At 41.8% G+C, this 139,349-nt stretch overlaps 16 protein-coding genes across 17 annotated transcripts, besides 147 other annotated features; 10 read left to right on the top strand and 6 right to left on the bottom strand.

Moving 5' to 3' along the window:
- Positions 1-2,464: part of a mobile genetic element that runs on past the window's edge.
- Positions 1-2,470: part of a mobile genetic element that runs on past the window's edge.
- Positions 743-780: a tandem repeat.
- Positions 810-834: a tandem repeat.
- Positions 857-878: a tandem repeat.
- Positions 1,314-1,385: a tandem repeat.
- Positions 2,266-2,464: a long terminal repeat.
- Positions 2,336-2,486: a mobile genetic element.
- Positions 2,465-2,468: a direct repeat.
- Positions 2,467-5,574: a mobile genetic element.
- Positions 3,773-3,834: a tandem repeat.
- Positions 5,162-5,194: a tandem repeat.
- Positions 5,564-5,774: a mobile genetic element.
- Positions 5,775-12,950: a mobile genetic element.
- Positions 5,822-5,825: a direct repeat.
- Positions 5,826-5,986: a long terminal repeat.
- Positions 5,826-12,949: a mobile genetic element.
- Positions 6,500-6,530: a tandem repeat.
- Positions 7,483-7,499: a tandem repeat.
- Positions 12,796-12,949: a long terminal repeat.
- Positions 12,950-12,953: a direct repeat.
- Positions 12,951-15,138: a mobile genetic element.
- Positions 15,138-15,688: a dispersed repeat.
- Positions 15,164-15,187: a tandem repeat.
- A 3-nt stretch (positions 15,689-15,691) lies between the features above and the next one.
- Positions 15,692-15,834: a dispersed repeat.
- An 11-nt stretch (positions 15,835-15,845) lies between these two features.
- Positions 15,846-17,185: a mobile genetic element.
- Positions 16,859-16,899: a tandem repeat.
- A 173-nt stretch (positions 17,186-17,358) lies between the features above and the next one.
- Positions 17,359-17,415: a dispersed repeat.
- Positions 17,416-17,417: 2 nt separating this feature from the next.
- Positions 17,418-17,511: a dispersed repeat.
- A 7-nt stretch (positions 17,512-17,518) lies between these two features.
- Positions 17,519-18,005: a dispersed repeat.
- Positions 18,006-18,114: a tandem repeat.
- Positions 18,115-18,182: a dispersed repeat.
- Positions 18,177-18,371: a dispersed repeat.
- A 2-nt stretch (positions 18,372-18,373) lies between these two features.
- Positions 18,374-18,720: a mobile genetic element.
- An 8-nt stretch (positions 18,721-18,728) lies between these two features.
- Positions 18,729-18,777: a dispersed repeat.
- Positions 18,778-23,362: a mobile genetic element.
- Positions 19,666-19,669: a direct repeat.
- Positions 19,670-22,226: a long terminal repeat.
- Positions 19,670-28,443: a mobile genetic element.
- Positions 22,970-23,076: a mobile genetic element.
- Positions 23,361-25,206: a mobile genetic element.
- Positions 24,322-24,491: a mobile genetic element.
- Positions 24,328-24,428: a mobile genetic element.
- Positions 25,207-25,757: a mobile genetic element.
- Positions 25,216-25,269: a tandem repeat.
- Positions 25,745-30,111: a mobile genetic element.
- Positions 25,879-28,443: a long terminal repeat.
- Positions 26,860-26,917: a tandem repeat.
- Positions 28,444-28,447: a direct repeat.
- Positions 29,581-29,590: an inverted repeat.
- Positions 29,581-29,710: a mobile genetic element.
- Positions 29,587-29,640: a tandem repeat.
- Positions 29,701-29,710: an inverted repeat.
- A 5-nt stretch (positions 30,112-30,116) lies between the features above and the next one.
- Positions 30,117-30,193: a mobile genetic element.
- A 1,962-nt stretch (positions 30,194-32,155) lies between these two features.
- On the top strand, positions 32,156-33,769 carry EKO05_0003221 (uncharacterized protein; the record flags this gene model as incomplete). The annotated part of the gene is made up of 3 exons (XM_038938338.1): positions 32,156-32,450; positions 32,501-33,118; positions 33,168-33,769. 3 exons carry the CDS (start codon positions 32,156-32,158, stop codon positions 33,767-33,769), a joined length of 1,515 nt encoding a protein of 504 aa, XP_038801036.1.
- Positions 33,770-33,837: 68 nt separating this feature from the next.
- Positions 33,838-33,864: a tandem repeat.
- EKO05_0003220 (uncharacterized protein) lies at positions 33,856-34,389 on the bottom strand (the record flags this gene model as incomplete). The annotated part of the gene is made up of 2 exons (XM_038938547.1): positions 33,856-34,082; positions 34,239-34,389. The coding sequence occupies 2 exons, from the start codon at positions 34,387-34,389 to the stop codon at positions 33,856-33,858; spliced, it is 378 nt and encodes a 125-aa protein (XP_038801037.1).
- Positions 34,148-34,183: a tandem repeat.
- Positions 34,390-34,842: 453 nt separating the features above from the next.
- Positions 34,843-35,908, bottom strand: EKO05_0003219 (uncharacterized protein; the record flags this gene model as incomplete). Its single annotated transcript, XM_038938241.1, has 2 exons — positions 34,843-35,570; positions 35,629-35,908. The coding sequence occupies 2 exons, from the start codon at positions 35,906-35,908 to the stop codon at positions 34,843-34,845; spliced, it is 1,008 nt and encodes a 335-aa protein (XP_038801038.1).
- Positions 35,909-36,588: 680 nt separating this feature from the next.
- Positions 36,589-38,925, bottom strand: EKO05_0003218 (uncharacterized protein; the record flags this gene model as incomplete). The annotated part of the gene is made up of 1 exon (XM_038938503.2): positions 36,589-38,925. The coding sequence occupies one exon, from the start codon at positions 38,923-38,925 to the stop codon at positions 36,589-36,591; it is 2,337 nt and encodes a 778-aa protein (XP_038801039.2).
- Positions 38,926-41,465: 2,540 nt separating this feature from the next.
- On the bottom strand, positions 41,466-42,929 carry EKO05_0003217 (uncharacterized protein; the record flags this gene model as incomplete). The annotated part of the gene is made up of 1 exon (XM_038945431.1): positions 41,466-42,929. One exon carries the CDS (start codon positions 42,927-42,929, stop codon positions 41,466-41,468), a length of 1,464 nt encoding a protein of 487 aa, XP_038801040.1.
- Positions 42,712-42,736: a tandem repeat.
- Positions 42,930-43,578: 649 nt separating the features above from the next.
- Positions 43,579-43,604: a tandem repeat.
- Positions 43,605-45,093: 1,489 nt separating this feature from the next.
- Positions 45,094-46,008, top strand: EKO05_0003216 (uncharacterized protein; the record flags this gene model as incomplete). Its single annotated transcript, XM_038945432.1, has 1 exon — positions 45,094-46,008. One exon carries the CDS (start codon positions 45,094-45,096, stop codon positions 46,006-46,008), a length of 915 nt encoding a protein of 304 aa, XP_038801041.1.
- Positions 46,009-47,430: 1,422 nt separating this feature from the next.
- Positions 47,431-49,297: a mobile genetic element.
- Positions 48,813-48,844: a tandem repeat.
- A 1,785-nt stretch (positions 49,298-51,082) lies between the features above and the next one.
- Positions 51,083-52,414, top strand: EKO05_0003215 (uncharacterized protein; the record flags this gene model as incomplete). 2 transcript variants are annotated; one of them, XM_038938600.1, is made up of 2 exons in its annotated part: positions 51,083-52,088; positions 52,137-52,414. In XM_038938600.1, the coding sequence occupies 2 exons, from the start codon at positions 51,083-51,085 to the stop codon at positions 52,412-52,414; spliced, it is 1,284 nt and encodes a 427-aa protein (XP_038801042.1). The 2 variants fall into 2 exon arrangements, with proteins under 2 accessions (XP_038801042.1, XP_059492104.1); XM_059636121.1 differs by having other exon boundaries at positions 51,083-52,414.
- Positions 52,415-54,522: 2,108 nt separating this feature from the next.
- Positions 54,523-55,404, bottom strand: EKO05_0003214 (uncharacterized protein; the record flags this gene model as incomplete). Its single annotated transcript, XM_038938601.1, has 2 exons — positions 54,523-54,814; positions 54,869-55,404. The coding sequence occupies 2 exons, from the start codon at positions 55,402-55,404 to the stop codon at positions 54,523-54,525; spliced, it is 828 nt and encodes a 275-aa protein (XP_038801043.1).
- A 1,004-nt stretch (positions 55,405-56,408) lies between these two features.
- Positions 56,409-56,440: a tandem repeat.
- Positions 56,441-56,598: 158 nt separating this feature from the next.
- Positions 56,599-56,844: a dispersed repeat.
- A 965-nt stretch (positions 56,845-57,809) lies between these two features.
- EKO05_0003213 (uncharacterized protein) lies at positions 57,810-59,659 on the top strand (the record flags this gene model as incomplete). Its single annotated transcript, XM_038938221.1, has 3 exons — positions 57,810-58,111; positions 58,161-59,246; positions 59,299-59,659. 3 exons carry the CDS (start codon positions 57,810-57,812, stop codon positions 59,657-59,659), a joined length of 1,749 nt encoding a protein of 582 aa, XP_038801044.1.
- Positions 57,963-57,989: a tandem repeat.
- Positions 59,660-60,483: 824 nt separating the features above from the next.
- EKO05_0003212 (uncharacterized protein) lies at positions 60,484-61,811 on the top strand (the record flags this gene model as incomplete). Its single annotated transcript, XM_038938659.2, has 3 exons — positions 60,484-61,520; positions 61,575-61,719; positions 61,773-61,811. The coding sequence occupies 3 exons, from the start codon at positions 60,484-60,486 to the stop codon at positions 61,809-61,811; spliced, it is 1,221 nt and encodes a 406-aa protein (XP_038801045.2).
- Positions 61,812-63,499: 1,688 nt separating this feature from the next.
- Positions 63,500-63,503: a direct repeat.
- Positions 63,504-63,671: a long terminal repeat.
- Positions 63,504-68,779: a mobile genetic element.
- Positions 63,510-66,946: a dispersed repeat.
- Positions 65,843-66,075: a mobile genetic element.
- Positions 66,947-68,778: a mobile genetic element.
- Positions 67,038-67,056: a tandem repeat.
- Positions 67,205-67,392: a mobile genetic element.
- Positions 67,208-67,392: a mobile genetic element.
- Positions 67,655-68,109: a mobile genetic element.
- Positions 67,736-67,968: a mobile genetic element.
- Positions 67,757-68,109: a mobile genetic element.
- Positions 68,144-68,487: a mobile genetic element.
- Positions 68,619-68,779: a long terminal repeat.
- Positions 68,780-68,783: a direct repeat.
- An 88-nt stretch (positions 68,784-68,871) lies between these two features.
- Positions 68,872-69,201, top strand: EKO05_0003211 (uncharacterized protein; the record flags this gene model as incomplete). Its single annotated transcript, XM_059636120.1, has 2 exons — positions 68,872-69,010; positions 69,059-69,201. The coding sequence occupies 2 exons, from the start codon at positions 68,872-68,874 to the stop codon at positions 69,199-69,201; spliced, it is 282 nt and encodes a 93-aa protein (XP_059492103.1).
- A 1,132-nt stretch (positions 69,202-70,333) lies between these two features.
- EKO05_0003210 (uncharacterized protein) lies at positions 70,334-71,568 on the top strand (the record flags this gene model as incomplete). Its single annotated transcript, XM_038938558.1, has 2 exons — positions 70,334-70,622; positions 70,679-71,568. 2 exons carry the CDS (start codon positions 70,334-70,336, stop codon positions 71,566-71,568), a joined length of 1,179 nt encoding a protein of 392 aa, XP_038801046.1.
- Positions 71,569-76,183: 4,615 nt separating this feature from the next.
- Positions 76,184-76,546, top strand: EKO05_0003209 (uncharacterized protein; the record flags this gene model as incomplete). Its single annotated transcript, XM_059636119.1, has 1 exon — positions 76,184-76,546. The coding sequence occupies one exon, from the start codon at positions 76,184-76,186 to the stop codon at positions 76,544-76,546; it is 363 nt and encodes a 120-aa protein (XP_059492102.1).
- A 1,736-nt stretch (positions 76,547-78,282) lies between these two features.
- EKO05_0003208 (uncharacterized protein) lies at positions 78,283-78,615 on the top strand (the record flags this gene model as incomplete). The annotated part of the gene is made up of 1 exon (XM_059636118.1): positions 78,283-78,615. The coding sequence occupies one exon, from the start codon at positions 78,283-78,285 to the stop codon at positions 78,613-78,615; it is 333 nt and encodes a 110-aa protein (XP_059492101.1).
- A 4,002-nt stretch (positions 78,616-82,617) lies between these two features.
- Positions 82,618-83,796, top strand: EKO05_0003207 (uncharacterized protein; the record flags this gene model as incomplete). Its single annotated transcript, XM_038945433.1, has 1 exon — positions 82,618-83,796. One exon carries the CDS (start codon positions 82,618-82,620, stop codon positions 83,794-83,796), a length of 1,179 nt encoding a protein of 392 aa, XP_038801048.1.
- Positions 83,797-86,724: 2,928 nt separating this feature from the next.
- Positions 86,725-87,436: a mobile genetic element.
- Positions 87,339-87,393: a tandem repeat.
- A 2-nt stretch (positions 87,437-87,438) lies between the features above and the next one.
- Positions 87,439-87,516: a dispersed repeat.
- Positions 87,449-90,413: a dispersed repeat.
- A 2-nt stretch (positions 90,414-90,415) lies between these two features.
- Positions 90,416-91,757: a mobile genetic element.
- Positions 90,541-90,779: a mobile genetic element.
- Positions 91,758-91,761: 4 nt separating the features above from the next.
- Positions 91,762-92,447: a dispersed repeat.
- Positions 92,444-92,447: a direct repeat.
- Positions 92,448-92,701: a mobile genetic element.
- Positions 92,448-92,703: a long terminal repeat.
- Positions 92,448-103,811: a mobile genetic element.
- Positions 92,703-94,688: a dispersed repeat.
- Positions 93,581-93,632: a tandem repeat.
- Positions 94,700-103,810: a mobile genetic element.
- Positions 99,876-99,938: a tandem repeat.
- Positions 100,802-100,851: a tandem repeat.
- Positions 102,335-102,381: a tandem repeat.
- Positions 103,557-103,811: a long terminal repeat.
- Positions 103,811-104,275: a dispersed repeat.
- Positions 103,812-103,815: a direct repeat.
- Positions 104,276-104,613: 338 nt separating the features above from the next.
- Positions 104,614-105,001: a mobile genetic element.
- A 747-nt stretch (positions 105,002-105,748) lies between these two features.
- Positions 105,749-106,083: a mobile genetic element.
- A 65-nt stretch (positions 106,084-106,148) lies between these two features.
- Positions 106,149-106,152: a direct repeat.
- Positions 106,153-106,322: a long terminal repeat.
- Positions 106,153-111,605: a mobile genetic element.
- Positions 106,163-106,219: a dispersed repeat.
- Positions 106,220-109,390: a mobile genetic element.
- Positions 109,392-109,645: a mobile genetic element.
- Positions 109,642-111,610: a mobile genetic element.
- Positions 111,443-111,605: a long terminal repeat.
- Positions 111,606-111,609: a direct repeat.
- An 869-nt stretch (positions 111,611-112,479) lies between the features above and the next one.
- Positions 112,480-112,728: a mobile genetic element.
- A 144-nt stretch (positions 112,729-112,872) lies between these two features.
- Positions 112,873-115,763: a dispersed repeat.
- Positions 114,982-115,046: a tandem repeat.
- Positions 115,696-115,909: a dispersed repeat.
- Positions 115,909-117,330: a mobile genetic element.
- Positions 116,650-116,681: a tandem repeat.
- A 1,618-nt stretch (positions 117,331-118,948) lies between the features above and the next one.
- Positions 118,949-119,479, bottom strand: EKO05_0003206 (uncharacterized protein; the record flags this gene model as incomplete). Its single annotated transcript, XM_059636117.1, has 2 exons — positions 118,949-119,224; positions 119,285-119,479. 2 exons carry the CDS (start codon positions 119,477-119,479, stop codon positions 118,949-118,951), a joined length of 471 nt encoding a protein of 156 aa, XP_059492100.1.
- Positions 119,480-119,640: 161 nt separating this feature from the next.
- Positions 119,641-121,679: a dispersed repeat.
- Positions 121,674-121,677: a direct repeat.
- Positions 121,675-126,956: a mobile genetic element.
- Positions 121,678-121,847: a long terminal repeat.
- Positions 121,678-126,951: a mobile genetic element.
- Positions 126,780-126,830: a tandem repeat.
- Positions 126,780-126,951: a long terminal repeat.
- Positions 126,952-126,955: a direct repeat.
- Positions 126,952-128,168: a dispersed repeat.
- A 71-nt stretch (positions 128,169-128,239) lies between these two features.
- Positions 128,240-128,514: a mobile genetic element.
- Positions 128,515-128,526: 12 nt separating this feature from the next.
- Positions 128,527-128,852: a mobile genetic element.
- A 3,879-nt stretch (positions 128,853-132,731) lies between these two features.
- Positions 132,732-132,752: a tandem repeat.
- Positions 132,732-134,688: a mobile genetic element.
- Positions 133,623-133,626: a direct repeat.
- Positions 133,627-134,646: a long terminal repeat.
- Positions 133,627-137,318: a mobile genetic element.
- Positions 134,687-134,841: a mobile genetic element.
- Positions 134,877-134,968: a dispersed repeat.
- Positions 134,916-134,968: a tandem repeat.
- Positions 134,969-135,036: a tandem repeat.
- Positions 135,037-135,058: a tandem repeat.
- Positions 135,037-135,409: a dispersed repeat.
- Positions 135,405-137,724: a mobile genetic element.
- Positions 135,668-135,711: a tandem repeat.
- Positions 136,300-137,318: a long terminal repeat.
- Positions 137,319-137,322: a direct repeat.
- Positions 137,719-137,723: a direct repeat.
- Positions 137,721-139,349: part of a mobile genetic element that runs on past the window's edge.
- Positions 137,724-137,924: a long terminal repeat.
- Positions 137,724-139,349: part of a mobile genetic element that runs on past the window's edge.
- Positions 138,340-138,392: a tandem repeat.
- Positions 139,288-139,323: a tandem repeat.

Raw genomic sequence — 139,349 nt, 5'->3', positions numbered from 1 at the left:
GCCTAGATTGGCCCTAGTGCATACAGAGTAGACCTACTAGAAATAAAAGGGATTTACCTAGTATTCTATGCGTTACTGCTAGACCTATATATAATAAGAAGTTAACTCCTAATTATATAGGAACAAATATAAGAACCTATAGTTAAGAGGTAAGAAAAGGTATAGGATGTAGAAAAAGTCCTTAACAGAAGGCAATTAGCTAACAGACAGTAGGAATACCTCATTAAGTAGGACAGATTCCCTAACTTAGAAAATTCCTAGGAAATTAGCACAAATCTTTCTAAAGAAGCGCTAAAACAATACTAGAAAATAATAAGGTAACTGCTTAGACCGCATAATAAGACGTTAACGTTAAAGTCTAAAAAATAGTGGGACTAAAAAGGCTAAATACCTTTACTTAATTATAATTTTTCCCTATAGGGGTTTTTTAATTAATAAGTATTTAATAGTTTACGCTAAGGAAAAATATAACCCTACCTTACCCTAAGAAATACAGACTAGCTAAAGCAGACATCTTTTAGCCTATTATAGCTATTTCTAATATAAGAAGATAAAGAAAGTTATACGCTACGTTATATAGTTACAATTATAAGTAAATATAGGAGAATTAGTATAAAAGAACACCTTCTTAGTATTATTTAGACTATCTAAGAGTGTAATGCACCTAATTGCTATATTAGCCTAAAACCGTCTACAAACTACAAACTTAGGTATTAATAATCTAAACCTTCTATTATAGGGAATATCTACTAACTATAACTACTACTATAGGTATAAGTAGTAGCCTTACATCTACTACAAGGCTTCTTAGCAGCAGCAGCAGCAGTAGCAGCATTGGCGGTGGCCTGCTTAGCAGCCTCCTGCTCCTCCTGCTCCTCTTAGAGTTAACTAAGTGTCTTTCTAGTGCCTGCAGCCTGGTACTTTAACTATAAAAGAAGTTAGACATTATTAAAATAGGTTAAAATGTGCTATAATACCTTCTTACAGGGGGTAATAGGCGTATCTAGATTAGACTTACCACTACTTTCCTCTAACATCTTCTTTTGCTTTATCTTAGCCTTAACAGCGCTAGCCTTAGATTAATCTTACTTCTTAATATAGATACTAGATAAGGTTAACTTATGTGCGTAAGTGTTACTATTATAGAGTGTAAGTAGCTCTTCCTATAGTAAATAGTTCCTATAAAGGTTAGATTATGCTATAATAAGCTAAATAGAGACAGAAAGTACTCTTAAATTATTCCTAGTAACAAGCTGGCCTAGTTAATAATAGACTTGCCTATTATAGTCTTCTTATTAATAGATATAGGCGCGGTAGTAGCAGAAGTTGTAGGGGTAGTCTTAACGCTAGCTGTATTAATAATAGCAGTACAAGCAGTAGTAATAAGGCAACAACTAGAGTAAAGGTGCGCTATGTTGCTAGAAAGCCTTAAATAGCTGTTAGCGTACTTATTAGGGCCCTAAATATGTTAAAAGATGCTAAAATAAGCTAAAAGGAGATAAAACACGTACTAATAGGCAATTCTTATTGCTATTATAACACTCTCTACAGTAGTAGGCCTAGGCTTCCCTATAACGCAGGCTACCCTATAAAGCCAGGTTAGTAGAGAAACAACAGTCTCTATAGACATTACTATTAGTAATATAGTAGAGACAGAGTATACAGCACTGCTTAGCAGTCCTACTGTTCTTAGCAATGTTAATTTTGTGGTAAGCAGGCATTAACATAACAGCTATAGAAAATAGTAGTTAGTAACAATTAGTAATAGTTACTGGTAGGCAGTAGCAGTTAGGAACAGTCTAGAAAGGTTACTAAGGCGTGCTATGTAGTACTATCTGCCAAAACGTGTTAGAACGTGCTAGAAAGACCTAGAAAATCCCTTAGCTATCCTTACAAAAGTGCTAGACAGAATAGGTTAGTACTTACTAAAATAAAGTAGGATGTAGTAGTAACTAATAAAACTAGGGGTATAGATAGCTTATATGCTGCCAGCCACCTAGTTAGAGTTTTAGCCTGCGCAAACAGCTGCCTAGACCCTAGAGGTAAAGTAAGAGGTAAGAGAGGATTTCTGTTTAACTTTTACTAGGTGAAGGCAGAATTAGTATTAAGCCCTATCTAGCCTTACAAGGCGTCTAAAACGCCTAAACCTAGTTAGAATTGGCTATAACAGGACAGACAGAGTAAACACGTCTAAAGCTAGGCTAAAGTAATACAGTATTGCTAATTATACTATTGTTTAAGCCAAACAATCTAAAGAAGGAAGGCATTATTAGGCGCTAGGCCTAGAGGTACCTCTACCTGTCTTAGCAAGCTACTATAGGGCTAGTTAGCCCAGACTATATAAAGGTGTTAGAGGTTATCGCTAATACTCTAGTAATTAGTCTTGTCACTACACACTACGTACCTTAATACACCTGCTATCCTCTCCAACCCTATCCTCCCATGTGATCGCTTTGTACAATCCTTACAACATAGAGTTAAGATTAGTCTAATAAAAGTAGAAGTAGTTAAGACTTAGCAAACTCTAAAAACAGTTAGACAGATATAGGTATTCTTAGGATTTGTTAACTTTAACTGACGCTTTATTAAGGACTACTCTAAGATTGTAATTCTGCTAACAAAGCTTACGTAGAAGGATACACTATTTAAGTAGGGACAAGAACAGAATAATATGTTTAAGGCACTTAAGCAAGCCTATATTACACCTTCTATATTAACTACATTTTATAGTAGCAAACTAATATATATAGTTACTAACGCCTTAGATCTTATATTAGGCGCATATATTATATAAGAAAAGGATAGACTATAGCACCCTATTACTTACTACTTCTATAAGTTCTTAGGACCTAAAGAACGCTATAATGTGCACAATAAAGAATTACTTATAATTGTATTAGCCCTAGAACATTAGCAACTATACGCAGAAAGCTGCTTAGAACTTACTATCTACACTAACTATAAGAACCTAGTATACCTTACTACTACTAACGTCGTAAATTAATAATAAGTACATTATTTTAAGATACTTAAATAATACAAATTTAAGATATTATATACGCTAGGCAAAGACAATAGTAGAGCTAACGCGCTTAGCAGACAACACAGCCTTACTAGAGAAAAGACAATAAACCAGTTTGTAGTACTAGGAATGAATAATAATAGGTTACTTAGACTATTGTAACAACTAAACAATATAACACAAATTAAAAACAAACATCGCATTATATTAGACGTACTAGAGGAACTTTAGAGCAAGATTATAGCTAATTACTATAATAACCTACTATATAGACACTCTGGAATTACATATATAATAGAACTTATTAAGTAACACTATAAGTTTAGTAATATAAAGGACAAGGTTACTAAATACATTAAGAACTGTGTTAACTGTTAGCAAAATAAACACAGTACACATGCAAAATACGGAGGAATACAGGTAATAGAGCTACCTACAGTACTATAGATAAACATTATAATAGATTTTGTTACACAGCAGCCTATCCTAAGAGACCCTGTAACTAGATACAACTATAACTTAATCTTTATTATAGTTAACAGGTTTACTAACTACGCTAAGATAATACCTTTCCAATATAGCTATACTCTAGAGTAGCTTATATAAGTGTTTCTAGATTAATATATTAGGTATTATAGCACACTAGAATTAATTATTAGTAATTAAGACAAGCTCTTTATGTTAAATTATTAGACTACGCTCTTAGCAGCTATTAGTACTAAGAAGAAACTCTTAACAGCCTATTATCTGCAGACAGATAGACAGACTAAAAGAACAAATTAGACTATAGAAACATACCTATAGACATACAGTAAGTAGCAGCAAGATAACTAGGTTTTACTGTTACCTATAGCACAAATTGCATATAACAACAAATTGTTAGAAGTAATAGAAGAATTACTGTTCTTCCTAAATTATAGGATGCACCTAAATCTCTTTACTAGAAGTCTAGACACGCTAATTTAGACTAAATTAGCAATATCCTTAGTAGTAAGACTAAAAGAAGTGTATAAGAAAGTACTAGAAAATATTAGTAAGGCTTAAGAATAAGTAATCTCATATGTTAACTAGAAAAGAAAAACAGCACCTTAGCTAAAAGAGGGGGATAAAGTCTATCTCCTTATAGAAACCCTTCGCACATAAATACTAACAAAAAACCTAACGTTAAAGTTAGACCCTTTTTTGTTTTAAAGCAGATAATCGTAGTTAACTATAGACTTAATCTGCTAAAGGATATAAACATCTATCTAGTGTTCTACATATTACTATTAGAACTAGCTAACTCTAGAACGCCTATCTAGAAGAACTTCTATTACTAAGCTAATAGTAAAGATAAATAGGAAGTTAAAAAAATAGTAATATATAAGGGAAATGGCAATTAACAAAGGTACATAGTTAAATAGTTAGGATACCTAGACTTAGAAAACATATAGGAACTACCTACGTACCTTATAAACTACTGCTCATTAGTACGCAAGTACTATCATTTACTACAGACTCTTTAATTAAACTAAGAGTACTCCAGGTAGCTAGCAAGGTATATATGCTAATATATGCTAATAGACGCTATAAGATAGTTAGGATTAACTTCCTTAGCTAGGTCTAACTTGCTAGCCTTAACTATTCTATTTGCTAAACACAGCGCCTTTTCCCGCTCGCGCTTATTTGCCTATTTAGGATTTTTTTATTACGTAATAACTGCGCAATTATAGTTATAAGAAGTAACTTATCTACTTCTACCTTTTTCTTATACTCCTTATAAGTATTATCTAATAACGCCTAAGACATATTTACATATAGCTTGCTAGCCTTTATATACTTAGTATACTTTAGATCTTTTAGACTACCTAGCATAATATAGTACTTGTAGCCGCTAAAGAAATAATAATTTTAAGGGACTTTAGTAGGTGTATTAGCTTAACAGATTTCTAATATAAGACAGATGTTGCAAGCGTGTAAGAACATCTTAACTTATAAGTTACTAGATATAGAGATTGCAGATTATATAAAACTCTAACAGATAATTACATAGTTTAAGGATAAACTAAAGAGGAAGGAGGGATAGTGTTATAATTCTGTGCTAGGGCACAGCACAAATATAAGTACTAGCTAACTAAGACCCCTAACTCCGCCCTAAAGGAACAAACAGTAGAAAAGAACAGAACAGAAAGAGTTATTATATAACTGCTTGTTAACAAGCATAATATATATAACTACTTATTAATAAGTATAGTATAATATACTTGTCCACAAGCACCCTTATACATTCTATTAGACTAACTCTAGTTACTTATTAATAAGTATTATATCTCCTTAGTATATAGCTATTAGGAACACAACTCCTATAGTTTGTGTTTAACCTTATTAATTAAGTTTGTCTTTAGAATCTTAACCTGCGCTTAAACTAGACAGTCTACTCTTTACTATTTAGTGCACCCTATCTTCACAAGCTTTGCTTAGTTAATAACCCTAACCAATCCACCAGTACTTATCCCCGAGAACCAATAGAATTAGTGCTTACGGTCTTTAACTAAAGTACAACTTCAACAAGTTACTCTAGATCTACTAGGCAACCTTTATAAGATAGTGTATATAGACCTGCTAGAACGTACAGCCTCTAACCTACTACCTACACAGCGCCTACAGGAAAGTAGACTAGGCCTACTAGTTGTCCTAAAGAAGGACAATCTAACCCTAGCTAAATAGGTAGTAGAGGAAATTCTAAAAGAAAAGAGGGCTTATAGGCAGAACAAGTTATAGGTTCTAGTTAAATAGAAGGGGTATATAAAGCTAATATAGAAACTGTGTTATGGACTAGCCTTAGGGTAGAATGTAATAAGGGTCGATATGGTATTATATCTCTTAAGGAGGTAACACGTTGCGTGTCCTTCTAATATGTCTGTAGGGCACGTAACCATCCTGTCTCGCTTAAGGCTTAGACAAGGTCTAAGCCTATAACATACCTCCTTTCCCTATCTCTCCCTAGCTAAGTGTATTTTGCTAGGTCCTTTCTGTGTTTTGCGTAGACTAGCAGGCGCTAGTAGCAGGTAAACCCTAGAGCTAGTTGTAGTTGCGTAAGGGCCCGCCTCTTAGTAGGTTAGCTATTAGTCCAGTCTGTAGTTTACCTAGGGTGGTCCCTACGCGCACCTAGGTTGTTTTTGTTTTGCCTAGCGCACCTTCCCTTATCAGACGCTATACTACTCCCTGCTCTTACCTAACCTACCTATGTTATACCTGCCTATGTTTTTGTACCTACCTGTCTAGTTTAAATAATATGTCTATTGCTGCGCCTAGCTCTAGTTACCAGGCTACTAGTTATAGGGCTGGTAGTCCCTCTAGCAGAGGTAGTTGTAGCCTACCACGTCCCCTTCTGTCTGCCTATAACATTCCCCTAGTATTTTATAACAGTTATTTAGGTTTTTAATTGTAGAATCTCTCTATATCTATAGAGAGCCTGCTGTTACTGTATTAGTAACTATAAGGTTAAGGGTAACTCTAAGGATAAGGACTTAGTCCCTCTCCCCGCCTGCGCTGTCCCCTGCCGCCCCTGCTGCCAGCTTACTATCCTTACTAGCTAGCCTACCTAGTGTCTTACGTCTGTTATAGGCCTGCTACTGGCTAATTCTATCTACAGCTAACTACCTCCCTAGTGCTAGTAAGACCTGCTGTACCTGCACTAAGCGCTAACGCGTTTGTTATTAAGATAACAGTCTTTTTACCGCTAATACAGAGCTCTGCTGCAACTAGTATAACTTTAAGGGGTACATCTAGGTATATAGCTTTATCCTAGGTCTATGTCTGTAGCTAATAGTTGTTAAGGCATCTATGTAGGGTAGCAACGTCCACGTTAATATGGCTAGAACCTAGGGTGTTAATAGCAACAAGGCTAACTAGGGCAGGTAGCCTACCTTTGTCTGTAAGTGTCCTGCCTGTTACTGTAAGGGGCGTTTTACTAATCTGCTGTGCACTGTTTAGGCGCCTACTATAAGCTCTGCTAAGCCTATAAGTCTGCCCTTAACCTAGCCTACGCTAACCCCTTGCTAGCTAAGCAGCTAACCTCTTCTTATGTTACCTGTTCCCCCCCTAAGCCTAGTACGCAGATTGCGCTGCCTACTACGCCTTTATCTAGCTGTTGTAGTAGTAACTAGTTTAACGCCTACTTTTAACAGTTTGCGTCTGCTATAGGAATAGCTATTAAGACACAGACTAAGCGCATAAACTAGTTTAAGGAGGTCTAGGCCTGTACTACTATAAGTCTTCTACCTATATTAAGAGCGTAGCTAATCTACCCTAAAGGAGGCTGTTAACTAGGTTAAGCGCTTGCTTACTACGCTCTGCTACTGCCTAGAGTACCTATTGTTATCCTGCCTGTCCTGCTGCCTGCGCTCTACCTCCCCTACTAAGCACTACCCTTCCCCCTACTAGATCTGCTTACCCCCCTGCTAAGTCTACTTACCCCTCTGCTGCTGCTGCTGCTTGCCCTCCCTATTAGAGCCGCGCACCCTACGTTGTGGCACTGCAGCGCCTACCTCTTGCTCCTTAGCCTAGTTACAACAGGCCTGCAGCATCTCTGTTAGTACCAAGGAGGAGGACAAGGAGGAAGACAACTATTAGAAGGACTACTGCTGCTGTATAGCGCGCAATTAGGCCCTAGACGCAGCTGCTGCTACCTACTATTCCCTGTCTAATAAGACTATCTTTTAAGAACTAAGTTTCTATGTTAGTAGCTAGTAGAGTGTAAGAAGTAGTGTTATACTGTTACTGTAGGGGTCCTAAGCTCTCCTATAATAGGCACTAGGCCTAGCGCAGCATCTCCTAATAGGATCCCTTAAGAGTTATTATAAAATAATAAAAGTTCTTTCTACCTTAACCTACCTCTTGCGTTCTGTATATGCTGCTATAAAGGCCTTCTAGGCTGTTATATCCTATAATGCGTCTAAAGGCTTCTACGTTAGCTTTGTGTATCCTTTCTATTTAACTAGGACCTGTAACTTATTCTGTCTGCAGGCCTTCTTCTTTTTTAGGATTACCTCTACCTCCTATTTAGCCAGAGTTAGATTGTCCTCCTCTAGGATAACTAGTGGACCTAGTCTACTTTCCTGTAGGCGCTGTGTTAGCAGTAGGTTAGAAGCTACACGTTCTAGCAGGTCTATATGCACTATCTTATAGAAGTTGCTTAGTAAATCTAGAGTAATAGTTAGAGGGGTAGGAACTGTAACTACTGTGTACTAGGCTTATAACTAGTTAAGCTTCTAGCTTAGCCTATTAGTTTTTATGTTGTAGAGGAAAAACTACACCCTATCTTCTATATAGTACTGCTCTGCAGGCCTATAGCTGTAGTCTGTTACATTCTAGGTGTGTTGTTATATCTATACTATAGCTACCTAGGTAAGCTCTATACCCTACTAGAGATAGTCTAGGAAATAGACTACCTGTCCCTGTAGTGTGTTCTAGCTAATAGTTAGGAGCACTGTTGTCTGTAGGAGGTCTACATTATAGCTGTAGAGGAGCAGGTTAGAACTAACCCTAGTAAGTAAAGAATCGCAATTATTAAGAGCTAGTTAGCAGGCTAGAAGGTAGTTAGGCTAGTTATCCTGTTTAAAGTTAACTATAACCTATAGGACTGCCTGCACCTCTTAGTTAGCCTGCTCTGTCCCTCTGTCTGTCTAGAGGTAATAGGCTGTAGAGAGCAGCTAGTCTACCCCTATAAGGCTACACAGTGTTATCTAAAAATATCCTAGCTAGTCTAAGCTGCAGTCTAAGATTATAGAGCTAGGAAAGCCTTAGAACTACTACTACGTGTTGCAGAAGACCTTAGCGCAATATTCTGCAGTTATAGAAGTTATTACCTTAAGCTACACATACTTAGAGAGGTAATCTATAATAACTAAGAGATAGCGTAGTACATCCTTATTAGCCTAAGAGAGGTTAACTATAAAGTCTATTAAAATCTAGGACTAAAAACAGTTAGTAATAGGTAATAGCTAGAGTAAGCTCTGCTGTTAGCGCTGTAATATGTACGCGCTAAAACAGTAGTAGTTATAGACATAACACTAAATATCCTATAGCATTCCCTCCTAGCAGAAGTTGCGTCTAACAATGTAGAACGTGGCGTTAGTACCTAGATAGATTATTAGGTTAGATTTGTGTACCCTTCAGATTATTGTAGTTATAAGTAGCTTCTAACGCAGAACTTATATAACCCTGCGCTACAGTAGTATGCTATAAGCACTAAGCGTACAATCTATAATTTACTAAGCAGTCTTAGCCTTAGGAGGGAACTAGTAGGCCCTATTACAGATAGCAGACAGGCGCGCTATATGCCCTATATCCTGCTAAACACCTTTATCCTACAGTAATTACATTTAATATTAATAAAAAGTAGGAGTATTCCAGGGCCTAGTATACTAATTACTAATACTAACACTAGGGTTATCATCCTATAGACCCCCCCTAACCTCCTGTTATAGTCCTGTTCCCAGCAGCTTAGCGCATCTAGTTAGGCTGCTAGGCGTTCTAGGCAGAAGCAAAGGTAGAAACAGAACTTTAATAGCTCCTCTGCCTATTAGTACTGCCTCTTACTTAGCCTGCGCGCTGTAGTAAATTACTAGAGGTTCTTATAGTTAGTTAGAATAGTAAACAGCCTAGTAACAGACCCTAATTCAGCTGCCTAAACCCCTAGGCACTTAATAACAGCAGTTAACTCCTTATTATAGATAGTATAGTTCTATTATTCTGTTATAAGTGTAGCAGAGTAATATACTACTAGGTAAAGCACCTTCCTATACTATTAAGAAAGGCAGCTACCTAGCGCCTTACTAGAGTAGTCTGCCTCTAATAGTGTTTCTTGCTTAGAGTTCTACTAGGCTAGGACTAGTTCTGTTATAAATGCGTTCTTTAGCTTGTAGAACGCTAGATCCTCCTCCTACCTCTATCTAAACAGGATATGCTTCCCTGTAAGTTAATTAAGGGGGGCAGCAATATTAGAAAAGGCTAGGATAAAGTCCTAGTAGAAGTTAGTAAACCTTAGGAAACTGCAGACCCCGCGCAAAGACTGTAGGGCTTCCTAATTACAGATAGCCTTAACCTTCTTAGGATTATAATAAATATCCTTTCTAGCTTCTATAATATATCCTAGGTAGTATACTTCATTTGTTATAAATACGCACTTCTTAGGATCTAAATGCAGCCCTGCATTGCGTAGGAGCGTAAGGACTCTGCTAACCTTCCCTAAGTAGTCTGTCCTAGACCTGCTACTATAAATAAGGACATTATCTAGGTACGCAGTAGCATAGTTGCCTAATATCTCCTAAAGCACGCTGTTAATATAACGCTAGAAGGACGCTAGTGCTTTAGCCAGGCTAAACAGACAGACTAGCCACTTAAAGAGCCTAAAACAGGTACAGAACGCAGTAAGGTGCTTATCTCCTTCTGCAACACAAATCTAGTAAAATGCTAAACAGATATTAACCTTAGAGAACTAGCAGGCACCCCCTAGTGTACGCAACGTCTCCTTAATAAGAGGAAGTAGGTACTAGTTAGTAATTATAATGTAATTAAGTGCGTAATAGTCTACGTACATACGCTACCTGCTAGAGGACTTCTTAACTAGTAGGACTAGGGCCCCTACTAGGGAAGAGGAGGCGTAGATCTACCCCTTGTCTATAAGTGCTAACACTTGTTTCTGTAGCTTAAGTACCTAGTCTCTTAGCATGTTGTATAGAGGGCCCTAGGGTAGAGGCTTCTCCTTCCTAGACTAGTTGCGTTGTAATTATATGTAGTAATCTATCCAGCCCCTATATTAGAAAAGGCTAAAGGCTTTACTCTTATTAGATAGGTCCTAAAACTAGACTAACCTAGGGGGAAGAGGGTCTACCTCCTCTGCCGTCCCTTACGCTCCTAGAGATTAAACTAAGATGATTTTAGTAATGTTGTAGAGGCTTATAGAGATAAACCAGTCCCTAGGCAGGCGCTTCTAGAGCCTATTAGCTAGGGTCTTATTAAACTTAGTTACTAATAGGAGAGCTATATAAACGTTTACTGTATACTATAAGAACTTATAGACTATAAGGTTCCCTACCTATTATATCCTTAGTATGCCCTTTTCTGCATCTAACACTACACCCTCTTATTAGATCTAGGGCTTCCCTAAAATAACATCCTAGCTTAGACCTAGCACTACGTAGGCTACAGCGTGCAAGCGCCACCTGTCTAGGTTATACCTAAACAGGACTAAACAGAAGATTATAAACTTCCTACTAGTGTCTTCTACTTACGCTAAGCGTTATAGCAGCACCTTAATAAAGTCTCCTTCTAAGCGCGTAGCAAAGTTATTGCTTACTACACTAAAGCATTTACACCCTAAGTCTACTAGCACGTTAGCCTAAATCGCCCTATTAATAAATAATAGAATGTAGAATAGGGGCTCGTCTATAGAGTCTATAATAGCTCCCCTAGCAGCCTATAACACCCCTGTACTAGTAGTCTCCCCTACTAATATGCTTCTACAGCACTTCTAACTTAGACTTATATTAGGAGTAGCTGGTTTCCCCTATATAAACTAGCCTCTTCCTTACCTAAGATTATTACTGCCTGCACTGTAGTTACTACTGCGTTAGCATAATCCTAGTAAATATATCCCCCTTTACTGCAACAGGTACACAGGTTAGCCTCCTAGCGTTGCTAAAATACCTTATTAGGAACCTACGTAGCCTAGTTAGAAGCAGACTACTTCTAACCCCTACACTTAGCACTACCGCTAGTGCGCACTGCAGAAACAACTGTTATCTTAACGTTGCTATCCCTATTGCGCTTAGGCGGCGCCTAGGTAGAGCTGTAGCGTAGCTAGTTTTCTATAGCTATAGTTTTAACGTCTATAGTAATAGACTTATACTTTATAACAGCTACATTATAATCTATATAAGTTACTCCTTAGTTTATTACTATATTATAGATATTTACGTTTAGGGCCTAGCAGAGCTTTAATAGGCACTATTCTCTGTCCTAGTAAAGGCTGCTACTTTGCACTAGTAGCTGCTTAAACTAGATAGAAAAGTCTAAGAACAACTTGCTAGGACCCTAACAGACGCTTTCTAGTTTTGCCTAGGCCTGTTCCTAGCTATAGTTGTTGCTGTAGCAGAATTCTAGGTATGCTAGGAAGTCCTCTAGGCTCTACATACCTTAGGTGCCCCTAATCTTATAGAATAGAGCTATATCTTATTACACAGACGCGTTAAGCTAGGACTATATAAAGGCAAATATGTCCTATAGCCTACTAATAAAGAACACGTCTACCTACAGCTTATATTCTATTATAACCTGCTACACCTTAAATAAGGATTTGTCCCTAGTAAAGGCCTTACCTATAGGGAGAGGTTTCCTATAGGCTACAGACGCCAGCATAGGGGCATACAGGCCTAGGGTAGACACTAAAAATAATACTTTGTAAGGCAGGTTAGGGGCTAGGGTAGACGTTAATAGGTACAGCATTACTCCTAAGGAGGATAATAGGACTATAGACGCAGGTCTAGTACACGCGTTAGCTTTTTATACTAGAGACTTTACAAACACACACATATTAGAGTTATTACGTTTAAGCAATACTATACGCTTATTAGTAGTAGTTAAGGCTTACTACAAGTTTGTTATAAACTGCAACGTCTAGGCTATAAATTCCTAAAGGGTTAAGGGGATAGATTTGTTAAAGTGGTTATTCTAGGAGCTAGCTAACATAGTATAAGTGCTAGCTGTTCTTCTAGAAAAAGAGATATAAATGTTATAGACTAGCCTTAGAGTAGGATGTAATAAGGGTTAATATAGTATTGTATCTCTTAAGGAGGTAACACGTTGCGTGTCCTTCTAATATGTCTGTAGGGCACGTGACCATCCCGTCTTGCTTAAGGCTTAGACAAGGTCTAAGCCTATAATAAACCGCTAGAGGCGTTATAGGATATAAAGGTATAGAATGTCTTTATAGTAATATATACAGCATATTAAGAGTAGATATAAAGAAAGAGAAACTTTTATTATTTATAATAACCCTTATAGGGTTCTATTAGGAGAAACTGTATAGGGTACGCAGCCTAGCGCAGAAGAGCTTAGGGACCTTATAGTAGTAGCATAACGCTACCTTATACTCTACACCACTAAATAACTAGCAGTAAGCCTTAAGACTTAAAAAAGATAGAGTTGTTAATAGATAGGGAATAATAGGCAGTAGTAGCTATGTTCTAGGCCTAGTTCTGTGTAATGTAGCAGCAGCAGTTAACCTTATAGTTGTTGTTATTATCTACCTTATCTGCCTTAATAGTGCTACTATGCGTTAGCTATAATATCTCCTTAAAGTTGCAGTAGGGTGTGTGCAGCTCTATAAGGCATAGTAAGCAGTAACAGCAGCTAAACGTGCGCGGCTCTATAGAGGAGGGGGAGCAGCAACAGCGCAGGGGCGTAAGCAATTTAACAGGGGAGGGAGAGTAGCAATAGCAGGGAGGCGAGCAGAGCTGACAGATAGATAAGTGGCGCTTATTAGGGGAGTTAGAGCGGCAGCAGCGGGACAAGCAGGACAGCAGAGCGTACTCTAGGTAGCAGCAGAGCATAGTAAGTAGGCGCTTAACTTAGTTAATAGCATCCTTTAGATTAAGTTAGCTATATACCTAATATAGATAGAAAAACTTATAGTAGTATAGGCCTAGACTACCTCTATCTAGTTTATGCGCTTAGTTTAGGACTAGAGGGCTAACCCTACAGCAGCTACAAACTGTTAGAGATAGGTATTAAGCTAGCTACTGCTATAACGCCTAGACAACAGCGTAGCAGGTAGGGTAACCTAGGTACTAGGCTTAGTAGGGGCACAGGCAGCATAAGAGGTAGTTAGCTGCTTTGCTAGCGTAGGGTTAGCTAGGGCTAGGTTAAGGGCAGCCTTATACACCTGCTAGTGCTTATAGTAGGCGCCTAATAAGACTGTTATATTAGAAAGGAAGACCTATAGGGGTGTTAAGGGGGTAAATTACAGTAGAAGACAGGCTAACGCCCTTAGTTAGCCTTGTTACTACCTATACCCTAGGTGCTAGGCGTCTTAATATAGGTGTTACTAGCGCGCACTAATGTCTTAGCTACTATTAGTTAGGAATATAGGGCTATGATAGAGACATATACTTAGATATACTGCTTAAAGTTATACTAGGCGTAGTAGAGCTTAGCGTTTATAGTAAAGAGGTTGTTATTATAAACATAAGTATACTTATACTTAGCACAGGTACAGCACGTTTTACTAGTGCTAGAAATACAGTTAGCTATAGAAGGTTAGTAGGTAAGTAGGCCTATAATAGAAGTAGGACATGTATAAGACTAACTAGTAAGGATAGTAAGAAGGCGGTATAGGCAGTATAGGACAGCGCTAGCAGAGACAGAGACTAGGTCCTTATTATCTAAGTTACCCTTAACCTTATAGTTACCTATATAACAATAGCAAGCTTTCTATATATATAGTTAGGCCCTATAACTAAGTTAGAAACTATAGAAAAGAAATACTAGGCAAACGTTGTAGGCAGAGGGGAGGTACTGTAGCAGACTACAACCGCCCCCTCTAGGGGGACTACCAGCTTCTTAGCTAGTGGCCTAGTGGCTATAACTAGAGGTAATAACAGATATAGTAGGTAGGGCGTAGGCATAATACAAAAATAGGGTAGGTGTAATACAGACAGGTTAGGTAGGAGAGTAGAGTGGTACTGTAGCTAACTTAGGTAGGTGCGCTAGGTAAAACAAAAATAACCTAGGTGCGCGCAGGGACTACCCTAGGTAAACTACAGACTAGACTAGTAGCTAACCTACTAAGAGGCGGACCCTTACGCAACTATAATTAGCTCTAGGGTTTACCTGCTACTAGCGTCCCTCTAGTCTACGCAAAACGCAGAAAGGACCTACCAAAATAACTTAGCTAGGGAGAGATAGGGAAAGGAGGTATGTAATAGGCTTAGACAAGGTCTAAGCCTTAAGTAAGACAGGGCGGTTACTTGCCCTACAGACATATTAGAAGGACACGCAACGTGTTACCTCCTTAAGAGATATAATACCATATTAACCCTTATTGTATCCTACCCTAAGGCCAGTCCATAACAGAAGCTATTAACTGCCTATTATCTGCAGACAGATAGATAGACAGAAAGAATAAATTAGACTTTAGAAACATACCTACAAATATACAGCAACCAGTAACAAAATAACTAGGTTTTACTGTTACCTATAGCACAGATTACGTACAATAATAAATTATTAGAAGTAACAGGCATAACGCTGTTCTTTGCAAATTACAGGAGACACCTAAATCTCTTTACTAGAAGTCTAGAAAGAACTGTTTAGACTAAATTAGCAATATCCTTAGTAGCTAAACTAAAGGAAGTACACTAAAAATTGCTAGAAAACATTAGCAAGGCTTAAGAACAAGCAATCTCTTATGTTAACTAGAAAAGAAAAACAGCACCTTAGCTAAAAGAGGGATATAAAGTCTATCTCCTTACAAAAAACCTTTAAACGCAAAGACTAACAAAAAAACTAGACTATGTTAAAGTTAGACCCTTTTATATTTCTTAACAGATAAGCCTAGTTAACTACAGACTTAATCTGCTAAAGGATGCAAAGATCCACCTAGTATTCCACATCTCCTTGTTGTCAAGGCCACGGCTCTGCCCACCGTGCTAAGCATGCCAAAAAGGTAAAAATGCTCACTTTAATAGTGAGACAGCCGCCAGAACAGTACTTATTGCCATTACAGGTCAGAGGTGGACGCATCCACATGCCTGAGGCTAAGAGTCTAAGGTTAAGAGCCTATCACTTGTTAGAACCAGCTAACTCTAGAACGCCTATCCAGAAGAACTTCTATTACTAAGCCAATAGTAAAGACTAATAGGAAGTTAAAGAAATAATTTAACACTAGAAGAAAGGTAGCTAGGATAAATATCTAGTTAAGTGGTTAGGATACCTAGACTTAGAAAACACATAGGAACCAACTACGCACCTTTTAAACTGCTAGCAGTTATTAAAGCAATTTAAAGAGACTAATTAGGCAGTGCTACGTTACTCTCCTAGTACTCTAAGGGCTGGCCTTTGAAGGCGCTCTAGGTACTAGTCAGTAACAAGAACTTATTAGACAGATCTAACTTAATAGTCCCCACCTCTAACTGCTCTTGCTCTTTAATACCACGCTCCTCTACTGTAATAGCCTCCTTAGCATAACAGTCTAACAAATCTATTTATTATTGTAACTACTCCTTACGCGTATAAGCTACACATAAGTCTTCTATAGCCTTTTTAGATATACGTAGTACTTTAGTTTACACCTTATAACTCTCTTTTATACACATACGTAACTTCTCTTTCTTAGACACTAGTTAGGTAAATTTAGATTAAGTTACCTTTACGTTACAACGTTGCCCTAAGCAAACACACTTGCTATATTTCCTAGATTAAATGTAAACCTTGTATACTTAGTTGTGCTTTATATAGGTTTTACATCCCTATGCTATAAACTTTTTAAAGGACTTAATAAATTTATATAGATAATAACAACAAGCTAAACTTAAGATAGTTAGTTGTTTAAGCATTATTAAGACCTGCCTAATACTTAAGGAAGGGCCCTACGTAATATAAATAAGCTTAAGACTAAGCTAAGACAGAAGGGGGATACTGTTACAATCTACAGAATACAGAAAGGATTTGTCTAATTATAGTGGCTGCGGCACAGTAATTATAACAACAGAACAAACAATAAGTAAGTAACAATTACAGTGTTAGCACTTAGTTAACAGGCTAAGGGGACACATAACCTAAATAGGGCTTAGCGTACTTAGTATAATTAGTAATTAGTGTAATTAGTGCTTAGTGCGATTAGAGGATGTATAACACTAATTAGTCTGTATTACTACTATAATTATTAAATTATATAGTTTATAGGAACATAACCCTTATAGTTTATGTTTAACTTTATTAATTAACTCTGTTATTAGAATATCTTAACTCTCCTTGCGAAACAGATAGTCTACTCTATACTCTTCCTTACAACCCTAGTTGCCACAGTCTTTAACTAGACAACTACCCCCTTTAAGAACCCCTGCACGTACTTATCCCTAAGACCTAATCAAACGATTACTTACGGACTTTGTCTAAAGTGTGGATCTCAACACCACCCTACACCCTAGGCCAGTACTCTAATTCTTTCTAACTCTTATAAGGTATAAAAGGCATAAGGTTAATAGGCATAGAGAGCTAGTTTCTAAGTATTCTTTTGTATAAGACCTATAGGAATAGAACAATTCTCTGTATAAACTATCCTAGTGCTCCTATACACCTCGTAGCGGATACCCACATCTTTTAGAGACTTCTATCATCCTGTGTCGTTACACAAGTAAGTACTGTTCTGGCCGCAGTCTCACTATTAAAGTAAGCATTGTTACCTTTTTGAGGTATGCTTAGCACGGTGGGCAGAGCTGTGGCCTTGACAGCTATAGCAGCAAAAGTAGGCCTAGGTGCCTACTATTTGTTTATCTAGTAAATCTCTAGCTTATTTGTTTGTTTGCCTATGTTGTTAGAAAAAGACAATTTAATAGCCTATTAGACCATTTTTAAGATCCTATACTGCTCTAGCCTAGGGGACTGCTAATTAGTAGGTCTTTTAGCCTTGTCTAGCATCCTACCGCGTTTTACTAGGTAATTCTACTCTTACTAATATAATAGCAAATAACTTTTACTAGCTTTAGGTCTTTTTAGAATAATATATCTAAGTATAGCAGCTATAGGGAAGGTAGTAGCTAGGTCCTATTATACTATATAAGCAGCCTCTAGACCTACTCCCTCTTATTACCTTTAACTTCTACTTTTTAAACTCTTAACTCCCTATTTCTTTAACTTTAACAACTTATAAGGCCTTAAGACTCTTACTTTAACCTCCTCTTTTATTGTGTCTACTTTGTTGTTTCGATCCCTAGTTAAGAGTAGTAGCAGCAGTAGTAGTAGTAGTAGTGGTAGTAGTAGTAGTAGTAGTAGTAGTAGTAGTAGTAGTAGTAGTAGTAGTAGTAGTAGTAGTAGTAGTAGTAGTAGTAATAAGAAGCTTCTACCTAGAGGTTAAGGCTGTATACGTTCTAATATTAGCCTAACTAAAGCTTATTATTGTGGGTGAGTGTATTGCTTAATGCAAGAAGGTGGTTGTATTAGATATCGAGCCCTAATGGCTTGCTAAGATCATCTGATATACCCTCCCAATAATCACATACCTCTAATCCCTAATGGCCCTCTAAGCCCTTACTAGTTAACTCCCCTAGTAATTACGTGCACCTTAACCCTAATAGCCCTCTAAGCCGTAGTAATATATTCTAATACTTAGAGCTCTAGTATATTTAAGCTCCCTAGTTCTTTCTATAGTAGACGTATAATTTCTAACAGATCTATAAGAGACTAAGATTTTTAGTACTTATATTACTTTACGGATTTATACACTACTTACTTAGATTTAGCTAGTATTTCTAGAGTTTCTAGTATAATTATTTTTAGCTCTTGCTCTATTAGTTTCTAGATAAGTTACTCTTAATAGTTAGTTGTGCAGTAAGCCTGCTATAACATCTTTAGGTTCCCTAAGAGATACCTTACGCTAAAATTTATCTTTTATTTCTCTATAAGGAAATTAACTAGAGATTAGAGGAAGTACTCTTGTCAGATAACCGACCTTGCCGAACCAAGCTAGGGTTAACCTCGGCTAACCTAGGGACTAGCGGCACACACACATAAAATTAGCCATCAACTTAGATGATTATTAATTAATTACCTTTATTATTATCTTTGCATATTAAGAATATTATCTAACAATTAAGAGTTATACTAACACTACTAAAATACTCTTTTAATATATTACTATTTATAATGTATAATTTAATAATAATTCTTATAGATTACACATCCTACACACCTTAGCTGCATTAACTGTAGACCTACTGCGCCTCTCTAGACGTATAGGAGAAGATAGACCTAAATCAGACTATTCCTCTAAGGACTAAACTACAAGTACTAAACGCCCTAGACATTACTAACTATAAGAGGAGGCTAGCCCTTAGTAATAATAAACAAGGAAACCCTTAACTTCTAAAAATTCTATCTAAACTATTAGCTCACAGTCTAAAGGCATAGAAGGTAGACAATAACTATAAGAAGAGCTGCCTTAAATCCTACAAGATAGCAGATAGAGACTACTGTAAGGAACAAGCTAACCTAGACAAGGTAGTAATGTTTATCTAGAGCTTAGTATTACCTTACCTTATAAAGAACTACTACTAACTAGGTACATTAATTTAAATATAGCTTATTAGCCCTAAAGACACTATTACTATTAACGCTAAAGAAAAACAATTACGCGCACGCTACTAATACCTAGCAGCTCTTAAACTAATAAGATAACCTTAGAGCTAGAACACCTAGCTCCTTAAGTATAATTATGCTGCAAATAACGCCAAAACTAAGGGTGTTGCTAAAATATACAATATACAAGACACTGTCTAAGACTTCTTAGATTTAGTAATAAAAATAGCGCTAACCTAAGAAACAAGATTGTAGGACTATAGTAGATAAGAACAAAACATAACTTATAAAGAAATAATAAAACGCTTCTAAGAGTATATAAGTAAGTACTACTCTAAGGGGAGATAGTAAAGGGGCGCCTTTGCTGCAGGGAATAACTTAACTCTTACTACTAGTAGTAAATCTACCCTAGACACTAATAGGGACGCCTCTTTTGTTGTTAAAGACGCATTATCTACTTCTACTACACAGGGGAGTTAGGGAAGACCTTGTTAAAAACAGAATATTAGTTAAATAACTACATCTAAGCAGTCCCTAAGAGGGGATACAGTAGTAGCTAGAGGAGCAAAATACCCTGCTTGTGGACAACGCTATAGACTAGAAGATTACTACTACGTCTATAAAGATAAAGCACTGGAATAGTTTACCCTACGTAATAGAATTACTAAGATAGTATAATTTAGGATAGAACAAAATGCTAACCTTAAAGATTAGGTTAGATCTGCAAAACAAGCTTACACTAAGACACTAGCTATTAAGACATCCTAAACACTAGAGGCACCTCTAGGATAACTATAGGGATAGAAGATATTAATAATTAATATAAGTCTAGTTAAAGAATTATATAATATAGAGCTACTAAGCTACCCTCTTAGGAACTTCTTTATCCTTAACTTAGGATTAATAATCTATATTATAAACAACAAGGACTAGATACAAGACCTTACTCTACCTGTATTAAACAACTACCTATAGGCAGGAAACTCCTATATATAAATATAGGGATATAGTACTGTCTATCTCTATCTATTAAACACAAGCTAACTAACTACTCTTAAACTATAAAATATAGCATAGTAACTAGACATACTTTACAACCTTATCTCTTTCTAATAACTACGTTAACAGGGCATCTAGTAGGACATAAAAGGAGATCTAACTTAGCTTAGACAAGTAGACAACACATCTATTACATCCTTAGATAAATAATATAGATAATAGGTACTTAGAAAACAGCTACAGACAGCGTTTGCAATATAACTAACACAAAGCTAAATACCTAAGACTGCTACTGCTCTGCTATAGCACAAGCAGATAGGGCACTCTAGAGCTACTACTATTAAACACCTTATCTAACAATCTTAGGGGGTAAGAGTTAGGGGTATTACTACAGTCTAATATAATGCTTACAGACAGCCTAAGACTAAGAGGTAAATTAGTTAAACACTACAAATAAGCAATAAAGAACTAGGAGAATATATAGCAATTAATTTCTACTTATATAAAGAAGGAAGCTTTACTAAGAAAAAGAGCTAATTACTTGCTGTTCACAGGTAATCTAGCTTCTTCTAGGACTTCTATTTTAAGGATAATTAACTAAGAAAGATAATTATCTACTTCCTAGACTCTCTTACATAATTCCTGTTAAAATAATACAAGATCTAGGTTAAGGTAATTAAGTGTAATAGTAAAATTACTATAATAAAACTAGAAGTATTAAGATAGTACGCTGCATAATTAATTAGGCTTAAGCCTTCTACACTAGACACCTAAGTACAGAACAGAGGTGCTAAACGCTTAGGGGGTGTAATAAAGGATAAGGCACGCACTATAAGATTAGATGTAAACCTACTATAGAAAATATAGCTAGAGATTATAAGGGCAGTAGTATACCTACATAACTAAACACTAAGGTTATTAAATAACTAGAAAACACCCTATAATATGTTCTTTATCTATACAGCTTAACTAGCTAGCTTAAATATATAAAGTAGGAAACTAGACTAGGTATATCTAAGATTATATAGATATAAAGCCTTTACTCTTATAAGTAACACCCTTTAAGGAAAGTTATAACTCTAGTAACTAGACCTAAGAGTATAGGTAGGATACCTAGTAGGATACTAATTCTTAAATATATATTAGATATAGATTTTAACTTTAGTAAAAGTTATTAGTATAAGAGATATAATCTTTAATAAGGATATTGTCTCTAGTAGCTAGACTTAGGACTTAATAGACAACCTTATGCACAGCACTCTTAAAGAGATAGTAATATAGACAAGAAGCGTAGAGCTTCTACCTCTACTCTAAAATAAGGCTAAAATCTAGTTATTCTATAAGGATAATACTATTACACACTTAAATACTATAGAAGATTAACTAGAATATAATAATAGACAGAAAGCTAGATATATATTTCTAACTCCTCCTCTAACTCTACTACTAGTTACACTGTTAATAAACATGTTATTGTTATCCTAGTTAGTAAGAGGTAACAGCTAATTAGGAGTTGGCAGGTGCTACCTGCTAACTCCTAATTCGTTAGAATTAACTCTAGCGTAATCTTAATAAACTTTACAAACTATCCTATAGAAAGCTGTATTTATAGCTGGTATATAAGGCAGATGTATAGGCACATACTAGGGTAATAATATTAATAAGGCTAGGTTAAAACAAATGCTAATAAAGGGGCTTAAGCCTTATTAAAGCTAACTTCTACTAGAGCTAACAGCATAATTAAACCTAGAGGACTACCTGCTTTACAAATGGTTTAAAGGAGCTAAGCAAGAACACCTTAGCAGCTATTAGAACATAAAGTTATAGTCTAAAGTACCCCTAACAAAGACTAAGGTAGTAGGACACTAGATACTTAACTGTATGTAGGTATACACGTATAAGCTTAACAAAAACTACTACCTACTTAAATATAAGGCGCGACTAGTAGTCTAAGGTAACTAGTAAAAAAACATTACTTCTAAAGATACCTACGCAGCAACACCAGCTAGCAGGTCCTTTAGAATGCTTATAGCAATTTTAGCAGCATATAACCTAAAACTTAATCAGTTTAATATTAAAAATGCTTTAATTTATATATTAATTAATAGAGAGGTCTATATTAGGATGCTATACAGGTATTAGAAACTAGGCATAGTCCTACAGCTACATAAGGCAATATATAGACTAAGAATCTCTCTACTCCTCTAGTAGAAGGAATTTATATTTACTCTAATAAGCTATAGATTTGCAGTTATTCCCTATAAACCCTACTGCTTACTTAAGAATAGAGTTACTATCTTCTTTGATATAGACAATATTATTATAGCTTATTACCTTACTAGAAAATATAAGGCAGATAAGGCCCTTAGCTATATTACTAACAAATACTCTGTTACAGAAGGAAACAATCTGCAATAGTTCCTAAGAGTAGAGATAACCTAAGATTAAGACAGCCTAAGGATCTTTCTCTTACAGGTGTTATATATTAACAAAATTAGCTCCCTAGCAGATAAGACAGACATATAACACAACACACTAATATTAAGTATTAAGCTTCTACTAAATAAAGGGGTAGCTGTAGTATCAGAAATTAACAAATACTAGAGAAAGATTAGATCTTTCCTCTTTGCTGCAGTTACTACTAGGCCTAACATTGCCTTTGCTATATCTAGGCTGGCACAGTTTCTAACTAACCCTAGACAGCAGCATTATAACGCAGCAGATTAAGTACTATTATACCTACAAGGAACACAAGACCTATCCCTTACCTTTCGAGGTAATAATCACCTAGTAGTTGCTAGTAATGCATTATTTACTAATAATACTCTTAATAGAAAGAGCTTCTAATGATATACTATTAAACTATATAGAGGACATATTACCTAGAGAGCTAATAAACAAGACATAGTTACTACATTAATAACTAAAGTAGAGCTACTTGCCCTAGTATAAGTAGCTAAGGAAGCTATCTTTATCTTTTAACTATTATTAGAACTTAGCATAACGTAATTGGCTATTAAGTCAGCCAGGTAATTAAGCCGGCCACCTTTACTTAGATTACACCTTATTCCACCTCTTATCTAATGTCTTAATAACCTGATCTTAGATTACTTCCTTGTAAGGATAGGATAATCCTTGCTATTTAAGCTATGAAATCTAACGCGTTAATAAGCTAACAGCGCGCTGCTGCTATCTATAACGTTCCTTAATTAACCCTCTAAGACTAACGCGCTGAAACTACCTTATAACACAATTCCTACTACAGCAGATTAAGGCTTACTAAGCCTAAAGAGGAGGTAGTTATATAATACATAAGGAAGCTTAACATGTAAGGCTTTGCCCTTACGCTAAGCTACGTACATAAAATAGCTAATTAACTGCTAGCTGCCTATAGTAGTAGTAAGGTTAGAGAAAAATAGGCTAGGCACCTTGCAAACCAGAAGCCTAAGATCAAGTCTTAGGTAACTAGACAGCGCGATCACCAGAGAGTCTTGTGCAGTAATCTAGCTATTATTAGCCCCTAGTTTAACCTTATGCGTAACGTTAAAGCTAAATATAGTATCTAGAACTAAGATACCTACAACTTTAACAAGACTAGCTTCTAGATAGGTGTTAGAGGGTCTGTTAAGGTGGTGACAGCGTCTAAGAGGCGTCTTAAGCCACTTGGAGTGCAGCCTAGCGACCGTGAGTAGGCAATGTTAATTGCCGCAATTAACGCCATAGGGTAGGTTATCCCACCCTTCTTCATCTTCAAAGCAAAGAACTATAACTAGGCCTGGTATTACAACCTAAAGGATTAGCGTATTAGTGTTAGTAAGAATGGCTAGACAACAAATAAACTAGGCCTAGAGTGGCTAAAGCACTTTATCTAGCATACAACAGCCTAGACAGTAGGTAGCTACTAGCTGCTGATTATTAATAGCCATAAGAGCCACAAGTTACTTACCTTCTAGGATCTGTATAAGGAGAACAAAATTATTACTCTCTATATGCCTCCTTACACCTCCTATATCCTACAGCCACTTAATATAGGCTGTTTTACCCTATTAAAACGAGCATATAAGACAGAAATTAATATCTTAGTAAATAGCTACATTACTTACATTAACAAGAAAGTATTCTTAGCTGCCTTTAATTAGGTGTTTAATAAGGCGTTTTTATCTAATAATATCCAATCAAGCTTCCAAGTAACAGGCTTGGTTCTAGACAACCTAGAGGTGGTGCTATTAAAGCTTAAAGTGAAGCCTTATACGCCAACACCACCTTTACTAGGGCCTACTACCTAGCAACCTAGAACACTAAGCAACGCTGCTGAAATATTAGCTTAATTAACGCTAATATCTGACTGGATTAGGCGGCACCACAGTTTCTCTCTAGCTTTAATTATTAAGATGGTACAGCAGTTTAAAAAGGGAGCTAATATAATAGTGCATTCCTAGGTGCTTATAGCGGCTAAGATAGTTAAGCTTTAAGTAGCAAATAAAGCTGCTTTTAAGCGTAAAGTATGTAAAAGGAAGCAGATCTAGTATAGAGGAACCCTATCACAGCAAGAGGTAGAGGAAATAATAGCTGCACAAGAGGTAGTGGTGCAGGTAGAGGCAGAGAGGCGTGAGGAGAGGGTGCGAACAGGTGGTAGTAGAGAGGGTTCTTGACGCTGTGGGATGTGTGGTTAGGCTAGGCACAATAAGCGCACATGTAAGCAAGATACTGTAGACAGAGTGGATTAATTTAACGTACTATAAGCTACAGCACAATATTGTAGTGTTAAGTTATCTGTGTGTTAAGGTAGGTGGCTGCATAAGGTGGCTGGCTTAATTACCTAGCTAACTTAATAGCTGATTATGTTACACCTCTTATAATTAACAATTACTATTTAATATAATAATACCTAGACTATCTAATTAATTAATAAGGAAGTCTTAAAACTCTAAACAAAACTACAACATATAGACATTTACAACTACTAGCTGTAATAAGAGGTAAATAGAGGCACTATAATAGTAACCTATATCCTATCTACTAAGATATTAGCTAACAGACTTACAAAGGCTCTGCCTGCAAGTAAGTAGTTAACCTTTCTAAGACAGCTAGGACTAGAGAAACATACTAAACAAAGAAAGCCAGCTAATACCTAGATAGAATTACTTAACTAAAAGCTCGCTGACCTAGAGGTATAATAAGAGCCAATTATGTCTAGCTTTAATAGGGCCTTAAAGCTAAGGGGGTGTGTTAGATAACTGACCTTGCTAAACCAAGTTAGGGGGTTAGGGTTAACCTTGGTTAACTAAGGGGCTAGCGGCACACACACATAAAATCAGCCATTAAGATAGATAATTATTAATTAATTACCTTTATTATTATCTTTGTATATTAAGCATATTATCTAATAACAATATATAAGACACTGTCTAAGACTTCTTAGATTTAGTAATAAAAATAGCACTAATCTAGGTAATAACATCTAGAACTATAGCAGATAAGAACAAAACATAACTTATAAAGAAATAATAAAACGCTTCTAAAAGCATATAAGTAATTAGTATTACTACCCTAAGGGGAGATAGTAAAGAGGCGCCTTTACTATAGGGAACAACTTAACTCTTACTACTAGTAGTAAATCTACCCTAGACACTAACAGGGACGCCTCTTATGTTATTAAAGACGCATTATCTACTTCTACTACACAGGGGAGTTAAGGAAGACCTTATTAAAAACAGAATATTAGTTAAATAACTATATCTAAGTAGTCCCTAAGAGGGGATACAGCAGCAGCTAGAGGAGCAAAATGCTCTGCTTGTAGACAACACTATAGACTAGAAGATTACTACTATATCTATAAAGATAAAGCACTAAAATAGTTTACCCTATATAATAGAATTACTAAGATAGTATAATTTAGGATAGAACAAAATGCTAACCTTTAAGATTAGGTTAGATCTACAAAACAAGCTTATACTAAGACACTAGCTATTAAGACATCCTAAACACTAGAGGCACCTCTAGGATATCTACAGGGATAGAAGATATTAATAATTAACATAAGTTTAGTTAAAGAATTATATAATATAGAGCTACTTAGCTACTATCTTAGGAACTTCTTTATCCTTAACTTAGGATTAACAATCTATATTATAAATAACAAGGACTAGATATAAGACCTTACTCTACCTATATTAAACAACTACCTATAGGTAGGAAACTCCTAGGTGTAGATATAGGGATATAGCACTGTCTATCTCTATCTATTAAACACACGCTAACTAACTACTCTTAAACTATATAACATGGCATAGTGCCTAGACATACTGTACAACCTTGTCTTATTCTAACAACTATGTTAATAGGGCATCTGGTAGGACACAAAAGGAGATCTAACTTAGCTTAGACAAGTAGACAACACAGCTATTACATCCTTAGATTAAAAATATAGATAATAGGTACTTAGGGAATAGCTATAGATAGTATTTGTAATATAATTAATATAAAGCTAAACACCTAAGACTACTACTACTCTACTATAGCACAAGCAAATAGTACACCCTAGAGCTACTACTATTAAACACCTTTTCTAACAATCTTAGGGGGTAAGAGTTAGGGGTATTACTACAGTCTAATATAATACTTGCAGACAAGCTAAGACTAAGAGGCAAATTAGTTAAATACTACAAATAAGCAATAAAGAACTAAGAGAACACATAGTAATTAACTTTTACTTATATAAAAAAGGAAGCATTACTAAGTAAAAGAGCTAATTACTTGCTGTTAATAGGGAATCTAGCTTCCTCTAGGAATTCTACTTTAAAGATAATGAACTAAGAAAAACAATTATCTACTTCCTAAATACTCTTATAAAATTTCTATTAAAATAATATAAGATCTAGGTTAAGGTAATTAAGTGTATTAGTAAAATTACTATAATAAAACTAGAAGTATTATGATAGTGGGCTGCATAATTAATTAGGCTTAACCCTTCTATACTAGACACCTAAGTATAGAACAGAGGTGCTAAACGCTTAGGGGGTATAATAAAAGATAAGGCACACAATATAAGATTAGACGTAAACCTACTATAGGAAATATAGCCAGAGATAATAAGGGTAGTAGTATACCTACATAACTAAACACTAAGGTTATTAAATAACTAGAAAACACCCTATAATATGTTCTTTACCTATATAGCTTAACTAGCTAGCTTAAATATATAAAGTAGGAAACTAGACTAGGTATATCTAAAATTATATAGATATAAAGCCTTTACTCTTATAAGTAACACCCTTTAAGGAAAGTTATAACTCTAGTAACTAGACCTAAGAGCATAGGTAGGATACCTAGTAGGATACTAATTCTTAAATATATATTAGATATAGATTTTAACTTTAGTAAAAGTTATTAGTATAAGAGATATAATCTTTAATAAGGATATTGTCTCTAGTAGCTAGACTTAGGACCTAATAGACAACCTTATGCACAGCACTCTTAAAGAGATAGTAATATAGACAAGAAGCGTAGAGCTTCTACCTCTACTCTAAAATAAGGCTAAAATCTAGTTATTCTATAAGGATAATACTATTACACACTTAAATACTATAGAAGATTAACTAGAATATAATAATAGACAGAAAGCTAGATATATATTTCTAACTCCTCCTCTAACTCTACTACTAGTTACACTGTTAATAAACATGTTATTGTTATCCTAGTTAGCAAGAGGTAACAGCTAATTAGGAGTTGGCAGGTGCTACCTGCTAACTCCTAATTAGTTAGAATTAACGCTAGCGTAATCTTAAGGAACTTTACAAACTATCCTATAGAAAGCTGTATTTATAGCTAGCATATAGGGCAGATGTATAGGCACATACTAAGGCAATAATATTAATTAGGCTAGGCTAAAACAAATACTAATAAAGGGTCTTAGGCCTTATTAAAGCTAACTCCTACTAGAGCTAACAGCACAATTAAACCTAGAGGACTACCTGCTTTACAAATAGTTTAAAGAAGCTAAATAAAAACACCTTAGCAGCTATTAGAATATAAGGTTATAATCTAAAGTACCCCTAATAAAGACTAAGGTAGTAGGATACTTACTTCTTAACTGTATATATGTATACACGTATAAGCTTAATAAGAAGTACTACCTACCTAAATATAAGGCGTAACTAGTAGTCTAAGGTAACTTGTAATAGAATATTACTTCTAAAGATACCTACGCAGCAACACTAGCTAGTAGGTCCTTTAGAATACTTATAGCAATTTTAGTAGTATATAACCTAAAACTTAAGTAGTTTAATATTATAAACGCCTTTATTTATATATTAATTAATAGAGAAGTCTATATAAGGATGCTATATAGGCATTAGAAACTAGGTATAGTCCTACAGCTACACAAGGCACTATATAGACTAAGAATCTCTCTACTCCTCTAGTAGAAGGAATTTACATCTACTCTAATAAGCTATAGATTTACAGTTGTTCTCTATAAACCCTATTGCTTACTTAAGAATAGAGTTACTATCTTCTTCTATATAGACAATATTATTATAGCTTATTACCTAACTAGAAAATATAAGGCAGATAAGGCCCTTAGCTATATTACTAACAAATACTCTATTATAGGAGGAAATAATCCGCAATAGTTCCTAGGAGTAGAGATAACCTAAGACTAAGATAACCTAAGGATCCTTCTCTTACAGGCGTTATATATTAATAAAATTAGCTCTCTAGCAGATAGGACAGACATATAATATAACATACTAATATTAAGTATTAAGCTTCTACTAAATAAAGGGGAAGCTGTAGCATTAGAAATTAACAAATACTAGAGAAAGATTAGATCTCTCCTCTTTACTGCAGCTACTACTAGGCCTAACATTACCTTTGCTATATCTAGGCTAGCATAGTTTCTAACTAACCCTAGACAGCAGCACTATAATGTAGTAGATTAAGTACTATTATACCTACAAGGAACACAAGACCTATCTCTTACCTTTAGAGGCAGTAAGTACCTAGTAGTTACTAGTAATATATTATTTGCTAATAATACTCTTAATAGGAAGAGCTTCTAAGGATATACTATTAAACTATACAGAGGACGTATTGCCTAGAGAGCTAATAAATAAGATATAGTTACTACATTAATAACTAAAGCAGAGCTACATACCCTAGCACAGGTAGCTAAGGAAGCTATCTTTATCTTATAATAATTATTAGAACTTAGCATAAACCTCTTATAATTAATAATTACTATTTAATGTAATAATACCTAGAATATCTAATTAATTAATAAGGAAGTCTCTAAACTACAAACTAAACTACAATATATAGACATTTACAACTACTAGCTATAATAAGAGGTAAATAAAGGCACTATAACAGTAACCTATATCCTATCTACTAAGATATTAGCTAACAGACTTACAAAGGCTCTACCTACAAGCAAGTAGTTAGCCTTTCTAAGGCAGCTAGGACTAGAGAAACATACTAAACAAAGAAAGCTAGCTAACATTTAGATAGAATTACTTAACTAAAAGCTTGCTAACTTAGAGGTATAATAAGAGCTAAATATATCTAGCTTTGATAGAGCCTTAAAGCTAAGGGGGTGTGTCAGATAACTAACCTTGCCGAACCAAGCTAGGGTTAACCTTAGCTAACTTACGGGCTTGTGGCACACACACATAAAATTAGCTATTAAGACAGATAATTATTAATTAATTACCTTTATTATTATCTTTGCATATCAAGCATATTATCTGACAACTCTTTACAATCTCTCTCCTAATAGTTGTATTTAGCGCAGTTGCGCTTTATGTATTTCTGTAGGGGTTTAGGTTATAGAAGAATAAACGGCTTTATTTATATCCTCAGAGAACCTCTTATCAATAATTCTAGATTTGGCTATAGTTATTAAGAGAAAGATAAGGTTGTAAATATTGCTGCACTAAAATGTCTAATTAATTTAACGTAGCAGTGACAGTAAAAGGACATAATAATGGCGCGTGGTAAGAGTAGACATTAAGGGGTTAGGGTTAGGGCTAAGTTGCGCGTTAGTCTTGTCTAAGCAGGGCAGAACAGGATAGTAGATAGTTAGATATGTGTGCAAAAGCTCTGCCTTCTTCTCCTTAAGCCGTTTGCTTTTCTTTTCCATCTTTGTTAACTCTGCACATGTAGCTTACCTTAATCTCTACTCTTGTTACCACTGCACTTCTGCACCGTTCGCTCACGACCACAACTTTACCTGACACTGCCTTTTCGCGCAAACTATCTACTACTGCATGTAGGGTTTAGGCTAAGCTTTATTTAAAAGTGTATCAGAGACAAAGGCAACTAGCCCGCGTGCAAATAATAGCTCTAGTATTATAATTTAAACTTTCTAAGCATGTGCTGCTATTCGAATTAGAACGATGTTTAAGCGGCGAAAATCAATAATTATTTAAGATGGGACGTTGTGTTGTACTGCAGTATCCGCTGTTCACCAGGTGTCTCGCAATCACTCCTCGTATGTGAATATGCTTTCTCAGCATCAGCACAAGCAAATAATAGAGCGGAGTCTTCTTGCTCCACACGTCAGTTGCATCAGACCGAGGCATCAATACGTTCGAAACCAGATCTCAGCCTGCGCCTGCGGGCGTCTCTCAAGTCCCGGATCATTCTCTCGGCCAGAGGTTGGGGTGATAGATTGTTGGAGTAAAGGTGGGTCGTCACAGTATTCAGAGTAGCGTGGGGGTAGATATTCGAGTAGATGCCGTTGCCGGAGAGCCATACGAGTCAAGACGTCCGATGATTGTGCTTGACAGCCTTGGTACGACAGCCTTGGTACGACAGCTGGAGGGTAAACACTTACCCTTGTTGCTGGACCAGAGGTTACACAACGCAATGGATACCTCTTGCGATGACTTGAGTCTCCGATGCTGCTTCCTGGGGGGTATGTAGGCGGTCGGCGACTGCCACAGGGCCGAACCCGCAAACGCCGCGTGATGTCGGAGACTGGAGACCCCATGGCGCCATGCACCGTGCCTCGCCATCCGACAGTGTGGGGCCCTCTAGCAGAGCCTCAAGTGCAAAGGATTGATCGTTGATGTAACCCCACACAAGGCGGTAAGAGCATAGGGAGTAGCGTCGAAAGTGGCAAATCAGACTTCACGGAACGCCGGATCTCTACTGCTCGAATCGCTCATCCGACCTTCAGCCGTGGCAGTAGCAGCATTTCCTGCGTGCGGCTCAACTAGTCGTGAAGAGATACGCTAGCGTTGAGTTCGAGGTTGTGTCGTGTGAGCTGTCAGCGCATTGCATGGCAGCTGGAGAGATGACGCTAACTGGACGAACGACAACGGGCCGCGCACCAACAACAGCCGGCCGCACGACCCCCACAACTCACGCACACTCTCAACAGCAATGTCGAGATGACAATGCTGCGAATTACAGACCAGGCGCCAAGTAGATCTTATTCAGGTCTTCCAGGGGATCGGCGGCGCCGTTGACGCTCGAGTTCCCCGCATTGTGCAGTATACCGAATCAGGAAACGGACGCCGTGTTTCATAGGCCACGCCGTGCTTGGCTGTCAGGCCTTGCGAAAATTCAACTCAGCGCGACACGCGTGATGTAACCGTGAACTGGAGGCGTGGGGTAGGTGTGGTAACAATATGGAGGTCCCGCAAAACAGACACTGGGGTCGGCAGATGGCCACGGAGAGGTGCAGCCGTGCAAGAATATCTATAAGAGCCGGTTGATCCCCACGTGCTGGAAGACACGATTTGACGCTTCGAAGTCGATCGCACTGATTTTGTTGTGGGTGCTCTGACAATGGCCGACATGACGAAAGACATCGAGACGGCGACCCAGGGCCACGAGGTCGCGCCCAAGTCGGCCCACGGTGGCCTCGCCGCCAACATGACGCCGGAGAGGAGGGCGCAGGTCGAGAAGAAGCTGAAGCGCAAGCTGGACGCGCGATGTTCGCTGTTCGTCATGATCTACATCATGAACTACCTCGACCGCAACAACATCGCCGCTGCGCGTCTTGGCGGTCTGCAGGAGGACCTCAACATCAACAACACGCAGTATGCGACGTGTTTGTCCATTCTGTACGTCGGCTACATCTGTGAGTCGCAATCCTACGCCGTACACAGATCATCACTAACCACGCCCCAGTGATGCAAATTCCGTCAAACATGATCATCAACATCATCCCCCGTCCGTCCATCTACATCGGTGTTGTCATGCTCGTCTGGGGCATGATCTCGACCCTCTCTGGAAACGTGACCAACTTCGCCGGCATGGTCGCCATCCGCTTCTTCATCGGTTTCGTCGAGGCTGCTTTCCTGCCCGGTGCCCTCCTGATTCTGTCCAAGTGGTACACGCGCCGCGAACTCACTCTCCGCAACGCCATCCTCTTCTGCGGCAACCTCATCTCCAACGCCTTCTCTTCGCTCGTCGGTGCTGCCGTCTTGTCGAACATGGATGGTACTCTCGGCCACCCTGCCTGGAGATGGCTGTACTGGATCGAAGGTGCCGCCACAATGGCCATCGCTTTCGCCGCCCTGTTCATCCTCCCTGATCTTCCCCACAACACGCGTGGTTTTACTGAGGAGGAGCGCGCCGTCGCCGTCCTCCGTATGACTGAAGACGTTGGCGAGGCAGATGAGGATAGCGCCGAGGAATCCGTCTACGCTGGCCTGATCATGGCCGTCAAGGACACTAAGATCTACGTCTTGATGCTGACCTTCACCGCCTACGTTGTCGGCTTATCTTTCAATTCATATTTCCCAAGTTCGTCCTCTGTAATGGGTCTATTATGAGTCCAGCTAACCCAGTGTAGCTTTGACAAAGACGCTCGGCTTCGGCTACATCACGACACTGCTCATGTCCGCACCCCCATGGGCATTCGCCTGCGTCGTCTCCCTAATCAATGCCTGGCACGCCGACCGCACACAAGAGCGCTTTTGGCACATCGTGGGCCCGATCTTCGGCGGGCTGATCGGTTTCATCATCTCCATGTCCACACTCAACACGGCAGGGCGCTACGTAGCCCTCTTCCTGCAAGCCTCAGCCTACGCGGGGTTCATCGTCTTCTACTCGTGGATCTCGTCCTCGTTCCCCCGCCCCCCGGCCAAGCGCGCCGTCGCCATCGCCATGGTCAACGCGTTTTCCCAGCTCGGCAACATCGCAGGCTCCTACGTGTGGAACCTGCCAGACAACGGCTACAGGGGCAGCTACGGCATTGTGACGGCCATGTTCGGCGTGACAATTGTAGGCTGCTACGTGTTTAGGGTTATCCTCATCCACCTGAACAAGAAGATCGATGCGGGTGAGGACGCGTGGGAGACGCGCGGAGACGTCGCCGAGCACACGGCGCAGATGGAGGGCGTGACTGTCGAGGAGGGCCAGCGCTTGATCAAGGGATACAGGTATTTGGTGTAGACAGATGCACATACACACCACATCAACGCAGACGCAAGTTCATACCCCAAACAAATGCCCTTCAACCACCACTCCACTCCACTTCACTACTCCACATAAAACACCTCCTCCGTCTGCCCCCACCACCCAGGCCCCTCCTTGCTCCCCACCGCCCCCTGCACAGGCGACTCCTGCATGCCGTCCGTCATGGCCCACCACTCCTGCACCTTGGGGTTGGCTGCCATGCGCGCCATATCCTCGTCGAACGCGTGACCGACGTACTTGAAGCTCGCGAAGAGCGTTGGGCGCGGGGAGAGGGAGAGGAATATCGAGTCTCGAGGTGCGTTAGAGGGCTGGGTTGTGTCGTGCGTCGTGGGAGGGGAAAAAAAAAAGAGAGGGGGTGGCGGTGTTGGTGGTGGTGGTGGTGGTGGTGGTCAGGGTGGTGGCAAGGGTGGTGTGAGGGAAGGGATGGGAGGATTGCAGCACGTACAATCTCGCACGTTGGAATCTTGGATCTGCTTCAGCACCTCGGGCCATACGGCTGCGTGGCACTTTTTGTATTCTTCGATGCTCTCGGGCCGCAGGTACAGCCACTGGCCTACGCGGCGAGGGCCTTGGTTGGAGGAGGCTGAGGTGGACATGGCGTGCGAATTATATCTGTAGGCGAGGGGAATTGGAGGGAGTGCAATTGAGGGAGTGGTGCCGTGAAGAGGTCCGGGCAGCAGGTTAAGTTGAGTCGTGGGGCGAGGGGTGGTGGGGTAGCTTGCTGGAGCTTGGTCGGGGGATTTGGGACCGAGGCACGGTGGGTGGTGGACCGAGATGGAAACAGCGCATAGGTGTCGAAACGAAATTGAACTACGAAACAATATACAAGGAAATGGTATCTACCTAGTCCTACATGTGCGCCTGAGCCCTCGGCGATGCGATGTGAGCTGGCGCATCCAGCTCAGCGCCGCTCAATGCAGTGCAAACGCCTGACAACTATACTGTACCCACCACCGCCAATCTACTTCTTCTCGTCGCTCCATTCCCTGTGTGGCGCCCTCGGTGTCCAGAGTTGAGTGTTGCGTCTTCTTTTGGCCAATTGACCTCGTCTAGTTGACAATGTAGTCCGTGCTGGTGTCGCCGACCCACGCATACCACGCGGCGATGATGACGTTGGCAACGGCCCAGATACCAGCGTAGCCCGCAGCGCCGTTGAACTCGGCGCCGTTGAGCGTCATGCAGCGCTGCACGGTGTTGGCGACCAGGAAGAAGCTCAGGATCCACGTCTGCTGGATCAGAGTGCGGGTACGGCGTCCAAAGTACCAGAAGTTGTGCTTCAGGGTGGCGTGCAGATCAGCCGTGCTCGCGTCGAAGTTGGCCACGGGCGTCGCCTGGCCAGAGTGGACCTGGGCGGCGATGGAGGGGTTGAGGAGGAAGCCCCTGGCGGCGAAGCCTGCGGTGAAGATCTTGGCTGCGATGCTGACGGGCGTCTCGAGATGCGCGGCCTCGAGCGTGGGGATGTCGAAGAAGGTGATGAGGAAGTAGTTCATCCAGCCAGTCTTCAGCCCGCCCCAGATGACGACGACGTAGACGCAGACGGCGAGGAGGGCGTTGGAGAGCTGGACCTGCACGCTGTTGATCAGGAAGCGGTTGCGCAGGGGCACGCCGGCGCGGTGAGCCGGAGACTTGGGGCGCAGGAGGTACGTGGGGATGGCGATGGAGAGGACCTCGATGTTCATGTGCGCGGCGACGGTGAGGGTGGAGATCTGGTAGTAGGTCGCGAGGAGGTACGCGTAGGGCGTGTTGGTCAGCAGGGTCAGCATCGAGACATCGTAGACTGCGCGCGTTAGCTCCCACGGCCTCGGTTCGAGTGCGAGTAGACAGGCAGCGCTCACAGTCATAGCCGACCGCCCAGGTGGCGTAGAGGGTCAGCACCCTGGTGGCGAGGCGCGCGACCGGGCTGTACACGCTGTACACGTCGTCGTCGCGGGGGACCTTGCTGACGTAACCGAGCTCGGGCGGGAGGAAGTTGGCCGCCGTCTGCCACAGCAGCGTGTTGATGCCCAGGCTCAGCACCACCAGGATAGGCACGCGCAGGAATCCAGGAAGGCGCGACCGTCGTGGTCCCCGCGCCGGGAGCACTGTGGCCTCGTCGCGATCCGTCATGTCTGCCATTGCGCGTCGTCTTTGCACGTGCTTGCGCGATGGTGTGCTTACGCAATGGTGAGCTTACGCGATGGTGAAGGTGTGAAGACGAATTCGAGGAGAATGCGCCGCGCGGGCTTGTGGTGGGGTGGGTGTGGTGGGAGGCTGGGACTACAAGCCTACAAGCTATCGCGTTCGCCAAGTTTGTTTGGCCGGCCGTCATCGCGTCCAAGCGCTGCTCGCTTCTGTTTACTCCACCGCCGCTGCGTCGGTCACGTGATCACGGCATCAACGCCGCACGATCCAAAGCACCATGGTCAATCGACTCAATTCTTCGCTGGACAGGCAGTGATACAAGCACACTTGTCTGGAACGAAAAAATTCCACGTGGTGCATGCAGAGATACCATCGCAATCCCCGAGAAGCATTCGAAAGCACCAGTGTGGCTCACAATGAACAAAGTCTGCGACAAGCAACACGAGCTTGAAACGTTAGAATGGGCACGCTTGATGCGACGTGTGAGGCACATGTGTCATTGAAATTGAGCTACAGCAGTGGGTTGGAATGGGTTAGCCCGTCATGTAAGTAATACATCGCACACGAACCCAAACCCAGCGATGCAACAGCGTTTCAAAACCACGCCCACAAGTCAACTCCACGACCCTCATAATCAAGAAGCCGTCACCCCTATCTCGCAAAACGCACAAATCCTAAAGAAACAACTGCGGGGAAGGAAGCGCCTGTCCTGCGATGATTGACGAGTACTCTGCTGGATAGGGAACTCGATGCTCTGACCCAATATACAGTCCAGCACTGTCCAGCCCAATACGCGTACCGTCCGGCAGAAGCCCTTGCAAGGGGCCGGTGAAGGGAGACAAAAAGTTCCCGTCCACTTGGACGAGTCCAGTCGAGTAAAATGTCCAAAAGAAGACTTTGTCGACCACTGTGCCGGACTCGATGATCGCTGATGCTGTAAAATCGATCGGAGCAGGGTTCGCATCGCTTACCACACCAGACACGGGGGGCTCGTCGAAACTGAAAGCGCCAAATGCGTTCTGTGGCTCGTCGACGATTGCTGGTGCTGTAGTCTGGCTCGGAATAGCATCGAGATTGCTTGCCGCATCAGGCACGGTGGGCTCGTCGAAACTGAAAGCGCCAAATGCGTTCTGTGGCTCGTCGACGATTGCTGGTGCTGTAGTCTGGCTCGGAATAGCATCGAGATTGCTTGCCGCATCAGGCACGGTGGGCTCGTCGAAACTGAAAGCGCCAAATGCGTTCTGTGGCTCGTCGACGATTGCTGGTGCTGTAGTCTGGCTCGGAATAGCATCGAGATTGCTTGCCACATCAGGCACGGTGGGCTCGTCGAAACTGAAAGCGTCAAATGCGTTCTGTGGCTCATCGACGATTGCTGGTACTGTAGACTGGGTCGTGGGCTCATCAAAACTGAAAGCTCCAAACGCATTCTGCGGCTCGACGATGAATGGAGAGGGCTGAAGCGTCGGCAGTGGAGGCGGAGGCGCTAGAATCGTGGGACCAGGGAGACCATGCGGCTCCAGAAACTGAGTCACCACCCACCAAGGCGTTCCAGCCTCGATTGGCGAATCCAGCGATGGCAACTCAAGAGCTGGTGCATTCGCTGTTGTAGCAACAAGAGACGGTAGTGGCGGCACCGGCGTAGGTAAGAGGCCTGGCGGTAGTGCTAAAGAAGGTTGACTCAAACCGACCGGGGCTGGCTTCACTGGAGGCAAGATCGCTGCCAAAGACGGTATACCAACGGGTGGTGCCGCTGCTGCATCGCCCAGAAAGTTGAAAATTTGGAATGGCTCATTGACTGGGGTTGCTACAGGCAGCACCCCAAGTGAAGATGAAGATACCAGTGTTGCCAGAGTAGTAGGTAATATAGGTACCAGAGAGGTTGGTAGGGTGACGAGTGGAACAGGTGAGCTCGGAATCAAAGGCAGCGTAGGCACAACAAGTACAGGTGGAGTTTGAATCAAAGTAGGGATGGGTGGGAAGAGGGCGGACAGCAGAGGCGCAAGTGGGACGAGCGGAGTAGAAAGTGTCTGAGATGTTGCCGCAAGCTGTATGCTTGTTGAACTTGCTATCACAGGCACGTTCAACGGTGCAACTCCTGCCGCTGTGGGTGATTGCAATACCAGAGACGGAACGAAAGGTAATATGGGTTGAGGTATCTGTACTTGTGGTGGTACTATAGCCGATTGACTAGGCAGGACAATGGCTACTGAGGCAGATGTCTGAACTGATGTGGTTGTGGATGAAACAGGCGCCAGTAGTGACAGGACGGGTGCCAATGACGGAACCAGTGGCCGTGTCGTCGAAGTTTGTTTAAGGATAGGATCAAGTAGAGCTGTGGCAGTAAAAGCAAGGGCAGGTCCGACCAATGTGGCAGCCAAGGGTTGTCCAGATGTCGTTGCCAACGAACCTGGAACGGTAATACCAAGAGCAGCCCCGACTAATGTGGATGGCGGTAGAGGCACAGCCGAAGATGTTGATGACGAAGGAAGGAAGGCCAATGGTTCTCCAATCATCGTCAGGGCCAGTATAGGTACAGCTGGTGGAATCGAAGAGGCGGGGACGAGTGAGAGTGCTGCTCCTGAGGACACGGAAGTGGCTGCAGCAGGCACTACCTGGTTTACAGAAGGCACCTGTGCTATTGCAAACAAAGGCAAAGTTGAGGCGAGAATTGAGGATGCTGGTGCGCGCGTGGCTGAAGAAGTTGTCAGCGCCAATGTTGGCAAAATCCGTGTAAGCGTCGACGAGGGTGGTGATACTGCCAACCAGGATAACACTGGCTCTGCTGAGGATACCGATGGGGTGCTACCATAGCTCGAGCTTCGGAAGACCGTTGACCGGTTACTTGCGCCGCACGATTGAAGCCCGTTTCCTGTACACGGTGTTTGGCAAAGAATATCGGCGTTGAGGTTTGGAGATAAAGCAAACGAATTGCCGCATCTACAAGTAGAGCCGGCCTTGATACCAGCATATTGGTAGCCGGTGCAGTATGACGCGCATGCAGCCCAAGTCATACCGGTTGCCGATGTGTAAGAGGGGCCATTCAACAGGTTTTGAAGAGTGGTGCTCAGCAGTCCAAGGCTTGAGGAGTCCGCATCAGAATAACAACCGGAGTAAGTGAAGCCCGCAACTGAAGAGTTGTTTGGGGTCTGTGGAGACGATCAGCCTGATCTCATGGCGTAGAGCAGTCGTGCAGATGCGTGCAGCCTGAATGCTCTTAAGTTCCGCCTAGCTTAGTATACTTGGAGGTTTTCCTAGAAACTAGTGCTGACGTTACGGTAGACATACCACAGCTATCGCTCGTGCCATCTTAGTGACATGGTTCACGACACCAGATCCATCCGATACCTTCCAGGATTCTGTTTGAGATCGATGAGAGTTGTCCTCGGTGCGAGAACACAGGATAGGATGTATCAAAGACGAGCACAAAATGATTGCCGCGAGCAGAAATCTGGACAGCCCTCCAGGACGAAGAAGTTCACAAAGGTGTGGTACCATTGTTCCAACTGTCGGGCGTATACGAAGACGACCAACAGACGCTGATGGACTCAGACTGAAGGACGGAGAAATATTGACGAGGTGTTCTACCCAGAGTAAGGGTGGTACGTCGGGCCTGGGCGCTGCCTCCTCTGAGGAATGCTGGTTCCTGGATGGTGATCGGAATGCAATTCTGGATGCCTGTAGGCAAACATCGCCATGATGTCTAGTTCATCACGAGAATCGTGTCTAAGTATTTACTTCCTTTACCAATACGTCCTGACTGTTGGAGTAAAAGAGGGCCAACACTCAGCAGAACAAAGCCGAAATGTCAGGCATCCATGATGTACCGGTGCATTTTCCAAATACACAGTGCATAATCTAAAATGAAGAGTCTGTGCACCGCCAACTGAAGAATGGTTTTTCCCTATCCATGCGACTAAGCACGAATACGGCGATTTGGTAGGCCGATGAAAGACTGTACGTCTGGGCCCGCCCGGTAATGGAATCAGGCGACATGATGGACCGATAGGAAACAGTCCTTCCGACCTATTCTTGCGGTGTACGAGCTCTGCGGTCGAGCTGGCCATGCACATCTTCATGGATGAGGTGTCCTCGTGACTGAACCCACGTATTAAATTGTCGAACGTTTCACAGTTATCGTAGGCTCCACCAAATCTAAACCGGCGTAGCCGAGTGTCCTACCCCCAAAAAGATTCGATTAACGTACCTTGAGACTTCATCTACCCATGGGACAGTTTTCTGCACATATAGATATTCTGTCAAATGGTTCAGAATATCGAGGGGCTTGCGCGGTTATTACCATGTAGGTGTGTGCAACAAGTGATGGTTGCTACTACCCTCTAGCCTTGAAGTACTTACCGCGGTCTTCATAGCGAAACACGGAAAAAATCATAACAGGAGACCTGTATGGATGGACGGCTTCATTTCCTTGCTATTGTACAGTCACAGAATTCGTCTTTTGAGCAGGAGGTATTTCGACTCAGCTAGCTTAGAAGGCTCCGAATGAAGAGACTAGGAAGATTGACGCTGAGATCTTCGTCACGATCAAATTGTCCCGATATATGGAAACAGACCCTAGGAGTGGCTGTAGTGATTCGTTGCGCCCTATCCCATGGCCTTAGAAACCTGTTCATCTTGAAGACAATAAAATACGTCTGCTAGTACTTAAGCTTCACTGCTCGGCTCCGATTAGTCTTAGGGCCATAAGGGTAAGAGTATCTTGTCCCTAAGCACGTATATATGCTGATGAGGCAGCTAATGTTAACACGGAACGAGCCATACGAGAGCATCGTACACAAATACAACGGTTGACTGGTTAGCTACACTACCTTGGTGGGCAGGATGTTGCTCGGGATTGCTAGGGGAACATCCTAAACAACGGTCACTATTGTGAATGCGCGTTCGCCTAGCGCTGTGTGTCGATGTCGAATTGAATCATCGTGTCTTTACGCGGTTGAGGGCGACGTTTCGCGCTTCGCACTTCGCCATACCGTTATCCACTGTCCACGGGGTCTACGGAATTCGACATGGGATGGCTGGCGACAACAGAAGGCTTCGAAGCGGCGACACAGGTCGAAAAGGCACACCTAAGACTCCGTGCGAACGTAGCTTCCACAGCTAATACTCAAAACTTCTTTTCAAATCACTCGTAGTGAGCTTGGGCACAATGCAAGTCCGAAGGCCGACTCTTCCATTACCGAATTGCTATACGCTCCAGATCCTGTTGAAATGGCACATGACGAGACGGTAGCTGAATGAAAATATTGCGCCGCTCAACAAGTCGACGTGATTCAGATTGTTTCTTCGAATCCTCTGAAACTTCTGAACGGTACGTACCACGAGAGGAAGATGCCCACGTCAGGCATTATGTTTACTTGTACAACAGGAAAACACTGAATTCGCAGCAGGATGGTGCCAGAAGTATTGAACGTTGATTTTATGATGAGAAATGCGGTGGGGTCTTGCGGCAAGATAACAAGGCAGCTAAGGATCGCGGTGCAATGGAGACACCAGATCATGGGGCATTGCATAGGATAATTCATAGGGTATATACTCACAGCGGTACCGAGCCCGCTCTCGCCGTCCTCAGCTCCACCGGTGCCGTCAGCTTCTCAAATCGCCTTCTATCCCTCTCCAACACCTCTCTCTCCCACATCAACCACTTCTTCTCCCGCTCCAGCTCGACCATCTCCCTTTGCAAACCCAGTTTCTCCGTTTCAGCGATCGCATCCAATCGCTCTCGCACATCATCGCATAGCTCATCTGCATGCTCACCCACACGTTCGCCAACCTCGTTAACAACATCTGCCGCGTCTGCTCTTAAGTCCTCAAGTTTACCTACAACTTCGCGATCCAGCTCCGCCAAGGCGTCGTCCTTCACCATGATTAGATCGAGCTTGTAGTCTTCGAGCACCTCGAACAGTTCTGCATCGGCGGTGTTACGCAGGTATGATGCGTGGGAGAGCGTGTGGTCGTAAATAGATTGTAGTTGGGCTTCTACATGGCGAGCTACACGGGAACTGAGAAGTGGTTTGAGGGAGGATAGTGGTGGTGGCGGGGTCGAAGTCTGAGATGATACTGATGCAGCGACAGATGGTGATGGCGATGCTAGATTAGCGCAGAGTTCTGGGAGGAGGTCCGGGAGGATTTGTCTCATCACGCCAGGGAGAAATTTCGCCACGGAATTCGTTATCTCTCTTTCCAGATCGGCGGGACTAGCGTAATAGTGTGGAGGTGTTGGACTTAGCGGCACCGAGCTGGCTTTTTCGGTTGGTGAAGTGGAGATCCGCGCTGGGGAGCGGAGGATGCGTTTCCTGTTTCTCCCTGATGGCGAGGGCGAGGAGGGGGACTCATTGTGTCTGGGGCGCTTGTGGCTCTCAACATAACTTGGTGGCGCTTCATCTTCCGTCTCTGACTCAGTTCCTGACACCTTCTGCACTACTTCGGAAGGGCTGAGGTCGAACACAGTCCAGTCCATACACCTATACCCATCACGCCGCCTCGTCGCGAAGGCTGCCAGAGAGTCCGGCTGTTCAAGTAGCTGTGTGAAAATCTCGTGATGCTGGCGACGCAGCCAGTTGAAGTCAAAGACAACACACACGTCTGTCGCCCTCGCAACCTGCACTAAGTGTTCCATCACATCTTCAGCCCCACGATTGGGGCGCACCGAGCCAGAACCAGGCGGGCACCAGACATGACATGGGGTCTTTAGGCGCAGGGAGATCGTGCGGATCTGCGGATTCCCATGACGTGCTAACTCATCCAAGCGTGTTTGTGGGAGTGGGATGATGGCAGGGCCCAGGGAGGAAGGGAGGAGGGAGGAGGCATCGTAGGGTAGCGTTATGGCTTGGGGTTCGTTGTAGCCAGAGATGGCGAGTACAAATTGCAGAGAAAGCGTGGCTTGAGCGCGTTCCAGGGAGTGCTTGAATAGCAGACTACAGGACGAGGGCGATGCAGGAGAGGATGCAGGATACGCCAGCGCGGGAATGCCGCGCTTGCGGGATTGAATCTGGGTCATATTGCTCTTCTAGCTGCGAGACGAACTTACTAAGATATCCCCCAAGCAGCACCACTTCACGAATGGCAAATCGCTTGTGTTGTGGCAAGGGAAACCCGCCCACCCGAGCTTGATCTCGCGTTGAGAGGAGCAGCTCTGACTCTGCCACAGCAGCACGCCAACCCGTTCCGCTGTCCCCACCGTCTCCACACTGCCGGTGCCTGTGCAAGCACCACCCTGATGACGCGGACGGCCAGACCGACGGCTACGAGCCGAGGGAAATGTGCGGCCCGCGATCAAAGACCTTGGGCGATGCGCAAGGATGGTGGACTATAGCAGACTACAGACGGGCAGAGAGGGCTGAGTGAGAGCGATGAACGAGACGTTCCCGCCGTGTCCACGCGCCGGCGTTTGGGAAAAGTAGCACCCCACTAACACGCAGCGGCCAGCACGAGGACTCGAAAGCCGAGGATACTGGGCGGCTGCACGTTAGAGGCCTTGTGAAGTTCGCAAGGATGGTGCACTGAGCCAGACTGCGGGCGGTGGAGAACGAACGGTGAACGTGTTGGCGGCAAAGATGGAAGAACTAGGAAGCGTAGTGTAGAAGCAGTGGATTGCCGAGTATCAAGGTACTATGAGAAAGAATGGTGGGTGAGGGGCGATGGAAAGTGTGGGGTGGTGGTGGTGGTGGTGTTGAGATCCTGTTGAGGAAGGGGCTGGGAACAGCGGAGTTGAGGCACGGACAGATCGCGCTGGCACGTGAGTGCGCTAACCCATTTATGATAGAACATCGACTTTCTTCTAGCAACGAACAACGAATTTTGTCATGACGACTGGGAAGCAGACGTTGCGCTCCTTACTAGCAGCACTGTGCGCTCCTTAGTAGCGGTATTTTGCAGAGCACAATAGTGATGGCAGCAGCAGTTATCACGTAGGCTTATCGGATCGTAAAAGTAATGGTCGCAGTCACGGTCTTTGCCATATGTTTAACTCTTCGGATCGTATGTATGGTAGATTTGGCTGCTGTAGGCCATGCGCGGCGTTTGGTGGAGCAGAAGGTGGTGGGCTGGACGCTGTAATTACGACCTGACAACTCCAGTTGTGGCCTGCACGACTGCACAATTTCGAAGCCTGGCCACAAAAGCCGCACCGTCAAAGTTCATCACATGGTTCGTCATTGTTACTTCGTTCTTCCAAAGAACAGATACACAAAACTACCTCCACCAACGCCTCTACCAGTAGTACCCGTTGCATGTTCGCAGCTAGTTTATGACTCGGTAGTAGGAGTCATGACGACTACAGCAACAGCTGCCACTTTCCACTACAACTACCACCCTTCTAGTTGTGGGTGTGCCGTTGAATCCGTCTCGGTACCAGTCCTAGGCTTGATGACCTTCCGGGAGCTTGTGTGACCTTCATGCATTGTTGTTTCTAGCAGGTAACCCACGAAATAGATCTGCTCGATGCACGCTTCTCTATCTTGTCGATATTCTTCCGTATTTTCCCTGGGTCTTTTGAGCCCATACAGCCAATTAAACCAAATGAAGCTATCGTGGCGGCTTCTTGCAGCGTTCGGCGTGCTAACAGCACATGCATGTTTCGCCTATTACTCTGACATTCGCGCGACAGCAACAATGCTGCGACGAAGCTGGACCTTGATCTAAACATTGCTGTATCAACACCGGAGATTTGCAAAGGCTCAATAGCAACGTGTGCGCTGTGGCATGGCAAAGCGTGGCATGTGCAGGTGACAAGTTGGAAGCCAAAAAATAACCCCACGGTCTTTGCGATAGTGCGAAAATCCATCCCGCCTTACGTGAGACACCGTGAGACACCGCGGTGGCGCACGCGTATTGCGTGTTTTGGCCTGATTGGTCGGTGTCGGATGCGCTTCGTAATGCGGGCACTCGTTGAGTCGCTGTCGGCGTAGGTCCCTCCAATACGACGGACGAACGATTGCATGGCTGACCAACTTGTTGACCGCGCGCATTCGCATTCACCCTCTCACTATACAATTTGTAGATATAAATGTATGCGCATTGTGCTTTAAGTCTAAGCACACAGTTCTGATCATTGCTCCTCTCACGTCATAGCTAAGAGACGCTTTGTTAATTCAATCAAGACAAGTCATCAACCATCACCAAACTCAATCAACAACTTTTATCGCCAGACAAATTCTAGCAAAATGTCGAAAGCACTACTCATCACTAGCGCGACTGGCAAGCAGGGCACTGCGACAATCACTGCACTACTCAAGGCAGATGCGGACTTTGAGATATTAGCTCTTACTCGAAACGCACAGTCTGCATCAGCCCAAAAGCTTCAAGCAAAATCATCAAAGATCAAGCTGATCACTGGCCACCTCGACGACGTGGACGATGTTTTCCGAAAAGTCAAACAAGCCACCGAGCTCCCAATCTGGGGTGTGTTCAGAGTACAGGTGGCCATTGGTGGTGGAGCGACTCCTCAGACCGAAGAAAAGCAGGGCAAAGCTTTGATCGACGCAGCTATAAAGCATGGTATCAAGCACTTTGTCTACTCATCCGTCGACCGCGGAGGTTCCAAATCAGACACCAATGCAACAACCGTCCCCCATTTTGCCAGCAAGTATCGTGTTGAGCAGTATCTCTTCGAAAAGACTCGCAACGGAGAGATGGACTGGGTGATACTCCGCCCCGTAGCGTTCTACGAGAACCTCGTCCCCGGATTCCTGGGCAAGGTGTTCGCAACAAGCTGGTATTCGATTCTCAAGGACAAACCACTACAGCTCGTCGCGACAAGCGACATCGGTTTCTTTGCCGCCGAGGCCTTCACAAAGCCTGAAGAGTACAAGAGCCAGAAGCTCTCGCTCGCAGGCGAAGAACTGACATACACCCAATTCAAGACCATCTTTGCTGAAACGACGGGTCAAAGTTTGCCAACTACATTCCGCTTTGTTGCAGGCGCTATCAACATGATGGTCAAGGATCTGGGGTTAATGTTCAAATGGTTCAACGATGTAGGATACGGCGCCGACATCTCGAAAGTGAGGCAAATCAACCCAGCCTTGAAGGGATTTGAAACGTGGTTAAAAGAGGACAGTCAGTTCAAGACTCGTTGAGGGCGCATCAAGTGTAGGGAAGTTCCAGCTTTGTTTCTTCTTCACTTTTCACTGTTCGCGAAATATGTCGATAGATGTTTAGATTAATGTAATCATTGTGATACTACAAACTGGTTTTCCGCAATTCTTCTCTCCCTTTGCATAGGTCCGACGATCGAAAAGCGACATTGTAATAAATGGGTGCAGACATAATCACACTGCTCAAGCGATCCTTCCAGAATGCAATTCAACTTCCAAAATGGTCGTCTTAATAAAGTTACCCCTGTGTGACTACTCTTCAAAGTGCTAGTATACATCAGGAAATTGTTACTTTAATCTCTTGCTCATCCCCTTAGACACTCTTCTTTCTAAAACGTCCCCAGATCTGGTCAACCATGCTTCTGGTAAGTGGGCTGTAACGATCGAGGTATGCCTTCTGTTCAGCTATCTATCAATTACGGATTCGTAATCCCTCGGAACGAAATTCAGCCCAAGGAAGTGGTTTTTGAGCGCAGCGAAAAAGTGGCAGACGAGCCACTAAGACTCCAGTTTACTTCCTTTGTGTAGTCCGAGTTATCGTAGTCTTCTTCATCGTCTATTTCAGAAGAATCCTCGTCTTTCTTGTTATTCTAGTTGTCGGGTGTCGGAGAGGTTTCGTTATTGTGATTCTCCGCATTGATCACTCTTGGGTTCTTTGGTGATTAACTCCATTGGTGATTAACTCCACCTCGTCAGCCGCTGGCTCAGTCTCACATATCAGATATGAGGGTTAGGATTCAGATGCCTCCTGATGGTGGCGTGATAATGCGGGAGGGTTCGTAAACATCATCATCAGAAGGGCCTAGTTATCACAAACAGCGGCGACGACGCACTCATCGGCAGTTGTTGATCGTGTTCTTCTGTAATAGGAGCATTGGTGTATAGATTAGAGCCGAAGCGCAGAGATTCACGCTATAACGTCATGCGAAATACCAGCCTCAGCAGGAGGACAGGGTAACAAGAGGCTGCGCATCATCCACTTTAGTACTAATTCACTACAGAGAGCTATGCAACTAACGTTTTAGATACTCTACACCTTCTCTGGAATCTCTGTAAAATTTGGGCAGTAATTAAAGCTAATTTTAAGCTGTAGCGATAAACTTCTAGTGTTGTTACTAACTGCTGCGCCCGCCGGAATAGCTCTAGCTGCCCTCTCCTACCTGCGTCTACCCAGCAAATTTATAATTATATCAATGCTAGTTACAACAACAGCGATATACACAAAACTACTAATTCTAACCATAAATGCATAAAAAGGTTCGCATAAGCCTAAGATATTAGGGCAACGCACACCTGCTACGAGCGAAGACTGTAAAGCTAGAGAGACCTAGGTGTTACAGGCAGCTCCTGTGTGGCTACTAAGGCGGCAGCAGCAGTGGCAGCGGCAGGCTTCTTTAAACGTGGTAACGTATTCAACAGGTGAGTCAGCCACACAGGCGAGTTGGCCACTCTGCCAAGACCACACTAACATTCTACCCTATTATGGCTTGCATTAGCCTATATTAGTATTGTTTATAGTAGTACAGTATATAATATTATTTAGTAACACCTTCTTTAGGCTTTTTACACGTGCGCAAGTTATGCCCTACATTATAGCACTTTTTACAGCGTCTTTAGGTTACCTTACCTCCTTTAACACGTACTTGCTTCCTTACCTTCTTACTATTACTATGCGCCCTAAACTTAGTTAGAGTAGTTAATTAAAGGCCTTCCTTAGCTATTAGGACTCTCTCCTGCTGTAACTGCTTTCTTTTATACAATTTACGTCGCATAGCAGCCTTATTTGCTGCTTAAAGCCTAGTAATCTCCCTTTAAGCTAACACTAGCTTATGCGCTACTATAGCTGCGCCTTTAGTAAGCTTTTTAAAGGCCTTAACTATTAAAGTTAGTAAGCTGCTTGCATGCCTTTAAATCCTCTCTTAAACTAGCGTTAATTGCGACCCTAATTGCAGGGTAGTGCTTAGGGTTTAGGACTGCTAGGGCTTATTTTATATAGTAGGTAGCAGTAGGGTATATAGGCGGACATTAAGACCTATTATAACCTGTTCTGGGTTAAAGGGGACTATTCTAGCGCCTTAGAAGCCTTCTTAGATATTGCTAGAAGTAAATGTCTCCTTATAGGCGTCTATAAAGCATAGTAGGAACTTAGTTTTAGTAATATAAGTAATATAGTTGCGTATAAGATTCTTAGCTTAGCACCTATATACCTTCTTTAGAGGGGTAAAATAACCTATATCTAGTAGTTATAAGAGGTAAGATAAGTATAGAGGCATACACAGTGTAATAATCTTTGCTTCCTTATAGTATTATTAGAAGTTAAGAGAGTTATGGCTCTTATAGCTATTAATAAGGAGCAGCTAGTATACTCCTTAGGTGCGCGTCTTTATATAGGCATTAAAGTGCTTTAACCAGTCTAGACTAAGCTTGTTAGTAGTCTATCTGTTCTTAGAGACTCTAATAACCTAGTTGTAGGGCAGGTTGTCCTCTTTGTACCAGGTAGAGAGGTAGTTACAGCCTTTAAAGATAATGAAGGGTAGAATAGCCTACCCTATGCTATTAATGCCCTATATAACTATTGTCCACTCTTAATTGCCCTACTACACTACCTTTAGCTGTCCTTAACGCTCTAAACCTATAATAACTACTCCTGTAGATATCTAGCCTATTATAAAGCCTGTCTTATTAAAGTTATATGTGTTATTATCCTAGATGCTATACTTAGCTTTAACATTTGCTATAAGCCTAAACTAGCCTTGTATAATCTCTAGATCCTTATAGAGGGCTCTCTTGTAGTTATACTTACAATTAAACTTTACTTTAAGGTTAGGGCAGCGCTTAACAAATATATTAGGCTAGTTTATGCTAACATAGCCTATATTACACTTAGCACGCAAAGAATTAGCTATATTAGCTACAGCAGCTAGCTAAGAGGCAAATCCTTATGCATCTAGCTTAAGAATATACTTAGTAATTACATCCTCCTTAGTCTAATCTATATTCTGTTAACTTGGCGTATAATTAGCTTGTGCAGGTTGTCCTGTATATTAATTGCGTAGTGTGCTGTAAGGCGCATTGTATATGGCTGCAGCGCGTTATATAGTAAGGTTTGTGTCTTATTTAAGTGCCTAGAGCGCAAGCTGTATTACAGCCTCTTTTAAGGGCGTAGGTTTATATTGTTATTAAGTCATTGCGTTATAAGGTAGAATGTTGGTATGGTCTTAGCAGAGTGGCCGACCCGCCTGTGTGGCCGACTCACCTGTTGAATACGTTAACAGTATCACAACATTAAGTGTTAAGAGAAAAACGTAAGATAGTTCAATTAATAGCTTTTCAAAAAGATTCTCTGCGCTTAAATCTTATTTGTAACTATAGGACTTTGGTAGGCTAATTATTAATTTAACAGTACAATCCGTACCGCACGCTAACTTAATTGAGGCAGGCTTTTCGCACAACACCCACAAGCAGGTACAACGCTGAGCAGGGGCCCCCGAGTGGCGGGTGGCACCCCTGCATGTGGTGACACAACATCAAAGACGTTCGAACACGGAAACACAATGGCTTGATGAATTTGTAATAGAGCCGTAGTATCTCTTGCTATGGACGATGATAGCTCGGTGCATTGCGACGTCGTTAGCGTGTAGTAAATCACGAGAGAAACACTGGAAAGTGTTAAATTACACTGGGTATCAGCTCATCAGGACTTATCAGTCTCCATTATAGGCAATTCTTCAAATATCACAACGTATGTCGGTGTAGTATTGTTGCCAGAGATATGGCTTTTTGGACGTACAACAGCGCCAGACTAAAAATAATGTTCACACAGACAAATTTCTGGGACGTGTCGTCGTTGATGTGTAACAGGGGCAAGTTTGAAATGTAGGGGCTCCCAGTTTCGAGCAAATTTGACCTGTGCTCGAGAGAGAGCCAGGGACCAGCTAGAAACCGCAGTGCTATAATTATCGATCAAGGGTGTTCTTGAACGCATTGGCGATGATGGGTGGCGATGGTGTTGAACGCCCTTTTCGAAGCAGTGTTCTGGCCAGGCCTTTGCTTGGAGCAACTCACACCTAAGGTCATCGCCCGACGGCTCAATTTACCTGTAGCCCAGTATATTCACGCATATATCGACATGGATGCCAGGTCAGTTGAAGCCACGTCACATCATCGACGAAAGAGACCACAGACGTCACTGGTCGACGAGATCGTTATGACTGCGGTCAGCAGAACCGATGGGAAGAATCTGGCATTATATTTGAGACGACTGGGTGATTGTTAGGTATTAAAAAATCGTTTCTTTCAGCAGTAAAGAGGTACGCAGATACGTGGGTAGCACGTGGTAAGACCTCGGCGGTGGCCATGCCTGGTGTTGCAGCGCCCAGGGATAGTTCCAAGGCAGAACGAAAGCCACTCAAACTGTTATCTGAACAGGCACATTTAGGCAAAGATACCCACAATACCTTATTCGTTTGGACGTCATAGGTTACAACAGTGATCCCAGGCTGGACGTAGTACTTCCAGTTGGACTTACTCTGAATCAGTCTGACGCCCATCGTCTTGTTCCTTGGTGTCAATCAGTCTTACCACGCTCAAAAATACCCACTTACACTGATTTCTGGGCAAACCAGTGGGTGTTTATGAATGAATATCCATTGTGATCAGACTTACACTTCGACGATAATCGCCCGTCGATCATTGTTCCATGCTTGGCCTACTTATAGATGGTCTAGGTGTTCTGATATCGGCCCTACAACTGCCGTCCTGTGAACAATGCGTGAACTAGCAACTTGATCTATGATTACCAAGTGAGATCGTAAGGATAGCTGCGAGATTTTTTCCTCTGGACAACGCATGAAGTATTCCAGTATTCTCCCGCTTGAAGCATTATACACTCAGATCGGTCCTTTACTCCTGCAATCACCTTGGAGCCCTTAAGTTGTACCGCCCATCCTTAGTCATATAGTCGTTTAGCCTTTGACTTTCGAATATAAAAATGAGCAGTGTTTGCTGTCTCTACAATAATATTCAACAATCATATCTAATACTCCACCATTGAATTATGATGCTTTCTCGTAGTTTAAACCGCCTCAACTCCCGGGGATTACCCGGTAGCCGCATCCTCTACCCAAACCCTATTCTGACGAATTCTCTCGTTTTGTCTGTTCGTCACATATCATCCAAACCTAATTCTGGAACCTTCACATCACGCGATCTTGGAGGGCTCCCATTCACTCCAACTAGCACTGAGTTATCCATCAAGAAGAAGAGGGGCAAAACTATACCCCCTGGATACAGAGCCCATATTGGCGAGCTGAAGACTTTTAAGCTTCCGCTCGTTGTTAGGGGAAGCTTAGATGATATTGAGTTGGGCAAGGCCATGATCAGAACATGGCAAAGCGATGGAATCCTCCAGATCAAGATGGATGAACAAAACAAACGAGTCGCTGAAGAGGCTTTCAAATCTAGCAAAAGATTCTTCTCTCTCCCTCCGAGCGCCAAAGCAAAATGCGTCGACGACCAATCATTCGCGGGCTACATTGCCTCTGGCGAAGAGCTGACCGATGGTATTGCAGACTACTCGGAGATCTTTACCGTCACCAAAGATCTGCCCCAGTCCGATCCGCGTGTGCGAGCCAAGTGGCCCTGCCACGGACCATGTCCATGGCCTAATTCCGCGATGCAGACGACAATGCAAAACTACATGGATAGCCTTGGATCATCCGGTGAACGCATGCTTCAGCTCATTGCATTGGGACTTGGACTGCCAGACATGAACACGTTCACTGAGCTTACTCGTGACGGTTGGCACCACCTACGCATCCTGCGCTTTCCCAAGACCGGCGATGAAAACGGCAAAGGTATGAAGGGCCGTGGTATTGGCTCTCATACTGATTATGGGCTTCTCGTCCTAGCGGCTCAAGATGATGTCGGCGGCCTCTTCATTCGTCCTCCGTATGAAGATGAGAAATTTCAGAACTGGCAAAAGAGCACCGCTGGCATGGCGGAAAACGATGACCGCTGGGTGTACGTTCCTCCGGAGGAGGGTGTGTTCACAGTTTTCCCAGGTAAGAGACGTCAAGTTCGCAGAGAAAGCCAAAACCTAACCGCTATAGGCGACATGATGCAATTCATCACCAACGGTCTACTTCCTTCAACACCGCACAAGGTCGGAATGAATACCCGTGAGCGCTTTGCATTCGCCTACTTCCACGAGCCGAACTTTGGCGCTGTCCTAAGGCCACTTGGGAAATCCAGCGAGGACTCGGTCCACTATGGAGCTCATTTCACCAACATGTTCATGCGCAACTATCCGGACAGAGTGACCGCAAAGAGGATGCGTGCGGAAGACCGGATGAAGTTGCTGGAGAGCCCAGAATTGCGCGAATACTAAAGCCGGTCCGTTTTACTTGAATATTACGGTACCTATCTGTCTTTACCCATAGATTACCCCCTTTAGTTGGGTTTACCACATTTAGAACAAGCCAAACAGGTTATAGCAAAAAACCCTTTTTGTATATCAAAATCTCATTTCAAACCTAGCATGTGCACCTGTTATATAACGGCTCGCATAGTTGGGTAAGATAGTGGTACTCCTGCATAAGATAGGCTTAGTTGGCAGAACCTAAGACGTATTGCCACCTTTATGGCCAGCCTTATGGGGGTCAACTTTGCCATGTGCAAACTCTGTCGGATAATTAGCATGATGATGTGTGTATCAGAGGCATCCGGATTCACCGCCTTTAGCGCTGCCGCCGCTGTTACCAAAAGCGCCTGACGAGCTGTCACTGGCTTCAGTACCACTTGTTTGACCACCCTGCTTTCCAAGAGCGAACCCTGTGACAGTATCACTATCTTGCCGGTATGGTTTGGACAGGCAACATCCCGCCGGTACTGACCAGCTTATTAAGAGTACCGTCCTGTTTGAGACCGCCATGCTTAGTGGGCTTGTAGTCAGACATGATTGTAAAGGTTAAGAATCAGAAGATACGGATGGTATTTGATAAGTCGTGTTCGATTTGGTAGGTTGATGGGCGAGCGAAAAACAATGCTTAGACAACCGCTATTTGTACCTCGAATTGTCACGAACGGCAGGCGAAAGCGAGGAGTAATGGATCTCAAGACTTCAGGAGCGTTTACCACGCTGTAAGCGCCTGTGATTGCCGCTGTGCTAAGCCCCCAGCGCATTGTTAGAAGCTGTAGATTATGAGGTACCTACGTACATAAACAGTCATGACGTGAAAAATCTTGATTTCGCGATTAAGCGCATGCATTCACGTAGTCAAAGTGCGCAACAATGAGAACAAGCAACACTTGTAGTAATCAAGCACTGCAACGTCAAAAGCACAACCGAGATTTGGCCCCAAGATCAAGTTGTCTACTTAGTGTACCGCTTTTTAGGAGTGGGTCGTGACCACGCAGTACAAGAGAGGTGCCTGAACGGAGCAGAAATACGATTTGCTACAGCTGGGGTTTTCTCTTTGTGAAAGATCACTAGATGCCCAGTGCAAGCAGCTCGTATTCATGCTCCGTTCAGGCACCCCCCTTGTATCACGGGGCAGTAGATCTTCGACGTGATTTTCCCACTGTTATTTGCCGTAGCGCTTGGGCTTTTTGAAAAGCGGCAATGCAACTAGGTACCTGCGTTGATGTCATGCCGACGGGTCGGTGTTACGGAAGCACGCACTCTTCTCAGCATTGGCAAACAACATCTAAGCCATGCATCACTGCTCTTCAACACTACAATGCAAACCTTCTCATCGTAGCTCTTGACTTGCAAGCCTCACTCTGAATCATCTCTTTCACCTTGTCATCAGGCGCGACGTTGTGAGTAGAAGAAAGCGTGTGCGCACCTACCTAGCAAGCGAGACGTTAACAAGGGCAAATATCCGGGCTATGCATGCATCCTGAACAGCGAAGAGCAGCTGTGGCGCGTCATTCGTTGACAAGTAAACAAAAGTAGTGTCATGCTGTTCCTGATCACAACCGTTCTGGAACCCATGATACAACCAGGATACAGATTCACCATGACCTTGGTTGTTGGGTCTGTTCAGGTATCGGACCGTCACTAGTTCTGTTCCGCGCTCCGCGCGCCGGCTGCCCATCTGTTATGCGTGACGACTCTTGTAGATGCACTCGAAATCCTTGCATTCCTCCTGATGCTCTCTCGCTGTCCGAGCGCTCTACACCGATCTGCATCCTTCTCGGTCCAGTAAGCTGGTAGGTTAGGTGTCTTTGTTTGCAATGTTTCCTCAGATCATCACAGCAACAGTATGACCCTTTCTAGAGATTGACTGTCCTCGATTTGGTCTAACAAGCTGTAATAATAGTTGAACGGGACAGCTCTGCATTCCCTTGTGGTAACAAAGTCGCCTTAGTCTAGCAGTAAACTGGCAGGGATAACACAAGTGGTTTGCTTAGATCGAACGGAAGACCTCTAAGCTACAAATCCTTGCTGTCTATGCTCCAATGCTACACTTAAGAGAGAACATAGCTTTGCTTTTATGTTCGGGTTTCAAATCCATTCCACTTGCAAGTTACGCCGTCTGGCTGTATGAAGTTGCATTTCGTCAGGTTGTGTCCGTGCAGGACAGGCTGAGCTGTTATGAGTTTGCCATTTGATAGCGGTGCCACCTCGTTTTTTTCTGTGATTGCCTTGGCTTTTGTGAAGGTGAGCTGACCAAAATCGGGGAACAGAAAAGGATCGCTTTGCGTTAAAAAGCTTTCCACAATCCATTCTGCGTGATTCGTGCAGAGCGTTCCGTTGACTGGAGCCTTCAGATCAATTGAAAACCTGTTAAGATCAGATCAAAGGTTCAAGCGTGGCAATGCCCTTGAGCACACTTACTTTTTGTTCTTGGTGAAGTTCTCCCAAGTATAGGTGCCAGTTATGTTGTTTTTCTGCGACACAGACATACGCACGTGATCGCCAATGTCTGTTAGAATGCCATGGGTGTCATCCAAGAATACCGGATCCAGTGGAAACCATTCGTAGAAAGCAAAAACACCGTGATCGCCCTGCGGGTCGTACATGTAGTAGAAGCCTCCCTGAATAAGTCCTCCATTGTTGACTCGCTCTGGATTGTCACACATATTTTGGTCTCCACCGATGCCGACCCAAACTGAGGAGCTGTACGTTGCGGAAGCATTGTATCCATGCGGGAAAGTGATATTCGGAATGATCATTTCAGCGGAGACAGACGCCATGCGGGATCCGTAGACCTCGCCTCCGCTCCATAGGTAGCTCAATCTCTGCGTCACATCTCGGCGTTCGGGTCCAGACTGCTGCTGATGACGATGGAAGCTTTTCGGAATGAGGTTGTTTGCCTTCGCCGTTGACAGGCTGACTAGGCATATCAAGCTGCTGAGGATTCCAGCTCTCATTGCGTGAGTGGAGGGGGTCGGAGGTTCGCGTAGGAGATGAAGGTTCTTCCAGAAGGGTTCTCGTTGAAATCAGACGGAGGAATAATTTGAGAACTTGGAACTCACGGCTTAGTAGTGAATGACCTGCGTCCAGTTTTTATACTCCGATGTTCACTACTTTGGTTTTGCTGATCATGAAAAACGTCCGAGCCTTCCGCCTATTGTTAAGGAGCCGCAAATGACCGAGGAAGGAACGAGACGGACACAACTGAATGATTGCAAGGACCGTACATCAGCATGATGGTACCACAGCTGAAGATTCAGATAAATATTAGACGTTAAATGACATCCCCTGTAAAGAAGTGTAGCTGATTAGGTGAAGGAAAGCTACATGCTTGTGTTCCTTCTAAACGACGACGGCCTCAAGCTTGGTCTTATAGCAACGCGGTGCCTGCGCTGCGTCAGCTACGTGCTGCACGTTTTACCGCTCTAGACGGACCTTTTCTCGTTGAACTAGGTAATCCACATGGCATGCAACCGGCGTGTCTGCAAATTCACATTGACACCTACCCTACCAGAACAATGACTGGCGCCGAGACCTCCGCCGATATGCTTGCTCTATTGCGATTTCTCTTCGTCCTCAGAACGAACTGTCAACGTCGAGAGGCTGGAAGCAAAAGAGATCAGTGGGTGGGATGTCAAAATCAAGTCCATGGAACGAACGCATTGAATAAGCTTAGGACCTGAGAGAGATATGCACCGACTTTCGGAAGGGATGATCTGATTGGTAGAGCAGAATCAATTCGTACAACCCCTGGCTTGGAAGTGAGCTGGTCTGCGGCGGTAGCGACACTCCAGCTCGAGCAGGCTAACACGCGAAAAGCGCGGGAGCCTCGTTGATGGCTTGCGCCAGCCTCAACAACGGCAGCACTGCAACCAACAAATTACCGACTGAGCAGAATCACCAACGGATTGCCGCGTGTGTTGGACGTGTGCGTACTCGGCACCAGGAGTCCTGCTGTTTGGGTAGGTAGGTAGGTAGGTGGGTAGGTAGGTATTGCAATGCAGTGCTTGCAACGTGGGAGCTGGGCATCCAGCCTTGCAGTGCCTGGTCTAGATTGATTCTTCACAAGCGCGATTTTAGCGCACCACTGGAAAGCCGCTCACCTGACTCACAATACGGAGTAGATCTAAAGACTAAAGAAGTACTGACCGTGGTCTCCAGCGAAAGCCGAGTCCCATGGCCAGTGCAATGTGGAGGAAGAGCAGAGGCTTGGCAAGTCTGACTTTTGAGGTTTCCCTGGCTTTACACCCATTAGCGGACATGTTCTCTCTTTGTTAGTATCTGCAACAGCATCTGTGCGCGATCGTTATAAACATGGATACGGTAGGGGATTCTGCACAATTCTGCACAAGACCTACCGCTCTGGCCGTGGGACTCTCCTTTCGCCGGAGACCATACCTAGTGATTGTGCAGCCACGGCTCCGGTGAAGCGGCGTGCGCGAGAGCGAGTGAGTGCAAGGTGCGGAGCTAACCGGCGCCAGTACCGGTAAAGGCAGTCGCAGCCAGCCACATGGCTTGACCGGCTCGTGCGTACGCGTGTTAGTGGTGTCTGGCAACTTTAACTTTGCACTCTTCTTCAACCCCTGCCATCACAACGAACAACCTACAACGCCCGTCCTCTTCCCCAAAACTGATGCCGTGCACAAGTTGAGCTCCACCCACGCCAGAGATGGAGCACACGCTTCTCTTCCAAGAGACACGACGAAAAGACGTCAAAGCGAATCATCGCTTCACGCTGGACCGGTCGAGGACTATTTTGAATAGGGTAAACACTAGTGAAGATTGCACCTTTGGCAAAGCAAGCCACAGGACCCAAGTAGGGCTGATGGGAAATGACTTCTTTCAAAAATGTCAGGTCCACGTGTATGGTGAAGATCCGCTTCCGCTCGGACTACATGCTGTCTATCCCCAGCACAGACATCGTTAACTCTTCTTGGACAGCACTTTTCCCACCAAGGCTAACTATGCTGCAACGATAATAGCTGGCTCCGAAATACGGGTCTCCATTTAGTTTTGTCGCTCTGCCGTCGCTATCCCCGCGTCTCGAGACTAACAGTTACGCATTCTTAGCTCCTGCTCTCAGCTGGATGGAGTGTGCTCTCAGCTGCCATGGCAAACAAATCGCGAATTTTGGCCATACTCAGCATGGCTCCTGAGATGCCTCTGATCTCGTTCGGGTTAGGTGTCGCCAACACCGACAGCCTAGACCTGTAAAAACCACTTGGGCATAGCGATGCCATCTCGCATCTAGACCGGGACGAAGGTAGGAGAGCAGGTATATGAATCTCATCACCGCCGTGGAAAAGTGATCACAGCAACTTGTTTTCCACATCCATAGACTTCCAGGGTCGACCACTTCGAAATGCGTTACTCCATCGCCGCCTCCGGCCTTCTTGGCCTTACTGCCGCCCTTCCCCAGAAGATCAACATTGATGCTGCCCTGGCTGTCCCCACTCCCACAATCTTGGGACCCAAAATAGAGGAGACGAAGCCTGCTGCGATTTCATACAACCCCGCTGCCGCTGCTTCTGCTGTTGCCGCTATCGTTAAGAGCGAGGGGGCCATTGAGAAGCGTGGCGTATACGACGTAACCATCGAGGCAATCATCGAGGATCGTAATGCAACGATGAGGAAGCGTAACGCGTGTGATTTACAGCCTCTTGGGTAAGAAGCTTCGCGAACTGTGTCTGTCATTCTGACTGACATTCCCAAGTAATGGCCCTTCTGTCTCGCCTGATAATGCCGCGGCATTCTCCTCAGCTACCGAGTTGAGTAGGATCGCTCGTACTGCTGGCACTCCGTCCGGTTACCAGCAGTCGTTCATGGATCAGAGCGGAAGCTCCCAGCAGATTGGCTATTTGACCTATAAGACTTACCAGACTTATGATGTTCAGGGCTGTGCGGATGCCTGCGACAGCGAGAAGTACTGCCTTGGATTCAACATCTTCTTTGAACGCGACCCATCTCTTGAGCCTGGGCCCAATTGCCCCGACCCTCCTTCCACTACCAACATCAAATGCTCTCTCTATGGGTACCCTGTCGCACTCAAGGCTGCCACCAACATGGGCCAGTGGCGTCAAGACTTCCAAGTCGTGATTGCTGGTAGTAACGGTTACAGCAAGTCCAACAAGGGTCTTCCCACAGTAATGGACTTCAAGGCCCCGACAAGCCTCCCAGCAACCATCAACGCGCCTCTTGACAATGGCTACGATACCTACAGCGGCATGCGCCTTTTCAACGATAACCCATTCGACCCTGCTCTCTGTGCTGCTGCGTGTGAATCCCAGACAGCATACGACATGGCCCATCCTGACTCTGATGGCAAGTACAAGCCTTGCAACTTCTTCACCACGTACATCCTTACTCAGAATGGGGTCCCTCTTGGAACCTACTGCGCCTTTTACACACGCTCCTGGGATTCCAGCTACGCCACAAACACTGGCTATTATTACGGCGAAGACAAGTACGAGGTAATCAACGCTGGCTCTTACGAGATCACTAGCCCTAGCACTGGTGTCATTTCCAGTCCTTCGTCATCATCAAGCGTCATTGTCAGTAGCTCGACTAGTGTCTCTTCTGTTCTGCCGAGCACTACCTTGGTCTCCTCAACTTCATCAGCAACACCGTCTCCAACATTTGCCCCATTTCCTGAAGGTGTCAATGTGTTGTTGAACCCAGGATTTGAGACCGTTTCAAATTCTGGACCTAGCACTTCGATAACCAATTGGTCGGGCACAGGTGGTGGTCGCGTCTATCCCGTCAAGTACCAGCCGGCTGCCCACGGCGGATCAGCCTACGCGTGAGTGCCATCACATCAAACTCTAGTATATCAGGCTGACAGGAACCAATAGAATCTTGCAGTATGCTGGCAGCTTCAACAATCCCACGCCAGTGATGTCGCAATCGCTTACAGCTTTCGACACAAGCAAAGCCTATTCCCTTACATTCTACTACGATCTTCACTCAATAGATCCAAGCTCCAGCTGCACTCTTTCTGTGGCTTTAGGCGACGTGAATATCTACACCAAGGTCCTTACTTCCAACGATGACCCAAGGCCTTACAATTGGAAAGGCCCAATCACCACAAATCCCGTGATTCCCTCTTCGCATCAGGAAGCTCTATCGTTCCGATACGAATGCACAACCTCCGGAAATCAACTCAATTCCTACAGCTATATTTTCCTTGACGATCTCAACTTAAGATCAATCTAACAAGCTCTTCATCATGCTTCTCTCTGCCATTTCGGAGTACATAAAGATCAAGCCTATTATTTCAAATCTTCACAAATACCTAATATTTCTATTTAAGACTCTGTATCTGTAAATAAATATTAGCATTGAATATCCAACCTAAAACGCGAGGATTTTCTCTACACATTCGTTCCACAGAGGGCTTTTCTCTCTTCTACCTGGGTAGGTGACTGTATGGGTGTAAATGTCGGCAATCATTGAATTGCCGGTACGCGCCACTTATCGGCACCCAAGCTAAGGAGCTTGTCGCTCCTAGTTCGGCACGGCAACCCTTATCTCGCCAAGACTGTCAATCAGGCTGCGGGGTATTGCAAATCGAAACTCCTACTGTTCATTTACTTGAGGTTCGTCCTTCTAGAATATAAATTCATCAAGGGAAGAATCGACGATTATCATACAAGATTGCTTCCTTTTCGTTGACTGAGCGGATCGCCCATTGCAATTCAAATATGACCTTACCGGTGGTCATTGTCACGACCGCCGCAGCGGCTACGGCATTCTTGATATATCAATTACTCTCTCTTCTTGTTTTAAGTCCACTTTCACGGATACCAGGCCCCAAGCTTTTTGCCCTCACTAAGTGGCGGCTCGCATACGAGGATTACAAAGGCACTCGCACGCGCACCCTACATGCCTTTCACGAGAGGTATGGCCCCGCCGTACGAATTGGTCCTCGAGAAGTTTCCTTCAAGAGTACATCCGCATTAAAAACTATCTACGGCGCTGGCAGTAGCTTCGAACGCACCGAATTCTACCGCATGTTTGAAGTGTACGGAAGGAAAAACATGTTTACTTTCGCCGGCACACGGGAGCACGCTGCGCGCAAAAAGATGTTTGCGCACGCTTACGCAAAATCCATGATGCTGAAAGGCAAAAATGCGACTATAATTGAGAAAAACGTACGACTGTACCTGGAATTGATCGAGCGCGAGCAAGCCAGCGAAATCTTCTCGTCTTTACACTACTTCTCTATGGAAACTATCACCGAGTTCCTTTATGGCAAGTCGGGTAAGACCTTTTCTCTCGAAGGCAGCCGAGACCACCGCGCTCTAATCAACGACATCGTGGACCCTGCACGCCGTAAATACACCTGGTTCGTCGTCCACATGCCACGATTTACTGGCTGGTTGTATTCTCAAACAGGTTTCTTTAGTCATATGCTTCGTGGTTTCCTCCCAATGCAAACACCGACGACATACACGGGAGCTAGGGCGCATGCTATGACGGCATGTCAGACTTACGCTAGTGCTAGTACTGAAATCGAAGGCAAGGACTTTGCGTTGATTGCAAAATTGTGGGAACATCACTATACGAAGAAGGGCGGCAAACTAGACGATGTTGATATCGCAGCGGAGTGTGCGGATCACCTTCTTGCCGGCATCGATACCACAAGCGACACACTTATGTTTCTGATCTGGTCGCTTTCCCGCCCCGAGCATCGCGGAATCCAGGAAAAACTCAGGAACGAAGTAAGAGCGTTGTCGAATGACAGCTTGAATGCTGAAGGCATTCCAAATGTGGAAGTCGCCGACAAACTACCCTTTGTCAATGCAGTTATCAAGGAGACACTCCGGCTGTTTTCTCCCTTGCCAGCCTCGGAACCTCGTACTTCACAAATACCAACGGTAATCGAGGGATACACGATTCCAGCAAGGACAGTCGTCTCGGTTTCACCATACTCACTACACAGAAACAGCGAGGTATTCGCGGAGCCGCTCAAATTCAACCCAGACCGGTGGCTCGACCCCTGCGAGAACATCGCCGAAATGAACAGATGGTTCTGGGCTTTCTCGAGTGGGGGCCGCATGTGTATTGGACTGAAGTAAGTACTTGCGTTCGAGGCCAAAATGCGCCCGGAGAGGCTCATATTTTGCAGTTTGGCGATGGCCGAGATGACCACCTTGGTGGCAGCCCTCTATCGTAAATATGCAACTACGACAACTGCCGGGTTTGATGTAATGTCCCCTGGGGTGACCAGCAGATTCGAGATGTTATACGACGAAAACTGCAGCGGAGTGCGGGTACAAACATACCAGATCCTCGTTTACTAGGTGCCATGCTGACACAATTACAGGAGCACCAATGTCAAATCAAATTCATGGCAGTACCATGAAGCGGTACCACACAAGGCGTATCGGCTATTTGATATGTTTCCGGGGTATTTCTCGATTTGCAAATTGATGTTCGATGCTGATCGATGGATTTCTCGCACATCACAACAGAGATGCAAGAGACAAAAGCTCCCAGTAATATCGTAGCCCACCAATCAGACCCTGAAGTGTCATTGTCCATTTAAGTGCTGTCCAGCTATAACTAAGAACGCAAACAACAAAATACTATCCAAGTTCCTGTTTTGCACAGGTCAGAATAACTCAGACGAAATGAGTATAGATAATCTAAAACTAATGGTTGTGTTACTGTAGACTCCGCCATACACACCTTAAAGGTTTTATAATCCCCCTTTCTAGATTTACTGCTCTGCGTTAGGTGCTGTACCTTATTATCTAACATTTACGTAACACCTTTGGTAAGAAAAGGTTTACATTAACAGGCTTTCAGCAAGCTTTCTGCCGCTTCAATAGTTAAATCCCTCAATTTGCTATCTGATCTTTAGATTTAGTGATGTTTGATTACTAGTCTTCACTCTTACATCTTCTAAGATTATAGTGTGAAATCAATCTTATAACTGTTAAGTCTAGTCTGCTCTATACTATAAGAGAGCATCTATAACAATAGTAACTAATAGTCTTATATACAGAAGAGTTAACTATAACTAATTATAGGTTGTAGCGTAAGAAGCGTAGAAGTTCTACTTACTAGAAGCTTCTAAGTCTTAGGTCATTCTACTATGGTCTAGCTATTAGCTATACTCTATACCAGTAATTTTAGAGTACTTAAAGACTATAAGGAATATAGAAACTACTCTAGTTTAGTAGCAATTTGTCTATCCTTACCTGTAATACCTACTATTCTCTCTCAGCAACTTACTCTGTAGGAGGTTCTGGTTACCTGTCGACCCTCTGTACACGGTATTTATTGACAATTTAAATAACACAAGCCAACTATGTAGCGAAGATCGATACTTCATGAGTCTAGCGAAGGATCCTGACCGTTCCATGGGACGCATGCTACGCCGCATGCTACGCCGCATCCCACGGCAGTGTATTTAACAATGAACCCACTTTATCGCGCCAGGAGGGTCTAAAGTTCGTCTAACGTTCTGCAAACCTTTGCAACACCAAACATCAACACTATGGGACTGTGGGACGTGGAAGACTATGGCACCGTCGCTGATAGGGCTTGCTGGTCTATGTTCCCAGTCACAGCTTGCGAGTAGCCCTCTTATGTTGCGCCGAATGGCAGCTAACTGTCTTGTAGTCTTCGTGGCGTTGAGATTCGGCACTCGTATATTCAGCAAAGGCGGTGGCCTTGGAATAGACGACTATATCACCGTAGTCTACGTCATTGTAATGCTAGTCACCTGCATCCTGATCACGATCGGCACCCAGTACGGTGTTGGGCGAAGAATGGCGGCCATCGATCCCCCATTGATACCGCGAGCTCTCAAATGGAATGTAATCATTAGTTTAGTACTGATATAGACGTTTTCGCTACCTAAGTTCGCCATCATCGCTACTCTCAAGCGCATTCTGAACTACGGCATTAAAACGACGATACTATTCTGGGGCCTCGCGCTCAACTCCTGGGCCTGTATATCGGCTACCTCGGTCTGGTGGTACAAGTAATGCAATCTGGTTGAATTTGGCTGGAACAGAACTACACCAGGCGGAAAATATGCCAGTACTGTTGCGGTATCAATTGGGTGTCAATCGGACCGTCTACCCACGGCAGACGGCCCTAGCTTAGTTGGTCTCAGGACAGGTATATATTGCACTCTCCTAGCTAGACAGCAATACAGCGCAGTCTTTCCATTGTTCCCTACAGCGGCTAGTTACGCTGCCACAGTTATAAGCCTAGAAGCCTTTAGTTAATTGCTGTGTTTACCCGTTTATATACAGCCTGTACAACTAGCTGTTAACACAACTAGATTAATTGTTAACCCGTTAAATAGAGCACGTCCTAAGAGATAGCACAATAAGTGCATATGAGCAGGACCTGCTAGTAACAAAGACGTCAGTCATACTCAGCAAGCCTGATAACTAGGAGAAGTGGTTGTTCGTAAGAAAGGACACAGCAGACAGAGACAACCTGTGGCCGTACGTTAACCCAAGTCTGTCAGTAGACAAGCTGAGGAAGCTACAAGATGAGAAGCCGCAGAAGAAGCCTGTGTAGAGGTTTAAGAAAACTCAGGTATCTAAAGAAGAGCAGGACGATATTGACATTAAGGATCTGTCTGCTGAAGAGATATCAGTCTACAACACGTGGGCAAGGAGGTTTAAGCGTAAGGAGGCAAGATGGTTACAGAGAGAGAAGGCCTTAAGAAGCTTCAACTCTGAGATTGCCCGGACAATCGACGTCAAGCACCTGGATCTTATTGTCAGCTGCTCAGACCCGTACAGTCGATTGACAACGCTCAAGAAGCACCTCTGCCCATCAGTAGGTGAGCGGAATCACCAGCTACGCAGCTGCTACAGAGCTGTGTGTACGAGACCAAGGAGAGCAAATCTAGATACCTGGTTTAACAAGTAGGTGACAATCACCAGACTCCTGACAGAGGCCAAGATGCCCGAAGTGGATGGTAACCGATCTCAAGAGGACTTCATACTGTCGATCAGGGGCCTTAACGATAGCTGGGCAGCTACACAGCTGCATGAGCTAATCAGGAAGGACCAGAGAGGAGAGCAGTACACGTCAACCGCAGATCTTGTAGCCAAATTTCGGTCTTACTATCGACGCACACGTCCAATTGCATCATCTCTTAGCACGTTTGCAACGTTAGGTGTTGCACCCAGCACGGCTAGCACACCTAGCACAGACAACCTGACAGCCTTAGGTGGATTAACACAACGTACGGCATGCCTGTGTGGGAATAGCCACAGATTCAAGGACTGTCAATACGTCAACCACAGCCTACAGCAGTCTAATTGGACGCCAGATGCAGCAGTAGAGAAGAAGTTTAACAAGCTAAGCCAGGCTGAGACTACTATGGCTAAGGCACTTAGACACGTAGAAGCTCGCCTTAGGAAGAACGGCAAGCAAGAAACAGAGAGTAAGAAGCAGTCTGTAATCAGCATGGATAATGGCCAGCCAGTCAGGAGCACGACCCACTGCAATGCTATGCTACAGACTACAGCTATAGCTAATCAGAGTCAGCCGCCGCTACTCACTAGGTGGATACTGGATCCAGGTTCAAACTGTCACGTGACAAACACTAGAGGATCTAATTAGACTACAACTATAAAGGGAGGACCCACAGACTACGTGTACGCTGGCGGAGTGCTAGCACAGATAGAGGAGTGGGGTAAGGTAGTACTCAACGTTAAGACGCTAACAGGAAGAAGCCAGATAAAGTTGACGTACGTGGCCTACATCCCTAGATTCTTTACAAGCGTGGTTGGATTGTCACGCAGCAGGCCTCTAGGAGTACACTTTAACTCAGGACGTGACTGCCTATACCAGGAGAAAGCGTTAAACGTCATATGTCTATTGCAGTACCAGGATAGACACTGGTTAATTAATAATAAGAAAGAGCAGGCACTGCAGCTAGCTCTATTGTTAGTGTATGCGACACAATATCCAGTACCTAGGCCGTTACGAGACGAACGGAAGCTACTGACAGTTACCTAGAAGGATGCCCATAAGCTCCTTGGCCACGTAAGTTAGAAGGCAGTAGCTCAATTAAGCAACCACGTCGACGGGATACAGGTTGAACAGCACCCTAAGGCACCCTAATGGGACACGTGTGAGACGTGCATACAGGCGAAGCTACACAGGATAGTCAGCTAACAACCACCTAGGGAGCCAGCCATCTGTCCATTCTATAGACTTGGCATTGACCTTGTTTAATTGCGTAAGAGAACAGAGCGCTGTTACAACAGAGACCTGTGGATGTTCTATGCTGTTAACTAGTACACGTCTTGGCACGAGGCGTGCTGCCTACCAGATAAGAGCTCAGTAACGCTGAGGCGTGCTGCAGAGAGACTACTGGCGAAGATTAGACGTTAGTACAATGCTAATGTGTCAGTTATAAGACTAGACAGTGACCGTAGCTATAGTAAGATGCTACAGATATTTAGAGACCTTGGTATTGTTATAGAACCAAGAGCCAAGTACACTGAGGAACAGAACGGACTCACAGAGAGAGCCGGCAGCACGATTGTCACGAGGGGACGGGCTATCCGGATCGGCAGAGACCTGCCTATGGAGTTGACTAACAAGTGCTGCATAACAGCTGTATATCTCCTCAATCGCACGCCTACAGAAGCACTGTCCTAGAGAACTCTATATAAGGTTGTCCACAGACGTAAGCCAACAGTTGCTCACCTGACTACTATTAGATCCTGAGCATACGCGTTAAACACGAAGCTGAAGCGCAGGGAGAAGCTACAATCACGTGCGTTGATGGGACAGCTAGTAGGCTATGACTCCACAAATATCTATCGCGTGTGGATGCTGACGCTGCAGAGAGTATTGAGGACACGGGACGTGGTCTTCCTGCCGTCAGAGCACAGCATGGAGGAGGTTTACCCAGAGAGACAGAGACTACGTGAGATTGCTACTGTTCTCAACATCCTGGAAAATCTAGAGGAACCAGAGCAACTTATAGGGGAGTCACACGTTAGTGAAATTATTCCTAGTTAAGAAAACATTAATAAGACAGAGGATGCCTATAAGGCAGAGAGCGTTAACGAAGCAGAGAGTCAGCTAATGAATGAGATGGCTGGTCATCGAGAGTTACAGAAGGAAGTGACAGAGAGTACAGAATGGCTACCGACGCCTAAGGACACACCTGAGCCGAGTTATCTGCTGGATGGCAACAGAGAGATAGTTGAGAGTAGTCAGGAGAGTGGCAGCATGCCACGAGGCTGGCAGACTCTTATGCCTGAGGCAGAGGCTCCGGATCAACGATCGAATAACGCTCTAAGGAGAGAAGAGATCAGCAGCCAGATTAACAAGGCAAACGTGCTAACGTTAAGGAGACAGAGACGCCCGCTGGGATCGTACTACACAGCATTTGCACTAGCTGTCAATCCGTCAGAATCTTAGAAACTTATGGGCGAAGCGCCACGCACAAGGCTGCACAGAGACAGGCTCCCAGCACCCCTACAACAGTGGAGAGACCTAGAGAAGCACCTGCACGGACAGGAGTTCAGAGAGGCAGCTTATGCTGAGTTTGCTAGCTGTTAAGAGAAGGGATGCTTTGCAACCACGTTAGTGACAGCAGCAGCAGCAGCCGCTGAGGCACAGATACTCCCTCTGAAGTAGGTATTTATATATAAGTTTAACAAAGATAGGTACCTCTACAAGTACAAGGCAAGACTTGTTGTTAGAGGAGACCTCTAGAACGAGTGGGGAGACACGTACGCAGCCACACTAGCAGCACGTGTATTTAGATCTCTAATGGCTATAGCTGCTGCATTTGGCCTTCAGGCGTATCAGTATAACGTGCTGAACGCGTTCCTGAATGCACCACTAGAGCAGCTAGTCTACGTTCGTACACCAGAACCGTTCGTAAGACAGATAGGCAAGCTACTTAAACTTAAGAGAGCCCTATATGGCCTTAAGGACGCACCACAGCTTTAGTTTAAGCACCTGAGCAGAACGCTGGTGAACCTAGGGCTGAGACCAATTATGGACGTGCCGTGTCTATTTACAAGCGAGCATTTAATTATGTTCTTCTACGTAGATAATATTGTTGTTCTAGTACACCTACAGCATCTCAGCCATTACAGCTAATTTAAGAAGCAGCTGCAGGCAACGTACAACGTGCGAAGACTAGGTGCCCTAAAGTGGTTCCTAGGTGTACGGGTACTTAGAGACTAGGAAGCAGCATCTATATGGCTGGTACAGGACTCTTTTATTAACAAAGTGTCAGCCAAGTTTAACTTAGCACAGACGTTAGGGAGATACCTAGTGGTACCGTTAACTGAGAGCTACCTGCCGTTGAGCACAGAGGAGCCAAACGCCAGCCGCACACAGATATACCAGCAGCTAGTTAGCTCGCTGGCCTACATATCAACCTTTACGAGACCTGACGTGTCGCAAGCACACTTAGTCCTAGCACGTCATCTACAGAACCCTGGGCAGAAGCACGTGGCAGCTGCTAAGCACGTCTGGAGATATCTGATAGGTACAAAGTACTTGGCTATTAGAGCATGTAACAGAGCAAGGAGCAGTACCACATACATCAGCCAAATCAATAATCTATTAACGTTCTATAGAGTATCTGATGCAGCGTTCGCTGACAATAAGGAATCTAGACAGAGCTTATATAGATACCTGTTTAAACTGTATAGTATGTGTATAGACTAGAAGGCGACACATCAACGCTCAGTTGCTAAGTCTACTACAGAGGCAGAGCTTATGGCTCTCTCTGTGGCTGGGGGGGAGATGGAATGGTGGAACAGAGTGTTCAAACACCTTAGGTTCAATCCTGACGTAAAGCCAGTCATCTACTGTAATAATCAGCAGACAGTAGGCATAGTTACAAAGCAGGAGGACAGGCTACACACAAAGCTACGCCACGTTAACACGCATCAGATGTGGCTTAGGCAGGAGGTACAGCACAGTCGTATAGACGTTGCCTGGTGCCCTACAGCAGACATGCCAGCAGACAGCCTTACTAAGACTCTAGTACGACAGAAACACAAGAGATTCGTTCAACAGCTTAGATTAGAAGACGTTAAGCATCACCTTATAGACAGCACTTAGGAGGCTGGGATACCAGATCTAGCAGGCCTCACCAGGTGGTACTAGGTAGATAGATTCAGCCTTGTTGTTCACGGCAGCTAGGGGGGAGTGTTGCGGTATCAATTAGGTGTCAATCGGACCGTCTACCCACGGCAGACGGCCCTAGCTTAGTTGGTCTCGGGACAGGTATATATTGCACTCTCCTAGCTAGACAGCAATACAGCGCAGTCTTTCCATTGTTCCCTACAGCGGCTAGTTACGCCGCCACAAGTACTAAGGTTATGTCAGATTTGGGCTGTTTCATCTCGGCCTACTCTGCCTTCCTAGATGTATTATTTGCTGTGTACCCAATTCCATTCATTATGCACCCCAACATGCCACTTAAGAACCGCATCCTGGTCTCGATCGCGCTGGGCCTCAGTATCCTGGCCTTCATCATCACCATCTACAAACTCACAATCTTTAGGGAACTTTTTATAGTACTGGCTAGGAACCCGACTTGTGAGTTATTCATCCTACTGATTCTTAGCACAGAACTAATTATGTTAGTCCCCGGTCCCGCTTCTCGAAATGCTCAGTCTAGGAGAGGGTTGTATTCTCGTGGTATGCTCTTCTTTGCCCACACTGGGCCCACTCTTCAGCTTGGCCAGAGGCAAAGTTCGGACTCTCAATGGCAGTGGCAATGGCAGTAAGACCACCAGTCAGGGACGACGCAGCAGCGCCACCCACCGAGTGCTATCCAGCACCAGCGGAAGATGGGATAAACTTCAAGGTCATTAGCTGGATAACGAGGAGAGAACATTAAGCCATGGAGGTGAAAGCACTAATAACATCCCGCTCGTTCACAACAGCGCGGACCAGATCCACAAGACACTTAAGTTTAAGGTGACCACAAGCGCAAAGGGTGATCAACAGGCGAAGCCAATTGACAATTGTGACATGTAGCTTGGTGTCAGTGTGGGGGCCAGTATTTTCTCTAGGCATCTACGCGCGCGATAGGGCATCAGCGTCGTGGTGGTGATCTGTTTGGGCAAGCTTTGGTTTTGTTGAAATGATAGTGTTGAAGTAATGTTATAAAGGTGAGGAACCGTGAAAGAGGGCGACTTGAGCGGGAACCAAAAGCAACATTGTCGTACAGGAATATTCCCTATATTATTGCACTGGATTGCGACAAATATTGAATTTCTTATTCCCACAGAAAGTCTCAATTTCCCTTAGTGGAAACGTTGTTTCGAGTCCTCAATACAGACTATTCAGCATCACCAAAGTTCAACTGCTACAATAGGTACCAACCAGTAGGATCTGTCAAAGTCGCTCGCACGAGTCCGAGGGGCTGCATGCCAAGCACAACATGCCAAGTGGCGTGAGAAGTACGTGAGTAGCCTAACAGGTGGGTCTGCCCCTGAGATATCCTTGCTGACTTAAATTTCGGATACTGTGTCCCCTACTGATCAGTGCTAACCAATTCAACCCGCATAGCATTGAATCGTGCGATTTATTCAATGTAATTCGACACTAATTACTCTATTAAGTAGCCGCGAGACCAAATAATACCGTAGAAATTTAGCCATACCGGTTACAAAGGGTCGTTGAGGACAAATGACGTATTAGTAAGAGTACATGCAAGAAAATTGGATCGTAGTTTGCGCTTATCTGTTACAAGAAATTCACTAACTACTATGGTATTTGAAATCCTATAGTCAACCGGTAAATATGGCCAAAGTTTTACGGTAGATAAGAAGATTTCCCTTTGCCAAATAGTAGACCGCGTATCGTTTCCGTTGTTCCTGCATCTTTCCCCAGAAGTTAATTTCCATTTCCAACATGGCAACAGCAGACCAACTTATCCGAGCCCTGGAGGGCCTCAACGCGAGCTCCTTCGTTAACGAAGCAGAGCGCGTCCGTGCCATGGACGCGCTGACCCTGGCCTTAAGCAAAGTACATAAGCCGTGGGACATTGTTTGGCAGCACTGTTGGGTCAACCTGGCCACAAATGCATGCGTTAAGACGTTGATTGACGCGGGTGTCTTCAGCAAATGGATCGAAACCGGAGGCGGAGAGAAGACTTGCGCGGAACTGGCCGAGTTAACGGGTGCCGATGTAGTGCTTATTCGTAGGTCACATATCTGCTCTGCTTGACTCATGATGAGCATTCTGACTGTAATGCAGGACGCATGATTCGGCAAATTTCTGGGCAGAATCTTGCCATTGAGACCGCTGAGGACACCTATAAGCCTACACCGTGGGTACGCGCTCTCGCTGAGGATCAGGCACTCGCCAACGTCTATGGTGAATTTTATGGCTTCGTCAATTCCCCCATGTTCAGGACTTTGCCAGCCTACCTCAAGAAGACGGGATACAAGGTCCCTACTAACCCCAACGACTGCAACTGGCAGTTCATGAGAGGCTCAAATGAAAATCTGTTCCAGTCCCTTAGCGCGAACCCTGTCGCCGCAAGAGAGTTCAATGATGCCATGGAGAGTCACTCTAAGCACAACTTAACGCCCTGGATCGATGTTTACCCAACTGAGACTCTTGTGAAAGAGTCCAAGCCTGACCGGCCCCTAGTCGTCGATGTCGGTGGTAGCAAGGGTCACGACCTGACCAAATTCCATCTGCGTCACCCTGATATCCCTAAGGGCAGTCTGGTGCTCCAAGACCTGCCCGATATTCTCAAGGAGTTGACAATTGACGACATCATCTCTATCTACCCTCATGACTTCTTTAAACCACAGCCTGTGAAAGGTGCCCGTGTCTACTTTATGCACAACGTGCTGCACGACTGGGAAGACACACAGGCGAAGCAGATCCTTTCTCACCTTGCTGAAGCTATGGAACCCGGATACTCGAAGCTTCTCATTCACGAAAGCTTAGTTAGCTCGGTGAAGCCGCTCGCTCGTGTGACAACGTCCGATATCACCATGATGGCTTGCCTTGGTGCGAAGGAGAGGACGGAGGCTGAGTGGCAGGCGCTGGTGGAGAGTGCGGGATTAAAGGTGCTTCACATCTGGAGGCCACCTCACTCTGTGGAAAGTGTTATTGAGGCAGAGCTAACTTGAATTTTAGAATGTCCTGTTGTATTACGCAAATAACAATTTCTTTATTCGCACTTAATATAATACGCTCGTAGTCTTTGTAATAATGGCGTGAGGACAGTAAGATTACAATACTAGAACAACTTATCTAGAAAAGCTATAACTTTCATTCTATCAAGATAAATAGGAAGCTCGCTTCGTGCTTGCAGCGGCTTGCAGTGTGCCGCACCCACTCGCAGCAGATAAGACGTCTCCAGCTAGCAGCACAACCTCGCAAGATAATAACAGAGGCAAAAGAGGGGTAGCAATATCTTGCCACACAAGTAGGCAATAAGCAACCCACCTATCTATAACATATCCAATGTAAATACACTAATAGCTACTTCCCTGCTGTGCAACGAGCGAGCCAGACCTCTCAGCGGGTGCATGCCTTCAGCCATAGTGACGCAGACTTAAGGTCTACCATGTACACCAGTACGTAACACGACGATTAGCTATAGCAACTGTGGAGTCCAGCAATAAGGTGTCAGTCCCATCTCCGTTTAACTTCAAATCTGTTGGCCCCGAGACCAGCGTGCAGCGGCAAGCGATCCCACGCTAATGCGGAAGCTTGGCCTGGGGTGTGCTACGTAATCAGAGCTTTGGTCGACTGGGCGACACAGCCCTGCAACTTCATCAGTGTTTGCTCGAAGAATGGTGACTGGACATCCTCACCTAAGCAAACTGGACAATGATTCTGAACGCATAGTTCAGATGTATAACACAACCCTACACTCCATTAGCGCGTGCTCGAAAAAAATCGTTTAGAGAGATCATCACCTGAAACAGCCAGATAGTTAAGCTGACGACCTTATCAAGCTGTGTGCGGTAGATCCACACCAACATTAGCACATCTCTCAAACAAAGAAACAGAGGAAGACTCACCCGAAACAACCAGGCAGCCACAATCGAGGCGTCGTTCAGCTCTGGAGCACAACTCTACGCCTCTGTCAGTGTTCGCTCGCAGAAGAATGAATGGAGTATTATGCTCACATGGTACAGCTAGAGAGCCACAAGCGAGACATAGTGCGACAGTACGGCACAACACTAGATTTGATCAGTACATGCTCAGAAGGATGCATAGGGGAGGCACACCTTACCTGCATCACGTCCTGTACGCAAGTTCTCGCAAGAGCGAGGATTGCATCGGGGCCGTAGCCTAGATTCTGGAAGTACAACTACACAACATCAGTATATGTCGCACACACCGCCGGCGTGAGGAGCTGCTTACCCGAATCATAGTCACAAGGAGGAAATTGAGAATGATGGATTGCCACATTTTGTTCTGAGGTCTTGGGTGGTTGGTTGAGGGTGGAGAGGGCAGAGATGGAGCATGTGTTGGTGTTAAGGCGGTAGAAGTAGAGGATGAAGTCGAAGTATGATGAGATGGTGAACTAGGATGTTGGATAGAAATGTGATAATTCTTATGTTCATAGAGTGAAACCTGTTGCACGCACTGGACTGTCGGCGGACAAGGGCACGGTTTGTGCTGCTGGTAAGCTCGACCAGAAGTGCCTGGTAGTATCGCGGTTTGTTTGCCTATAGGCTTAGACCTTGTTACGCACTAGACACCACGCAGGCAGAGGCACAGTCTGCGCAATTGTTAAGTCAAACATGCGGCGTCAACGTTAGTGGAAGATGATGAAGGAGCCATCTAGGCAGTATAAAGCCTTTGCCTAAACTGTATGTAGCCGTCAAACACGCGCCATCAACAATTAACAAAAGACTTTAAAAAGTTGCGAAGGTAGGTTGCAGACAAAGATACAATTTAGATAACCGGGCGTCAAGCATGGACCGTCAGTAGAAAACGGTCTCGGTAGAACCACCCAGAGGCTTGCGCAGCGGTCGAACCTAGGCCATCAGCTGAAGCTTATCCTAAATAACAGTCCAGCAACCATGCAGAAAAGACGATATTAATCCGGGAAGAAGTTTATACTGACCAGAGCATAGACTGCGCAGCTGCTGTGTCAAACGTGCGCTGTTAGTAACAGATAGTCTAGACTATCTAAACAACATGCGGACAAATGCGCAATCTGCAGTTATAAGACATACTCTATCGGCGAAAGACAAGGATATCTGCAGAATCACACAGCTGTTAAACATAGGCCGTCGGTAGGAGACAATAAACCTGGTAGAACCCTCTAGACATGGCCTTTTCTGGTGCCTTCCAGCAGTCCCGCCACCACGAGCTGTGAGAAGCGATGCGATGATATGTCCCGGGATCTATGTATGCGTGCTGAAATCATGGCTCTCTTCTGCGTTAGATCTTGCGGATGCAGGGGGGTAGGGCAGCAGGTGGCTGCAGGACCACACCGGCTGCACGATAGAGCGGCTGCTAGATAGGTGATTTGCGTCACATAATATAGTTGCTGTTGGTGATTTTTTGATTGGTTTGGAGAATTTGCGCCGTTGTTCGTAGGAAGGGAATGGGGAGTTAGGAAAGAGGGGAGGGGGAGTGTTAAGGAGTTCGAAGTTCGTGATATTGGTAGACATGTCATAATCAGTAGTTAAGGACTAAAGTAGTAATACACGTACGCGCAGCGTCTACGACGGCCGTTCTCCAGATCCAAGGGTGATGATGGCCAGGGGCTAAACGTGATCGTCTCTTCTAGCTGTTTGTAAGAAGTGCGAGACTCCTGTTGCCGCATACGAAAGGAATCAAGGTCAGTCCAAGGTTGCGGGCTTCAAAGGATCTATCCTTTAATAGCCTGCCACTGTAATAGCCGATCTGCCAATCAAAAGGCGGCACATGGCGGTGGACAATTGCATTTATCCCAACTACACGTTTGCGAGGAGATTAAGAGGTAGTCTAGCAGGTTGCGCACAGCAAAATTCTACAATTCAAAAAGCATACCTGGGGGTATCCCATCATTGTGAAGGCCATCTCGCTTGTTAAGAATCGAGCGGGCAAAACATATCACCAGTTTCCAGATGTCCGCAAGGCGTTCAAATGTTGTGTTGCTGGTCCCAAGAGTTCAGCTCAATATTGACAATTAATCAGGAACCTTAAAGACCCTAAAGAGCGGTTATGTGTATCCTGCCACCACAACAGCCTTCGCGCTGATCCAAAAGCAAACAGTGGCAGCAAACAGACGAACTCATCATTGCTAGACCTCCGTAGGGAATTTAGGACTTGTGTTAGCGCTTGATAGATTCGTGCAGAGCAACTAGATCTCTTAATGATAGGGAGACAGCTCGTTCGCAGATTGCCACTATGATGCATACCCGATCGGTCAATAGACAAGGCATCTCGGCGGGCTGAACTCATCACTCGTCACCAAACTTCCATGAGCTGTCTAAAAGCGATGGTGCTGTGTAGGCAGGTGGTGCCAATTACCAAGTTGATATTCGTTTTGAAACAGCATATTTTCCACATACGACCATAGGACGTTGAAAACAAGGCTTCCCGTTCGCTCAGCCCTATTTAAGCAACGTACCGGCGGATTAGTAGTTAGGTGGGTGACCACTAGCGAATACCCGCTGTTGTATGTATTTTTGCTTTTTGTTCTTACTTTGCATCGCACGAAAACACGCATGATAGGACTGATTGTGCTTGTTCAGCAAGGAACCGCCTTTCGTGTTTGTCAAGCCATTATTCCGCGTCACGTAGAGAGGGGGATGTTTGCGACTGCCAAAGACAGCGCTTCGAGTACAGTGACGCATCGGGCGACCCGGTATCTTTTGCCGACCGCGGATGTTCTTCTCAAGCACACTATGGTGCAGAGAAAGCGGGGACTATATATCGTGGGCGTCTGCTTCGGAATCCTGGAAGGATTGATCTTCACAGAGGAACGCGAACGGTAGTGCTGGTAGGACACACGCAGTGCACAGAATGCAGAGGGTAGGATGTCACCTTAAGGTTGCAATCTGCGCTTCATTCGAGGGAAATGGAATCTCTCAAGATATCCTAGACACTGCCCTCTTTCCAGGCCTTCTGCGGGCCGCTGAATATACTAGCGGAGGGGCAGAGCTCCGCACTCGCAGGACTGTCATCTGCTTAGACTGCGTCGCCCGCTATGCTAACGACGGCCGATGTTCCACTACGTCTAGCGTGAAGCTTCAGAGATAATGTAATCGAGGAGGAGCGCAGATATCGAAGTTGTGGAGTGCCGAGTATGTTAAAACAAGCTTACTTTAAGTGGTCTTGCACCTTTCATGTAGATTGAGGGGATTTGCGTTCGAACCCGTTGTAAGGAATCAACCTACTTCATTGCGCGTCGTCAGCGATGCGATCGTCGTCAGAGTCATGCACTCCGCTATTCAGCCTGTGCTCAGGTCAGGGGTTCCACAGGTTATCCCGTGCTGTTGTGGGAAAGACCACGATGTGACGGGCGATGAATAGTCTCGTGACGGGAGACCTGACATTCCTAGTGGAGATGTCGTTTAGATGCCGGGCGGCGGCAGATTGTCCAATGAAAGCAGAGGAAAGAAGATGTACTCCTCCTCACTGAGCGTGTGACAAAGAGCCATGATGGCAGGAGCAGCAAACGTTCAGATGACGAGAGCTGCATGCGAATCGGCGATGTCGCGCACTTGCTAGAGCAGTTTAGTGTCGACTGGACCGGTATGTTACTCCGCATGCAGAACGCAAAGGCGTGCCATGGCAAACACGGGAGTGATTAAGTCGAGTATAGGGACGACTGCTAAGATGGCGGTGGCCAGTGAAACTCCACTAGGTTGCTTGTGGACACGGCCTGAGGTGCTCCATCCTTTCTGTTTCTCTTATGTTGTCCTCTCCATCCGCCCATGTCACGCTCCTATTTCTTCCCACTCTGCACGAGCTGCAGTCGACCTCCAGCAACAGCACACGACTCTACTACCTTGGCCATGCTCGCGCACTGGCCTCGGTCGTGGAGAGTGTGTCGCTGAATGGCTTCTTTGCATGACAAGCCTCAACCGCCCCGTTCTCCCTCTTTGGTATTTGGTAGCGAAAATCGAAGGCATCGTTCATGACGTAAGGTGATGTGTTGGCGAGGGCATATGTGTCCTCGAAGTTCTGTCGAAAGCAGATTCATCTCTCGGTGGTCATGTTCGATCCGACGCAATGTAATGCTTCGTGCTCGGTGGCGCAGGTGCGCTGGCAACCTATGCGCGTCAATTCTTGCTCGCACGTCTGTCGTCAACTGCCTGTGTAGCTATTTATCAGTCTTCATATAGGCGCACTCGACGGTGAACAAGCGTAGAGGTCCACGTGGGCGTGGCGCCCTAGTTGATGTGAAGCGGAGTCGTAGTCGCGTTTCTGGTGCGGGTGGTGTGTAGCGCTTAGCGCTTGGCGCTTGATGCCAGTCCACGGCATCAACATCAGAACTCGGCATTAGCCTTGTCGTTTTGTAGGTGTGAGGGATCGTTTGGGAACTCGAGTTGTGCTTGATACGCCGTGGATGAGGTTGCTGTAATCAAGTTGGTGAGCGATCTTGCGGCCGTTGAGGCTCTCGTCATGCGAAAGATAGATCTAGAACTGTTCGCCACGTGTAAGCTGGCGAGTTGACGGACGAAAACGGCGTCGAAAGACGTATATGCGCTGGGGGCGTTGGTGATGCATTACTACAGGCTAGGCGCCTGAGGTTGAGCCGCACGCGCCGCCAAGGCGCGCTAGACAGGGGGTGTGGGGGAGCTGTGTCCGCAGCAAAGATCGATGCTGAGTATAATCCAAGCGTTCGGCAAAACAGTCAAATTCCTTTGCAACGAGGATCGTCGTGAGAGGCTCGAGACATTTTAGAACGCACGAATGTTGGGTTTACCAGCCGTCGATGGCGTCCTTCATGATGGCGTTGAGGAACACAAGCACCTGTACCAACATCATTGCCAACCTCAAGTACAACGCCGCGCTTATTTACAAACCGTTGATGGCCGGCTGCTCGTCTCCATCACATTCGCCCTATTGTCTACACTCACTCTCTATACCAGCCGAATGTTGTAAATCTCTGTCACAATTACAAAGATAAAGCCAGAAGTCTATTGTTAAGTTGATTTGCACGACTGAGCTGCTGACTAAGAGCCACAACCCCACACTTGTTGTTGCCTTTAGTGCGAGCTAGGTAGGCCTATATTGTCTATTGTTAGTGCGTTAGTGTAATATAGCTAGACTATATTATAGATTAGGAGGATTTAAGTGTACAGCAATTAACGCCTAGAGGCATTTGCAGTGTTATTGTGTGAGAGTGTTACGAAGTAATGCGGGTTCGTGACGATTGAATGCTGATTCAGCAACGTTGCCTTGCTAGTCCACATCTGGGTTGACATGGAACACCAGCCCCGAACCACATCTTCGAGCGTGCAGCACCCAACTCCAACACTGGTCTTCTTCAATGATCATCGGGTGTTTGAGCATCGGTCGATCAGCTCCACGAACCTTGTATTGGCGCTGTTTCACGTCGCTTCCTGAGCCAGTTGGTCGGTGGCGTTGTAAGAGGAGCTGGAGCCTCCAAAGGTGTTGTCTCGGTGCACCACTATACGGGAGAATTGGCAGGGCCTGACTTGCGGCTGTGGGCGGCTGATGTTACTTTGAGATGCGCTTCTCGTGGCAGTTTCATTGCGCTTGTCAAAGAAGCGCCTCAGTCCACATCCTCTTTGTCGTGGTCGAATAGGCAGACGCTAAACTCAATCAGTCAGGGTAAGACCCCTCGATCAAGGCTTTTGTGAGCGCTCTGCCACGCCGTTCATTCCGTCCTACCATCGATCGCTATTCAGGGCTTTGCGATGCCTTCCATGGAAACAAAAGATGCTGAGACGCGCGCCCAGCCGAATCCCTTACGGTCATGCTATGCTTTCACGCTCGTCGATGTCGTGAGCGATTTGCATTTGCGACTTGCAACTGTTGCTGGTGGCTTTTCTATACTGAAGGACAGGGAAGATGAGAATGACGACGCAGACCATTTTGTTAGCGAGTGCAGGCATCACTGGGGACTAACGGATGGTAAGGAGGGCAAACTCGAGGCATGTGGGGTCTGCCACCATCGGCTGAAGTTTGTCAATATTTGCACGATATGTAAAACGGAGATCTGCAATCGCTGCCTGAACAACAGGCTATAGTCTATTCTGGTATTGAATGTAATCTGCTGTTGAGTAACCACGAAAATCACTGCTTATTCAGATTTTACCGAGCTTCTCTTATGAAACGTTGTTGACAACGTCAATCATTTAAGGAAAATCAGGGTTTTAATTCCTGGGCTCTTGAAGACTTTCTCCAAAATGCCTTCTTCGTTGCTTTGTTTACAGAAGTCTTCCCTGCTACCTGATAAGCGATTACCCATTCACCACTTAACGATGCAACCCACCCATAACCTCCCTAAATTGTCGAGTCACGTCAACAACATGATCTTCCTCATTCCAAGTGTGCACTTTGCTGCGTGGTTTCCAAATACTCAGCGTCGACAAACTCAAATTCCTTCTCAATCATTGAAGTCATGACTAGAGATGGGAGTGTGCTGTTAGAAAGAGGTTTGACCAAATGGCGCTCAATGACCGCTTTGGCCGCGGCATTGCCAAAGTATTTGATCTCACTGTAATTGAGAGATCTGCTACTTGGACTTTTTGATCAGGCGAGATATTAGCGCGAGCACGCTCCAAGTGAGGCAAACGAGCGAAAAGCTGTCGAGAGAGTGAGTAAGGGACTAATCGATTTGGCCGTGTAGCTCTAGGCTTCCGTACTGAATGAGCATGGCTGTGACCATCAACATAATGCGCGAGTCGTGTCTTCAGATGTAGGCCTGATTGAAGCTCTGTGACCGTCATCTGCGTCGAGTTCCAACGGACTCCTTGCTTCGCAACGGCTAGGATATTGAAAAAGCCAAGAACGCTATCGATATTGATATCAAAGGAGGCCTCAGCAGTCACATTTGCATGGTCGTCTGCTTCTAAACAGATAGAGGCTGGCACAACGTAATTTTTGTCAACACTATAGTAAAGTTGGCGCCTAGATGCTGTGTCCACGGTCTATACCAATGTTGCGAACCTTCTAGAAGCTGCGCCAGTCACTGACTGGACTATGTAACAGCGGGCTGAGAAAGCTCCAGCATCTAACCTCGACGTTCCCGAGTAACACCAGCTGCGCTGCAGTACCACCCTATCCTATCAAGCAACTCAAAGCAAGAAGCCGGAAGGCCCAGTCATTACGAGACAAGGCCAATTTCTACTGTATCATCGCAACAAGGTCTAACATGAAGTATGTTCGTATGACAGTCATCTCGTTCCTGCTGACTCCTCTCGGCATACCTCTATCGCCAGAAAGATAGGACGAGGTCAAAGTCAGTCATTGAGATCCTCAGACGTCCAGCTTAAGGACAAAGACAATCTGCGTAGGTGGATGCGTTGTCAGCTGTTAGCGATTCGACCTGGTCAGCCAACCCGTCACTATGGACACTTATTATCGCGGGCAGATTGGGCTTCTCAGCAACCGTGATTATTCGCAAGCTAATGAGGGAGCGTATCAATAGTCACATGGCGTGCAAGTTGGCCTGACAGGATGGACGTACGTCCTAATATAGTTCAAGGCCACTTTGCGTACTACAACAATACGATTGCCCGCTGTCGCGATTGTAATATTACCTGAGCTAGCGTTCAGCTTCTGTCACGGCCGCTTTGTATTGCTGAAGACCTTTCTCGCGATAAGCTATATCTGTCTCAAACACCTAATGCCTACGTGTTAAGATTTTGCTCAAGGAAGAGATTGCTGTAATATAACAATGGCTGAGTATTCGAGGTGCTGAGCGCGGGAGTAATCGCTATTTGCAACTAGCGCACGCCTGCAGTCAACAACAGCAGGAATGTTATGATTAACGTTAACATCATAACACAAGGCTCGCGTGAGCGATCTGGTTTGACGAGAGCATCCTGACCAAGGCAGATTCTTACAGTCTGACAGTTTATCTATAATGGTGCCGTAATTGAGACATCTTGTGCGAATCGCTACATATGGTGAAATTGTACGACGACATTGACAAAATTCTACAGACTCGCTGAAGTTCTAATCAGACAGACGCACTTCGTGGAATAAATGAAGAGAATGCAACCCTCGGTACACTTTAAAAGGTGCGAGGCCAGCCGGTTTGGTTCAACTGTAATAATCATGCAGAGCACCAACCTCTTCCCCTCTAACGTCGGCACCTGAAGTATGTTGTGGGCTCCTCCTAGGATATTGTCCTTTAAACAAAGATCCCTCTGACCTTAACAACAGACCATCAGTGCAATGTCAGAATCAGCAGGCGGTGAGCAACTATGCTTGGAGACTGATCCCGACGGAGATGTCGTCCTGAGATTCTCAAAGCCCGAATGTAACGTGTCTATATCCTTCTGTGTTTCTAGTAAAATCTTGCGACTCGCATCCCCAGTATTTGTACGTATGCTTAGTCCTACTTTCAAAGAAGGGCATGCGTTTCTACACGTAGATCGCGTTGTCATTGAGCTTAAGGACAATGATCCTTCGTTGATGGAACTCACTCTGAGTATCCTCCACCATCAAGCTGACATTGGAGAACATTTGGCCAACGCCAAGAACCTAGCACGCCTCGCAATCCACTGCGACGAATACGATTGCATTGAAGCATCAAGTCCATGGGCTGCTGCATGGTTCACGAAGCTAGAGGAAAGCAAGGCATTCCGTCCACTATATGGCTTCCAACTTCTTGCTGCTTACTTGTTCAACAATCCGAGCAATTTCCTGAAGATTTCCAAAGCCGCAGTGTCCACGCTCGAGCCTAGCTGCCCTGCGCAGTGGTCACAAGAGGAAATACTCGCGTTACTTCCCGAGAGCGTGTCGAGTAAGTGGAGCACCATACATCCTCTAATGACTTAGTAATTGATGTCCTGTAGATGCTGTCACGGAGAACATAGAGAGTATCCTCGATCTGATGAAGGATGAGCTACAAAACGCTGAGTCTCGAATTCGCGAGTTCCACAGATGCTATGAAATGGCGCATCTCCTCTGTATCTCATGTGGCTGAGCGCTGCCCGAAGTAGCCAAGAGATGTCACCCATGCCGCAATGCCAACTTGCTTCGGAAACACTGTACGGAGGAGACAAGAGTCGCTGAATACTTTGCGGTGCTTCAAAAGGTCGAGCTATGGCCAACCAGGGTGCCGTTTGGGCAGGGTTTTATTGCCGACATCGCGTTCCGTTTTGTTTGTGCAAAAGCAGATCTCAAGCACAACTGTGCCGCTGGTAAAGGCTGCCCCTTGTTTTCCGTACTTGAGTCGCTCCTGAGCAAGATTAGCCAGATACAGGGAAGTGTTGGAGAATTTTGTCTACTATGTGTCAGACACGTCGAAGATTGGAGACATGATACAAAATGCTTTGACGAAAGTTAGACGTTAATTATGCGTACTTCTCCGTACTGCGGTATTCACACCACAGAGCATTTCCCTTAATCAGTTAAATAAAGAACATTCCGCCTTCAGTACAGTATCATGTTGCCATAAGGGAAGCAAAGAAGGGTCAGTCATAGTGTCGATTTGCCGCTCAGAGGCTGTTAGGCTTATCTATCAAGACAATGACTTAGCAGATCAGTCCTTTGGACATCTCAGTTGACCAGCAGTGAATTTGAAAGAGGAGTCACAACCTGCTCTGGCTTCCATCAGAGTATTGAGGGGCTAATGCTGCGGTGCATGAAGGCTTGATCGCTTTAGGCAAGCAAATTTGCTTCTTACCTCTGCTGGTATCCGCTTTGTAGCTTGGCAGTCCTCCTCCCGACAAAGATCAGCACTTTAGCAATCCAGGTAAGTAAAGTCACGAACAGACATCTACAAAAACGGCCATAGACGCGCAATACTTGGAGGCGCAGTGCATTTTGTGTTCCGCTTCCCTTGTCGGGATGACACAGCTTATTGTTGTAGGATTTGCACCAAGCCATATTCGGTCAAATCCCATTGTATTCTGGGCTCGTAGAAAAGCACTGGAGGCTAACCAAAACAGGAAAGGGATGCGAGCTGCGAGCGGCATGACTGCTATAAAACTGTTGCTCTGCATAGACTCATCTGAGATGTACGGCGCTTTACGACCAGATCATTATTCAACACTTTATTCGATTCGACTTGTACAATGCGAAGTGTTTGCTCCGCCAGTATCGTTGGCCTGTTGGCTGTCGGTACTCTTACGACGGCATTGACTCTTCCCAAAGGCAACGGGGCCTACGAAACAACCTTTTCTGAATTCGAGCTCGTCGATCATGCTCGCAAGGAGCGATTCGACAGTTCTTCGCCCAGAAGACTCATGCTATCTCGCTTCGATCCTATATCTCCTGCTGCTTGTCTCACACGCTACAAGAAGTCCTACATGTCCCCGATCTACAGTACGGCATTTGAAGCTGTCGTTGCACAGCTAAACATTACTCTACCTCGTGGTTTCTTCACACAGCTTGATTTGGACCTATGTAAACTGGGATCCAACACAACACTCCCATCAGTCTTGGCTCCAGATGCTCCCCCCTTGGTCATCTTCAGTCCTGGAAACGCTGGCACCCGGCTTCTTTATTCAGCGCTTGCGCAAGAGCTTGCATCTCGCGGTTCCACTGTCATAGCTATCGACCACACCTACAACGCAGCGGTTGTCGAGTTCCCGAACGGCGACGTTGTCTATGGCGTTGCTGACAATTACCCCAGCGTTGAGGAGAGTCTCCAAACATGGGTTGAAACTCATGCGCGCGATATATCTTTCGTGCTTGATCACTTCGGATTGGAAGACAGCCCAAATGCAACGCGTGCAGTGATCATGGGCCACTCACTAGGTGGAGCAGTAGCCCATACTGTGCTGCGAGACCGCCGGATCCGAGGAGCTGTGAACCTCGACGGACCTATCAGCGAGAGAGCACAGAATGCGACCATAGGATGCGCTGGGCGCGAACAAGCTGTCGTGCTTTGGCAAAAAGAGTCTCTTGACGATGCACCACTCCAGTTGGAAGGTTGGACGAGATGGAAAGAGACCGTTGGGCGGTCGGCACATGCGGACTTTTGGGCGCATGTTAGACTGAAGTCTACGGAACATTACGCATTCCTCGACGCACCACTCTTATTTGACCTAACGGGGTTGCGCGACAAAGAGGGTCTGCACATTCCAATTGTCAAATTCTTTGGGACGATTTCTGGAAAAAGATATATGGAAGTGATGGGTTCGTATACGCAGACGTTTGTAGAATACCTTTTCGGCAAAAACTCAAATTTGGATTTAGACATATATGTCAACCCTCCAAACGATTTTAGCGACGTGGAGGTGGTTTCTTAGACAGCATGGAGAACAGTTGTTCGGTATTTGATAGGGGAGAGGTGCATACCCATCATCAACACCCATCAACAACAGATCGTCTCAGTATCAAAGTTGCTTAGCGCTTACCTATCTGACCTCTCCATATAATTTACAAGTACACATCGAGTCTGACCAGACTCGAATCATCTGAGACTTTGCGGTCAATATCTTCCCATCCCTCCCATTTTCTTCTTGGCCACCTATCACTTCTGCATCCGCTGTAAGCAGGGGTTATGACACAAGATATCATAGGCTTGGAAGAGCTATGTCCACGATGGTAAGATCAGGCAACTTCGCTCGCAACATCACCATATGGGTATCGACGGCTCCCAGCTTACCTGTCCTTTGTAATCTCTCCTTGAAATCGGTCTGCTGGCTCAACACGATGCGGCACTGGGATGCCTACTTCCACCTGACTCCTTGCATTTCCAGTGGAAATGTGCTCCAGCTCCACCCCTACCCCTATAGTTGCTCTATTAGGACGCACTAAGACTGCTAGCTCCATCTGCACATCTAATCACCCGAATCAAGCTAGCCCCCCGACCAACAGCCTCATCTCCGCCTCCTGTCCGATCAGTACTTCGTTACCATCTATACATGCACACACTCTACCTTTACACATAACATCATACGTCCAGTAGAAGCACAATCACTAAATCACCTACAAGGATACTTTTCTTGCTTCTCAAAGGCATGCCTATTGAAGCCCGATGGTGCTCTATAAGCCTGCGCCGGTAAACGTGTTTTACTCAAAGCGGTACCTCTGTCCTGTCAATGTTTGGTCCTAATGGTTGCTTGGATTCATCCAGAGTCCACCAGTTCAATATTTTGCAACGTTTGCAAAAGTGCTATTAGTACAATAATACTAGACGCGCATCTTTAATCTATTTACTAGGTTAACCCTACGCTTTGTTGCTCAATTGTACCGCAGTACAGGGACTGCGATGTTGCGTGGATGGAAGATTACGTTGCACTGCTTTTAGATAGATCTCTACTGGTTGAATTCCATGCAAAAGACCCATAAGACCTCATACTTTGAGACTCGCCTACACTATGATCTCAAATACGTTTGCCCCCCACGTTCGCTCCTGTCATATGCGGGGCAATCGCGAGGGATAATCTCTGAATGTAGTCTATAGTGTTTCGGCGTATATTGCACTGGATGTAGGCGTGTGACGGTGAGCTGAACTTACATCGTAGGAGCCTGATGGGGTGATCGCAAACATGTGGAGCTCGGTATGCAAATGCCTCGATCCCGACAATCAGTTAAACTGTCGTACGCGATGTTTGAGATAAAACACCACCTTTGACACATTGCTCGCACGACTACTAGTTAATGATAAAGCAAACGCCCCAACCAACCTGACCGGACTTTTACAGAGAGCCTTGACTTTGCAAAAGATTTAGTGCAAAGCTGTATCAGCAATGCAAACTCTAGCCCTTGCAAGATGAAGTGAACACTTAATTATGGCTTCAGCACCTCAGTTTGCGACTGGATCACCAATTGAAAAACGATTGAGCATAAGTAGTAGTCCGTCAGAGCGGCTCGCAGTGGAGCGTGGTTGACTTGAAGAGGGTTGTCCGTCTCGTTCATCCGATGACGTTTTAGCTTTCCAGACTTCCAAACAGCAATTGACAACTGCCTTAGCTTAACACCTATTTGGGTGCGCGATCTATAAGGTCCATTCCGATCTTTCGATCATCCTGTTCCCTGATGTAGTTCGCAGACGAACAAGGTATGCCTGTTCGCATAGTTTTACAAATGCGATCCAGCTGATATCGGGGTCGGCCGGATTGTCCATGTCTCCTTCGCCATTGCCATAATAGTAAAAGACAAAGTATTTAACGTTCTCAAAAACTAGCTTATAAAAGCGTCCCTCTCTGGGTAAGCGTTCGGCTCCATGTGTACTTCCAAATACCTTTGTGGTAAAATCTTAGATAACAAGTAAAGGTAGAGGATCAATACGTCTGGTCACTTCGCTAATGCACCTCATTAAGATGTCTGTCCCAACATATGTACCACCCCCATTCTGATTGTGAGTTTTCGGATCTTGTATTCGATGTTCGAGGAATTGGCCCACGTCAGCGCCTGGTTGGTTCCATGGTCTCGTGAGTCCAGAACGATCTGTGGCGAGGTGAGATTAGAAGCGCTGAGTGAAACTCTCAAATACGTGATCTGGCAAGAGCTCAGCGACCAAGACAAGTGCGCCAACTTCGGGAACTTGATAGTTACGTGCTGTTGTTTATCTGCTTCTGCTACTGCTAGTTCAGCTTGTCGTGGATTGGTGCCTGCAAAAATGTGCGCAACCCTTATGGATTTGGAAGACAGCTATTATAAATGCGTCATAGACAAGTAAGAGGATCTAATTGGCTAGCTATAGCTAGTTGACAGTGAAAGTGACAGATTGGGTGACAGCATGCAGGGCAAAACGTGACAACCACAAGAAATTAGCCAACAATCTACCTGCCCGCGTCCATAGTTTGTGTTGATAAATCACCGTACCAAATTTGGCGGGGTGCGCACATTTATGCAGAGGTTAGAATAGCCCGGCCCAGAGTCACTAGCACACTCAACATTTAAAGCGCTGGTCGAGCTCCGTTGGTTTGAGGGCTTCTACCAAAATCTAGGTGACTCTTCCGCGACGTTGGTTTCGCTAAGCGAACGATGCGCCATTCTACAACTCAAGACGGAAGGCATCTACTTACGTGCAAAGGGTCCGTGAAATTGCGTGCCATTATTTTACAGACCTCTTCTTTCCAATCTCATGTCATTTCATCCTGATCTAGAAATTTGAAGACGTCGACTAGCTCCAGTAGAACACTAATCTTACAAAGGCAGGGCGTCTGAGAAAGAACCCTTACGAGAGCCGCGCGCAGGTGTGACAGACGGCAAGCCGCAGTTCGCGATACCGTGTCCGTGCGCGTGACGCGCGGATTCGCGTGACGCGCACCCCCCACATATTGTACTCTACTTCACAACCACACAACTTAACCCTACAATGTTGCTAGACGCTGCCCTTAAAGAGCTAGGTGCTCCAAAGCCTAGAGAAAAATTTAACTACTTAGTAATTATAAAAAAGTATAGTGTTATATAGTTAACGTTAACACAGCAGCATAAGGTAATATCTACCTTAATAACTACTAAGCATGCTAACTAATAATATTTAACTCTATAATAGGAGATAGAGCTTGTTAAGCACATAGAGGAGCTAACTAGATATTACTTACTACCTACTAGAGAGATAATCCAAAATTTTGCGTCTTTAATTGCTTAAAATCTAGTCTCTAAGAGCTAGGTTACGTACTTTATTAACCAGCACTCTATCTATCTTATCTTACGTTACTCTACTAGTATAGATTACTAGCATTATAATAATAACTCCTATAATAAATATAAGCTCTATTTTAACCTACTACAGTATAAGATTGCTAAATACTCTATTAAGCCTTACTACACATACAATATAGATAAGAAGGGCTTTATAATTAGAAAGATAGTTAGGATAAAACACATGTTTAGCAAGCGTATATAGATAAAGGGTAAGGTTAGAGAGTTAACAGTAGATAGTAATAGAGATTAGTAGATGCTTATAGCGTGCGTGTATGCTAATAGATTAGTGTTGTGGTGGAGTAAAAGTACAAGGCCGACTGGCAAGGGCTCAGCGAGACATTAGGGTTTGGATGCACGTGATTATTAGGCATGTTAACTAGCAAGGGTTCAAGGGGCCATTAGGGATCAGAGGCACGTAATTGTTGGGAGGGTATATCAGATAATCTCAGCAAGCTATTAGGGCTTGCTATTAAAGACAACAACCTTCTTATATTAAGCAATATTCTTACCTACAAAATAGTAACTAATATACAACTTAAACACCTATAAGCCTTAGCCTTAGGAAGGCTAAAGCTACTACAGCTAGTACTTAATAGAATATTAATAAACAGTACGTAAAAAACAGCATCTCCTTTATAATGTCTTTTGTATAGTTATAATATAGTTTATAGGACAGGTCTAGTAAGCAGTCGCATACTAAGCAGTAGGCCTAAGAAACAGCACAGAGCATAAGGCGTTAGACAGATCTAACACTAACAGTACAGAACTAAGCTAGGCTTAGGAATCTATTAGGACTTGCAGTAAAAAGTCTACATATACTAGCAGTATAGAACTAAGCTAGGCTTAGGAATCTGTTAGGACTTGTAGTAAAAAGTCTACACATACCAGCAGTACAGAACTAAGCTAGGCTTAGGAATCTATTAGGACTTGCAGCAAAAAGTCTATATATACCAGCAGTACAGAACTAAGCTAGGCTTAGGAATCTATTAGGACTTGCAGTAAAAAGTCTGTATAGTTATAATAGTTACAGCCCTTACGTGCAGCGTGTATAGTCCTAGTAAGGGAGTACTCTTATAGTTTTGTTAAGGCTATAAAAACCCCTACTTATAAAATAATTATATAGTAATAGGAAATAACAGGAAGGTAAAATAGAACTAAACTGTAAGGAAACACTAATAGTCTATTAGAATGTAGCCTAGTAATCTTATAGGTGTTAGAATAAGGGTAAGTAATAATAATACACATGCAGGAACTACAGGAAAGCTAAAGAAGCCTCTTTAAAAACAAGTATAGAGAACATTTAAGCAAAGACTATTTAAATACGACAAGAAAATACCTTCTAATAAGCAACTACCTGCAATTTTTAGCATTAATAAACGCCTAAAAACAAAAGCAGAAATTAAAACTTGCTAGTATGTTAAACACTCTAACGCACAAAGCTTTCCCTAGTACATATTAGGATGCTGTAAGGGGAGGATTTACTACATTACCTCTAGAAGCAGAAACTATAGCAGCTTATCTCTATCCTAAAAATTTAGAGACCCTAAACACGTTACTACTAAGCAATAATACTTTAGGAGACCTAGACTTGCGCTAAATCCTTTCTATTATTACTAATAGAGTAGGAAATATTACCTAGGAAAACTAGCGCACCTATGCTAATAAGCAAGCCCCTTTTACAGACGTACCCCTAGTATTTAGTAGAGAAAATATAACCTAATTCCTAAAGGAGATTAAATAACGCTCTAGTTTCTACTAATAGACTATTAAGGACTGTATTAGTAGACTCCTTAGTTACTGTAACTACACTTACTAAGAGATTATTAAGTTAAGCATAACAGACTTTGCAGCTGCCTAGGCAGCAACTAATTAGTAAGCGGTTAAGGAAGCACTCTGACGACGATTCTAAAGCCAGGATAAGGCCTAGCAGGAAGAGACTAAGGATTTGCTGCGCACTTAGTGCATCTTATACTTATTAACCCTAAACTTATTACTCTAAGGGTACCTAGACAACTTTAGCCCTAGGTTTAAATAATACCTAGAAGCTAGGACAGTAGCAGAATTATATAAAGGATTCTACTTAGTAAAAGGCTTAAATAAATAACGTCTTAATAAGGTATTAAATAAATATAAACTTACTATAACCTACCTAGAGGACTTTTACTACACTAAAATTAAAGCATTACTTAGTAAGGTTACCTAACAAGAATTAGAAATTAAATTATTTAACCTAGCATTTAAAAAGAAAATAACAACAACTAAGGCATAGGCACTTAATAAACTATTAGGACTCCTAAACACATTTAGACTAGCCTAGTTAAACAAAGAGGGCGTGCTAAAGAGGCTATCTAGAGTACGCCCTCTAGGTAAACAAGGAGTCTAAATGCTACTAGGGCATTAGCCTACACAAGGAGAGGTTAATAACCTTATTAAGAAGTTCTCTAGGATTAAGCTTAATAGCATAAATCTCTTACTTGCCCCTTAGGAGCTGTAGGAAGCAGAACTGCTTTTGTATAAAGACATATAACAGGAAGTTAGTACAGCCTTTATAGGTCTTAAAAGGCAATACTAAAGACCTATTAAGACGCAAAACCCTACTAGCTTTAATTAATACCCTGTTACTTAATAAGAAGGGCTTTTCCTAGCTAGGATAACGCTGCAGGGATATAGCTAACTAAGAGACCTAATAGTTTGTTATGCCTGTAGAAAGGAAGGCTACCCAGCGTTAGCATGCGCAGACTAAGAGAAGCTAATCTAGAACTAATAGGTCTACCTTAACTAGCGAGGACGTCTTATATAGGGATTAGCTAAAAACCTATAGGGTAATATCTGTAACGTGTTAGAAATGTATATTATAAAAACAGTAATAGAGGGCATTAAGGAACAGCTTAAAAGGAAAGGGTACGTAGTAGTTAAACTACTAACTACTGTTAGCCTATACGCGCAAGAACACTATGCCTAAGGTAATATTAGGGTTGCTAGTAGCGCTATTATTATAAACCTTAATGCAGATTAAGAGGTAGGCCTTTTAAAAGAAGAAGACTACGCCTAAAAACTAAAGACAGTTATAATAGTGTTAAAAGAAAGCAATAGCTGTAAGGTCTTTAAAGAATAAACTAACAGTTAATCTGTAGTAATAGTTAACCTAATACAGACTAATTGCTATATAAGAGATAGTGTAGTTTCTAAAGCATTATTAGGTTACACCCCTACTGTTTAGTATAACAAAAGTAAGGACGTAGGATAGAAGGTCCCTAAGGTAGTACAGTCGCGCGTTAAAAGTTAGTTCCGCGCTAGCGTCCCTCCAACGCGTCAACCCAGCCACCCATACTTTTTGACCACCTACAACTTCACCACTACCACTCCGTTTTCCTTACTTTCTTGACCATTAGATGCAGAAACGCCGTCGCTTAAATTCTGTAGAGCGGGATCAGGCAATTAGGTGGCTACACGCAGGTGCAGGTACCCATAAAGTTGCTAGTCACTTTAGCTGTTGCGAGCGTACTATCCGAAATCTTTACAAACGTTTTAATACTACAGGAACCACACGCGATAGACCTTGCTTAGGCAGACCTAAGATACTATCTGATACGCAGAAGAAGCTCCTACACCACGCGACACAAAGGAATCCCTAGATTACCTACTCTAAGCTTGCCAAAGTCGCCTAGATTGCCCTACCTAACAACACTACTACCTACAAGCCTAGTAAGTTAACTATCTATTGCGCACTTAAGTAATACTATATAACCTGTTAGAGGAGTAAAAAGAGGCCTAAACTCACTCGTAGGCATGCTCTCTAGCGTCTCTGGTTTGCTTAAGAGTATTAGACGTTTAATTGGCGTCGGCATACAGTTAAGTTTAGCAATAAGTGCTCTGTTCAGAAGGGCTCTGGCTATGAACAGCAGTGGGTGTTTCGCTATCCTGATGAGAGATGGAAGCTAAGGATGATTACTGGGATCTCTACTAGTCGTCTACCTGCTTAGATGGTGTGGGGAGCTATATGGCTAGATGCACAGGGTAGACTACGGCAGAGTCCACTCATCATTATAGAGAGGGACCCCAATGCTCCACGTGGTGGCTATACCGGCAAAAGTTACATTAAAACACTTAAGTAAGGTCTCTTACCTTACTATTATAAGTCTTAGCTTTTTATGCAGGATAACGTGCGTATACACACCTCCTACGCCATACAGACGTTTATAGCAGATCACAACATTACAACTCTCCTATAGCTAGCTTACTCACCTAATCTTAACCTAATTAAGCACCTCTAGTGGCGCCTCAAACGGATGATGCATAAGCTCTACCTACAGTTTAACAACTATAGCAAGGCAGAAGAGCATTAGGATAAGTTTTGTAAGGCGTTGAAGGAGTGCTGGCGTTGCATCCTAAACTTACTTATTAAGAAACTTATTAGTAGTATGCCAGCACGCCTAAGTGCCTACAGGAAGGCAAAAGGCTAGCAAACAAAATACTAGTATAGAACAGTACAACCTTAAAATTTGGAGCGTTTTGACTATGTGTAGCTATCTCAATTGCCTCACAAAGTGGGGTGGTGGGCGTGGTGATGATGCGGGGATTCGCTTAGTGGAACTAACTTTTAACGTAGTACTGTAGCATTTAAAGAAGAAATAGATGTTAATAACTAGGCCCCTAACCTAAGAACACAAGAAAATGCAAAAAAACACTAACTACTAGACAACGTTGTAGTAGACCTAAACAAGATAGTTTGCTAGGTCCTCTAAACTACCATTAAGGTATCCCTTAAGGATCTGTTAGCATTAGCCCTAGAGCTCTAGTGAAGACTAGGCAAGCCGTACTACGCTAAAGCAGACCTAGACTTATTAGGAATACTAGCACCTAATTAAGAAAAGGATTAATAACGCTTTTAGGTTAATAATATAATACTCTCCTGTCCTAAATATGTTTATATAGAGGCTTACAACAGACAAATTATTTAAGCTAGCTCTTGCAAATTAAGTTCTAATAGAACATTGCTAGCCGCACCTATATTCCCTTGCTAGTAGCTCTACTATACTTATAGTATAGACCTTAAAGAAGAAGAATAAGAAAGGACTATAGAGGAGAAAAGAGAGTATAATTAGGAACACAGTTTTAAGCATGTCTAAAGAGACTGCCTATAAGCCCTAATAGCTATTAACAATGCCTAGATGTTAGCACTGCTAGACTCTAGAGCAGAACTTAACACTATTTAGCTAAAGACAGCTTAAGCAGCAGGATTAGTAATAACGTCTATGCTAAACAAAATAGCGTCCTTACGCCTATAGGCTGCTAATAGTGTGCCGGTGCACACGGTGACTTCCTTAGTAAGAACCAGGATGCTTAGCTAGTGTACGTAATCTAGCTGGCAGAGGGGTATAAAAGACCTTGACAGGAACTGTTAAGGCAAGACACCTACGACAATAACTAGAAACACTTACTTATAGAATTTAACTACCGTATTACCTATCTCTTTAACCCCTAACAATAATAATAATAAGTATCCTTCCTAATGTGCCTGCTAACAAGATGCTTTAATACTGATACTAGAACAAAATAGTAACCTAACTAGAGGGCACAGTATAGCAGGCAATATTAAAATTCTGCTACTCTAAAGGCTAGGGTATAGTTTAGGAATTATCCTGTTAACTCTAGACTAGGACGTTATTATCTGAATATCTGCCACTCTAAAGGCTAGGGCACGGCCTAGGAATTATCCTGTTAATTCTAGACCAGGATGTTACTATCAGACCTATTATTTAGAAAACAAGAAAAACAAGCTTAAAACAAGGCAGGCATCTAGTTAACCTAGAAAAGCCTTAGCAAAGGAACTATTTTAGTCTAATTTCTAATGCTTATTGTATATATTATCTGCACAGTTCTGCTTAGCCCTATTCCTTAGGTTCTGCTTAGCCCTATTCCTTAGGACTTAGGACAAGAGGAACATAAAAGACAGGGACTAAGCTGCTCTAACAGACAGAGCAATTAAGATTACTTTAATTATAAGAAACTATTATCTTCTTAATATAACAGACTACTAAGGATTAATGTACACTACTATAGACAACCCTTTAGACTCTATAAAGACACTGTCTTTCCTAACAGGAAACAGTAGTTAGGTTGTTATTCTAATAAAAGGAAGGTCTATCTAACTATCCTTTAATAGAAAGAAGGTTATAGAGTTCCTTAATAACTATAACTATATAGCAGAAAACAGAGGGTTAGGTAACAAGCAGAAGGTTAGGGTCCTCCCTAACTACTGCTATAATTACTACAGGAGGTTTATTAAACGCCTAAAACTATACGCTTTAGACAATTAGGTTAAGCTTTAGATTACTTTAAAGGATTACTAGAAAGACTAGGACACTGCTTAACGTATAGGCAATTAAGCGTTCCTTAAAGCCTATATTAAAGAAACCTCTTAAGCCTTCCCTAGACTATTATACTACTATACTAACTTTATAGTATATAGTAATATATATTAGAAAAATAATTAAATTCTAACCTCTAAGGAAGGATACTACTTCTTCTTAGGACTGCTAAAGGTTAACAAGGACCTTGTCCTCCTTAATATGTAAAACAGACTAGACATAAAGGATTAATCTTTATTTATACTTAATAATATCTATAATTTTATAAAAAGGGTGCATAAGCAGTGCTAAGGCTTAAAGGAATTAGCGCTTAGAAGGGACAGTAAACATACTAAGGAAACCTAGCGCCTTATAAACAGCACTAAAGAGCTAATTAACGCTAAGTCTATTATTACCTAGGCTAAGGATTAACTGGCTAGTTAGGGTAGTAAGAGCAAAATGCCCCTACCTCCTAGTGTTAATAAAGATGTTAAAGAGCTCGTCTAGGCAATAGGCGGATAGAAGCTATCTCTAGCAGAAGTTAGCACCCTTATAAACTCTAACAATTAGATAAGAGAGATCCTTTAGTCTCCTACTAATTACGCTTACTTTATTTCTTAAGCAACTAAAGCTAGTGCTACCTAGGAAAAGAACAATAGCTCTTACATCACTAACGCACCTAGGAACGTTAACCTAAGACAAGGAGTAAACTACTCCTAAGGAAGAGAGTACAGTAACTCTTGCAACATGTGTAGAGAGCTAAACTACTAAGCCTATAAGTGTGAATTATACAGAGCACTTACCCGCATAGAGTAGTGCAGTTTTTAACTTAACTAAGACAGTTAACGCAGATACTACTTTAGTCCTACTTACTATTAAATTAAACCTATCTAAGGATCTGTCCTGCCTACTTATTAACTTAATTAGTTAAAACAGAAGATTTAAGAGTACTTTAAAGTTTTACAGGATGTCCTAGACTAGCTGGCCTCTGCAGTTAAGCCTAATCTATTTAAAGGTGTAGACTCTAGGCCTAGAGGGGTAATGTATAGATCTAGGCCAGGCCTAGATATACAGGAAAAGATTATTAGGAGTGTTAGTGCACTAACTATAATAGATAAGTATAAGCTAGACTATAAGTTATTACACTCTTTTTAGAACTTCTAAATCCTTAATAATAACTATTATAAAGTTTATAGTCTTAATTACATTAATAACAGGGATATTGTACTAGGGGCATATAACGTTAAAGATAGCTCCTCCTTAAACGCAGTAACTAGGTTAGATAAGGCACGCAACTGCTAAGTTAATGCTATCCTAGAAAGAGCTTAGAGAGCTGCAGTTAGGAAAGAAAGACCTTTAATATTTTAGTAAGCTATAGTTAAGCAAGTATATAATAATGCTAGAGATACGTTAGTAGTATATATTAAAGACTTGTTAAGGTTAAGCCCTTTGCTAATAGAGAGCATGCAAACAATACCTTTTGCTAGTTAACCTTACCGTCAGCCGTATGCTATTATTAAACTACTATTACAAGAGAGGGTATTAGAAACTATTCTACTATTAACTTAGTAAAAGAGGAAATAATTAATAACTAGCTTAGACAATGGAATAGCAGACCTACTTAAACTATCTAAAAACAAGATTCTAACTGTAATTCTTTGTTAAGAAGTATAAGGGATTACTGTTAGAGATTTAGTCTCCTAGGGTTATATCTAAGCAATGTTCCAGAAGCTTATAAAGGAGTCAGACTCTAACATAATAGCTGGCGGGAGGGTTAACGTAGCGATCCTAGGGGCCAGAGGTTCTAACTAATTAGGATTTGACAGGTCTTACTAGTTAACTGCTAATTAGCTAGAAATTATAAGGGTCTGCACTAGCGCTAAGTTTAGCAAAAATTACCCTGCAATTAAGAACAGCGGGGCTTAATGCTTTAATGTTAGATTAGAGAGGAATACTTGCAGAAGCTACTAAGTAGAAGCACACAGCAATACATAGGACAATAAAGATCCTCTAAATAAGCTAGCTAAAACTATAGAAACTACTAGGTTAGAGAAGCTAGTGCACTAAGATTTACTAACATGTTAGGCTTACATTAGGTTATATGCGGTTAGCTACTTAATTAACACTAGAGCTTAGATAAATTTAATAAGGTTTAGTGCTTCTTAAGCGCTAGGAATAGTGTACAAAGAAATGACACACCTAATAGGAAAAGAGCAGGGTGTTATTACAGCTAATAGTAGTATGGATCTGTTTATTAGAACGTTGTAGAATGTCCTAGTCCAGATTAGAGAAGTTACAACCTTAACGCACTTCAGACTTGTAAGGAACCTAACAAGATTAGTTATCCTTAGAACGCTATAGTGCTTATTAGCAAGACTAGCTATACAGTACAACATTTTTAGAAGGACTACGTGCTGCATTATATCTAATAATAGAAGGAGGAACACTACTTTTATTACATTAGACCTATCTCCTTACTACTCTACCCTAGTTAAGCATAACCTGGATAAGGGAAAAGTTAGGGGAACTCCTTAATTAGGCTAGGATGTTCTAATACTAGTAAAGACCTAACAACCCTAAAGTTCTGTTACTTAGCAGAAGTAAACTACTACTTCCTACGTACAACTATAGATTTAGGAATCTTAAAAGGCCTAAGTAGTTTTATCTTTACACAGAATAATGCTAGCAGTCTCTAGTAGATCTCTAAGGGAGGGGACCCTAGGCAAGTACATGCAGATAAGGACTTCCTTATCTTACTATCCTAAATAAACTTATAATTATTAAGGGTAAGAGGTTAGCATAATATAGTTAAAAACTAAGAAGTTAACACACTCTATAAACAAGTAGGGGTAAAGGTTTAACCTATTAATAATCTACAACCTAATAAACCTATAGAACTTAGTTAGGAAGATTAGAAAAGAGTTGCATATAAATAACAGCAGCTAATAGTTAGTTTAAGGCTATATAATATTAGGCCTTTTAATTACTTATTTAAAAGACAATATGCCCTATTCCTAAGAGGAAAAAGGCTTACTCCCTAGAGAATAAAAGATTAGAAGTTTAGCAATACTCTGTTCCTAGCAGAGATAACACTTTTTAAGGAATTGATCCTAAACAGAGAAGCAGCTATAGCTTTTACTTTTTCTAAATCTAGGCAGATTTAGAAGGAGGTTTCTCCTCCTTACTAAATTAGGATAATCCAACACAAAGCTTAGCAGGTTAAAACTTTCCCTGTTGCAAGAAGTCTAGAAGGAGAACCTGTTAAGATATTAAATAAAAGATTAGAACAAGGAACACTTAAGAGATGCGACAGCTAATACAGGAACCTATAGTATTTAGTGTCTAAGAAAGACAGTAGATTTTAGTTTATTAACAACGCTTAACATATAAATAAGGTCTCTATTTAAGATGCAGGAACCCCTCTAACTACAGACAAGTTCTCTAAGAGGTTTGCTAGCTATAAGATTATGTTACTTATAGACTTCTTTTCTAGTTATAACTAGTAAATACTGCACAAAGACAACAGAGACATAACAGTAGTTATAACGCTAATTAGCCTTTTACAATTATGTACCCTAGTTTAAGGGGCTACTAACTTAGTAGCTGTCTTCTAAAGAATTATAACAAAGATTCTTAAGGATTACTAGCTAGATAAACTTCCTTTCCTTAACAACATTACTAGCAGTAGCCTAAAGACAGATTACAATAGTAAGGAGGCTTTACCTAGTATTAGGCAATATGTGCTTAAGCACATTTAGTAACTAGACAGGGTCCTTATAGATGTAGAAAGAGCTAGAGGTACAGTGTTAGGACTTAAATGCTACTAGGGACACAATTAATTAGGGGTAGTTAGCTACAAAGTTTTAGCAGAAGGACAATATCTAGCATAAAAGAAAGTTAATAAAATTACAAATTAGCTAGAGTGTTAGAACCTAAAGGAGGTCTAGATGTTTATAGGAATTGTGGTTTACAACTACATCTAGATACCCTTATTCGCCTTAAAAGCAAAGCTACTATTCTAGTTATTAAAGAATAACATAGTATAGCAATAGGGCAACGCAGAATAGAGCTTAATGTTACTCCTAAAGGAGCATATTATTAACGCACCTTCGCTTATAACAATATCTTACAAAAATCCTAGTTTAGTGTTTCTCTTAGTTAATGCAAGTAATAAAGGCGCAGGAGCATGTCTTAAACAAATAGGCCTAGACAGAAAACAACACCTATACAGATTTAAAAGCACTATCTAGTCTAAGGCAGAAAGTAGGTAGCACTTAACAAAGCTTAAATGTAAGGCAGTTATTTAGGCACTTAAGAAGTTTAGGATGTAGCTATATAGTAAACACTTTATTATTAAGACTAATACTTAAATATTAATTACCTAGCTAAATAGGTTGTTGTTAGACCTTCTAGGCTTAGTTATAAACAGGTGGCGTGCTGCAATTCTACTCTAGGACTTTAAAATACGCTATGTACTAGGAAAGAAGAATATAGTTGCAGACGCACTATTAAGATACCTAAAGCTAGAGAGGTAGAAGAACCTAGACAAACCTAAATCTAACGTTAAAGAGTTTGTTAAAAACCTAATAGCAAACGTGGTGTTAGGTGACCAGGTTAACACAAGGACTACCCAGATTCTAAGACAGGAATACTCCTAGGAATTAGAGGACATTGCTGTTTTTCTACACTCCCTAAAGACCCTAGTTAGGTTAAGCAGGAAAGAGTGCAGGGCTTAGAAGAAGAGAGCTATAAATTTCTTTAAGAGGAAGGGCTACTTATTCTAAAAAACTTTAAGGAATATTACTATTAGGCGTGTAGTTAATAATGCAGATATCTAAACTGCAGTTATATAGGACATCTACTAAACTATTAGTTCTAGGGGCATAAACGCTATATTCTCTATAGTCTCTTAATAATACTACTGGCTTAACATATACAGGAGTGTTAAGAGAAAAATCTCCACGTATAAGAAGTGCTAACTTAGAGCAACTAAGATTATAAAGGACATACTAACTAGTACCTACTCCTATATACTATAGGAGTTAGTTACTATTAATGTTATGCATATGCTAATAAGCAGAGGCTTCTAGTACCTAGTCGCAGCTAAAGAATACTTAAGTAGGTAGATAGAGGCAAGGGCGCTTTACAATAACAAGTTGTTAATAGTAGCAAAGTTCCTATATAAAGACATTGTCTGTAGGTAGAGCACTATAAGAAGACTTATAGTTAACAGCACACTAGACTTTACTAAAGTAGTTAAGAGGCTTACTTTAATCTACAGGATTAAGAGGGTATAGGCATATGCACATAACCCTTAAGTAATAGGAAAAGTAGAGGGTAGATATAAACTTATTATTAACACACTTACAAAGCTTAAGGGGTTATAGGCGGACAACCTCCTAATAGTGCTCTTAGCTAACAGGATCTCTATACAATCTATAGGATACTTAGCATATTAACTTATTACTAGCTAGAACCTAGTTCTTCTAATTAAACTGTTACTACTAACATGGCAAACACTACCTTTCTAGAAGGTTAAGAACAGGGCTTAACTACTTGCAATCAGGGCTATGCAGTTAGATCTCTAGGATTAGTTCCTAAAAGATGCGGTTAGCACAACTAATTAACTAAGAGCGTTAAAAAAGGAATATTAGGATAATAACAACAAAGTTTAGCATAAGCAGATTAACCCTAGAGACCTAGTTCTACTGTAGGACTTAGTAGGACAAATTAACATGTCTAGAGATAAGAAGTTAAGAAAGAAGTGGCTTAGGCTATACTAAGTGTTACTTAACAGAACACAGCTAGACAGGGGCATCTATTTGCTTAAAGACCTTAAAGAGACTAGCATGCTACATACATACTAGGGTAGAGAATAAAGAAGTTCTATAAGCATTTACTAGAGGATATTTAGTTAGAAGAGAGGGGACTTATAAAGGTATAGAGAGAAGATACCTAGAATTAAAACTATAAGGACATGTTTCTATAGAGTAGACAAAATAAGGCTGCTAAGAATTTAAGCACCCCTATTCCAGCAGGTAAAGGAAGAACACCTGCTAGTTATAATTTACTAAGTATTAAAATCTACCCTTAACCTCTTACACAGTATAAAAGACTGTAATATAAACTATATAATAACTTATCTAATTTAGACTCTAATAATAAGGAATAGCAGTGCAGTCTATAGGACGGACTGCTAAAGATAGGGGGGTAACGTCCTAACTGCCAAAGCTACAAGCCAATCAGCAGTTACCAGGTCTTACTAGTTAACTTCTAATTAGCTGAAACTTAACGCTAGCAAAAGTAACTTAGCCTAGGTACTTACTAAGTACAGAGAAAGGTGTAAGCTAATAGCTTATAACTAAAACAACTGTTTATAAATAATTAATAATTATAGTAAGTAAAAGTAAGTAAGTAAAACTATAAATAGTAAGTAAAAAACACAAACAGCAAGTAAAAGCGCAGAAGAAAAGCAGGCCTACAGCTGCCTAGGACACTCTTAAAGCAGAGCTACCCTGTTACGTTAAACTCTCTCCTTTACAATATTAGCTTATAACTTCTTTATATCTACTTAACTACACATAAAGTTTATAATATTGCAGCAAAGGGCAATTACACAGAAAGAGCTAGAACTAGGAGAGGGGGTAGTGCGGTAGTTATTAGTCTTAAAGGCTATTAAGAGTAAGGACATTACTAAGGTTACTAATATCCTAATGCTATACATAGAGGGATCTACAGTTAGCCAGTTTGTAATAGAGATTACTTAAGGAGAGCTACAGGCGTAAAGGGAAAGGCTTTACTTCTAGATAAGTGCCGCAGTTACTAGGTTTAACAAATTAGCAGCTATAATACACTTAATATCAGACATTATCTAGTAAACCCTAAACCTAGTTGCACAATACAGAGGCATAAGCAACTTTAATAGTTAATACCTAGCAATCTAATTAGCAACAGACTATAACTAGAGGAAGATAACAGAAATAGCACAAGCTATAAAGTATATCTGCAAAAATAAGAATAGTAAAAATATTCTAGTAAACGTGGTAACACTATACTGCCTACAGTCTGCTATAGAGCATATGACACTTAACTTAATTATATACTATGTCCGCTAAGTAGACACTAACAACCTTACTAAGTTTATTAACTTAGTAATTTACTAACGCCTATCTATGCTATAAAAGAGGAGGGACAAGTTCTGTAACTTAAGTAACTAGAATACAGTCTACTAAGCCCTTACTATGCTCTAGCAGGATATAATAAACTTTATTACGCACCTAAATAACAAGACCTACCTACTTGTAGTAAAAGTAAAAGTACTAGGTAAAGGCGTACTAAAGCTAAAAGCAACAGAGTAGGACGTGTGCCTAACTAGGGACCTAACTTTAAAAATATACTAATAGTAGATATAAGCACTTACACTGTAGAAGACCTAACTACTAGCACTAATCTTTAACCTAAAAGGTGTTAGGACACCCTACTTGCTAAAAGAAAGGATTACTTAGGAGTAGGCAGCATTAAATGCTATAAGGTTTAGCTCTAAGAACTTCCTTACACTAATATAAGCAGCGCTAGAGTACATTTTTAACAGAGTTTAGACACTAGCCTCTTTAGCATTACTATCTAGGTTACAGTTGCTTACTAAGCTAGTAACAAGCCTAAGGACTGCAGGCTAATTAAGTGTTTCCCTAGGAGGATTATCTCTTACTCTAACAAGGCTATAGACTGATACAAAGCTATTCCTAACAGGTATTAAATTCCCTAAGGGTGTTATTAAAAGTATTAAACAAGAACACTAAAGGGACCTATTGTCTGCAACACCTAACAACCTTAACTAGATAGCCTTTAAGTTAGGTGTTAACAAAACAGGAAAGCAGCGTCGCACAATAGATGCAATTTAGAAGCACTAACAGTCTAGGGGAACGCAATTTAGCTCTGTTACTTTAGTGCTAGAGGACTATTAAACTAGGAAACAATTGCTAATGAGGCTATTAGAATTTAGATTATTTTAAGACGTTACAAGCCCTAAAGTTAACTACCTATTAACATTAGACGTTTAGTCTATGCAGGAAGACGTAGAGATTAGTAAAGACATAATAAACAATATCTAGGATAGCGCTAAGTGCAAATGCACTAATAGCTAATCTGCCTTTATTCTCCTCTGCATAAAGATTAGCTAGAAGCTCCTTAAGGATCTAGAGCGTGTGAAGCTCCTAGATGCATAGGTCTAAGAGTGCTGTAAGGGAGGGGAAACTCAAAAGGAGGAAGGTGCTAGTAGAAGAACAATTACCTACTACACAGTTAACCTATTATTAGTTTACTTTCCTTATTCCTAGTACACTGCTAGTAAACTTAGTTTGCTAATCTGCACTTTAACACTACTATAATATCTAACCTACTTATGCTAATATATAAGAATAAGACTAGCTAGAGAAAGTAGAGGAGTAACCTAAAAACTAGGATCCTGTTTTAAGAGCAGCTCTGTGCACTAAACACAATAGATAGTCTACAGTCCTATTAATTCCGCCTGGTTCTTACAGTACTTAACCTTAACTAGGACACCTTTATCTCTAGGCACCTATCTTAACATTTTTAAGCTAAGGCAGACAGTCTAAACTAGAAAGGCACTATTATAGTCTCTGTGTTTACCTCTATGTTTTAAAACAATCTAGAACTCTAGAAAATAGTAGATAAATGCTTTAATATATATAACTATTATACTTGTATAAAGTATAGTAAAAGCAACCTAGGGTAGTATAGGATTATGTACCACTCTGTTATCTAATAGCTAGTAAGAAGTAATCTGCAGTACTTGCTTTACTATGCAGTACTCTGTTAACAAACTAACTTAATCTCCTACCTATACTACACTAAGTACACTAAGCCTAAGAATTAGACGTTCTTTAAGCACGTGGATTGCAACCTCTACAACGCTATAGAGTTAGGTAGAGGAATGGACATAATATAGGGCTTAGTATCCTTTAATAATAAAGATACAGACAACTACACTATTACTCTAGAAGGCTTCTACAATTTAGTTCCAGAATACTTAGCTTAGAGGAAAGACAATAGAATTAAACAACATAATAGTTACATTAAAGGGTAGGTAGATACAGTTAACTACCCTAAGTTAGCATAAGACGTAGTAGGTGCTAAGTAGAAGAAGTATCCTTACAAGTATAGGGACGTTAGGATCTCCTACCTAGCACTGCTACATAGGTCCACTAGACCATCTATAATAAGGCGCTAAACCATACTCCCTTAGTACGTGCTGGTTACAGAGGATAGAGAAACTATAGAGATCCTAGAGATAGGATTATACAAGGACATTACCAGCTCTTATTAGATGCTTACGCTAGAACCCTTATTACTATTAGGTTATTTAAACAAGTATAGTAGTGCTCCCTATGCTTTCCCAGCAGATATAGCGCTAACTTTCTCTTCCTAGATTTCTAAAGCTATCTATTGCTAGACTTAGTACAACTCTTATCTAGTCCAGCAAGAGATACTCTGCATTTTTAGTCTTAATAATAAGGAGCTTATAAAGTTTCTTTAGAAGAGCAGGGATAATAACGTTGCTATAGTAAAGAGGCATTAGCAGTAGGTAAGGATGTCTAAGAAGTATTGCTTTAGAGCTATTAAAGAGTTAGGTATCCCTAATTAATGCTTCTTTACTAACAAAGGAGTAGTACTAGAACATAAGAAAGGATAGAAGTTATAGAACAGAGGGCATACACAGGGGGGTGCTCTTAATAAGCTATTTAACAGTCTAACTGTTAAAGTAATAGAGGCTACTACCTAGATAACATAGGAATTAGGCAGTGCCTTAGACTAGGGTTTATTAAGACGCGTACCAGACTCTCCTACCCCTAAGCCATTAGGAGACTCTAGTTAATAACCTACTTAGGAAACCAGGGCCTTAACAAGATTGCAGAAACAGGGAGGTAACAAGGGAAAGGAACAAGCGGAGTAATAAGGGGGGTTAGTAATTAGGTTAGAGTTTAGTTTTAACTTAGTTTATTTGCTTAATAGGGCTAAGCTCTTAGGGGGGGGAGGTTTGTGCTGGTGTACATGGTAACTTCCTTAGTAAGAACTAGGATGCTTAGCTAGTGTACGTAATCTGGCCGGCAGAGGGGTATAAAAGACCTTAACAGGAACTGTTAAGGTAAGACACCTACAACAACAACTAGAAACACTTACTTATAGAATTTAACTACCATATCACCCGTCTCTTTAACCCCTAACAATGATAATGATAAGTATCCTTCCTGATGTGCCTGCTAACAAGATGCTTCGATACTTATACTGGAACAATAGCACCTCTAAAGCCTTTACTAGGATAATTTAGCATACCCTAGTTATAATTAGGAACATTATAATCCCTACTAACTTCTTTGTGCTAAAATTATTGTTAAGCCTAGTTATCCTTAGGAACCTATACCTGGCAGACGCACAATACACCTTCTAGTACTAAGCAGATAGACAAATAAGGTGTACTATCTACTCTAAAGACTACAAATTACATGTAATGTTTATAGGGGTAACAGATAATATAGTTAGAATAATTGCCTATAAGTTAATGCATTTAAAAGGATAAGGAGAGTAAGTATAAAGACTTAATAGGCTTTTAGGATACGCCACTACAAGACTAGTTAAGCCCTAGCTAGATTACTATCTGCTGTGCACTATAATTAAGGAAGATTAGCACTACTATAAGAATAGACATAACAAGGTACTGTCTAACATGCTTCTAGACCTTAACTGCCTCTACTAGGCAGAACTAGCATAATTAAGTAGAGAAGCTACTTAATGTCCTATTAAACTTAGGTGCAGTACTGCGTACAAAACTAAAGCTAAGAAGGTCTAACTAGTCTATAACTTAACAGTAACCCTGTATGCTGTAGAAGGACGCTAAGACTAGCAGGAAAGGGCTTAATTTTAACAGCTAATAAACCTAGATTAGGGCTAGCAGCAGTTTTAGAGGCATATTAAGGACTGCACTACCAGCTTTCTATTAGGTACTAAATTAACTCTAGAACAACTTTAGAAAATAAAGATAGCAGACTGGCTGTGGCCTAGGGAACAAGAGATGTTAATTAAAGTGTTCTACTGTTAAGAGGCAGCCTTATGCTTTAATTTCCCTAAGTCTAGGCAAATCTATGCAGATATCTACCCTCTAGTACAAATTAACATAGTACTACATGCTGCTTAGAAGGAAAACAGTTTCCTAGTCCTAAGGAAACTTAGGGGCGTAGTAGAATAAATAATCTAGGAACAACTTAACTATATAGTCTTAGAGTATAGCAAGAGCCTATACAGCAACCTATAGTTCTTAGTTAAGAAATAGGACACTAGATACTAGCTTATTAATAATGCATAACAGATTAACAAGGTTATAATAAGAGATGCAAACTTGCTGCCTAATCCTAATAAGTTCTTAGAAGAGTTTCCTGGATGTTAGGTTATATTCCTTATTAACTTCTTCTCTAGATACAACTAAGTAGAGCTACAACTAGACTCTTGCCTATTAACTGCGTTTATAACCCTAAGCTATAGGCTTGTACATTAATACACGCTCCTAATAGAAATAATAAACTCTATAGCAGAGTTTGTACGCATAGTAATTAAAGTGCTCTAGGATCTAGTCCTATCCTGTTGTATGCTGTATATGGACAATATTGCTGTAAAGGGTCTAAAAATAAACTATAACAACAAGTTGCTTAAACAGGGGATCTAGAGGTTTATTAGGGAGCACATAATAAACATTAACTAGGTGCTCTAAAACCTTAAGATAGCAGGAGCTACTGCCTTAGCCCTAAAGAGCGATTAGTGCTATAACAGCATAGGAGTAGTAGGGTACGTTGTAGACAAAAGGGGCAGGCACCTAGTAACAAAAAAGGTACAGAAGATTGTTAACTAGCCCCCCTGTACAACCCTAAAGGACGTTTAAATGTTCCTTAGACTTTATATTTACTACCGCATTTAGATTCCTAAATTTAGCCCTATTGCAGCACCTCTGTTTAACTTGCTCTAAAAAGATGCTAAGTTCTAATAGACTATTAAAGCAAGCTAGGTAATAGAGAAACTTAAAGCGTGTCTAATAACTGCTTCTGCTTTAGTAACTATTAACTATACAGAACCTCTGCAGCTAGTAATTATATTAGTAGACAGCAGTAAGAAAGGTTAGGGAGCAGTTATCTAACAGGAAGACCTAATAGGCTGCTAGCACCTAGTGCGCTATAAATTAGGAGTCTGGTCTACTGCAGAATAAGGCTAAGACTTAGGTAAACACAAGTGCAAAGCGTTGTTACTAGCCCTTAAGAAATTCCAGCTATAGATATACAGCATCTACTTTATTATTAAAACAGACGCCTGCACCTTAGTAGATTAGCTTAACCAAAGTGCTACAGACCTTCTAGGAGCCCTAATTACCTAATAGTTAGCCTTACTTAATATGTGGGAATTTAAGGTTTAACACGTTGCAGGAAAGAAGAACGTAGTAGCAGACGCACTCTCCAGACATCTAGAGAGAAAGGGATAGAAAGCCCCAAGCCAGCCTAAGGAAGATATTAAGGACTTTATTAATAAGCATCTTAGATCTATAATAATATTAAACAACCTAACAAACTATTAGGATCTGCAGTACGCGTACTAGTGTCAGATAACCGACCTTGCCGAACCAAGTTAGGGGTTTAGGGTTAACCTTAGTTAACTTAGGGGCTAGCGGCACACACACATAAAATAAGCTATCAAGACAGATAAATATAAATTATTTACCTTTATTATTATCTTTACACATTAAGCATATTATCTAATAATTAAGAGTCTTACTAATACTACTAAAATAGCCTTTTAATATATCGCTATTAATAATAGGTAATTTAATAATAATTCTTATAGATTACACAACCTACACACCTTAGTTGCATTAACTACAGACCTGCTGCGCCTCTCTAGACGTATAGGAGAAGATAGACCTAAATCAGACTATCCCTCTAAGTACTAAGCCATAAGTACCTAACGCCCTAGACATTACTAACTATAAGAGGAGGCTAGCCCTTAGCAATAATAAATAGGGAAACCCTTAGCTTCCTAAAATTCTATCTAAACTATTAGCTAACAGCCTAAAGGCATAGAAGGAAGATAATAACTATTAGAAGAGCTGCCTTAAATCCTACAAGATAACAGATAGAGACTACTACAAGGAACAAGCTAACTTAGATAAGGTAGTAATGTTTATCTAAAGCTTAGTATCACCTTACCTTATAAAGAACTGCTACTAACTAGGTAAATTAATTTAAATATAGCTTATTAGCCTTAAACATTTAGTTAGCATTAATACTAAAGAAGAATAATTACGCGCACGATACTAATACCTAGCTACCCTTAAACTATTAAGACAACTTAGGAGCTAGGATACCTAGCTTCTTAAGTATAATTATGCTGTAACTAACGCTAAAACTAAGGGTATTGCTAAAATATATAATATACAAGACACTGTCTAAAACTTCTTAGATTTAGTAATAAAAATAGCGCTAACCTAGGTAATAATATTCTAGGACTATAGTAGACAAGAACAAAATATAACTTATAAAGAAATAACAAAATGCTTCTAAAAGCATATAAGTAAGTACTACCCTAAGGGGAGACAGTAAAGGAGCGCCTTTGCTGCAGGGAATAACTTAAATCTTGCTACTAGTAGTAAATCCACTCTAGACACTAACAGGGACGCCTCTTATGTTATTAAAGACGCATTATCTACTCCTACTACACAGGGGAGTTAGGGAAGACCTTGTTAAAAACAGAATATTAGTTAAATAACCACATCTAAGCAGTCCCTAAGAGGGGATACAGCAGTAGCTAGAGAAGCAAAATACCCTGCTTATAGACAACGCTATAGACTAGAAGATTGCTACTACGTCTATAAAGATAAAGCACTAGAATAGTTTACCCTATGTAATAGAATTGCTAAGATAGTACAATTTAGGATAGAACAAAATGCTAACCTTTAAGATTAGGTTAGATCTGCAAAACAAGCTTGCACTAAGACACTAGCTATTAAGACATCCTAAACACTAGAGGCACCTCTAGGTTAACTACAGGGACAGAAGATATTAACAATCAATATAAGTCTAGTTAAAGAATTATATAATATAGAGCTACTAAGCTACCCTCTTAGGAACTCCTTTATCCTTAACTTACGATTAATAATCTATATTATAAACAATAAGAACTAGATATAAGACCTTACTCTACCTATATTAAATAACTACCTATAGGCAGGAAACTCCTAGGTATAGATATAGGGATATAGCACTGTCTATCTCTATCTATTAAACATAAGCTAACTAACTACTCTTAAACTACACAACGTAGCATAGTGCCTAGACATACTTTGCAACCTTGTCTCTTTCTAACAACTACGTTAACAGGGCATCTAGTGGGACACAAAAGGATATCTAACTTAGCTTAGATAAGTAGACAATACAGCTATTACATCCTTAGATAAACAACATAGCTAATAGGTACTTAGGGAACAGCTACAGACAGTGTTTGCAATACAACTAATACAAAGCTAAATGCCTAAGACTGCTACTGCTCTACTATAGCACAAGCAAATAGGGCACCCTAGAGCTGCTACTATTAAACACCTTATCTAATAATCTAAGGGGGTAAGAGTTAGGGGTATTACTACAGTCTAATGTAATGCTTACAGACAGGCTAAGGCTAAGAGGCAAATTAGTTAAACCCTACAAATAAGCAATAAAGGACTAGGAGAATGCATAGTAATTAACTTCCACTTATATAAAGAAGGAAGCTTTACTAAGGAAAAGAGCTAATTACTTGCTGTTAACAGGCAATCTAGCTTCCTCTTGGACTTCTATTTTAAAGATAATTTAGTAGGAAAGATAATTATCTACTTCCGAGACACTCTTACACAATTCCTGTTAAAACAATACAAAATCTAGGTTAAGGTAATTAAGTGTAATAGTAAAATTACTACAATAAAACTAGAAGTATTAAGATAGTGCGCTGCACAATTAATTAGGCTTAAGCCTTCTGCACCAGACACATAAGCACAGAACAGAGGTGCTAAACGCTTAGGGGGTGTAATAAAAGATAAGGCACGCACTATAAGATTAGACGCAAACCTACTATAGGAAATATAGCTAGAGATTATAAGGGCAACAGTGTACCTACACAACTAAACACTAAGGTTATTAAATAACTAGAAAATACCATATAATGTGTTCTTTACCTATATAGCTTAACTAGCTAGCCTAAATATATAGAGCAGGGAACTAAACTAGGCATATCTAAAAGTATATAGATGTAACGCCTTTACTCTTATAAGTAATACCCTTTAAGGAAAATTACAACTCTAGTAACTAGACCTTAGAGCATAGGTAGGATACCTAGTAGGATACTAATCCTTAAACATATATTAGATATAGATTCTAACCTTAGCAAAAGTTATTAGCATAAGAGATGTGATCTTTAATAAGGATACTGTCTTTAGTAGCTAGACTTAGAACCTAATAGACAACCTTATACACAGCACTCTTAAAGAGATAGTAATATAGACAAGAAGTGTAGAGCTTCTATCTCTACCCTAAAATAAGGCTAAAATCTAGTTATTCTATAAGGACAACACTATTACACACTTAAATACTATAGAACATTAACCAGGATATAATAATAGACAGAAAGCTGGACATATATATCTAACTCCTCCTCTAACTCTACTACTAATTACGTTGTTAATAAACATGCCATTATTATCCTAGTTAGCAAGAGGTGACAGCTAATGAGGAGTTGGCAGGTGGCACTAGTTAACTGCTGATTAGTTAGAATTAACGCTAGCGCAATCTTAAGGAACTTTATAAACTATTGTTCCAGTATAAGTATCGAAGCATCTCGTTAGCAGGCACATCAGGAAGGATACTTATCATCATCATTGTTAAGGGTCAAAGAGACGAGTGATACGGTAGTTAGATTCCATAAGTAAGTGTTACCAGTTGTTGTCGTAGGTGTCCCGCCTTGACAGTTCCTGTTAAGGTCTCTTATACCCCTCTGCCGGCCAGATTACGTACACTAGCTAAGCATCCTAGTTCTTACTAAGGAAGTCACCGTGTGCACCGGTACACTATCCTATAGAAAGCTGCATTTATAGCTAGCATATAAGGCAGATGCATAGGCATATACTAGCGCAATAATATTAACAAGGCTAGGTTAAAATAAATATTAATAAAGGGGCTTAAGCCTTATTAAAGCTAACTCCTACTAGAGCTAACGGCACAATTAAACCTAGAGGACTACCTGCTTTAAAAATGGTTTGAAGAAGCTAAGTAAGAACAACTTAGCAGCTATTAGAATATAAAGTTATAGTCTAAAGTACCCCTAACAAAGACTAAGGTAGTAGGATACTAGATACTTAATTATATGTAGGTATACACATAAAAGCTTAATAAAAACTACTACCTACTTAAATATAAGGCGCGACTAGTAGTCTAAGGTAACTAGTAACAAAACGTTACTTCTAAAGATACCTACGCAGTAACACTAGCTAGCAGGTCCTTTAAAATGCTTATAGCAATTTTGTTAGCATATAACCTAGAACTTAAGTAGTTTAATATTATAAATACTTTTTTTTATACATTAATTAACAGAGAGGTCTATATCAGGATGCCACGCAGGTATTAGAAACTAGGCATAGTCCTACAGCTACATAAGGCACTATATAGACTAAGAATCTCTCTACTCCTCTAGTAGAAGGAATTTACATCTACTCTAACAAGCTATAGATTTGTAGTTGTTCCCTATAAACCCTGCTGCTTACTTAAGAATAGAGTTACTATCTTCTTCTATGTAGAAAATATTATTATAGCTTATTACCTAACTAAAAAATATAAAGCAGACAAGGCCCTTAGCTATATTACTAACAAATACTCTGTTACAGGAGGAAACAATCTATAATAGTTCCTAGGAGTAGAGATAACCTGAGATTAAGACAACCTAAGGATCCTCCTCTTACAGGCGTTATATATTAATAAAATTAGCTCCTTAGCAGATAAGACAGACATACAACATAACACACTAATATTAAGCATTAAGCTTCTACTAAATAAAGGGGAAGCTGCAGCATTAGAAATTAACAAATACTAGAGAAAGATTAGATCTCTCCTCTTTACTGCAGTCACTACTAGGCCTAACATTGCCTTTACCACATCTAGGCTAGTACAGTTTCTAACTAACCCTAGACAGTAGTATTATAACGCAGCAGATTAAGTACTATTGTACCTACAAGGAACACAAGACCTGTCCTTTACCTTTAGAGGCAACAAGCACCTAGTAGTCACTAGTAATGCATTATTTGCTAATAATACTCTTAATAGGAAGAGCTTCTAAGGATATACCATTAAACTATACAGAGGACTTATTGCCTAGAGAGCTAATAAACAAGACATAGTTACTACATTAACAACTAAAGCAGAGCTACTTACCCTAGTACAGGTAGCTAAGGAAGCTATCTTTATCTTAATACTATTGTTAGAACTTAGTATACACCTCTTATAATTAATAATTACTATTTAATATTATAATACCTAGACTATCTAATTAATTTATAAGGAAGTCTTAAAACTCTAAACTAAACTACGATATGTAAACATTTACAACTACTAGCTGTAATAAGAGGTAAATAAAGGCACTATAATAGTAACCTATGTCCTATCTACTAAGATATTAGCTAACAGACTTATAAAGGCTCTGCCTGCAAGTAAGTAGTTAACCTTTCTAAGGCAGCTAGGACTAGAGAAACATACTGAACAAAGAAAGCCAGCTAACACCTAGATAGAATTACTTAACTAAAAGCTTGCTAACCTAGAGGTACAATAAGAGCTGGTTGTGTCCAGCTTTAATAGGGCCTTAAAGCTAAGGGTGTGTGTTAGATAACTAACCTTGCTGAACCAAGTTAGGGGTTTAGGATTAACCTTGGTTAACTTAGGGGCTAGCGGCACACACACATAACATGAGCCATTAAGACAGATAATTATAAATTAATCACCTTTATTATTATCTTTGCACATTAAGCATATTATCTGACAACTAGACAAACTTAATTAACCTTACAGTGTTAGAGTCTCTTTACACAGAATACTTCCGCAACATTACATAATAGCTACTTACAATAAAGAATCCTAATAGTCTTTCTTAAGCAGACCTACGCAAACTAAGAAAGAAGGCCTTAAGATTTGCTGTTATTAACAACGTCCTCTAGGCAAAAGCAACACCTAATAAACCATTAAGACAAGTTATTAACAATCCTAACTAGTAGGACGAGATTATCTGCACCCTACATAACAAATATAGGCATTAGGGAAGAGAAGGAACGTAGTAGAAGATCTAGTACTAATACTTCTAGCTAAAGATGTTTAATTAGATTAAACAATACGTTAAGACCTGCAAAGAATGTTAATTCTACTCTACCTAGCAGTTTAACAAAGAACTGCACCCTATAGTTAACCCTAATAGTCTATAGGAATAGATTATAATTTACGCTATGTATATGCCTATTAGAAGAGGAAACTATAAATACCTAGTAGTATCTTAGGATTACATGTCTAGATACGTGGAAGCCTAGGCACTAGTTAAGAATAACTTAGCAAGCGTGGTTTAATTCCTAGAACAGGACAACTTTGCAAGATAGGGTCTCCCCCTAAAGATGTTAGTAGACAGTAAACCTAAAAACTAAGCACTAGTTAAAGCACTAACAAAGCTTTATAGGATTAACCAGGTAATAGCAAGTACCTTCTACCCCTAGGCCTAAGGACTTATTAAGCAAGGACATAAAGATATTGTTAGCGCATTAAGAAATATAACTAGTAACTAGACCTTAAACCTACACCTAGCGTTATAGGCAGACTAAGTTATAGTAAAACAGTTAACAGGGAAGACGCTAACATACTTAGTGTGCAGGAGAGAACACATCCTACTAGTTAAATTATAAATACTAACCTAGCAGCCCTTACTATAGTCCACAATCTAGACTACAGCAGAGCTACTAGCACTTAGAGCAAAACAATTCAAGCACAGGGACAAGCGGCTTAGAGAGGCAGTAGATTGCGTTGTTTAACTAAGGGACTTAAACAAAGAATAGTTTAACAATTAGGCAGTGCTTAGGCTAATTCTAATAGACTATAGGGACTTAGTATTACTGTAAGACATAGTCTGCGACATTAATATAAGCTAATTAAACAAACTTACACTAAAGTAGAAAGGTCTATTCTAAATTATAAGAAAAACAGACAAAGAAACATACATGCTAGAGGAGCTTAACAGAGTAGCGCTAAAAGAAATATACGCTTAGAATAGGTTAACTAAATTCTATTAATAAGAAACAATAGACTAAAGGACAGTGCTGGCTAAGGACTTAGAAACAGAACCTAATAGACTACTAAAACAACAGTTAGTTAGGGTCTACTTGCTATAAACAATAACAGATAAGCAAAAAGCAGAGTATAAAGTATAGGACAATATAAACAAAAGCTAACTGTTAGATCTTAGCTAAGAGTTAGCTAGGGATTTAGGTAGGGGAAGGAGTCACAATAAGGAAATAAAAACTAAGATATTTTAGATTTTAATACTAACAGAACTAAGGACAGTACTAGCAAAGGAACAAATTAAACAGCACTAGAAGAACCATTACAGCCGCTATAACCAGACTTTTAGGGAGCATTACTAGGGCTATAGTAATAATGTTTAGAAGTGAGCTAGGAATAATTATTATAACCTTTAGCTAGAGGCGTGTAAAGAGACTAAGCAGCAGGCTAAGCACCTAGGGAGCTATAAGCCAAATTGCCCTTAAGAACCTAGCTAATAGAAGAAGACTAACAGTAATAACCTAGAGGCCTATTAGGGCGTAGCAGAGAACTAGGCAGAGAACAACAAGAGCTGCTAAAACTCTCTACAGCATCCTTAAAAACGCTAGGAGACCCTCTAGAAGTGATAGATATAGGACTGTAAGTAGAAGTAGTATAAGTTATAGAAGAGAAGCTAGCTAAGCGTATAAACTGCCCTAACCTACTATTAGTAACTAGAGGAGAACTGCTAGGGGCATAAAGAGGCTTATCTAAGTCTATGTTATTAGCCTCTAATGCAGCATTAGCATCTATTTAGCAACTAGCATAAGAAGCTAGAGAGCTAATAGCCTGTTTATTATTACTTAGGGGAGTAATCTAAAAACCTAAAGCCTGTAAAGGAGAAGCAGATTTCCTAGCCCTATAAACTGCTTTAGCAGCAGTAGCAATAGCCTAGAGCTAATTATAAAGGGAAGCACAAGGAGGAGTGCCTAATAACCCCTTAGAGCAAACTAAGTAAGAAATATCCTAAGCAATAGAGATCTTGTAGCTAAGGCTTACTACCTCTTCCTCTAAGGTTTTCTAAGCGTCCTTCTAGCTAGCGCTAAAATAATTATTAGTAAAGTAGCTGTAACTAGTAAAGGAGTTTTTAGTGTCTAAGTAAGAGTAAGCTTTAGCGCAGCCTACCTTGTAGTAGTTAGCCTTAGTAGGACTAGGCATTATAGAAGCGGCATAACAAGCAACAGCTAAGAAGAAATTAGCAGAAACAAGGCTTAATAGGACATTAGGACTTACTAAAAGAACAATTCTTATAGCTTTTAGCAAAGCACTTAGTGCAGGAGCCTAGTAGGTTAAGATTACTATTAGTATTGTAAGCTTAAGCATATAGCGCAGACCTCTTCTAATAATAATTATAGCAAGCATTAGGATAGTTAGGGTTGTTACAAGTAGAGTATTAAACAGCAGCGTTAGTTATAGTAAGTAAGAACCCTTAAATAAGAGGACTATAGGCACTAATAGTATATAGAGGTTAGTAACTGTTATTAATAGCAGCTTAATAGTACTACTATTAGGCGCTAAGAGTGACTAGAAACGTAGGATTGCTAGGAACTTAGGCGCGTAAAGAACAGTAGAGGTAATAAAAGAGGTAGGGCGCCTAGTTGTAGTATATAGCGTTAGAATTAATATAGTAATTCTCTCTAGAAGGCAGAGTATTAAACTAGCAGATGAGTGCATAGGCAGCAGCAATGTTGTAGAGGAAAGGAGGAAGATTAGCCCTACTAATAAGGGCTGTTGCAAGAGCTTTTGCAATGTTGTGCGCTAAGGGGCCGTCTATGTTATTATTTAGGAAAGGGAGAACTAGAAAGAACTGTTAATAACCTATTAGGGTTAAAAAGAGAAGTAATAAGAGTCTTATAAATAAGCTGAGCTTATTCCTATAGAGAAAAACAACAAGCTTTAGTTAGGCTAACGCTAGAATCTATGCAGCCTTAACCTCTAGGTAGGAGCTTCTTGCTGCTGCTACTACTGCTATACTTAACTAGAGATCTAAAAGACAAAGTAAATATAACAAAAGAGGAGATTTAAATAAGGGTCTAAAAGCCTAATAGGTTGTTAAAGGTTAAAGAAGTAGGAAGTTAAGAAATTTAACTAAGTAGAAGCTAAAGATAATAAGGAAGAGAAGGAGTAGATCTAGGGCTGCCTATATAGATCCTGGCTACTGCCTCCCCTATAGCTGTTAGGCTTAGATATATTATCCTAAAGGAACCTAAAGCTAGTAAAAATTATTTGCTATTGCGTTAGCAAGAGCAACATTACCTAGTAAAAGGCGGTAGGTTGTTAGGCTAGTCTTAACAACCTACTAATTAGTAGGCCTAGGGCTGGAAGGTTATAGGTTCTAAAACAGTTACTAATAGGCTATTAGGTTGCTCTCCTCTAACAACGTAGGCAAACAAACACACAAGTAGAAGATTTACTAGACAAACAAATAACTAACACCTAGACTTACCTTAGCTGTTATAGTAAACAGATTAGGTCCTGTGTATACTTCTTTCTTAAAGTCCTAAACTAATAGGGCTTTAGGAATTAGTTGTAACAGGCTTAGATGCCTTAATACTAGACTAAACGTAGTTAGGTAAACGCAAACTATTAAGCAATAGCCTAATAAACTACTAGGTAATACTAGGAGGTTGTTTAAAGTAAAGAGGCTTAGAGGCAAATATTAATAGGTTTCCTGCTAGGGCAGATAATGGGGTTACAAAAGGGTAAAACAACAGGTAGAGGCAGACGTAAGCTTAAGGGGTCTAAGCTCTTAGGGTAGGGGAGATGTGTAGTAGAGTAAAAGTACAAGGCTAACTAGTAAGAGCTTAGTAAGATATTAGGGTTTAGATGCACGTGATTATTAGGCATGTTAACTAGCGAGGGTTTAAGGGGCTATTAATGATTAGAAACACGTGATTGTTGGGAGGGTATATCAGATGATCTCAGCGAGCCATTAGGGCTCGCTATCGAAGACAACAACCTTCTTGCATCGAGCAATATTCTCACCCACAGTGTTACTACCTAGGCTTATCTACACGTTAAAGAAAAGCAACATTAAATTAGACTAGGTAGCTAAAATTAAGCTAGGGGTATACTTAGAAATAGTAACAGTGTTAGCCTTAGGTAGGTTAAATAGCAATATAGGCCTTGCGTGGCTTAAGCAGGTGTTTAATTGCTACACTAAGGAGAAAGCTTAGAGGAAGTAGAGGTTATTAATGCTAGATGGCTATAGATCCCACATAATAACAGACTTTATTAACTACTATAATAATAATAAGATACTCCTAGCTGTGTTACCTCCTTACTTAACCTAGACGCTCTAGCTACTTAATATAGTGCTGTTTAAACCTCTATTAACAGTATACTTAAAAGGAGTTATAAAAGAGATCTATAAGTCTTAAAACTACACAACTATTAAGAGATCAGACTTCTTTTAGCTCTTCTATTAGGCATAGATCTCTAGTTTTACTAAAAAGCTAATACTTAAGTCCTTTAAAGTAACACGTATCTATCTACTTAATTCTAACGTTATCCTTAATTGCTTTGCTAAAACACTAGAGAGCTTAGATTTAGATAGTACGTTATTACTGCTTATAGCAACAAAGACTAGCTTAAAATAGAGACGTTGTTGCAGAGGGTTGCTAAAGATAAGAGGAGTAAGAAGGTAAAAAAGATAAGACAATTAATCTACTATATCTTAGTTAAGGCCTTACTCCTCTAATATAAGGTAGATAGCCTTAAAAAGATTATAAAGAAGTAGAAGAAGCATAAAAAGAAGAATAAAGCCTTAGATTTGCAGTAGTAAAAGGAGTACTATAGTAGTGCTGTTTTCTAGTTACTAAGGAATATTAAAGAAGTATGCTTCTGTAAAAGGATAAGAAAGTAAGAAGAGAAGAAGGAAGCACTTAGAAAAGCAACTAATAAGGATTTAGCAGCTGCTAAGAAGCTAGTTAAGGAGAAGGAGAAGGAAGAGAAGTATGTAGTAAGAGAGGTAGCTAAGGAAAAGTATAAGAAGGAGAAGGCTAATACAGCAGATTAGAAGGCTAAACAGGAGGCTAAAAAGTAGTATTAATAATAAGAGCGTAACACTAAAAAAGCTATATAATTGCCTTAAAAGGGTAAAAGGAAAGCTTTATAAGTAACCTAGCTAAAAAGTGTTAAAAATGTGCTTTTAGGGATATTGTTAGTAAATGTAGTCCCCTATTGCTGCCTCTAGCTGCCTTAACTATTACTACCTACTGTAGCTGCAACGTTAACCTTCTAACAAAATTTAGATAGTACATCTTTTTTATAAGTTATTAATTACTACTATACTATAAGGTCTTGTAATAACAGCTATTGTAGGTAGCTCTATAACCTTATTTTTGTAAGCTGCTTAGGTTGTTAGGGTGCGCGTCACGCGAATCCGCGCGTTACGCGCACGGACACGGTATGGACGGATGCGTGGCTGAAACGCCTGGCCTTTATCTGTGGCGACAACACCAACATAGGACAGTGGCCTGCTAAACCGCTCCTGATCGCCCAGGGACATGACTGGCACCTTTTGATTGTCTCTAAGAACGACCAAAACATGGCCATTAGAGATCAAATCGCCTTTGGGAGCACGAGATCGTGCTTTGATGCGATGAAGGTCGTCGCGGTACTACATTGGCTTTTCGACTGGGCAGAGACTGTGTGGCGGCCGTGGCTGTTATCGTTATCGTCTGGCTGAATGGAGCGTGATGCGACTAGACCTTGAATTTGATGAACACATTCTTCTGCAAGCCAAGTTTCGGTGTTTGTTCAGACGTTACGGTAGTCCACAAGAAGGTGCTAGGCCGACCGGCTTTGCTCTTCGAACCCCACAACACATGGCTCCTGCCCGTGAGGCGAGGAAGCGGCCTCAACACGAACTGTGGGGACTGCACAGGCCTAGAGACAACGTGCCGCTAGGTTGAACGAAACAATGCTTGTCCCCGCTGAAACCACTCTTTATGGTCCAGGACCTCAAGCTGCGAGCGCAACTAAAGAGCAAACTACCAGGAAGCTCGTAGACATGGTGCATCGAGCGTGTATCAGTAAGACCCCTCGTTCTCGACATGAAGCTGGACCATCACAAACCTGGCACCCGGACCAATCACCCCAGCACTCGTGCGAGGTCATGGGGTGAGGTGGAGAAGGCTGCTATTGTGAAAGACGCTCGACACCCGTTAGAACCAAGCAAAGAGGGTGTTGAACAGGCGGGGAGCCACCCCAAGCACGCACTGTGGAAAGAAACCCTTAATCAAGCATAGTAGCTGGGATCTGGCTGACGAGGGCGAAGGGCAGTGGCTACCTCGCTGATGGCGAATGCCAGTATAAGCCTCCGCGACTGAGTCGATGGAGTTGAAGAAGCCAGTAGTAGTAACAGGCCTTTCGAGAATAGACAGTTTAGTATCAACCTTTAGATAATAAATCACAAGTCGAAAGACGAGCTCGGGGGTTTGAAGACATGCATTGTGGAATTATTAACGTTCAGATCCAGCGTTGGGTTTGCTCGCTCGACAGCTAACTTTCTTGGAGCGGGAGGGTCTGCTTTCCGCCGTCTAGTTCTGCATGCCTCGCTATGCATGGGGCCATGAACGGAGGAATTGCTGATAAGCTGATACGTTTCAATTTCACAATCGAGGATATAGAAAATTAGTCCACCATTCCACGTGCACACTTCTTCATCACTGCACGTGTCCTCACCCCATGCACAACCGCCCATCACCCCTATAGCTGGCTGTGAAAAGGAAAGAAAGAAAGGACGTTGGCCTGCGTAAATCGAGGTTCGTGTAGAAGCGGCCTGTGTCTGACCTTTTAGCTGGTAGATCCATCTGAGTAGACATTGGTATGAGCTCCTCCGCTTCGCCGGCCGGCAGAGGTGTGATTGTCAGCATTGATCATGTCATGTAAACGTATAGTTCGCCGTGAAGTGGCATCCTGGAGTTTCTAATAACTCGACCCACAGTAGCAATGACAGTTATAAGATGTAATGAAGTAGGTATATTTGATCTAGAAACAGAAACAAAAACAAAGGTCAAGCTAGTCTACGTATACGTCGAAAGAGGAGGAGGGAGCAGGCGAGGGGGTGACCGGGGTCTCCTCAATCTTTCGGCGGCGTGGGGGGCATCGCTACTTTGACTATCAGCCTCATCCATGCCACGCTTAAACTTTGACTTCGAGCTCGACATTATTGTGTCTGGAGATTTGGATATTATACTGTTACGGCGGGGGAGGGCTGCAGCAGCGGCTCTTGCGCGCGCACCCAGCTCAATGCGGTGCGCCTTGGTCTGCACACGCATTCTTCTCGGCCTTCTTCTCCTCTACCAGGTAAATCACATTAGCATGAGCGACGGGTGAATGTGTCATAGGGACTATCAAACCCCTTGTTGGAGTGCGCTCCAGCGCGTCCAGGTCGCGCAGCTGGGGCGGCGACGACGGCAAGGGGCTTGACGAGGCGAGCGCCACCACGAGCTGCCTCGCTCTGCGCTCAGCGCACGAAGAGGAGGGGGAGAGGGCGAGGGCGTGCCGACATTGTGCGCCGGCTTGAGCGGGACGGTGGTGGTGTAGGATGGCATTGTTACTATGGAAACTATGGTGGCTGTGGAACTATGAAGAGGCAGCGAGACAAGTTCTACAACGTCTGACGCGTTAACGACGCGCTGACTTAAAACGGTTAGTGCTGCTTACTCACGGTATACTGACCAGCCTCGTCGAGCCACCACAAAAACACCACCAATGGAGGGGATTAGGTGCTTTTCTATGTCGTACTTACTAGATTTCGGCAGCCAACCAGGTCGGGTATAGCGGGTCGCTCACCCCTGACTAGCTGTAGTGGGACTTTAGACAAGACAAAAAATAAGGTTTGCAGCAGAGGGGTTTAGGTTAATTAAAGTACAGTAAATCTGGCATGTTAGCAATTATCTTTTTGTCTTAGATTTGTTAGCAAATATATATATAATATAGACGCTAATTAATACCTTATAGTGTTTAGTTTTATAACCTAGTATCTCTAAACTACCTCTAATAACGCGATTACTGCTGCCTCTGCTGCTATTGCTGTTGTTACCTAGCTAGATAAGAGCAAAGGTCTAAAGTGGCTATAGAGACTATCCTGCCAGTTTACTATCTTTAAAGCAATGCTAAATATGTAGTTATCTAAGGCTAACAGTAGGATTAACAATAAGCTATTTTGCTTTTTTACTTAGTTTACAAAGGCAGAGATAAAGGAGCTAGCTGTAAGTCTTAACCTGCTACTTAAATATAGTAGTAATAAGAGATCTAGGTATCTATTAGCATTAGTCTCTTTGCTAGAGGAGGCCTTGCTGGTGTTTTGCTGGCGTGCTGCTTACCTGTTAGCCTTTAGCTATGTTATCTACGTATTTAGTAGGAGTTGTTTATAGCTTAGGGCTGTCTAGAACAGCGTTTTGCAGTATATCTAGGGTACGTAGGGTAGTTAGATTAAGTTAGATTTAAGTATAATAAAATAACTAATAATAGAGGCGTGCTGTAAAGCTATTAGTAGCTTACTTACAACTGCTAATAACCTTATATTTAGCTTTATTAATAGTACAGAGATTGTAGTTTACAGACCTATATTTGCAGATTAGCAACTATACTACTCTAGTTATAAAAGTAACACTTACTTGTCTATATAGTAGTTGTCTTACCTAATAGATTGTTTAGTAGTTACTTTGCTAGCGTCCTATTATCTAGTAGAGACGCAACTGCGTGTATTGTACTTAACTTTAGCAGCTAACTTAGTGCGTTAATAAGCTAGCTGCTACTAAACTAGTACTAATACGTGTATGGCGACGCAGCTTTTAGAAGCTAGGATTATGTGCTAGGACCGTACAAGGACGTTAACAGAGAGTACTTAACACCTACGCAGAAGAAGATTAATTAGTAGTTGTTAACTAAGCAGATAGTATTTAAGTAGGGCTTTAGTAGGGTAAAACAAAACTTTAAAATACTCCAACTACGCACCTTATTAATTACTAGGTTATTACTAATTAGGATCTATATGCTAGTTTTCTCGTTTCTATAGAATTATTAGACCTACCTAAGGCAGATAAATTAGATTACGTAGTTGTTTAGTATAAAGGTGCTATTACTAAAGGAGTACGTAAGCAGTAAATTTAAGTTAAATTAGGAGTAGAAGTGTAGGATAGCAGCAATTATAGAAGATTTAGTGTATTAGTATTAAGTTTTACTATGTCTAATATGCTTGTAGGGCTTGTAACGCGCTAAAAACAGCAGAAAACTATGCAAAACTAATAGCTGCGAGCTGTCTGCAGACTATCTGTAGGTTAAGAGGAATATACCTTATAAGTAGGTCTATTTTATATAGTAAGCTTATATAAACACTAAGGGTTAAACCTAGTAGAATCTATAAAATTACCTAAAATTAGCTTAGTTTTGTAGGCCGCAGTAACTGCCCTACAGCGCTACCGCTTACTACCGCCTAATCTATATAGCGCTAAACTAAAAATAGTAATATATAGAACCTACTAACATATATCTATATAGCAGCTTAAAATACTACATTTATTAGATTATTAAGTATAACACTACACTGCTGCCTATATACCTATCCTGCCTACCTTAATTTACCTAACAGAGCTAAAATACGCTTTATTATCTTATCTGTCTCCTTATAACGCGTCTTGTTACGCTCTTCTAGTGCTGCAAGACGTTACGCAGTCTCTTGTTAAGACTCTTTAACAAATTGCTAAAGGTTAGATCCTCTACCTATGCTAGTAGCAGCAGCAGCTAACTGTTAGATTGGATGGTAATAGTAATGAGTTGATGATGATGTATTAATGTTCTGTTGTTTTTCTATGTAAGGGTGATTTTCGTCTTATCTAGGTTCTGGTAGGGGCCCCTGCATGGTTTCTTAGCAGGTATATCACCTAACCTATTTCTCTAATACCTTTTATTTAACACACCCCCTTAGCTTAGAATCCTATTGCAAGCTGCGCAAACTAGTTAATTAACTCTTTAATGTAAGGTCCTCTAGTTGCTCTTGTATCTTCTTAAGCGGGATATCCCTTAATATACCCTTCTAGCCCTTAACAAGTCCTAACTAATTAAGAAAGCTGGCCTATTTGCTAATTAGCAATAACTTTATAAATCTATCTGCGATTATGTTGTTAGGTAGGATGTATTCTACTTTAATTATTTTGTAGTTAACTTCTTAATATAACTAGTAGTTGTATATATTAATATGCTAAAGTTTAGTTTATATCTAAGTAACGTCTGCAGTAACTAGACATATTATCTGCATATTGTTGCATTTAATTGTAATTATAGGATTGCTTAGGGTTACCTAAAGCCCTTTTAATAGTTAAGAGGTAAATATTGCTTCCTTAGCTACTTAAGACAGTGCTAGGAGCTTGGCCTTAGTAGTTGATGTTGTAACAGTATCTTGTTTATTTGCTCTCTAGGTAATAAGTCCTCTAAATAGCTTAATAGCGTATCCTTAGGAACTCTTCTAGTCTACAGTGTTGTTAGCAAATAATACGTTACTTGCAACTTTAAGTCCTTTACCCTGTCTAAAGTTAAGTAACAGATTTCTTGTCTTCTGTAGGTACAGGAGCACTTAGTTAGCAGCGTCTTAGTGTTTATTACTTAGGTTAACTAGAAAGCGTGGAAGTTGCGACGTAGCGAACGCTATGTTAGGTTAAGTAGTTACTGCTACAAACAACAGGGATCTAATCTTTTACTAATATTAATTAATCTCTAGTAGTTTAGCTAGACTGTTCCTAGGCTTAAGTTTAATTCTAGATATTAGCGTATTATGCCTCACGTCCTGTCTAGTTGCTAATTAACTAATCTTGTTAACGTATGTAGCTTGTGACAATTAAATTGTCTATTACTGTCTATTGCGTTAGACTTCTACACTAAGGAACTATTAAAGGTTGTCTCCTCTAGTGTATAGGTATTGCTTCTGTATCTATTTAATAGCATTGTCTGCCTCTTATTTGTGCTTTAGGTAGTACGCAATTATAATGTTGTCTACGTAGAAGAAGATGATTATTCTATCCTTAATTATACAGCATGGCTCTTGTAGTACTTGTTTAAATCTAATTCTAGCTAATATTGCTGTAAATTCCTTCTGCTATAGTAGAGGGGAGATGCAGAGTCTGTACAGGGCTTTCTGTACCTCCAGTAAGGTGCCTGTCTTCTAGTATCCTCTTAGCATCCTTATGTATATTTTGCAGTTAATAGCCGCATAGATAAACGCATTTGTAACATCCTATTATTTTAGTTTAAGATTGTATTTTGCAGTAATTACTATTAGTATTCTAAGTAATTAGCTAGTAAGTGTTGCTGTATACGTGTCTTGTAACGTAATATTACGTTATTAGTCTCCTCTAACTACAAGCCTTGCTTTGTACCTATTAAGGTAGTAGTGTTTGTTAAACTTGTATATATAGACCTACATGCAGTTAAGTATTTATTATCTAGACTTCTAAACTAGAGCTGCTGGAACTTTAGTCTATAACTCTATTTGTTTGTAGCTTTGTAGGTGTTTGTTTTCTGCTTGTTTAAACATCTTGTAGAGAGGGTGCTCCTCTAGCTTTAAGTATGCTGTAGGTAAAAGCAGGAGTTTATTCTAATGCAGCTTAATTCCCTTTGCTATAACTTCTTTAATTAAGCTTTATTAAAAGGTTTTCCTTTATATTAACTAAGGTGTCCTGCCTTAGTGCCTGCCATAAATGCAGCTGCCTACAGCGTTGTTACAGATGTTCCTTAGTCTTGTTTAAGTTAGTCTGTTGTCTTATTGTAGCTTACCTATTTAGTTAGGAATACTGCCAGCAGAGGAGTTAGTAGAGGCGTTAGTTATGCCTCTACGATCTTCCTACCTTAGTAATATTAGGGTTGTTTAGCACGCAGAGTGTTTTCCTGCCTTATTTTATCCTTATAGAACGTTTTAGTTTTAGATATATAGCTCTATATAGCTAGGAGTTTAACTGTGCTAATCTAAGTTGTAATTTTCTCTAATACGTTGTGTATAAGGTTATTTATAATATCCTCTATTTTACTGTTAAATATTATTTCTTTATTAAACACTACATTACAGGTGCTAATTACTTTAGCTATTAATAGGACCTAGATTTGGTATATGTTAGTAGACTGGTATCCTACTAAGTATCTAATCTATGCCTTTAGGTCTAGTCCTTGTAGCCTTAATTTTCTTTAATAAGTGTTATTAGTTATAGTAAATGCTTTGCATCTATATGCTCTTAAGTAAGCCTAGTTTAGTTTTTAAGGTCTAGTAACTATGCTATTTATAGCAGCTGCGCGCGTAAAGAATATTTTATACAGTAATCTCTACTTGTTTAGATAATTTAGCGTCTAATTGTATAGGTATACTGCTGCTCTAGTAATTTCTAGCCAGAGTTCCTATAGTAGATTTGCGTCTAGTTAAATTGTGCGTACCTTATCTTTTATTACACCCCCTAAGCGTTTAGCTCCTCTATTCTAAGCTTATGTGTCTAGAGCAGAAGGCTTAAGTCTTATTAAGAGGGACGTGCACTATCTCTTAACCTCTTGTTTAACTGTAACAATTTTATTGTCTGTCTTAATTACCTTAACTGTAATATTAAACTGATTCTTTAAGAACTAGACAAAGATCCTAATTAGACAGATAATAGATCTTACGGGCCTATTGTCCTTAAAGTAGAAGTCCTACACGTACCATGAGTGTTAGCAGGTAATAAGTATTTAACTCTTTTCCTTATTAAAGCTTCCTGCTTTATATTAATAGAAGTCTATAGCTATTTATTTACCTAGGCCTTCATTATTTAATTGTAGGGTTCTTTATATTTAATGCTTTAATTTTAATTATCTACATGTATTACATTGCACTGTTATAATGCCTTTAATCTTTACCCCCTTAGATTAATGCACAAGGTGCTTAATTACAGATAGTCCTAGATGTCTAAGCCTCTTATGCTACATTATAGCTGTTACTCTCTATAGTAATCTTCTATTGCGATTTATACGCACATAGAGTGCTACTATAGCTATATTTAGTTGTTTAATAACCTACTATCTAAAGCTTTCTGTTAGGATAGCTATAGTGTTACCGTTTCTTTAACGTAGCGTTATTAGATCTTTTTAGTTATCCCACTATATTCCTTATCTTCAGAGTAGCCTAAATAATACCAGGTTGCAGAGGAAATCTAGGCACTACGTAACATTGTCTAAGCGTAGTACTTCTTAGCCTTAAGATCCCTCTGCTGATATATTAACAGTACTATATCCTTATATCTAGACCTTGAAGTTCCTAGTCTAGATATAATCTCCTATTACTGGCTGGCGTACGTCTCTAAGTCTTAAGAGGTTATTGCAGATATGCATAGTTAAGCCAGAATCTAGGAGAAATGCCTCCTTTAATAGATATCCTTAATTGCTTACGCTACATGCTGCTTTTATACTACCTTTATTAACCTAAGCAATTTTTTAGCTATCTAGTTACTTAATAATTTTGTCTGGTGTTTAAGACGTCTTAATGTGTAGAGTAATTAATTAAGATGCTGTTATTATTTGCAGTTGCTTAGTCCCTTAAGATATTGCCTGTATTCTCTTTTGTAAGTTACTGTTATGTTTAAGCTTATACTGTACCAATTTTACAACGCCTCTGTTTAGCTTAAACTACTTAGGTGCCTTAGCTGTATTTACGTAGTAGCAGTTAGATATATTGTAACGCTGTTTACAGGCAGGACATATATCTTCAGCTCTTACCATATTCCTCTCTAGGAACTGCTTAGTTCTGGCACTTTAGCTATCTATCTTTCTTTTGCTTTGCCTAGGGTTTCCCTAGCCTTAATAATTGTTGTTAGATAGCGCTCTTAGTTCTCTACTAAAGGCGTCCCTTTATAGGTTTAAGTTAGATTTACTACTTACTGCGTCTAATGCCTCTCCTACCGCAAAGGCGCTCTTAGGCTTCCCTCTTAGTAGATGTTAAAGGCTTATATAATTACAGAAGAGTTTTATTATTCTTTTCCTATTTATAGCTTTCTTATTATATCCTAGCCCTTAGAATGCTGTAGTCTAGGTTAATGCCATCTTAGATACAGAGCCTAGAAAATTATTAATAACAGCTTGTGTTTACATAACCTTAGCCACCTTAAGGGTCTTAGCTTAAGTTGCTTCCTAATTGTATTCACTCAGCTATGTCTCCTAATTTGCAGTTGTTTGCATTAGTCTAAGTACAGTGTAGTATCTTTCTTATACTTGCGCCTGTTCTTTATCTACGTCTACTCTAACAGTGTCTTAGAGGGCAGTTATCTATTTACGCAGTATTCTGTTTTCTGCGCAGCAGCTTAGCTGTAGATGTAGTGTTACTGTTATAAGAATGTGCTTAACTGTTCTTAATATTTTACTTTTCTTATCTTAATAGTCTTTCTTAAGTATCTTGTATAACTTAAGGCAAAGCTTATAGTCTTTGCAATCTTCTTTATATACCTCTTGTCCCTTTTCTAAGAGGTCTAATACCTGTATTAGGATTGTAGGTGTTTACAGCGTAGTTGTTAACATGTCTATTACTTTGTGTGTTGTTCTACGCGTTCTGCTTTAACCTACTTAGATAGTCTGTAATAACGTAGTTAAGGTGTTGCTTATGCTTATTGCTAGTTTATATTGCACAATTTCTAGAGGTAGTAGCGCCTCTGGTTGTATGCGTTAGAGTTGCACCCCTTTAGAGTCTACTAGCAGCCATGTATCTTGCAACTAGCACTTAATCTTAAGTTAGTGGTACTAGGAGACCTAGTTGCTTAAGTCGGTGAGAATGACCATTGCGTCCCTCTAGCTTTGGCTGGTTGTTATTTTGCTTGTTGTTGGCGCTTATTATAGCAGCAGTAAGACTCTTAATTGTCAGATTAGATAGTAATAGTAATAAGTTAATAATAATGTATTAATGTTCTGTTGTTTTTCTATGTAAGGGTGATTTTCGTCTTATCTAGGTTCTAGTGGGGGCCTCTGCACGGTTTCTTAGCAGGTATATTGCCTAACCCATTTCTCCGATACCTTTCATTTAACACTAACTTAGCTGCCCTATCCTCTGTTGCTCTAGCTAAGGCTCTTATAGACTAACTTAAGGCTAGTACAGACTCCTCCTTCTCTTACTATTGCTTCTTCTTAGCACATCTAAGCGTTAAACTGCTTCTAATTAACTAGGAGGTAGTGCCTAACACAGAGTGCACATTATCTAAATCCTTAAAGCTGTTGCTATTGCCCTTAACAACTCTAATCTTACTTAGTTTATTAGAGTAAGATTGTGCTAACGTTGTCTTTATAGTCTGCTTAGCAGTTTACTATAGCATCTCTCTCTTCTTCTACTTTTTCTTATTTGCCTTGTGCTCTGCTATACACTACGCTAACCTCTCTCTTACAGCGTTAACGTGCTCTTAGTAGCTACCACGCCTAATATTGCTCCTAGATGTGTTATCTGCTGCTATCTCTATATCCTAATTGCGTAGCTAAGAGTCTATAAACTTTGTTATAGCGTTAATTAATACCTCTTAGTGTCCCTTAACAAACTAGTGTTGTATAAACACGTAGAAGTTGCCCTTCTTTTATAGATGTAGATAGCAATAACATAAGGTTACTGCTAGCTCTATAATTACACGCTTTTCCTGCGCACTTATACACTTTAGACGCCTCTACCCTCTTACATCTTTATTACTGCTATTATTAGGTCCTACACTACCACTTTTTAGAGCTCTATCTAACGCGGTTAAGTTAAGACTCTAATTAGCTTTAAGCGTTTAGGCGACGAACCTGCGTGCAGGGGTTAGGAGGTAGGATAGATTAGTGCTAATGTTAAGGAGTAGACCTTGTGGTAGACGTGGTAGTGTTGCTGGCGGTTGCAACAACAACGTAACAGACACTAATAAGAGGTAGGGTAAGACAGTAACTTCTGTTGCAGAGGCCTTAACTTTAGAAGCCTGCTGCGCTACCTATGTAGCAGTACTAGGGCTTATTATTTAGGTATAGGGTTGTGAACTAGGTAGGTCCTCTATCTTTTAGATCTAGTAACAAAATACACTGTAGCAAAAAATCTAGTTTACCCTACAACTTTACAACTAGTTAGTTATAAACTAGTAGGTAACTGCTAAGAAAAGGTTTAAGTTTTTATCTAAACTAACGCTAAACAGCATGTCTAGCAGGCATTATTATTAGTGTTACGCTGCGCGTCTTGGTAAGCTACAGAAACAGTAATCTGTTACAGAAAGGTAAACTACCTAATCCCCTCTAACAGATATTGCAACTGTAATGTTGGTGCAGGAAAACCCTACTAGGAGATATTGGAACTGTATTGGTGGTGTAAACAATTAATCTACTATATTATAGTTAAGGCCTTACTTATATAATCTTAGAGTTTTTAACTCTAAAAGATTAAAAAGAAATAGTAGAAGAATAAAAAGAAGGATGAGGTATTAGAATTATAATACAGTAGATATACTATAGTAGTGCTATCTTTTGGTATACCTTAGAGATTAGTAAAGCACGCTTTATAAAGAGAGTTAGAAAGTAAGAGAAGAAGGAAGAGGCGCTTAGAAAAGATATTAATAAGGAAGTAGCAGCTGCTAAGAAGCTAGCTGTTGGATTTCACACTCTAGACAAAGTCTGTAATTAATTGTTTACTTAGGTCTTCGGGATAAGTACGGGCAGGGGTTCTTAAAGAGGTAGTTGTCTAGTTAAAGACTATAGCAACTATAGTTTGTAAGGAAGAGTATAGAGTAGACTATCTGTTTTATAAGTAGGGTTAAGATATTGTAATAACAAAGTTAATTAACTAATAAAATTAAACACAAACAAACTTATTAGGGTAATGTTCTTGTAAATTTATATACCAAGGAGATATCATAATTATTAACAAGTAACTAGAGTTAGTCTAATAAAAGAGGTAAGGGTGCTTATAGACAAGTATGTTGTACTATAGACCCTACCCTCTATTCATCCTCTTCGTACCTAGGCTCTGGCCAAGCCATCCGCGCTTCGTTTTGCGACATTGTGTAAGATATACTCTGCTTGGGCCGACCCTAAACCTGGCACGCACTACGATACAGCTTAAGAAGCTCTATCCCAACTACACTCTCCTCCCATTCGCTTCCTCCTAACTGACAAAACTCGCTCTGGAAGACGCTGTCACCCACAGCTATAGTGACATGCGAATGCGAGAACACTAGGTAGCTGAATGTTGTGGTATTGTCGTTGCCTTTCTTGCAGATCTTGAAAGCCTGGTGCAGGAACGAGATCCAGAGTTGATTGCCGAACACGCAGCGGTCGCCAACTACCTCTCTGCCAATACCAATAATACATAAAGAGGCAGAGGTAACTCTTATCTAGAAGATACCTTGAGAGGATCATGCCCCATAGAGCTTTCTTCCAAAGCTGATCGAGACATGTTTGCATTGCTGCATGCTCGTCAGACAGAGACCTAGGGGTGCGCTATAGAGAAAGTGTCAACCAATCATCTTCAAACTAAGAAAGAAGACAAGTCTCTTACTCCTTGCCTGGTTACTATTCCTTGATTGGTATTTTCCCAGATAGAGGATTCAGTTTGATCCTGGTATTTTTCGCCTACTTGCAACTTCAAAACCCTTTTCGCTGAAGAATCAATCACTGTCGTAGACTTGTCATCGTTCAACTTGTGCGCCGCCCTATGAGTACCTTTGTACTCGATGTACGTCGCGCCTACTTTCGCCACAGTATTTACACTGATGGCGAACGAGGTGCAAAGTCCATCTCCGCCCTGCCACAGCTCTTCTGGGATCAACCCCTCCCAAGCGGGTTTCTTGATACCGAGACATTTAAAAAGCTTGATTTTGTTGTTGCCAGAAGCTAAACTCGAGGCCTTTTCCTACTGAGTGCTGCCGTGCGAGAGATTGTGCACGATCTCCTGCACGTGGCCCAGGAGTATGCCCCAGGGGTCGTCATGCTGCCGATATATCTGTTCCAAGATATACCCAATCATTGGCAGGTTGGTATACACCGAACATTCCTGTTGCTGGATGTAGACTTCTTCGACGTTATTTTCGGACATTGTGGGAATTTAAGTGGAGGTGTTGGACGTTGTCTGTCGTGGGGCAGATCAACTGTCGTTGCACAAGTGATGTTTATTTTCATGATGCGGATGTTGGCAGGTACTGTGATTTCCCAGTTCATGCTTTCCATTTTACTCTGCGTCGACACAAAAACATCTTCAATGCTGCCTCGTCTGTAAAATTGGGAATTTCAATAAAAAAAGAAACTGAGCACATCGATACCGTTCATAAATCTTGTTTTTTATTATAGAAAGACATGATATTCCATCAATAGTAAATGCAAATTATGGAATCCCAACACCACGGCTTGTAGCCACACCATCTACAGCTAAGACCACGACGTATCTCGACGATGGCGCTTAGCAGGCGATCCCAAATCTCCGCCTACATGCCTTTTGCAAGGCGATGAGAGCCAGCGTATATCGCTGCGCAAAGTCGATACGTTATCGGATGGGCCACTAGCCTCAGATGCTTCATGTTCCATGGCCACCTCCTAAATTAAGAGCACAAACGTTAGCAGGAACAGAATACTGCTAATTTGAGTTTCAAGACTTACAACTTTAGGAAGACAGAGCAATTCTTCCTCGCTTTCAGAAGTATCGTCATCTTCGTCCCAGCCCTCAACCATAGCCATGATGGAATATGCTTCGGCGTCGGTGAGGTAGGCTTTGTTACGATTATATGCATCTACCGCGTTTCGTAGGTCTTGGTCCTTTAGGATAGTGTCCAAGTAGGTCTTATACAGCTTATCCGGCATAGAGTATAGGACAAAGGTAACTTCAACATTGTGTAATTTAGCAAATTCCTCTAGTCCGCCGGCTAGGGCCCAACTTTTCCACTCGGGATAGTGTTCGTAGCGGAATGGGATCGGAGGCTTGTTCTTGTCTGCTACCAAGTGCACGACTTCATCCACCGTCATTTTTGGGGGCTCGGGGGGCGACGGCTTGGGCTCTGCCGGTAGCTTGGGGCTGTTCGTGGCCATGCTTTGTGTGTGGAGAAGGCGCAGATACGTGCGGGAAAGGCGCGGATACGTGGCGAAAAGGTAATTTTGGGGAAAAAAATAGCAATGAATGCAAGAATTGTCTCTGAAGAAATTTGGGGTGCGTGCTAGTAAGGAGGGGGACACGGTGCCGTGGTTTGCTGTTTTGGCCACGTAGTTGGTACCAGTCCATGTTGGAAAGAGCGGCGCAATCCAAGGTTTGCACCTATCTACTGGACCCTCGGGAACGCATACGTAGCTATCTGCAGTTACTTGAGGACACCTTTTTATTCATTGTCGCTTTACTCTTAGCATCATTAGTCTTTATATCAACACTCTCCATATATTACTCTCCACACCAATAGCCTCATCGACGAAGCTGTACACACATTACTCCTAGATCCTTCCTCTCAGTCCGCAACAAAAAGCGACCTATTCCTCTAAAGAACGACGCCTCATTACACGAAGCACACAGACGTGGCTACAGACAATTGCAAACCCAAGCCAACGCGAAATCTTCCTTAGTGGGCACCGCATCTGCATATCCAGACGAAGTCAGGCCTCCAAACACATGTCATCAACCCAAAATTCCACATCTACACGGAACCGAGCAGTAAAATGGGAGGGCCGGATCACAAACAGCTGATTACCCGAAGCCAAGGCTTCGATGCGGTGTCATACTCGTTTGATATGATCACACCCCACGCACTGCGCGAGATGCCGTTCGAGGAAGAGGTGGAGGTCACTGCACCTTTAATAATCTGGAAAAAAAAAGAGACCCAGTCTGTACAGTTTTACCAGCGCACAGCAGCAAGAGCACAGTTCGTTCCCGCGAAACTCTACTCGCGTTTCACACTCCAGGAAGACTAGAATATCTCAGAGTGCTGCATTTCCATTCCCAGGTCACCATACTAACGCGCGCTATACGAGACAAAAGGTCGATCTGGAACATGAAGAACTATGTTCAAGGGCCGACCCTTCCCCGTGTATGCAGTCATAGAAGATGAGGATCATTGCTGCTTAATGAGCCGCAATCAGAGGGCCCAGCTAACGCAGAATTGTTTACAAACCATATGTCAAATCCCTTTCACTAATTATCGCGCAGGCAATGCACTCTTGGTCCTTCCACAGCAAGCGGTATCAACACTATTGGCACATCCACTTCCTTAGGTTGTCACCGCTCAACTGGACCGATCTTGTTCTTGCGTACACCTTCGCTCACACAGCTTTCTGCCTCCTTCTCGCTCCACGGAGTCTCCACTTGTTTTAACTGCCCGATGCGTTCACTGCAACTGACCTTTTATTCTAGACACGAGTTGTCTCTGTTGTGTAGAGCAATACTGCTTCCTGAATCCTGGGATTGTTACAGTAAACATCGGGGTTCAAGGCATCGCCGGAAACAAACAAAAACGCCCATCACAAGCCTGAGAGAGGTCACAAGAGTGATAAGCTGGGTCCTGACACTAGGGGCCTAGAGAAGACTGATGTGGTTTTCGGCAGAGATAGAGAGGCATTATACAGTATACATGGTGGCCACGTACAGGCCAAGGGAGCAGGCAGGTTTAGCTGAGGATATTCAAGTGCTACGGCGTCCCCTGCACAGGTCCTCTGCAAAGTACAGCACTCCGCTCGTTTCAATGCGGATGTGCTTGTGGCCTAGCCAGCGCATTCACGCACTTTACAAGCAGCGTCAAATATGTCTTAAGCTTAGTGAGAACCGCGAAAATTACAAAACCCTTGCCTGTCTGCTACCAGTACGTACGCGCACTTTGCAAGCAGCGAGATCTGGTTTTGATTGATTGATTGATTGATGAGTTAAACGTCCTGTGTGAGTCTAAGACTATATAAGAAGAAAGTAGTTAAGCTACTCTAGTAATTTAAGGAGCGTGTTTGTAAAGGGGAATAGTAAATGTGTGTTCAAAGTCCTATAGTAAGAGCCTATGCTCTAAGAAGTAAACAGAGGAATTTAGGTGTCTGTTGTTTGTTGTAGGTACCACTTACGTATGCCTACTCTTATCTTTAAAATAAAAGCTAGAGTAGCTATAATTCCTTAGTATGTGTGTAGTAGTAGGGTTATTGTAAGCCTTTGTCCTTATAGGCTGTCTTACATTGTTTTCCTTACGTCTCTGTATTCTCTACAGCTTAGTAGGAGGTGTTGTGTTGTTTGTATGTAGCTGCAGATATATCTGTTGTTATCTACCTTCTATATATTGTGTAGGTATGCTTTGTTATATCTATATCCTAGTTTTAGTTAGTAATATGCACTAGCTACCTCTCTCTTAGTGTTTTTTAGTAGGTTTCTCTTGTTTGTTAGTTCTAGCTAGTATTTTGCTATATAGGTGCTTGCTTTCCTTAGGATTACTTTAGCTGTGTAGGTGTCTAGTTTATGTTTCTACTCTTTTGTTGTAATAGCTTTAATTTAAATTCTAGTTATAGTAGTGCCTGTTAAGTTAGGGGTAGGCCTCTTTTTAGTTGCTTCTTTTACTAGAGGGTCTGCTTTCTTGTTTTCTGCAATGTCCTGGTGTCTAGGGGCCTATTTAGGGCTGATTGTAGCTCCTTTATTTTTAATAGTTTTAGCTGCCTTTGTGCAGCGTATTTGCTAGGCCTGTCTAGGTTTTTTTAAAGGAGTTTTTAGTCTTAGGATTGCTGCCTAATTATCTACAAAGACTTAGATGTTCTGTGTTACAGTAGCTATAGTAGCTACAATTTTAAATCCTCTTATTATGCCTTCTAGTTCTCTATTATATACAATTAAGCCTTTGCTAATATTATAGCTTGTAGAGTAGATTTTCTTAGGCTGTTGTTTGTAGTCTAGGACTTTAATTCCTACTCCTATACCTAGGCCTTTCTCTATAGAGGAAGCGTCTGTGTAGTTAGCTAGTATATTACTTCCTACTTTTTATAGCATCTGTGTTTTATATGCTTTTAATTCTACTTTTTTTAGTAGTCTTAAGATTTCAGCCTAGTATGCTATAGCCTTGTTCTGGGGGCAGAAGTAGTAGTCTTTTAGTTTTTCTTCTCTTATGCTAGGCGTAGCCTTCTCTATAGACTATGTGATTTGCATAAGCTATATAGGCAGTCCTACTCTTAGCCTAGTAAGGTTAACCTCTCCGTACTCTGCGCTAGAGTCTAGGACTGTGTTTTGTAGAGTGGACTTTAGCTGTGTTGTAGCAGTGTAGATAGGATAGTTCTTTAGTAGCTTTCTAGCTCTAAAGGCGTAATTTCTTATAGCAGAGTTTAGCCTTATAGTAGAAGGGGCTAGTACTACCTTTACCTCTTAAGGTATTATAGGTAAGGTTTAGAAGGTACCTAAGATTTTCCTAAGTGCTAGGTTCTGTAGTCCTTGCAGTTGTTTTGCTATTCCTGCTTATTGCTTCTAGAAGACCTAGCAGCTATAGTCTGCTATGCTAGTAACGCAGGCTAGGTATATTTGTCTAAGGGCAGTAGGTGTAAGGCCCTTACTGCTGTTTGCTAGTCTGCACATTCTATAGAAGGTGTTTCTTACCTAGCTAATCCTTATAACAGCGTGCTTTTTAAACAAGAGTCTGTTGTTAAAATAAATTCCTAGCTATTTAACAGTATTTTTTAGTGTTATTATAGACTTGTCTAGCAAAGTAAGAGTATAGGTTTCTGCTTTTTAGCCTATAGTAAAGTAGATAAGTTTAGTTTTTAATGCATTAAACTAAATTACACAGCTAGATCTATTCGTAAATAGGCTAGCTATATCTCTTTCTAGTAGTTAGATGTTAATTAATTAATTAATAAGTTTAACGTCCTGTGTAAGTCTAAGACTATATAAGACAAGAGCAGTTAAGCTGCTCTAGTAATTTAAGGAGTGTGTTTGTTTAAAGGGATAGTAAATGTATGTTTGTAATCCAATAGTGAGGGCCTGTGCCCTAGGTTGTTGAGAAGAGCTGTTGCCCTGTTGAATTAGGGTTGTGTAGAACTATCCTACAAGTAGGTAGTTCTAGCGTTTATTGTTTGTTGTCTATTGCTAGCTATTGCTATTGCAGTACATGGTCTTTGTATTGTTGTTGTTGTTGTTGTTGTTATTGTTGTTGTTGTTGTTGTTGTTGTTGTTGTTGTTGTTGTTGTTTGTTTGTCTATTACTATTGCTAGTAGTAGACTGCTGGGGGTGTTTAAGCTGTTGCTTAGTTAATTTTGTAGGATATAGCTAGGGATATAGACCTGCTACTTCACTAAGGCAGCAGGTATCTATAGGCCTAAGGAGAGAGCTGTTGCTTTATTCATATAGTGTTCGTATTAGGGGTAGGTTTAAGCTATTGTTTAGTTAACTTTGTCTAGGTATAGGAGGTCGGTATAGCTAGTTATAATAGGGGGTATTTGTAATAAGGTAATAGCTGTATAGCAATTGCTAGGCAGGCAATAGCTATAGCTAGGAGTTCTCTGTTTGTTATGCCTTTAACCGGTCTTTTTTTCAAGCGCACGGGCCATTGCAGAGATTTGATTAATTATTTAATTAATAAGTTTAACGTCCTGTAGGAGTCTAAGACTATATAAGACAAGAGCAGTTAAGCTACTCTAGTAATTTAAGAAGCGTGATTGTAAAAGGGGATAGTAAATATAGGTTTAGAGTCCTGTAGTAAGAGCCTATGCTCTAGAGGGTTAACAGCATTTTTTAGGTGTCTGTTGTTTGTTGTAGGTACCACTTGCAGGTACCTATTCTAGTGTCTAAAATAAAAGCTAGAGTAGCTTAAATTCCCTAGGTTGTGTGTAGTAGTAGTTGTATTAAGAGTTGTTGTACTTGTAGGCTGTCCTGCATTATTTTTCTTGCTTATTTATATTCTTTACAGATAAGTAGAAGGTGTTAAGTTATTTATGTGTAGCTACAGATATATCTATTACTATCTACCTTCTGTATATTATAGAGGTATACTTTATTATATCTATATCCTAGTTTTAGTTAGTAGTAGGCACTTGCTACCGCTTGTTTGGTATTTTTAGGTAGTTTTATCCTGTTTATTAGTCCTAGCTAGTATTTTACTGCGTAGGTGTCTGCTTTCCTTAGGATTACTTTAGCTTTATAGGTAACTAGTTTGTAAACCTATTTGTCTTTTGTAATAGCTTTTACTTAAATTCTAGTTATAGCAATACTTGTAGCATTAGAGGTAGGCCTCTTTTCTATTACTTCTTTTGCTAGAAGGTCTGCTTTCTTGTTTCCTGCAATGTCTTAGTGGCTAGGGGTCCATTTAAGGCTAATTGTAGCTCCTTTATCTTTAATAGTTTTAGCTGCCTTTATACAGCGTATTTGCTAAGCCTGTCTAGGCTTGTTTAAAGGAGTTTTTAGTCTTAGGATAGCTGCCTAGTTGTCTGTAAAGACTTAGACGTCCTGTCCTGTAGTAGCTATAGTAGCTGCAATTTTAAAGCCTCTTATTATTCCTTCTAGTTCTCTGTTGTATACAATTTGGCCCTTACTAATATTATAGTTTATAGTGTAGATTTCCTTAGGCCCTTAGTTGTAGTCTAAGACTGTAATTCCTACTCCTATCCCTAGGCCTCCCTCTACAGAAGAAGCGTCTGTGTAGATAGCTAGTACATTACTTCCTACTTTTTATAGCATCTGTGTTTTATATGCTTTTACTTCTTCTTCTTTTAGTAGTTTTAAGATTTCAGTTTAGTATGCAATAGCCTTGTTCTAGGGGCAGAAGTAGAAGTCTTTTAGTTTTTCTTCTCTTATGCTAGGCATAGCTTTTTTAATAGACTATGTAATTTGTATAAGCTATACAGGAGGTCCTATTCTTAGCCTAGTATAGTTAACCTCTCTTTACTCTGTGCTAGAGTCTAGGTCTGTGTTTTGTAGGGTAGATTTTAGCTGTGTTGTAGCAGTATAGATAGGGTAGTTCTTTAGGAGCTTCCTAGCTCTAAAGGCGTACTTTCTTATTACAGTGTTTAGCCTTATTATAGGGGGGGCTAGTGCTGCCTCTACCACTTATAGAATTATAGGTAAGGTTTAGAAGGTGCCTAAGATTTTCCTAAATACTAGGTTCTGTAGTCCTTGTAGTTGTTTTGCTATTCCTGCTTGTTGCTTCTAGAAGACCTAGCATCTATAGTCTGCTATGCTAGTAACACAGGCTAGGTATATTTATTAGAGGGTAGTAGGTATAAGGCCTTTGTTGCTGTTTGCTAGTCTGCACATTCTGTAGAAGGCATTTCTTACTTAGCTGATTCTTGTGGCAGCATGCTCCTTAAAAGAGAGCCTGTTGTCAAAGTAGATTCCTAGCTATTTAACAGTCTTTTTTAGAGTTATTGTAGACATGTCTAGCAGGGTAAAGGTGTAGGTTTCTGCCTTTTAGCCTGTGGTAAAGTAGATAAGTTCAGTGTTTAGCGCATTAAACTAAATTACACAGCTAGATCCTTTTACAAATAAGCTAGCTATATCTCTTTCTAGTAGACAGATATTTTTCTTTAGGCTAGTAGATAATACTGTAATAGCTAGGTTGTCTAGGTGGGATAGCGAGTAGTTTGTAATTAACTGGAATAGAGGTCTAATAGAATATCAGGAACAGAATAGGTAAGATAGAAATTTATCATAGGATTTCAGCGTTTATATTACTAAATTATTCTATTTCTCTATTAAAGGACAGTTATAGTTAGCGTCTAGAGAGGAATAATTAGATCTAGGCTATTAGGCTGCATAGTAGCTTTAGTTGTTATAGGATAGTAAGTAGTTAGCCTAGTAAGACGTAGTTAAAGGCTCCTTTAATGTCTAGGAACACTGTAGTTGTTGTACGCTTTAGTTTCCTTTATTCTTACACTTAGTTTATGTAAAGAGTGTACAAAGCGATTACGAGGGAGGATAGGGTTAAAGAGGATAGCAGGTGTATTGAGGTACGTAGTATGTAGTAACAAGACTAATTGCTGGAGTATTAGCAATAACCTTAGACACCTTTATATAGTCTAGGCTAACTAGCCCTATAGTAGCTCGCTAAGACAGGCAGAGGTACCTCTAGGTCTAGCGCCTAATAATGCCTCCCTTCTTTAGATTGTTTGGCTTAAACAATAGTATAATTAGCAATACTATATTATTTTAGCCTAGCTTTAGACATTTTTACTCTGTCTGTCCTGTTATAGCTAATTCTAACTAGGTTTAGGCGTTTTAGACGCCTTGTAAGGCTAGATAGGGCTTAATCCTAATTCTGCCTTTACCTAGTGAAAGTCAAACAGAAATCCCCTCTCACCTCTCACTTCACCTCTAGGGTCTAGGCAGCCGCCCGCGCAGGCTAAAGCTCTAACTAGGTGGCTGGCAGCATATAAGCTATCCATTCTGTCCAGCACTTTTATAAGGATAGCTAAGGGATTTTCTAGGTCTTTCTAGCACGTTCTGACACGTTTTGGCAGATAGCACCGCATAATACGCCCTAGTAACCTCTTTAGACTGCTCCTAACTGCTACCACCCACCACTAACTATTTCTAACTGTTACTAACTACTATTCGCTATAGCCGTTATGTTAATACCTGCCTACTGCAAGATTAACATTACTAAGAATAGTAGGACTGCTAAGTAATGCTGTATACTCTGTCTCTACTACATTACTAATAGTAATGTCTATAGGGACTATTGTATCTCTATTAACCTAGCTTTGTAGAGTAGCCTGCGTTATAGGGACGCCTAGGCCTACTACTATAGAGAGTGTTATAATAGTAATAAGAATTGCCTATTAGTATGTGTTTTGTCTCCTTTTAGCTTGTTTTAGCATCTTTTAACACGTTTAGGGCCCTAATAAGTACGCTAACAGCTATTTAAGCCTTTCTAGCAACATAGCGCGCCTTTACTCTAGTTATTGCCTAGTTACTACTGCTTATGCCGCTATTGTTAATGCTGCTAGTGTTAAGACTACCCCTATAACACCTGCTACCACTACGTCTATGTCTATTAATAAGAAGACTGTAATAGGCAAGTCTATTATTAACTAGGCTAGCTTATTGCTAGGTATAATTTTAGAGTACATTCTGTCTCTTTTAGGCTTATTATAGTATAATCTAACCTTTGTAAGAACTATTTACTGTAGGAAGAGCTACTTACACTCTATAATAGCAACACCTGCGCACGTAAGTTAACCTTGTCCAGTATCTACGTTAAGAAGCGCAATTAATCTAAGGCTAGCGCTGTTAAGGCTAAGATAAAGCAAAAGAAGTTGTTAGAGGAGAGTAGTAGCAAGTCTAATCTAGATGCGCCTATTACCCCCTGTAAGAAGGTATTATAGCATGTTTTAACCTGTTTTAATAATGTCTAACTTCTTTTAGTTAAAGTACCAGATTACAGGCACTAGAAAGACCCTTAGCTAACTCTAGGAGGAGCGAGAGGAACAGGAGGCCGCTGAACAGGCTGCCGCCAATGCTGCCGCCGCCGCTGCTGCTGCTAAGAAGCCTTATAGTAGTTGCAAGGC

The sequence above is a fragment of the Ascochyta rabiei genome, chromosome 5, assembly GCF_004011695.2.
Source record: "Ascochyta rabiei chromosome 5, complete sequence".
Classification (NCBI taxonomy): domain Eukaryota; kingdom Fungi; phylum Ascomycota; class Dothideomycetes; order Pleosporales; family Didymellaceae; genus Ascochyta; species Ascochyta rabiei.
Note: the sequence above shows the minus strand (reverse complement) of the source record. Positions and strands in the feature narration are given on the sequence as shown.